Here is a 144,179-nt window from a genome sequence, read left to right on the forward strand (position 1 = left end):
TCAAACTCTGAATCTATATATCTTTCTTTTAAACAGGGTAGGTGTTAGATGTATGTCTTCTTTCTTTTCATTTCTATTAAGCTAAGCTAAGATGTACATTATCATACTGCCACAATAAAATGTAAGACAATGTATATTATGTATGCCTTTTTCAGTTAAATGTTTACATTTTACCTGATTTAAAATTAGAGTAATGATATATGTTATAGTGAGATAAGAATGTATTTATTAGAACAATAACAAATTTTATGTTATGGAATAGCCTCATTTAGTTATTTTGGTTAGGTTTTTCCATTGGGTTTGTGTTACTCGAAACTTGATGGGTTCGGGATGATATTATTATTTTTAATCCCATTAAGTTCGAGTTCTGAAATTTGAGTTCATGGTTGAATAAGTACAAACTCGACCCCGATTTGTCATGTTGTCATTCCTACTCATTTCCTCTTTTTCCAATTCTCAAGATATATTTAAGTATGAAGTCACACATTAAATATGAAGGGATAAGTGTAATCATCATCTTAAAGTTTTGATTCAAGATTAGGTTGGATGATCCACGGTCGCAGATGACTGCAACACCACCCACTAATCATCTTTAGTAGAACTTTGAAGTAAAACTAGCAATCTATCATCATCTTAGAATACACAATATTCAACCACTAATGCCTCCATAAATGATAATGTGACCTTCATGTAACCAAGACATAGAAACCAACTAGCAAGTTACCTGTACATCCGCACGAGATATAATTTTTTGCCACATGGTTAAGAAAACACATATTACTCATGTATTTACATGAAATATGTTGATTTTGAGGCATGTTTAAAACAACATAATCATCAATCTTATTAAAGATATATATTTGTAACATTATGTAATAACTTGATCAAATAAAATGTAAATTTGTTCTTTCAATACAGTAAATTGTTACTTATCAAAGTTAGGATTAGTTATTAAGTTAATTCTCTTTTTCTGCATTCTTTCTATTTCTAGTATTTCTGGTTAGTTTAGTTAGGTTTAATTTTTTTTTCTGTTTTTCTTCTTTTGGCAATTCTGTTTTTTTTCCTTGTATAAATTGATCTATGAGATTCTTCTCAAATCTTCAATCAATTAATCAAAGATATTCTGCAGAGTTTATCACTCATTCTTGATTCATTAATAGAAGAATTACAAGAGCCATTCTTTACTTTCTTTCTCTCTTTGCCATATCTCTGTTTTTCTTCATCCTCTTCCATGGTTGCTTTCACCTTTATTATTACTCTTTAGGGGTCAAATTGGCTTTGATGCATGTTCGACACACTTACATATTAATCCTAGTTCATAAGACAAATATATAATATTCATAGTGTAAAGAGCTAGCCGATTTGTATAATTCTCTACATAAACTCATTGCTTGTCCACCTCTTATCCATCAAAATCACCATGTAGAGAAGCCACTTGACATATTAGTTCAATTGCTGGATGTAAGGAATGCCCCTTGCAATTCATTATATTTTGTAAACATAATCATAATGATATAATTTACATATGAACTAAACTTATATAGATGATGATGCTGACCATGATCTATCTGATCTTCAAGCAATAACCAAATCACTGCCCAAGTGTTTCTAAAACATGCAACAAAAAGAATGAAAAATTAACAATTAAACATAAGAAAAAACATGATTGTAAAGAACATAAATCAACAATTTGTGCACTACTTTTTTATTATCTTCGAGTACATAAATGAAAATATAGGAAACAACATGATTGTAAAGGATATTGTATAAACATGGGTATACCATACATACACACAAACATATACACATATTACATTAGACTGAACGATTTAAGATACTTGAGCCCGTCCGAAAAATTCAGACGGGCTCGAGTACATAAATGAAAATATAGGAAACAACATGATTGTAAAGGACATAAATCAACAAATTGTGCACTAATTTTTTATTATCTTCGAGTACATAAATGAAAATATAGGAAACAACATGATTGTAAAGGATATTGTATAAACATAGGTATACCATACATACACACAAACATATACACATATTACATTAGACTGAACGATTTAAGATACTCGAGCCCGTCCGAAAAATTCAGGCTATGAGTACTTGTTATTGCCCTTGACATAATGCAGCCCCTTGTCAAATGACCTAAAATAAAGCAAAATTTCAGAACTTCAGATGACTCATAGATATTGTCATAAACCTTAAATAGAGAAGCTCTGTGTCCTCACATGAGATTTTTGTTAGTTAAACAGTGGGAAAAAGAACAATTTTGTTTGAAATAGTTTTACTTTTTTATTTATTTCTCTATCAGTCTTGTATATGCTTTACCATCTTTATGACCCCACAAAACTCTGAATCCTTTCATGGATGTGAGATAAGGAGGTGCTTATAACTCATAAGAGGCTCCTTTTCCCATAAAAACCAATGAATTGTAAGTATAAATGAAGGTAAAGGAAGAGTCGGAGAAACTAAGGGACAAAGGGAGAGAAAGACATGGGAGATCACAAAACCAGGACCCTTTTGAATGTGGTAGTGAAATAGAAATGACTATTCAATGAACTTCAATGTGGGTTTTATGTTATTATTATTATTTTATTATTATAATAAGTAGGATCTATTATCATGTGTGTGACAGTATAAGCTAGAAGATGAAGCATTTTAAGCGGGGGAAAATCACTTAACTTGTGACACGTGGCATGGGGAACCTTCTTTTCTTATATAGTATATAGATAAATCACTTATTAGCATTCATCTCCACTAACGTGTCAGATCTACATTATTATTTTTTTGTTACTAAATATATATACAGTTTCTATAAATTTCTCAATTCCTGCCTATAAGTTTCTCAAAGCTTCTATATAGAGAAATACACTACTTTCCTTCAAAGTTTTCAACTTTGCTACAATATTTTTGTCTTCATTTTGCATAGTGAAATTTCAACCAGTTATTAACATAGTAGAATTCTGCGGTAAAGAAATGTATCAAATCTAATTAAATCCCATTGCTGTTTATGTTTTATGCAACATGCATATTACAAAATTATTAACAACTTGTATGTTATAAATGCAAGCATAAAAACATTGAATATAATAAAGGGTAAAATTAGAATATATAAATTATGCATATTCAATTACGCATTTTAATTATGCAAATTCAATTATATATTTACCCCTTAATTATGTTTTGAATTTATATATAAAAAATCATAATTTTGTTCCTAATATATATATATATATACAACTAATTACTACGCTTAAATGACATTAAGAAAGAAAAGACAACGAAGTTTTCCAAGAAAGGATAATATTCTCAAGCTAACTACTTTAAGTTCACATGTAAAAAATTTCGAAGGAAGGATAATATTGATTAGTTAGTTTGCACCCTTTCTTGGATTGTAGCATATTAGGAACAAAATTATTTTTGAGAAAAAACGTTTTTACCTTGATGAGAAGATAAGCTTTTTTTTTTTTTTGAATTCTTGAAATATTTTAAATGTCTGTTTCCATAATTTCTCTTGCTCCTTTGTAGATGGATGTGGCATTTATCAAATTGTCTCATTTTTTTGTTAATTTTAAAATTATGTGGATATAAATATCACTTATTCTCCTAATTTATTAGTCTTAATTTTAATAAATTTTTGTTGATAAAAAAATTTGGTAGTATATATATTATAGGAGGGATTCACTTACTCTAATAGTAAGTTTTTTAAACTTACTCTTCATCATAATCATCAATTCTATAGACATATAATGATTTAGATATATTTACTAATTTAAACCATTGGATTTCCCTAAAATTGATGGATATGACGATGAATAAGTTTAAAAAACTTACTATTGGAGTAAGTAATGATGAATAAGTTTAAAAAACTTACTATTGAAGTAAGTGGATCTCTCTCCTATATATATTATTAGTTATCTGTTTTTTTTTTTCTGGCTAAGATGGGTGCAAACGAACTAATCAATTTTTAACCAATGAGCGTTGGTTCAAGTGGTATATACTTGATTTCTCTTAAGCAAGGTCTCAGGTTCGAGTCTTGTGGATGGAAAAAATATCCACTGAGAAAGTTAGTTAGCCCCACATACCTGTGGAGTTCCAGACTCGAACATAATTGTCTCAGTGTGAGGATGCATGTGAGAAACCAAAAAACTAATCAAGTCTTAATTCCTATTCCTCTTTATGAGCAGACATCTAAACGACACTAGTGTATGATTAGTAACTAAATTTGAATTTCTATTTTATTCTACAAAAAATGTATAGGACCACGGTCCAACTTTGGCCGTACTCAATAACCTAGTCCACACGTTCATACTTGCCAAACAATACAATCTTATGATACATCAATATTTATTTTAGTATTAGGAAGGATATTTCCCTCCGCTTTTTTTGTTGTTGTAAGAAACTAATCATTTTCAGGATTTGTGGTTGTCCATTTTAACAAATGTCATTTTTAAAAATCGAACTTTTAACTTTGAAAATCTAATAAAACCTTACATCACTATATCAATATCTTGTTAGTAACACAACAATATTTTGCAACACCATTCTCAATAACATATAAAATAGAATTTAGGAAGGTAAATATGCATACTATTATCTTACATATAAAAAGACTATTTATAGGATTTAAACGTTGTGGTTCACTATATGAAAAAATATTTTTTTTGTTTCTCACAAGTATCTTTGCATTGGAGGCAATCATGTTTGAACCGAGAACATCCACATATATGTGAGACTATGTTTTATTCCCTCCAAAACATGGAAATCAATAAAGTGCTTAAAGATTATTTTTCATGAATTTTAGAGGGGCGTGGATACAGATAAAATAAAAAAAGTATATAAGAGATAAAGATAAATATGTATGTGGTATAAAAGTGGGAGGAAATCTGTTTCTCACACATTGTGTTATTTCATGCGGCAAAATGTTGATATTACAAAACAAAATAAAATTTAATAAATTATAAGCTTTTAACCAATTTCAACACTTTAACATACGGAATAGCACAAATTTAAGAACCCCAAATTTTCTCCCACAAAATTAGTACATGATAGTTATTTTTCCAAACAATATAATATCAAATATTAAAATAAAAGTTTAAATCACAACTTCTGTGGATATGGTTTCAAATTTTGTTATTGTTAAGTGAGGGTATAAGATTTTATGGACAATGTGGTCCCACTTGCATGTGCACCAAATGGACAAAATTAAGCATAAGTTTGTTAGAGGGGCTATAATTTAAGGAAAATGATATTTTGATACAAGTGTTAAACAAGATTAAGGGGTTTACTATTTAATGTTTTTTCCTAATGTATTCTAAGGAAATGTATATATAAATATGATAAATAAGTGAGAGATAAAAGTAAGGGTATAAAGTGAGAGACTTGATGTTAAAATTTTGGTGAAAAGATAATGGAATTCATAATTTAATTCGGAATAATAGTTGTGTAAGACCTTACTCAATTTCATATAAGCCAAAAAATTTAAAGTTATGAGTCGATATTTGTTAAGAGAGACAATCATACATTCTAAAAAAATTATTTCTTTACCCATTAGATAAGAGGATAAACTTGATTATATCATAAAAAACTTTATACTAAAATTCTAAGGCACCCATAATGAAATGATTTGAGTCCTTATAATATGGACCAAGTAATTTGTCCTATATGTAGGTTGGAAGAGTCAAGGAAACATTATTATTGAGAATGTTTAACCTTGGATTGAGACTCTCTAACTTCCTCAATCATGGTCAGAGACAAGAACTTTAAAGTCTAAGTTTAGCTGAGATAGACATAAGCCAATGATTGATGTAATGGTTAAGGGATAAATTTTCCAACTCAAAGCAAGTCTTCATTCTAGTTACTTCTCCCACTCCTTGTGTTATTTGAATTATTAGTTCTTGATGGATCAAACTTCTTGAGACATAGAGGGGATGTCATATAATGGAGAAGTTATATCCCGAGTTTTTTCAAATCTTGAAAATAAGTAAGATTATGTATATTTATCTTTTCCAAATTTCACTAAGTGAAAGTCTCATATACTGGATCGCCTAATATATTAATATTGTCATGTAATTGGAATTATTGGTCTAGACTATGTAATAATTTTTCAAGATGATAGTCAATTTTTTCCATGTTTAATAACAAAAATGAACACAATTGTCAATAGGGGTGAGCATGGATCGGGTAAGGCTTCTCCCTTATTTGATCCTAAATGTTGATCGAGTCATTTTTTGAACTCATGCCCGACTTTAGATCTAAAGCTAAACCGACTCTTAATATCAATCGGACCAGTCTTTGAACACGATCTCGGTTAAATAAAGTCTTCATAATATTATTTATTATTATGAATATGTAATTTTACATATAAAATTATATATGTATATATATATATTATTAATTATATATATATATATATTATTAATTATATATATGGTGAAAAATTAGAAAGTCAATGATATTTTCGAACAAAGAGATATTGTTACTTTATATATAAATGAATATAGACACACACAGATATCATGAGTGGGTAATCATTGGATGAGTCCGAGCCGGATCATGCTTGTCCCCTACCCGATCCTAAATATTGGCAGGGTCTATTCGAGTCTGATCACGATCGGGTCAAGCCGAGTAAGCGGATAAGGTCTGATCTTGCTCACTCTTAGTTGTCAGTGTTTCATTCTATTTATATATTATTAGTTTTGTCTCTTATTTTAATAGAGTTTTTTGTACTATCAAAGGCATCCTTTCACCCTTCTGGATAAGAAATTAATTTTTTTCGGGGTTCGCGACTACCCCTTACAACAAGTGTATCTCTCAGGAACCAAATACTTGACTTTTGGTCATCTTAAAAGTCTAGCGGGACATTATATCACTAGATTAATACCTTGTTGATTTATTTTAATTGGTTTTAAGATAAATTCTTAACTCTTAACATAATATATCAAACCAAGAAACTAAATTAATAAGAATCTTTAGTCACATACTACCCAAATTAATGAAATTACATGCAATTAAATTCAATTTTTATATTGGAATGCTACCACAATAAAAAATGAATTTTATAATGATACAATATTGATCATACTTATAATATGTCAAAGTTTGGGGAATCGCCAAAACTATATCGTGACTATAATTATTCTTATATCAACCTAAAATGCATAAAATTGTTTGAAACGTTAAGGTTTGTGAAACCATTATTTAAAACCTTGTTACCACCAAATCCCATGTCTTGGATTTGAGAAAATAAAGCTTGTGAAATAACAATGAATTTTATCTTAGAAAAGTTAAACTTTGCATGTTATAATAGACTTTAAGTTCCAAGTTGGATACCGGTATCTTGGAACGTTGACAAATATTATCAAGCAATTGAAGCAAACACATGTTAAAGCAAAAAAGGGTTTGCAAAATTAGAAAATAGTAACAAAGAATTTAATATCATTGTTTTACATCACTTAAACCATTACTCATTAAGAATAAATATGGCATAAGCAACACAATTTGCTAGGCATCAATATATGTATAATTACAATACCAAATGTAAAAATTTGTTAATAATTTCCTACATTCTTGAGAAAGGGATTTAGTTGTAGACCACTTCACTAGAAAACAGATTCTTAGTTGATAGAGCTATGAAACATAAGTATGAGCTCATTTCCGCCGAAAGCTCGCTTTGCCTATGAAAAAAGAAACAATTTTAACAAGAGATCATGTTAAACCGATTTTGTTGTAAACCACCTCACTTGAAAATAGATACTCAGCTCGTAGAGCTGTGAGACATAAGTGTGAGTATCTGAGTTCAAATCTCGACAACTACATAATATCTCGTCTCATGTTGATGAATATAATCTCCACTAATCAAATGCTCATGAATGAGATAAGGGACTCAAAAATAAGTTGATCACATGGGATGGTAAGACCCATGTGATGATTGAAGCCAAACTCATCCTCAGCTCTTTGGAGTAGAGTTTGAAAGTGTGGGTGACCCAACCATGAAATTGGGATAATATATCTACTCCTCTTTTCTCCAACATAAACTGCAAAATGACCTTTTGGTACATCTTCTGGAAGACCACACTCTTCATTGTAGCCTTGTTTCTTTGCAAAACTTGACCACCTTTTGAGGATTTTCTTCACAATATCTGCTTGTGATACCTTATTGGAATTTCTTAGGGACATTTTCTTGCTCTTCAACCTTTTACTTTTGGCTACAAGTGTGTTTTTTGGGGTGCTATAGCCTAAAACGTAAAGTGTGATTCTTGAGCATAGAATATAAGAATAGCAAGCTATTTATCATACTTACTTGGCGTTTGGTACAAATAAGGCTGTTAGTTTATTTGGGTATACAATTCGTCACTTTTTATATTAATTTTATGAGAATTTTATAATGACATGCAATATTATAAATTCTATATGTGATATGAAGATGTGCCTCCATTGAACGAGAGCACATCTTCTATTTGTCAACAATTTGTATCATGAATTTCATGTGTTCTGAATAGTATGCTGCTCAGATCCGCCCGTTTGACAATTTTGGAACTCATACTTGCCCTACACCTATACATGTATTCGCTGAGTCTCAACTACCTGTAGGTCGATAAAAAAGGACCCATACCCGACCGTTACGGATATTACTGGCGGATATACATGAATACGGGTATCATTGTCATCCCTAATCATGTGTTATTTGTGATGATTAATCAAAAAATATTTAATTATTAAATTTTAACTTAAATATTTTTTTCTAACCAATCAAATCTATTAACACATGTAATGATATAAATTGTGAGATAAAAAAATGTGCTTCTATATCTTATGTTAGAGAATTATGTAACTATTAAGGATATTAAGAAATTGACCATGCAAAAATGAGTCACATGGATGTAGGGACATGTAGCAAAAGCAGAGACCACAAGTGCTTTTGGACCTAAACTATCAACGGTTCCAATTAGATTTCATATCTCTCACATTTACGTACAATTTTACCGGCAATTATCCATCAACTTTACATCTGCAGAAAAAGTGTCTCTTATACCAATACTGTTTGCTTCCACCTGTCGTGCAATGGTGACTTAATTTTAGTGTCGGATCTTAACCGAAAGAGAAAGGCGGACCAAACTTGTTAGATAAAGATTTGATTGTTATTATATATCAATTCAAGCTCAAAACTTTAAACTCTTGTTATTTGATGAACTTAGGTATAACAACCAAATCTTTATCTAACAAGTTTGATATATATATATATATATATATATATATATATATATATAAATATAAATATCACAAAAATGAATGAGAATTACATGTCTCACTTAGTGTACCGAGCCAATGAGAAAACTCCATTCATTTAAAAAGAAAATTTATAAAAAAGAAATTAATATTTTAATATTATTTCATGAACTTTGATTGGTCGGGGCACGGGGACAAAAAATTATGGGACAAGTGAACCTTGTTCCAAAAAAATTCTAGATAACAACAATTAGGGGTGAGCGTGGGACGGGTTGGGACGAGTTAAGCTTATCCCTCACATGTCCCTAAATATTGATAGGTCAATTTTTGAATCCGAACTCGTTCCTAATTAGGGTGGGACGTGTGGAGGATATGTCCAAAATAAGACGGGTCAACATAAGGACGGGTCCGAGTTGAAAAATGATAAAATGACAAAAATATATATTTTTTCCTCAAATCTTTAAATATGTATAATCAAAATTATCACAATCTTTATGTAAACTCAACTAAAACCTGCATCTCTCACACATCATATATAAACTACAAACCGTAAATTGCATCTTTCAAACTAAAAACTATCACAATCTTATTTTTTTTTTATACAAATGTAATCTTTACCTTACTCATATTGCAACACAATCAATTTTATATGATTTGTTTTCTATAATGCAATCTTTGATTTATTATTTTTTGAATCTCTAAAGATTTATTTCTTATCAAGGTGATTCATGGAGTTTAATCAAATTGATATGATTTGATTCAAATTACATACTCTCAAATCTTTAATTTATATGATAATCAAACCTTAATAAAAGCAAATCATTAACTATTCATTTTTTGGATAATTTTAAAGAACGTTTTTTGGTTCGGACAAAATTGGGTGTTCATAGTAAGGAATAAAGATCATATGATAAGTGATGTAGATATGTTGTATGAAGTTGTAAGTATTTGAGTTATATAGACTGAACATATTGTTAGATATTTATTCAATTATTCTTTATATATAACTATAAGGGACGGGTCGGGTGACCCAGACATAGACCTGAACCCGTCATTTTTTGACGATGGGTATGTCCCTTTTAGTCGGGGTTGTCCTTTTTTATTTATTTGGACGGGTCAGACCCGTCCCTAAGTCATTGGATTGGGACGTGTCTATGGGTCAGGACGGATCTTACTCACCCCTAAGAACAATACAAGTTATGAGCTTCAGCTTATGCAAACAAGTTTGGGTAGATGACTATATATATATGTTATGTAAACTCAATATAACAGGGAAACAATAGCTAAACACAAATCTTTATTTTCTAATAATACATAATGATAGCTTCTCAACGCTCTCGGAGACGTAGGAACAATTGACCGAACAAATCCTTTGTGTTATTCTTTTTTCTCTATACTCTTTTACTATTTGATTGATTGCTTGTTTCCAACAATTGGTATTAAATGACTCCTAACCCAAGTGCCAAATTCGAGATGGTGAACTTCAATAGAACTGGTAATTTCGGATTGTGGCAAAGGAGGGTTAATGATGTGTTGGCTCGACAAGGTCTATCAAAGAGGCTGCATGAGAATAAATCAGATAGTATGAATCAACTGGATTGGGAAGAGTTGAAGGAGAAGGTTGTGTGAACCATACGGCTCTGTCTATCATATGAAGTGATGTATCATGTTATGGATTTAATGTCACCAATAGAGGTATGAGAGACATTAGAGAAGCGGTTCATATCCAAGTCTCTAATAAATAAGTTGTATTTGAAACAGAGACTCTATGACCTGAAGATGCAGAAGGGTGGTGATTTGCAACAACATCTCAACACTTTCAATCAAGTGATCAATAATATTACTGTGTTCTTTGTCAAATTCCTATGAACATTTGGTGACAATATTGATGTACGGGAAAACCCAATCAAACTGGATGAGATCACATATGCACTTTTGTCTCACACTCAAAGAAGACAATATGTAGGGGGAGGGTCTTAGGGTGATTATATGTATGTGAAAGGGAGCCAAGTGTGTGGGAGGAGACAAGGCATATGAGGTTCAGCCAGAGGGAAAAGAAAAATTCTAGGGGCAGAATACCAATAGAGTGTTTTAAGTACAAACAGACTAGGCAATACAGAAAGGATTGTCCCAATGAATGGAGTTCTAGCAAGTCGGTGAGGAAAGATGAAGTATTTACATCTGCATATATTGCATAGAAAGATATCTCTGGTTACAAGAGTGAAGTTGATCTACTATCAACATTACCAAATCATAGTGCAGATGAGTGGATACTTGACACTGGTTGTTCCCACTACATGACGCCAAATAAAGAATAGTTCACCACATACAAGGCATGCAATAATAATCTTTAGTAATTAAATAATTTGGGGTTTTTTCTTTGAATAAATAATACACCTTTTACTTTTATATAATTTAATAAATAAATAAGTAATATTTAAATAAATAATTATTAATTACATCTTAAAATTCACTAAAAAATTGGATACTAATAATAATAAGTTACTTCATTATTAATTAATTCTCTTTAAGGCATCTATACCTACCGAATCTATTATGTAACTAATACATATAGTCATCACTCTGAACAATTATAACTATATTATACCTATACCTACATTTTACTAGATGTTTATAGGTATATTGTATCTATACGAATGACTTTATTTATTTTACTATATTATTTTGAAGAGTTTAAGAGAGATATCATGGTTCATGGCATATCTTTTTTTCCAACTTGGGATGAGGAGTAGTCAAGGTCAATAGTATTACATGTGTCGTTTACCGGGACATGGGGATGGTCCACGATTAATGTTACATGTTTTATTTTTATCTCTAAATTAAATCTTTTAAAGTTAATTTTCTTAAAATTACTTAATTGAATTTAAAAAATGCCTATTTAATCAACTAGTTGAAATTAATATTTTAAATTTACTCTTATTTAATTTAAAACTGCTTTGTTCATTAATTTACTTAGAGTGATGGTCTGTATGTAAAAGAGAGTCAAACACGTGAGATGAGACAAGACAAAGAAGGTAATGCCAAAGGGAAAAGAACAAATTCTAGGGGCAGAATATCAATAGAGTGCTTTAAGTGCAAACAGACCGGACATTACAAAAAGGATTGTCCCAATGAATGGAGTCCTAGCAAGCTGATGGGGAAAGATGGAGTATCTATATATGCAAATGTTGCAAATAAAGATGACTATGGTTACAACAATGAAGTTGATTTACTATATAATCATCAAATCATAGTGCAGATGAGTGGATACTTGATATTGGTTGTTCCCACCATATGACGCTAAATATAGAATGGTTCACCACATGCAAGGCATGAAATTTTGACTGAGGTGTCCAAGCCAAATGGAGAGACTTTGGGATCAAATATGATTCTAGTGAGCAATGAACCGGTTCAGGTGAATAAAGGCAATGAACAATGCACTAGTTCAAGTCAAGAATATGATGATTCTCAGGCGGAGAGTTTAGGTGTGTATGAGTATCTATTTGTCAAAGACAGGGATAAACGTCATATCAAACCTCCAAAAAATATGGCTTTGAGGATATGGCTTCAGTTGCTCTCCATATCAGTTCAGGGGATCTATGTAGCTTTCAAGAGGCTATAAACAGTCAGAAGAAAGAACAATGGATGGGTGTCATGATGGAGGAGATGAAGTCTTTATACAAGAACCAAACTTGGGAGCTTGTCCCATTGCCTCTAGACAAACATGCAGTTGGGTACAAGTGGGTGTACAAGAGAAAGCTATTAGTGTCATGATGGAGGATATGAAGTCTTTATACAAGAACCAAATTTGGGAGCTTGTCCCATTGCCTCTAGACAAACATGCAGTTGGGTACAAGTGGGTTTACAAGAGAAAGCAATTAGTATCAGAAAAAGAAGGGGAAAAGTTCAATGCTCGTCTTGTAGCAAAAGGGTGTTCATAGTAGAAGAGAGTCGACTACAATGAGATTTTCTCCCCATTCGTGAGACACACTTCTATCAGGGCAGTGTTTGCCTTGGTAGCCAGTCGGGATATGCATTTAGAACAAATGGATGTGAAGATTGTCTTTCTTCATGGTGAATTAGAGAAGAAATTTTACATGACACGACTAGAAGGGTTTAGTGCAACTAGACAGAGTCACTTAGTTTGCAAGTTGAAAAGTTCTTTATATGAGTTGAAGCAGTCTCCCAAATAGTGGTACAAGTAGTTTGACACTTATATATTGAAACTTGGTTACAAGCACTATGAGTATGATTGTTGTGTTTATGTGAGAAGCTTTGATGATGGTTCTTTTATTTTTCTGCTACTTTATGTTCATAATATATTGATTGCTGCTAATCATTTGAGTGATATCAATGAGTTGAAAGTCATGTTAGGTAAGAAGTTTGACATGAATGATTTAGGGGCTGCAAGGAAGATTCGTGGGCTGAAGATTCACAGTGATAAGGGAGCTAGAAAACTATGGCTCTCCCAGCAAAGCTATGTTAAAAAGATCTTAGAGAGATTTGATATGAGCAATGCTAAAGTAGTAAGCACTCCATTGGCAAATCACTTCAAGCTTTCCCTAGATCAGTGTCCAAAGACAGATGAAGAGAAGAAGTACATGTCAAAAGTTCCATATGCTAGTCTAGTGGGTTTCTTGATGTATGCTATGGTTTGTACTAGACCGGACTTGGCACACGCAATTAGTCAAGTATGTAAGTACATGTCTAAACTATGGAAGGAACATTGGGAATCTGACAAATGGATTTTCTGAAATTTGAAGGGCACTACAGGTCTTGATAGCATGTTTGGCAGTCAACAGAGTAAGCCTTCAGTTATTGGTTATGTTGATTCAAACTATACAGGAGACTTGGATGATAGAAGGTCCAGAACAAGGTTTGTCTTCACCCTTGCAGGTGGACCAATTATGTGAAGATCATCAGTTCAGTCTGTTGTTGATATGTCCACAACTGAAGCAGAATACATGGCAGCTGGTGAAGCTTCTAAGGAAGTCCTATGGCTTATGGAGCTAGTAAATGAATTAGGCAATGAGCAAGGTGGAGTTCTGCTGCATTGTGATAGTCAGAGTGCTATCTTTTTGGCAAAGAATCAGGCGTGTCATGCTAGAACCAAATATATCGATGTGAGATTTCACAAGATCAGAGAGTTGGTAGCTTGTGGGTAGATACTATTACAGAATGATCACACTTTAGAAAATGCAACTAATATGTTAACCAAGTCGGTTACCATGGACAAGTTTAGACATTGCCTGAGCTTGCTAAACATTCATTGATGCTAGACTATGGAGCACCCCAACCCAAGGGCAGATGATGGAGATTGATGATATTCGCCAAGGTGGAGATTGTTGTGCAATGACTCATATCTCTAGATAACAACAATACAACTTATGGGTTTGGGCTGATGTAAAGTGTTGGGGTAGAGGGCTATATATTTATGTTATGTAAACTTAATGTAACAGAAAGAACACTAGATAAACACAAATCTTTATTGTCTAACAATACATAGTGCCGACCTCTCAACGCTCCAGAAATGTAGCCACAATTAATCGAACATCGTTATCAAATCTTACGTTATTTTCTTTTCTCTATACTCTTTTACTATTTAATTATTTGCTCTTTCCCAATAATTGTTTGCTTCCCCCTGTCGTGCAATGGTGACTTAAAAATTTGGTTGCTTTTATATTTTAACCGAAAGAGAATGTCAGTTCATCAAATAACAAAAGAGTTTAAAGTTTTTCATAGCATGTAAATAATTGTCTTCCAGTAGACATATATTATTAGAAATATGTAACAACAAAAAATATACATATCAAAAAAATTCTAAAAGTAAATGTCTTTTTTGAATTCAGAGGATTTTTTTAGCTTTTTATTTATTCTTTTTCATATTTATATAATTATTATATCTTTATTTTATCAATTTCATAGGCAAATATTTATATTTTAAATCCAGATATTTTTATCAGTTTTAAAAAATCCATTATAAAAACAAGATACATTTCCCGATATTTGGAAATCCAATTTCAAATCTATTTTTTACCAGTTTTTGAAAATTATATTTCAAATTAGGATTTTTTTTACCAATTTGTGAAAAGGGTAACATTTATGCACTAACTATCAGTATAAAAATTTAAATATAATCACTATATGAATTAATAATGATTAAATATAAATTGTGGATAATGTAAATATAAAATTCATACATTGTTAATGTATATATTTTTTCTTACACCAATTGGCTCTCCCATTGTATCTTATTAAATTATTGAAAGAATCTCAAAAAAAAGTGAAGAAATATTATTGGTAGTAACATAAAAATGATTGAGAAAATATTTCTTTCTTAGAGTCTATTTAAGTGACTTCGACTCTAATTTCAAACATATATAGCTTCATTTCCCTGGAAAAAAATTATTAATCTCTTCTACTAAATGAGTCTTATTGTTCCTTTCTAGGCATCCAAATCTTGAATAAGACTAGTATGCTACAAGAAGATGGTTGATTTGGTATTTAGTCAAATCTTGTTTTTGGGTTTCCTTTTTTTATTTTTAGAGTCTTTTCCTTTTCAGTTTTTCATTTTGGGCATTCTCTGTAATTATACAAATTGGTCTACCATTTTTTTGATAGGAAATTATTGAGGTGAAAATATTTGTTAGTATGAGAAGTGAAAACAATTAATATGTATCATTTAATCTTATTTAAATGGACAAGAAGATTAGAGTAAAAGATACATGTACATAATTATCATGTGATCAGTAACTAATTTTAAATATTAATCATCCATGATTGGTTGTAAGGCCAAAATTTATTGTTCTCATGGTTTTTAGATGAGAATTGTTCTCTCTTGAGTCTCTCTATAATATATATAGGAAAATGATATATTTTCATCCTAAATTATTAAGTACAAAAATCACCTTAAATAATAAGGATAATTAATCAGTTTTTAACCTTAAAGTCTACATGAATGTAATTCATAATATATATCGAGTCAAATATTGGCACCAAATTCTATGACATGTATTTTTATGATATTTCAGGTGATTAGAGACTAAAAGGAGCAAAAGATGTCAAATGAGATCCTCATGCTAATTAGAATCTTTGAAAATAATGATTCAACTACCTAATTCTAATCACAATGTTAAAAGATAATGGTTCAACCACCCAATTCTAATTAGAATATTTGAAGATAAGAACTCAACCACCTAATCATAATCACAATCTTTGAAGATGAGGAAAAAATATGGAAAATTAGAATAAATAGGAGAGTAGTAATGAGTTGAAGGCATCAGTGGGTATCACCTATCATCATTGATCATCACTAAACACCACTTGAGAAAATATTAGGATTGAGACAACAATCATTCTAGGAAGCTTGGAAAGAATAAGAATGTCAACCAATCAAATGACTATAGATTTTATGGGAATGAGTAGCTAAATCCTTCTATCTGGGATTAGATGTAATTATTTGAACTCGATGTATCCAATATGACTATTTAATTGCTTAATATTATTCCATCGTTTTCCTTGATTATTCTTATTCTTAATGTTTGTTTTGGTTTGATCACACAATGGATGATCTAAGGTTTAAAAATGAGTAATGGGAATTTCCATGTTTAAATCGCTTACTTTTACATTAGTTTAATTTTAATATTTTGACTAAACCAAAATCTTTTTCAACCCAAATTTAACTATTTGCTAATCACAAGAATATCAAGCAAGTCCTTGTCAATTCGACAATTTTATATACTTGTTTGCAACAACTCGTTTGATTAAAAATAACAATCAATTACCGGTTAGTAAAAATTCTCCTATATAAATTCTTATACCCACAAAAATGGTATATGTCATAAATTGATACTATTTATTGATCGATTTACATATAACATATGTTATGAACATTCAATAAGAAATATATCATTACCTACACACGCACTATATAGGGTTTTGCTAACCTAGGTAAAAATGTTTTTTAGTTGGAGTAATTAACATTTTGCATAAAGACTTTTAGACAAAATTAACCCTCATATTTTAGTTGTAATAAAGTTAGTAATAGGGGTAGTTTTATAATTTTCACTTCAAAAAAGAAGTCCACCCTCTCATTAGAATCTTTTATCCCATTCCCCATTATCCTACTTACCCCAAAACACCAAAAACCCTTCCACCACCATTACAGAACCACTGCACACCCTTTTAATTTTCTTATATATTTGATAAGGGTATAATTGTAATATCATAATTACTTAATGAGATGGAAAGTTAGTTAGTTAGTGTTAGCCTTTTGTATAAGTAACTTGTTAAACAAGTTACTTGACACTTATGACAATTTTTCAACAATTCCATACAAAACTCTTCTTGCATCTTCTTTAATTCTTTACTACATCAATAAGAATAGTTCAGATTCCTTTTTTCTTTACAAGAATCTTTATTTCTTATTCTTTGAAGATCTTGAATTCGGTATTGAATTCCTAGCTTCCCTAACACCCATATAAATTGGTATCTAGAGCAATTTTTTCCTAGGAGAACAGAACCATGGCTGAGGCTACAAGAACACAAGCAACTATGAGAGAAATGGAGGAGAGGTTGGAGAATCGAATTTCTGAGAGATTGGAACTTAAACTGGCTGAACTTATGGGGTCTATGCAGAGGACACTAGGAGAGTCAATCAAGTTGTCCTTTGACGAATTGATTCAAAAACATGGAGATGATGAAGGTTCTTCTTGGAAGAGTCGCACCAACCAAGGAGATCGTGGGTTCAGGCAAGATAGACCTCTTCCTTATTCTTGTCACACTAGGTTATCAAGAATTGATTTTCCTAAGTTCAGTGGTGGTAATGTGAAAGAATGGTTATATCAATGTGAGACATATTTCATGATTGATGATACACTAGAGGAATTTAAGGTCAAATTGGCTATAATGCACTTTGAAGGCAATGCATTGAAATGACATCATGCTTATGTCAAGTCCTTGTGGAATTATCTGCCTACTTGGGGGGAATATGCCAAGGTCTTAATGGAGAGGTTTGGAGAAGTCTGTGATGATCCAATGACTGAGTTGATGAAGCTAAGACAGAAGGGTACAATTAGTGAATACCATGAGGAATTTGATGTGATTATCACTAGGCTGGATTTACTTGCTGAGTACACATTGAGTTATTTCTTGGGAGGGTTAAGGAATGATGTGCAAATGATGGTGAGGATGTTTCAACCATAAACTGTAAGAAAGACTTTTGCTTTGGAAAAATTGTATGAATCCTCCAATAATAGTAATGTACAGGTGGGACTTTCTTTAAAGACTAAGTCTTTTGTTGCAAACAAACCATTACTTCCCACAAAACCTGCAAGCACTATTGAAACAAAGCAACAAAAAAAACAAAGACAAGAATTGCTAGGAACTTGTCTCCTGCTTTCATGAATGAGAAAAAGGCGAAGAGTTTGTGCTACTTCTGTGATGAACCATATTCTCCTGAGCATGGTCTTTCACACAAGAAGTTATAGATCCATCTCTTGGAGGTGGAAGATGTAGATGAGGAAACTAATGATAAGGATGAATCTTTTGAAGGAGCTAAGGATCAATTTGAGGAAGCTCAGATTTTTGTGAATGCCTTGACTGGGGTAGCCAACTTCAGAACTATGAGGATCACAGGAAGATATCAAAAGAGGACTATGCACATCTTAATTGACAGTGGTAGCACTCATAACTTCTTGGATATTAATATAGCCAAACAATTGGGGTGCCAGATTAATGAATGGTAGCCCCTAATAGTCATTGTGGCAGATGGGACCAAGGTACAAATCTCTTATGTGGTTAGAAGTTTTAGTTGGAATATACAACATACTACGTTTACCTATGATGTCATGTTAATTCCATTGGGCTGTTGTGATGTGGTCCTTGGAATTAAGTGGTTAGTTACATTGGGGGATATCACCTGGAATTTTGATAAATTGAGTATGGAATTTTCAGTGCAAGGTAGGAGGCATGTTCTGAGAGGAACATCTCAACCTGGTTGTAGAATTATAATGCCTCACAATATGGAGAAAATGTTGGACAAGGGGGTGCACTTTTCTATGATACAAGCTTGTGTAGAAGAAGGATATATCTTGCATTCCTTAACTACTCATGTTGGGCAAATGGAAATCCCTGGAGAAGTTGATAGTTTATTAAGGAAGTATGCTGGATTATTTGCTCCACTTAATCAGCTACCTCCAAGAAGGGTTGGACATGACCATAGGATTCCACTAATGCAATCCACTAATCAAGTGAACAAAAGACCATATAGGTATGCAAAACATCAAAAGGATGTTATTGATAAACTGGTGCAGGAAACATACAGTGTAGCAACAGTCCATATGCTAGCCCTATGATCTTAGTGGGGAAAAAGGACGGGTCTTGGAGGCTGTGTGTTGATTATAGAGACCTGAACAAGGGTACCATCAAAGATAAGTTCCCTATTCCTCTAATAGATGATCTAATGGATGAGTTGCATGGGTCTAGTATCTTCTCCAAAATTGACTTGAGAGCTGGATACCGTCAAGTCATAATTGATCCTATGGATATTCACAAGAATGCTTTCAGAACTCAAAGTGGACATTTTGAATACTTAATGATGCCATTTGGCCTTACTAATGCTCCTGCTACTTTCCAAGGCTTGATGAATGATGTGTTTCAGGAATTCTTGAGGAAATTTCTATTGGTATTCTTTGATGATATCCTCATATATAGCAATACTTTAGATGAGCACATTGTTCATTTAGAGAAGGTCTTATCTGTGATGAAGAAACATAGTTTATTTGCTAAGCAATCAAAGTGTTATTTTGGGGTTTTCAAGGTGTAGTACTTGGGTCAGTTTCTTTCAGCAGAGGGAGTGTCTACTGATCCTACTAAGATCCAAGGAGTACAGAATTGGCCACTACCCACTACTATCAAGCAGTTGAGGGGTTTTTTGAGTTCGTCTGGGTATTATAGAAGGTTTATCAAAAACTATGGTATAGTAGCAAGACCATTTACTGTCATTCTAAAAAAAGAAGGGTTTAAGTGGTCTGATTTAGCTAAGTCAACATTCCAGGAGTTGAAACAATTGTTGACCACTACACCAGTGTTGGCCTTGCCTGATTTCTCTCAAGAGTTCATCGTAGATGTGGATGCTTCATGACAAGGGATAGGAGTTGTCCTAATGTAGTCACATCATCTAATTGCCTTCATCAGCAGAGTACTGAATCGACAACAACAAGCATTATCCACATATGAGAAAGAACTGATTGCAATGGTGTTTGCAATACAAAAATGGAGACCATTGCAATCAGTTCTTGAATAGACATTTCATCATCAGGACAGACCATAGGAGTTTGAAGTATATGTTGGATCAAAGACTAATTACTGCCTTCCAACAAAACTGGCTAATTAAACTCATGGAGTTTGATTTTTCAATTGAATACAAGGAAGGAAGGGATAATGTTGTTGCTGATGCATTTTCTAAAGTGGAAGAAGTAGAGTGTTTGACATTAGTGGTCCATGAGATTCACTTTGATATCATGGATAGAATCAAGTCAACTTGGGTCACTGATCCAAGCCTGGTGCAGATCATATTTCAGTTGCAGTTGGATCCATCTTCACATAAGAATTAAACTTGGAATGTGGTTGATCTAAGGAGAAAAGGCAAGTTAGTGGTGTGATGTGACCTTCAACTCAGACAAGAATTGTTGCACTGGTTCCACAACATTGCAGCAGGGGGTCATTCAGGAATAAATGTAACTATAAAAAGGTTCAAGTTTGTCTTACATTGGAGGGGTTTGAACAAGGATGTCAAGAATTTTGTTCAAGAATGTCAAGTATGCCAAAGATGTAAGTATGACACTGTTGCCTCACCAGGTTTATTACAACCTCTTCCCATTCCTGATCATGTGTGGCAACATATCACAATGGATTTTATAGAAGGGCTTCCTGCTTCTCATGGTAAGCAAGTCATCTTTGTAGTGGTGGATAGACTAAGTAAAGCTGCTCATTTTATGCAACTGGCTCACCCCTATAGTGCTAGCATTGTGGCTCAATCCTTCATAGGCAATGTGTTAAAGTTACATGGATTTCCAGACTCTATCACCAGTGACAGAGATCCTATTTTCATTAGTCACTTCTGGCAAGAATTCATGGCATTTCAAGGAGTTCAACTAAACTTATCCACAACTTATCACCCTCAAACAGATGGACAGACACAGGTGATGAATAGATGCCTTGAGACTTATCTAAGGTGTATGTGTGCAGATAATCCTCATCAATGGTCTAGGTGGTTACCCTTGGCTGAGTGGTGGTATAACACTACTTTCCATACTTTCATTCAAGCTACTCCTTATGAGGTGGTGTATGGCCAACATCCCCCTATATATATTCTTTATTTTCCTGGTGAGTCTAAGGTACAATTGGTGGACATAAGTTTGGCCAAGAGGGAGGAGATGTTGAAGGTGCTCAAATTTCACTTAATGAGAGCACAAAACCGTATGAAGCAGGTGGCTGATAGACACATGAATGATAGACAATTTGATGTAGGGGAATTGGTTTATGTGAAACTACAATCCTACAAGCAGGTTTCTGTGGTTGTAAGGGTAAATGAAAAGCTAACACCCAAGTTTTTGGGCCTTTTCTAATAGTTAGCAAGGTTGGGGCAGTGGCATACAAGCTACAATTACCAAGTCACTCTAAGGTGCACGATGTATTTCATGTGTCACAGTTAAGAAAGCATGTTGGTCAAGCAATCACCTCCTCCTCTTCCATTCCAACTCAAATCACAGAAGTTGCTACTTTAGGGAGCCTGAAGCTATCTTAGATAGAATAACAGTGAAGAAAAGAGGCAAAGTTGTCACAAAGGTTCTGGTTTAGTGGAAGCACCACCTTCCAGAAAATGCTAGTTGGGAGTTCTACTTTGATTTTTGCAAGTAGTTCCCTCCATTCAATTCTTGAGGACAAGAATTTTTCTATGGGGGCAATGATAAGGGCATAATTGTAATAGCATAATTACTTAATGGGAGGGAAAGTTAGTTAGTTAGTGTTAGCCTTTTGTATAAGTAACTTGTTAAACAAGTTACTTGACACTTATGACAATTTTTCAACAATTCTATACAAAACTCTTCTTGCATCTTCTTCAATTCTTTACTACATCAATAAAAATAGTTCAAATTCCTTAACACCCATATCAATATTATATTTTATTTACGTAACAATCATATTATATTTTGAGTTAACATCATTCTTCATCTTCACCATTCTCTATTATTCTTGTTTTTCTTTTTTCTCCTCTTCCCACGAAACAAGCTCTATTTCTGGAAAAAAATTCATTTCTTTATCATTTGTTTTTGCATCACATGGTTGAAACATATTAGGTTTTATAATATGAACTCTTGGTGTTATATTTATCATCCTTGAAATTCAATATCCAATTGGGCTTGGGTGTGTTGGGGTAGGCGTGATGCTAGAAGTTAGTGCATGATGACTTTAATAATTATATATAATTATATTAAAATATATTTTCCTTTTTACTAAAATAAAATAAAACATTAAAATAATATTCAATTTTAATTTTATTTTTAAATAAACCTTTCATTTTGCTTCGGTTTAATACAAGTGGCCCATATTTTTTCTTATTTTAGTTAAGACTCCAAACGAGAATCATTTTTAAGTCCGATTAGTAATCAGACCATTCCGACTACTCGGAAAATGGAAGAGAAAGGGAAGATGAAGATAGTAACTTACAACGTTAACGGTCTTCGACAACGCATAGCGCAGTTCGGATCACTTCGGAATCTCCTTAATTCCTTCGACGCAGACATCATTTGCTTTCAGGAAACAAAACTAAGGAGGCAAGAAGTAACAGCGGATTTGGTAATGGCTGAAGGATATGAATCATTCTTTTCCTCCACACGTACCACTCAGAAAGGCCGAACCGGTTATTCCGGTAACCTCTTTGTTTTTTGTTTCTCAAAATTTAACGGTTTTTTTGTTTTATTACGATTTTTAATTTTCGGCGAAGGGAGCGAGAGGTAAATAGTGGGGTCTGGAGAGGTTAGATTAGATGTACATAGTTTTACTCTGTATAAAAGTTGTTTCCGGGATTTGAACCAGTGACCAGCGGGTCGTAAGGTATCAGAGCTCATTTATACTATGTAGCTTTGAACTCAGAAAATAAATATGTATTTGCAATGATTTGGATTTCTAATGGAATTGGTAGGGTCGGCTACATGGATCGAACGATATCATAATGCTCCATCATAAATCATGTTCATTGATAAAACATTGAGTTTTATCAATTCCCTTATGGTTTTTCTTAGTAAACCCAATTATATACTTTAAAACCTAGTTTATTCTAATAGTGGAAACTGCTTGTTTCTAATGCAAATGAAAAGTCTAGATCGAACAATATCATAATGCTCCATCATGAAAACTCTAAATCGTAATTCTTGAGCAATAAATTTCGCTGAGTGTGCAGGTGTTATTACATTTTGTCGCGTAAAGTCGGCATTTTCAAGTAACGAAGTGGCGTTGCCCCTGTCCGCGGAGGAAGGCTTCACTGGTCTTGTGGGGAACTCTCAAACCAGCAAAGAGAAATTGCCTTTCTTATCAGAAGATCTTGAAGAATTTTCTAAAGATGAGCTTCTCAGTGTTGATAGTGAGGGGCGATGCATTATCACAGATCATAGTCACTTTGGTGAGTGTCCTGCGTATATGTATGTTTATTATCATATTAATATAAACTGTAAAAGAAAACGATTTGAAAGTTAGCACCTTTGTTTATAGAGTCCCCATTTTCACATGGTTGTGCAAGGTGATATTACAGTTTGGAAGTTTGACTAGAAAAATTGATATGCTTCTTAGGAATTAGCCATTTTTCTTCTATTTTTTTCTTTTCTGAAAAGGAGATTTACAGTTTTTTGACATAGTTGTGTTTTTTGCATCTGTCCAGTTCTTTTCAATGTTTACGGGCCTCGAGCTGTAAGTGATGACACAGAAAGGATTCAGTTTAAGCAAATGTTTTATCGGATACTACAGGTATTCAAAATATTTATAGTTTTATACGGTAATGGGACCAATGAACGATATGATGAAAAGTCACTTCTTTGCAGATTTTTATCAGTGCTTCATTTCAGTTGTGGTTTTTGCTAGGAAGATACCTTATTCCTTGATTGCTAGTGTTTTATTGGCTTACAACAGTACTTATAGGGAAAGTTGATAATTTGGAACCAAGGTCCAAGATTCTCCAAACTTCATAATATTGATGAAGCTTGAATTTGTTTATCCTATCTGAGAAAAAATGAGCTGAAACTAGTATCTATCATAAAGCTTGTATTACTCATTTCTTATGTTGTAAACTAGTATGATTCAATGAAAAGAAGTGTCAAATTTTGAAAAATCCATTTATTTTTCAAAAATTGGAATATGCTAAATATTAAATGTTATGCTCTTCTTCCTTGCCTCTGTTCTTTTGTTTTGAAAAGCAGAAGATTTTCACTTTTATTCTGTCTATCTTGTTCTGTTAGATTGATGTTGGTATCTCTTTAGTAGAGAAGATGGGAGTCTCTCCTTCGTCAGGGAAGGAGAATACTTGTTGTCGGTGATCTTAATATTGCACCATCTGCCGTTGATCGATGTGATGCAGGACCTGATTTTGATAATAACGAGTGAGCTGACTGCCTGATTTCTATGAAGTATTTTTAATGCCTAACAAAGCATGATGGTAATCATCTTAAACATTTGTCTGTATTCTTTTTTAGGTTTAGAAGATGGTTCAAATCAATGCTACTTGAAAATGGAGGTCAATTTTCTGATGTCTTCAGAGCAAAGCATCCTGATAAGTATGATACTTTTTGAACTTCTTATAACTTTGTGCTTCAGTTACCTGTTTTAATGAATATAAAATATTTGTATATAGTAATCTGATACGTTACAAATATTACCTTCTCAAAAAGCAGAGTGTTCTAATTCTATCTTTTCCAGAAAAAATACTTGGGGTAAATTTATGCATAACTTCCGCCCAAGGTTTTGTTCATTTTCACTTTTCATACATGGACTTCATATTGTAACAAATAACATAATCCCCGTCCCCAAAACTATGATAGAAAGTGTAAATGTGTGTTTTTTTGTCAATTAGCATTGGGAGTTTGTTTGTGAGAAGCACATGATCTCTTTTTTTGAAGAAGAGATCAGTAGGAACTTCATATTTGTAATCACAGCTTTTCAACTTTTAATGTATTAAATTCATCTTTTTCAATACAAGTTTTCTATCTTTACTTCCTTACATTCACCTTAATTTTAGTTTGGCTCATTTTACCTTAGTTTAGGGGTGTTTATATGTTAGAAAATGAAGTCATGAATGAAAGTTTTAAATAGATTAACCGTAAGGATGGTAATGAGTAACTTAACAATTCTTGTTGTCTTGCCATCTTTATATGGGACTATATTGCTTTGAATTTGATTTTGCCTTTTCATTTTTCAAATTCTGGACATGAACATTTTCTGTTTGATAAAAATGAATTTTTGTTTGAAAATAGTGGATTTTGTTTTTATTTAATGTATTACTTTTAGTTTGTGTGCCATATATCTCTTATTTCTAATGAAATTTTTTCTATAAAAAAGTCTTTATGATGACACACAATGGCTAGTATTATTTGCATCATCCTCCATATTTTTTGTCCTTCCTGCCTTTTCCTTTCAAATTTTAATATATGTTTTCTTGCAATAATGTTAACATTGTTAATCATTTTTGTACATATTGATTTTTTTATGCAAAAGGGAAGCATACACCTGTTGGCCACAAAATACAGGTGCTGAAGTATTTAACTTTGGGAGTAGAATTGACCACATTCTATTTGCTGGTTCATGCTTACACGAATCAAATGACCTGCAATGCCATAGTTTCTTAAGTTGCCATGTCAAGGAATGTGACATTTTGATGCACTATAAACGGTGTAAGCCTGAAAGCACACAGAGGTAAGATGCATGCATCGGACATACAGTATATGCTGTAAGCTATTTTGTATGAGTCCTGGATGGATAACTATTTTGGATATAAATGCTAGATAAGTCGATGTACCACAACATGCCCTATGTTTTGGATTATATCATTTTACATTACACATTCATGTAATTTGCAAAGGTCATCTCAATACCTTTTTCAGATTGTTTTTGTTAAAAAAATCCTTTATATTATATTTATACTTTGGTCCCGACTCCTAGTGATGTTATTCAGCAATAGCATGCCAAATGGTTCAAGATTTGCATACAGTTGTGCTGCATGTCTTCCTGGAAGCTAGTATATATGTTTAACTTCGACCTTATGGTCTGCGCAGTGCCCAGAGGTGGAAAGGAGGTCGCAGCATTAAACTGGAAGGATCTGATCATGCTCCGGTTTTTATGACTTTAAATGAAATTCCCGAGGTCTCTCTGCATAGTACACCCTCCTTATCTGCTAGATATGTTCCTATGGTTCATGGCTTACAGCAAACTCTAGGTACAATACATTGTTTCATATTCAGATTGCAGTTTCTGTACATATTAATGTTTATTTCTGAACCTTCTCTTGCAGTGTCAGTTTTAATGAAAAGACAAGTTTCTGAAGAAATGAAATCTTGCAAGATGTCACATGAGGACATTGCAATGGGGAGTTCTTGTGAGAGAGTAGAACCAGTTTCTATCACATCTCCTACTGATTGTTATTTTCCTCCAAGCCAGGACTCTGAAGATAGCATTTTGGAATCGAATGAACTTTCGGGAGGTTCTTCTCAGGAGGCTATTTCTTTATCAGGAAGAGAATATGAAAAATCAATATCCATGCAGAATAAAACCAAGAAAAAAGCTAGAAACAATCGATATTCCCAGCTCTCACTTACGTCTTTTTTCCAGAGAAGTACAAATATCGGCAATGGTGTCAACGAATCCTGTATTGATAATTCAAATATTCAGGCAGAACCCTCACAACCTGGTCCTAACTTAAATGAAACTCCTACAGTATTTCATCATAGTGGCAGCACCAAGCTAGAAACGGATGCATGTGATCAGGATTTAGCTAAATTAAATGACAATTCTACAAAAGAAGAAAGGAATAATGTGGCTTCACTGGATTGGCAAAGAATACAGCAAATGATGCAGAACAGTATACCTCTATGCAAGGGCCATAAGGAACCTTGTATCGCTCGTGTGGTGAGGAAACGAGGACCTAATTTTGGTCGTAGGTTCTATGTTTGTGCACGTGCTGAGGTATTCCATTTTTTATTGAGTGGTTTTGGCTAGTGTGCTTCTAGATATTAGAAAATATACTCTGCGGTTTGTTATGATTCATGACGATATTGTTCATCTGCATTATGTCCAAAAATATTGAATCTTGCATCTCTATTGGGTGGCGAAATTCATAGTTTGGACTTCAGTATTTAGCTATCTTTTTGATTTGGTGCCATTAGGCTATTCCACCATTAGGCTATTCCACCAAACATTTCTTACTGGCATAAAAAGTAATGAAGTTCATCAGGATGCATTATCTTTTAAGCAAAGTAGTGAATCTTAAAGTGTGGAAGACTTAGAGCTCAATATTTTGTCAATGAATATGATTTATGATAGAGCATTATGGCATCATACGATCCACGTAATCGATCCCACCTAGTGGGATAAAGGTTTGGTTGTTGTTGTAGTGAATCTTAACGTGTGTTTTTCTTAACAGGGGCCTTCGTCTAATCCTGAAGCAAACTGTGGTTACTTTAAATGGGCAGCTTCAAAATCTAGGAATAAATAATAGTGGCTAATGGCATTTTCAATCAAAGGAATAGGATCTGACTATTGCCCACATCATCCAAGTTATGATAATATGGAGCTTCTTACATAGTTGTTTTGCATGATTCTCAAAGTTTCTAACTTCCTAGTTGAAGGAGCTGTTTCTGAATAGTCCCTTTTGAGTTTTGATACATCATTGTAGCCTCCTCCTATAATTGTGAGTTTTCTGAATTTCAGGCATAATCACTTGTTGCTTCTGTATATGCAAGATACTAAGCATGTTTTTCCACTGATGATAGATAATGAAGGGGTAGAGTTAGGGGTGAGCAGGACCCATCGCCACTCACCCAGTACGGCCCGATCATGATCGGGCTCAAATAGGGTCGTGTCGCATCGGGTCTAGGTCCGGGTTCAAAGATTAGACCTGGTCAATATTTATGCCGAATAAGGACTAAGCATGACCCGTCCTATGGTCACTTACTCATTGTGTTTGTATATATCTCTGTTCAAATGTGTACAGAGTAACGTCAATTTTTTGATCGAAAGTATCATTGATTTTCTAATTTTTCATCATATATATACATGATCAATAATATAGATATACATATATCATTTTATAGATGTAAAGAAGAGAAACTGAAGGAGAAAAAGAAAAAGAATTGTAATTGAATCTGTTTTGATTATTATTCTGAATTGAATTGTGAAAACTCTATTCAGCTTCTATTTATAGAAGCAGTTACAAAGCATGTGGCAGTTACTTAATTGTAACTGTCATTCTTCTAGGGTCGGGTTCAGGTTTAAAGGTTGACCCGGACGATATTTAGAGTTGGGTTAACTTCGGTATAGGGTGGGGTCCGAGTTCAAAAAATGTCTTGATTAACATTTAGGGCTGGGTAAGGACAAGCCTTCACTTGTCTCAACCCCGGTGCATGCTCACTCCTAGGTAAAGTAGTGCTCGAAAAAAGCTCCATATTATTATTCTGACATTTATATGCTGGAGTTTCTGCTAATCTTCATGCCCTGGCATAATGTTTGGCTTGAAAAGTAGTCCATTAAGATAAGTGTAGGTTCTATTTGAGTTTAAGCTTTTAATAAGTTGACTCTCTTCCTGATTAAAGCTTAAAAGCCATAATAGGAAATTGGCACTTGAAGACACATAATTGTGATAATTTTGAAGGTTTGCATGTTCATTAGTTGGTAAAACCTATATGAGCAGAATATAGATGCATACCATGCATGGTATACTGGTTTTTTGGTACTACCAAGAGTATTATTCCTCACCCTTTTTGGATAAGGAACTAATCTCTTTCGGGATGTTATAATACACTGGTTTGTGTGGTTTAACTATGTTAATAGAGTTGACATTGTATTATCTAGTGATTGTATTGGGGTGGTTTGGAACTTATACTGAAAATATTTCCTAAAATATACACCCTAAATCAGGACTTCATAAAATCACTATGATTACAAAAGATATAGAGGCTAATACTCAAAAAATAAATTATAATATGATGAGATTTGTCAGAGCTGTTTCTATTATTAACTTCTTTGATTATGTTATTAATGTCAAATAGGGGATAATGAGATGGTACACAATACACAAAATCACAAAAACAGTTTCCCTTCTCTCATTATAGAGGAATATAAAGACAAATGCTTGATGAGTTATGTAACATAGGACAAATTTGAAGTATGATTGACCAATTTTAAACCCAGTTGACCAAACTTAGAAATCACAATTTGTTTTAAAATTATTAAATTATACAAGATTGGTTATGGTCAATTAATTTTAAGATAAATCAATTATATATTTCAGAATGGTCAACAATCACTGAAATAAATCTCAAATATAAGGTTTTGATTGAGGCATAATTGCTATGTAAAGTTGATTGAAATAAATCTCAAATATTTAGAAGTCCAACTTGTAGAGAGACACATGAAGTCTAAGGACTATTGAAAAATGGGTTTGATATATTTGAAGCAAGAATAATGGCCATTAAATAATGATCAAGAAAGAAGTTTACACACCCGAAGAAGTCTTAAAAAGACTCACTTTTTTAAGTGTTGAAAAATTAAGCAAATAAATTTCATTGCCCATGAATCTAATGTCTTGTGATTCATTTCTAGATGAAGTCAACAACATAATTGTGACACAATAAACAGAAAATGGTTATTCAAAGCAAAATTGCATGTAATAAGACATTCTCCTTATTATCATTAGCTATCAACTAAAAATCCATGAGGTTTTCAATATTAATCAATATTCCCTAATTATGCTATCATCTAAACATTTATTTATTTTTGTTCAAATTAAGTTTAATCCAATTCCTATAGGAAAATGGAGATAAAGAAAAATATAGAAGGGAAACGATTAGAGAATATTTAGAAATCAATGTTTTGTCAAAGGTTGTGATTTATGATACAACACTACGACGTTGTTCGATTCATATAGTCAACCATTCATTGAATGGAATTTGTTTTTGAAAGATCAGCACTCGAATAAACCATTTCAGCAGATATATCAACTAAGTATTATTCATAAAATCAGAAATAGCCTCCATAAGAGACCATAACAACAACTTGCCATTGGCACATACTTAATCTAGATCAGCTGATTTCACATGTAATGTAACAGTTCTTCACCATAATTGGGTATGAACCTGTAATAGAGTAGTAGTTCATCTGTATGTAAAAAAAATAGTTGTCATCAGAACCTAATATATTAGTAGCATACAATATTTTCTATGAAGCATCAATAATTCAATAACCAACACGTATCCAATACCAATACTCTCTGATACTTCATTGATATGTACTCATAGTGTATCAAAATTATTATTTTTTGAAAATAAATAATTTATGAATCAAATACTTCCCGGATACTCTTAAAATGTTTTCGCAATTCCTCATAGACACACAAACTATCATACAATAACATTGTAAGAGAAGGAAAAGCATAACACAATCAATTAACTACAAAAGAGAAACATAATATGCAATCTACCACATGAACTTGTAGCGAGAGAGAAAAAAGACAACATGTGTATTGTATAGAGAATGAAGTAGGAAATGCATATGCATAATGTTGATCATCGATTAAACGAGATTGATATTGTTCCTATTTGTCAACACTAAACAATGATTCTTATGACAATATGAATTTCATTTTGTTTTAGTGATGCCTAAGAAATATATTCTTTATTTGGAAATTCATAACAATAATTATATGTTTATTATGTTTTATGATTTTATGTGCATATTTTATATGTGTATCCTAAACGTACCGTATCCTGCGTTTTTAAGAATATGCGTATCGACATGTCGGATACGTTATCATATTCGATACTCGTATCGGTACCCTGTGCTTCATAGGTGTAAATTACTGGAGAGGGAAAAAACTGATGTTGGAGAATCACACGGAAATGCGATAAATAGCTGGGGCATTTTCAAATACTTGAGATGGAAAACAATTTGATAAACCAAAACACTCACCATACAGTTGTAACTTGAGATTATCAGTTTCACAGACTTCTCAATCCTCATCGTCAGTACTGGCATCATCGCTGCTATAGTCACTACTATCAGTTCCTCCAAGATCCAAGTTAACATGCTGCACTTGAATAACTTCTGGTTGCTTCGGCTGAGGAATTTGAGGGTGTGGTAGTTCCTCAAATCTGGGTACAGGAAGTGAGTCCACAGGTGGCAATGGCACAGGATCTCCTGGTTTCCATCCAGGTGGGGGCTTAATTGGTATATCCATAGGCAATTGCACAGGCATTCCAGGCTTCCAACCAGGTGGAACCATAAAATTTGGAGGAAGCAACCCTTGAATTGAAGACAGATCGGCAAGTGGATTCTTATCTACTGGCTGTGGAGGTGGAGGCACAATAATAGCCTCAATTGTTTTCTCCTTGGTTTCAACTTTAGGCAATCCAATATCAAGGTCTGCAAAATGATACAACTGTGAAGCTCTCATTTGCTCATCTTGTGGTGCAGGTGGCAGTGCACCGCGAAGAGGTGCTAACCCAGCTCCAAATTCTGGAGGTGCAAATGTTGTATAACTTATACGATGAGCATATGATAATATATCTGCCAGCTTTAGCTGGGATGAGATAGTTGAGGAAATCAGAGAATCATCTTCACTGCCATCTGATTTCGTTCTCTTGGTGCGGCGATAATCCGAGTAATCATCAACAAGAATGTCAAGACCCCGCTCAGCATCTTTCAGTTTATTGGCAAATGCAAGTAGTGCCGAATCTTTTGAACGAATTTCATGATCAATCTTCTGCTTAGCATCTTGCAGATCAAGAATTTCTTGGAGTTCCGCAACAGCTTCAAATATTTGAGTTTGGAAAACAGTGAAAAGTGAAAGTATTTCTTTGGTTGAGGAAGGAGAAGTCTCAAGCTGGGTGGAAAAATGTGCTTGACCCTGGGAGGAAAGGAAGGTTGGGAGGGATCCACGAAATGCAGTGATCCAAAGGGACCTATTGGATGATACTTCAAAGAGCTTAGAAGCTAAAGAAGCCATTTGTTGAAGAAGTGCTTGGGCTCTAGGCAGAGGTGGGAGAAGAGATAGGAGAGCTGAAGAAGGGGTAGTTGAATGTCGATCTTGGTGGGGCTGGTTGTGATGGGTCTGTGAAGGAGGGAGCTTTGGAGGGGTAGGGTTCGGAATTGACGGTGAATTTGGGTTAGTGAGGCCTAGCCTAGCAGGGGATTGTACAACTTGGTGTTGAAGCATTTTGTATCAATGGCTCTGATCCTTGTTTTGCACTAATCCAGCTACAAACAAAGAAGCAATTGATTAATAGATCACAAACAACCCCAAGGTAAAGCCACCTACTGTCCAATCACCAATAATATTTGATTATTTCAACCCTATTTTTCTCTGCAAGTGAGACAATAACCAAATCAACACGCTGGCATGTTAATAAGTAATTTGCTGCATTAAAAGGAGATATGAGATATAACTTACTAGAGGAAGAATGAAAATATAGACAACACTGATTCAACAATAATCACAATCATGGACACAGGAATTGGTAAATAAATTTTCATCTACTATAATATAGTCTAAGATACATCCTAGTTATATGATGTCTCAAATTGTCATGCTCAAGAGGAGCTGTCAAATTTATTTTGTTATGAATTCAAACACGCAGAAAAGGAAACATCAAAGGGTAAATAAAATATGAGGGTTATATCTATGCACGGTCGGTATAAAGATTATACACAGTCATGATATCATACCCCATTCATTTGGATTACTTTTTCTGAAGAGTTAATGATGATTAAATATGAATGGAGGATGATGCAGTGACAATGCATACATTTTTTTTCCATAAAATATATATTAACATATGGTAAATTCATACATGCTGTATTATGCTCCGGCAAAAACTAACACACAAGGCGCGACTCTACCGTCTTTTCCCTAATGTATTCATTTCTAATCATTTCTTGTCTAGTTTGTCCAATCATCCATTGCAACATTCTCATCTCTGTTACATGGATTTTATTCTTTTGTTGATATTTTATCTGCAAATATTTAGTCTCATATAGCATTGTTAGTCTTAAGCTTTGCAGTGAAACTTCCCCTTAAGTTTGAGTGACACATTTCTATCACATATGACACCAAAAGTTGTCAACCATTTCATCCATCAAGATTGAATCCTATGGTTTAAATCTCCTTCAATTTCCCAACGTGCTTATAATTGACCCAAGATACATAAATCTTGTGACTAGTGGTATGGTATGATCTCCAATTGTATTGCCTCTACAAAAATTCATGTTCTACATAACCCCATCATACCAAAACTAACATGATTTCCAAAATACTAAAGACCAAGTTAAAAGATGAAAGTAATAACCAATATCACTAACCAGAAATAGCAGCAACAAAAGGAATTTTTCAAATCTAACTAATGAAGAACTTAGAACCAGTCTAAACATTTCAAAAATTTTACTTCATTCGTGGATTCAAATTTATGACATTCATACAAGCTGAGGTTACCTGACAAATGGCTTTCAACTTCTCAATTAGCTAGTGAGAACTCAAGCAACAACCTTCACCACAGAAATTGCATGTCATCATCCATCAACTATTCAATTACGTTTGCACAACCATTACAGAAAACATCACCCTTAGCTTAAGATAAACGATTCAATTAAATTGTAACAAAATATTCCTCACAGTAACCTAATTAATCCAATTCTATCATTTCTCTGTGCAATGGTAGTCAATTAAGAATGGATACTACCTTAACTAATTCATAATTTGATCCATGAAAATGAAATTCAAGGAAGCAAAATAGAAAACAGATTCGTAGTGTTAAACAATATTATTCTAAAGAATCAATACATTTGGGGATGAATTAGAATTAGATAGAGAAAGAGCACAAACCGAATTGAAGCATGACGGCGGAAGTCCGATGCAGTGAAGGAGTAGTGTGGTGGTTGGCGGTGGCGGAAGGAGGAGAAGCTAGGGCACGCAGGTAAGAGCTCGCATTCACTAATTATAATAAGTTTTAGAAATGTTATTTTAACTCTATTTTTTTATTTTTTTTACTTTTTAGGGAACAAATGTAATATCTATTTGTTTAGTGATTTTTTATTTTTTGTCTCTGTAGTTATTTTTTATTTTTTATTTTATGGGACTAAAATCAGCAATAATAATAAATAAAGAAAAAAAAATGTATATATTAATAATGTAAATTTTTTATATATTATCAATCTATTATCTGCTATTCATTTTAATTATTACTGACTCTTCAAAAACTGTAATGCAACGATGAATGATATACTAACCGTGTATAAATCTTTATATATATAATATATAAATGTCACACTCAAATAAATCTTCACACGTGATGATTATATTATTTGTTTTTTTATTTTAACTATTTAGTTATCTAAGTTAATTATGAATGTTAAAATGAGTATAAATGTAAGGACTAACAAGTAACAACTTAAAAACAAGCTCTAGAATCAAAATAAGCTATAGATATGTAAGGACCAAAATCATAATTAAGTCCTATAATTATAATGTTTAATAAGACTTTAAAAAATTAAAATCATATATTAAGCTAATTTAAGATTAATGTTTTGTTTCATTTCCATTACATAAGCAATTAATTTGAAGAATTAATATCCCAAAATTTCACGGCTTCTAAAATCCTTACTTGATTTCATTTAACTGTCTTATTTGTCAAAATAATACAATATTAAATTTATCTAGAAATTTTTATCTCTAAATTTGAATTAAGCGGGTCAGAGTCTAGGTCTTATCATGTGGCCATGATTATGAATGTTTGAGAAGGTGGGTCAGTGTCAGAATTTGTGTTTACCCAACTTTGAACCCAAAATCCAAAATCCAAACTCGAATTAAGCAAGGTGAAAAAAATGATATCATCTCATACCTATCAGATTTTGGTAACCCGAATTCAATGGAAAATCGCCTAAAACTCATACACATACATATATATATATATATATATATATATATATATATTGTAATTTTATATATGTATTTATATGTAATTTTATAATTTTATATATTAATCGGGTTCAGGGTAGGTTTGGGATAGGATTTTCCATCAGGTTTTCCCTGTTAAGTTCGAGTTAGGTTCGGACGAGTATCCGCATGTTCGATTTTTATTATCATCTCTAGCCATAATTTTTCTTCTTTATAAAGGTCTTCTAATATTAAAGGTCTCATCATTTTTATTTGAAATAACCATGCTTGTAGCATACCATATTTTGTGTCATCCTTTGACTTTATGTTAAATGACCACTTCCCACAATCGAAGCTATTGTGAAAATCGAGCCGGACATCAAACTGAAAGAGGTTCTGTATAAGATTTAACTGGTTTAAACGATTAAACTGTTCGATTGGACCGAATGATTTCATATATAATTAATATTTTTTATCAATAAATATATAATCTATATCTATACTATTAATAAAGGGAAAACACAAAATAACTACCCATCATGGTGTAATTTGTGTTTTCCTATTTTGCCCTCAATATCTTTTTATTTCTACCAAAAACCATATAATATTATTTTCTTATTTTATCCTTATTATCTTCTTATTTTATCATTATTATCTTCTTATTTTAAAAGTGTATTTAAAAAATTGAATATTAGACCAATTGAATAAATTCAACCGTAAATTTAGCGCAAAAAATTATATTTGAATTTATAAAATACAAACTATACATTACAAACGATAGGAAAGCGGGTTGACAGGCACGACAGTGCATGTCAACACGCTAGTTACATATAAATGTAAAATTTTATATAAGTAATAATTATGTATAATTATATTGAAATAACATCCCTCAATATATTTTTTCTGATTGGAGTAAAATAAAATATTAGAGTAATGGTCAATTTTTTAAGTAAACTGTACTGTTTGATTCCTAGGTTATTCTGATTTAACTAAGTTTAATACGATCAAACCAGAATTTTCTCAGTTCAAAGCGGTCCAACTTTCATTCAGTTAAGACTGCAAACTAGAGCCGTTTTCAAATCCAGTCGGACCCCCTAGTACAGTCCGGTTCTCAGAACACTGTTCCAAATAACTCTTCCAAAAAAGAGTTTTTAAATATTTAACTCCACTTTGACAGATTTCTAAGGATATTTCTCATATGATCCATGTTTTCATATGTCTTCCCCAATGATATGAGACTATTTGAGATAGTTTTGAATCCTACAAATATTTAATCTATTGATCTTCAAAAAGGTAAGATGAATTTACTTAATTTGTTTTCATGAAACAATGTCTCCATCATATTTATTAATACTAATCTATTAATAGCTATCATGAGAAACAGAAAAATAAATATTGAATCTAGAAGTGTTGAACATAATTTTCTGAATTTTTTTTATATTCCTTAAAGAATATTCTCATTGCAATCATTAACACACCCCAGAAATAAAACCAAACCTTCAATTCAATAATGTGAATACATTAATTAAAGTAGCACCTAGTTCTTATTCATATATACCTAAGAATGATACATGCCAATGATATTTAATCCCACTCTAAAAGCTTTTTACTTGTTAAAGGAAACTTTTTTCTATCAAAAGTTCAAATGCAGAAACCAAATCAACAATAGTGCCAAAACCATTATCTAGGAAATACAGAACTTTTAATTACTTCAATAACCCTTTTTTGCTTTTCTAGGATGCTAAGACCAAGTGGATTTAACAACTGCATTGAATAATCTCCAATACTTTTGGAGCCGAAATGCCGAAAAATGGTGCTGTCTGCTTAAGATGTGACCCCAATAAGACAATATAGCATGTAATGAAAGTGTGTAATTGGTCAGTGTCTGTGCTAGGACATATCCTGTGTTGGAGGAATAGATTTGCACTTTATCTCTGTCTAACAAGACACAACCTCAGGTGAAGTATCTGAAAGAAAGTTTAAAGGGTAATTCTGATTAAGAGTGGATAGCAGTGACCTTTTTCATAACTAGGCCAGGAGTCCTTATCTTCACCATTCAAGAATCCGTCATGACGTTTCAAAACTTCTGTGTCGTAGTTCTCTGTTACGCTGAAATGCAAGCCATTTTCTCGAACCACCTCCAAGAACAGGTCCAATGAATCGCCTCGTTTAGGACTTAAAAATATAGCCTCAGAAGATCCTGATTTTGATAATAACTTCTTGACAATACCAGCAAGGCCTCTGTGGAAATCCTTAAAGAAAGTGCTGTCAAAATAACCAATCGATGTCGTAAATATAAGATAAGATTAGCATAAAGGCCAAAACAAAAGGCAAGCGGCATGCATGTGAATCTGTAAAAAAAAAAGGCGGCCCAGTGCACGAGGCTTCCGCTTAAAGGGGTCTAGGGAGGGTAGATATACGTAACCTTACCTCTAGAAGCGAAGAGACTGTATCCAGGTTTTAATCTGGATACAAGATAAAAATGCATTTGGTCCACTAGAGAATAAATTCAAAGGTGTGTGAACATATCCATCTTAAAAAATTGAAACTGATAAAAAGTTAACAAAGGTACAAAAGAAAACTAAGAAAAGTAACCCCTTTTGCCAACCATTACATGAATGCAAAAATCTATTTATCAGAAATCAACACAGCTTCCACCAGATAACTAAGAAATTAGGACCTTCATGAGTCATAACTACTGTCTCAAATGAACTTTACTCTAGCTCTTATCTTTATCCAACATTATTTAAAGGGGAAAAACTATAATGACAACATTCCTTAGTAAGTAAGCAGTTACAAGCTTACACCTATATCACTTGAACTGCAAATTATAATTCCATTAAGGGATTGTAAGAGAAGAATAAAAACCTGGAATAAAATAGTTGAGAATTTAAGAAAATCGTACCAATCACTTGCCACAATGATATCAAAAGTGTCTGCATCATTAAAAACTTCTTCCTGATTCCAGTGAAGCATCATGGACTTCACAATCGTATCCCCAAATGCTCCACGGTTGGTTTCAATGTTACGCTGAGTATCTGATTGTCATGGAAGAGCAATTCCATTCAAGAAGAAAATATTTAATGACCACCATATATTCTGAAAAGAATCATTGCCAGAAGTGATCTTTGAAAAAAGAAACAGCTTCAGTTGTGATTATTTGGGATGAACATGTAAATCGGGAAGGAAAATCTACATTCACAGAAGAAAGATTATCGGCTCCTAGACTCTCGATATTTAAAACACAACTAGCAAAGTGACTCACAGCATCAAACCAAAAACTTGTAATCTCATTTGAACATGATCAAAGCATTTATGCATCACTAATTAAAGCATAGCAGGAATTATGTCAATAGAGAGACTGTCATCATTCTTCCCCCTCCATTCATATCTCAATAGAGAGAAAAACTGAAAAATCCTTTCATGCAATACAATCCCACTGGGCGTGTTTTCTTTTATCTTGATCCATGATAAGGCTAAGATGGTCCAACAACAACAACCAAGTCTTTATCCAACTAGGTGGGGTCGGCTACATGGATTGAACGATGCCATAATGTTCTATCATACATAAAAATAAATGAAAATGTTAAAATATTACCAGGGAATCACACCAACACCCAATTTGAAGTCAGTGAAAAATGAAAAGACATACTGAAGATAGTATAACAACAAATACCAGAACCATACATAAGATTATGCATGTTCTGGATTTAAGGTCATTTATAATAATAAGTTCTCATTATTACTGAAAATCCATATTAGAGTAAGCTCAAGCACTGAAAAACAAAATGTGTTTGTGAGTGTCCCAGAAAAGTCTCTCCCCCTAATCAAAATGTAAAGGAAAACAGCCACAACTTATAAGAAACTTGCACATTTAAAATACAAATAAATCCTTTACTGCACAGGTATAAGATAACTTTCCAAAAGTTTTGCAATCACTTCCAAACCTCTTTGTCCAGCTAATTACAAACTAGCTTTGCTTTTCTAGTATCTAAAATTCTAAACTTTAAGTGATTCTTTTCCTTTATATACGAAATTTTTTTCTTTTCCTTTTTATGTATTATATAATTATATATGTTTTATCATATATACCTTTAAAAAAAGGTTGTGAAGTGCACGAGGCTCTCACCTAGTGGGGCTTGTGGAGGGTAGATACACAGCCTTATTCTCGCAAGCGAAGAAATTGTTTCAAGCATTTGAACTCGTGAAATAGTAACATTCCAGCATCATTGAGCGCTTAGCAGCACATGAAATAGTACCTGGGTACTATCCTTCATCCTTTTTCTTGTAACTTCATAATATTTTTAAACTTGAACTGGTTCATTAGTTCACAGCTATCAGTTTAAATGGCATGACTGAACAGGCCAATGGTCCCATTCACTGTTTAACCAGTTTGATCGAACAGTCTGGTCCGATTTTCATAACATTGCCGATTGGTCAACTTCCATTCTCTAGTAAAATGTTCAAAGCCCCTCAGCATGTTTTTTCTATAACTAATCACTTCATCTTCCTGTTAATAGCAGACATCACATTGCAGTGAATGAATACTACTTAATGAGTCCAAACAAGGTTTCGAAAAAACATATGAACTTAGGTATTACCGTATTAGATTCTACATTTATTAGACACCTTTATGAAGAAGTTAAAATGGTGATCATAAGATCTAAATCCAGTTGTTTCATAATTTTCACCATAAATAAAAAAAGAGAGAAGAAATTTGTTTGAATTCATACCCAGAAGATATTGTAGTACACTTCAAATATACTAATAAAAAAATGTATTGAAAATTGAATTCATTAAATACGATAAATTTTCTCTTTTGAAAACATAAATTTAAGAACTGTTACCATAGATATAACTAAACCAAAAGGATACAATTTACTACTTGTGGATTTCCATCTGAAATTACAACCTCTGATGCCTCAGTAACAGCTGCAATAACAAATCCAGCCAAGCCATAACCAGAACCAAGCTCAATAACTTTTTTAGACCTAAGAGAACATAGATGCATAAAAAGAATTGATACCAGAGCAAAATCACAGAAAATTAACATAGGGAAAAAAATGCTAGCTATACACACAAAGGGATATAATAAATATAGCTAACTTAAATTAATATAATCTTCAAGAATGAAACAAACTGTAACCATTCAAACCTGAACATATCTGAATGTGATATGCAATAGTGAGCAAGAACATCTTCTGACGGCCAATTACCTGCAGAAGACATGGTGTATTTGTGATCACAAACTGTGAAATAAAAAGTTCAAGATCAAGGTTTATGGATGCTATGGAACAGCGCCTACATGCGCGAATTGATGGTCATTTTCAGTCCTTGAGAGACCCTATGGCAGCTGAGTTCCAACAGCAGCAACAAAAGTTATCAGAGGAGCTTGAACGCTTCAGCTTCGTTATGAGCACCACTCGTGGCTTTTCATCACCACCACCACCACATCAAGAATAGCCTAGATAGGATTTTCTAGAGTCTACGGTGTGTGCGTTTGCTTTTGAGACTGTATTTTGATGTTGGTTGTATTTTGTTGTTTCTTTTGAACTACTTATTTACTTGATGCACTTATTTTGTAATGTCTCGTAAACTTTGTTATTAACTTAGATTATGTTTCAATTATTGCATAATCTTCACATTTAATTTACCTAACCTAAACTTTGATTTTCATTTTAGACTTTATGTGAGACTTCCATCTTGGGTTTACTTAACCTAAACTCAATACCAGGCAAGCATCTTAGGACTCTAGGGTTGTTTGTGAGATTTCTGGTAACGGTTGTAGAGCCAAATTCAAAGTCTTTATCTGCACATTTGGTGCGCAAAGTAACTAGGCGAATTTTCTGTTATTCAAGGATAATTCTCGTGGTGTGTTGGCATCATCACAATAGAGAATTGGTTGTCTTCACGGGGCAGGAAGTCTTGAATCGAGCGATAGTTTCAGATGGGGCCAGATTCAGGAACGGTGTGGTATCCTAGTAGGCGTATAGAGTGGTCAAACTGAGCGTGTAGGCTAAACGGGTTCAAGAAGAAAATTCTTGCTAGGTGTATTGGAAGTGTTTTTGTAACCAAACATACATTTCTGATAGTGGACCCGCAAACGAACCATGATAAACATCCATGAGCAGCTTTCTCTTTCCTTATCTCTTTTATGATTTTGTCTTTACTTGCTTTCTGTGTTTAATTGCATTCTGTGATTAATGCTAATTGATGTTAATCTGTGAATAATCAATAATCAATTTAGGACAGTAAAGATCAATAATCATCACCATTTTCATCGCAAGAAATTTTTTTTCTTTCAAAGAATCAACAATCAGTATAATCGATTATAGTTAATCGATTAAATCAACTGTCATTAATCGATTAACCCATTAATCGATTAACTACAGCAACTTTGTATTCTGCGTATAAATCGGAAAAGCGGGATTAGTGATCCACTACACCTATTTACCCCCCTCTAGTTGTATTTTACCTTACTGGTACCCAACATAAAGGGATACCTAAGAGGTTAACCCATGATATTGTACAACATAGATAGCTGCAATCTTTATGTTCAATCTCCTCTTAATCCTCCAAGAGCCATCCTGCTGACCAATCCTTCATCAGCATAACATGGGAGTACGTGTTCTTACACATGTAATCTAGGCTCTACAACTCATCACATATAAATCGTAGGTCCTTCTTGATTTTTTCTTCACACTCTATGTCAAAGGACCTAAACCCTTCTTCTTTATCTCAAATGAGTGACTGGGTCTCCTTGTGGTAGAATCCACCACATAAACTTCTTCCTATGGTTAGCTCAAGGGTCCTCGATCCCATCCCATACGTAACTATATTGGACGTAAGGTGGCTTCAATAACCTAGTCCACCTCTATTAGCCACAGATAACCCTCTTTGTTGTTTAAATTCACCATCTTATAGGTGATGACATTGACCGTGATGTCCATTACCTCAGGCAGAGATGTTACTGGGTGTAATTCCAATTTAGCTCTCACCTCCTTCAATGTGTTAAAGAAATTGATGTATGACACAAGGGTCCAACATAGAACTCAAATTGCTCATGATATTCTTCAAATGACATCATCCGTCTCAAACCCAAAAGTGGCTCATACCATGGATGCATCACTGTCTGGAACCTCTAAATCACCACATCTCAAAATTTTATCCAACAAGGGTTCTATGAGCAAAGGTACCACCATTGGAACCATGATAGTGCTGCTCACCCTAACATAGCCACATCAACGTTTTCACATTTTCTTTATTTGTCACCCCATTGAGCTCAAAATAGTGTTTGATCCTATTGACCCATCCTGATGTGTTATAACTCAAGAACAGGGAAATCTCTAATTTCAGCCATTGTTTTTCTCCCCACTTTAATCTTTCCCTACTCTCAGCCCAATATGCTGTTCGGCTACCTCTATATCAGTTCACTTGAATTCCCTCGCCATTGGATGTAAATGCTGTGACAACCTCTCAAAAAATGTCTAACTTCTGAAAATGAGATTCTTGCATTTCAAAGCCCCTTCATGCACGCTGCTAGTCTTCTTCCAATTGCTTCATCAATGTTTCAAATTGAAAGCCCCTCTCCATAAATTTTAAACCACCTCCATTCTGTGTGAACCATGAAACAAGGCCTTGGTTTGGGAAATCAGATGATAGCTAACAGGAATTGGATCAAAAAGATTCGAATCAAGTATGAGAACGGGATATGTGTATTATCCCTTATTCCTAGGTTAGCAACAAAGGGATTGAAGATCTTAAGGATTTGCTTGGGAGTTGGATTTTGGAGTCATCTCACAAGTGTAATTCATGACCCCAAGCCTTCTCTTTCCCTTCCTTCCTCTCCAAAATACAACTACCAAACTAACCCTAAGGGAAAGATTACAATCAGAATTACAAAGAACTCTCCCTCCGAGGATTGAAGAGCCCTGGTCCTACTCCTCACTTTCTGCAACAAGTCCTCACTTAGACTTCAACCACTCTTTCTATTCCTTATATTTTGTTATTTCCCCTTCCTTCTAACCCCTTTGGTTAGGATTTTCAACTAACTAACAACTAAGACAATTGTCAACTGTTGCACTATCCTTAACAGAAACATACCTCCTTAAAAATACAAGTGTTATGCTCCAAATAGGAGTGTCCCTTCAATATTAACTAAGAATGCATATCATAAGAATAAACATGAAGATGATCACCTTGAGGCTATTGAGAACAAGTCAAATCAGATGGTTCAATTTCAGAATATGTTTGAATCGGTGCAAATGCACTAACTTGTGGCAAAGAATGCATATCATATGTAATTGTTCATGTCTTAAAACTTAAAAGAACTACTTCCCTACAATATAGAATATTTAGAACACCACCGACGAGCTTGTAGTTCATATATCACTATTCTGAACTGTGCTAATAAATGTTCTACTACTCTAGGCTGACTATAGAAGAGTATAAAATATAAATCATTCACTATATTCTTAGTTGGCAGGAGTATTTGTGAAAACATGGTCATTCTCGGTAAGCTTGGAACATAAATAATTTAAGAATAACTTGTGACGATGATAAAAGGAACTTACACACAAGTCCAGTGTTGTCAATGTTGTATCTGTTACATATCTCAAAATCACTGAGGTCAGCATGGTTGTCCACCCTTTGTCTGCACAAGCAAAATACTCAAATAGATTATCATTCAAAAACAAATAAATGTTCAACCAGAAGCTTTCATGAAAAGAGATTATCGATTGTCATTTACTTCTATAGGAACTAAGTGCAATGTGATAGGAGAACAGATAAAATATCAATTTGATGTTAAAGAATGTTTGTTTTAACATAATTTATTTTATGAAAACTTTTTTCCAAATTTTAAATGGTTCCAATGTTTTAACAGTATGTACACCAACACGGGTACGTACCCGGTATGGGGTTCGACATTTTCTCAAAAACTAGAGTATGTGTACATCGCATGAATAAGGTATACTGTATACATACTGCTATCTTGTACAGATAAAGGTATGATAACGGTACCTGGTACCGATACAGGTATAAAATAAGACATTTTTTATAAATTCTAAGGATGGGTATGCCAATATAATTGGGTACAAATGACCAAAGTTAGTACTACCAGAGAATGCGAGAGGCTTAGGATGAGAGGTTGAAACCCGAAGCAGACTAAAATGTGAAGAGGAGAGACTAATTATGTGACTCATATTTAGTTTTATGATGTGACTAAGAAGAAAAATGGAAAAAATCCTAAGTTTCCAGCCCAAAATGATACAATTTTGAAACAATTTACATCAAATGAGTACCCAAGACCCTTTTTAAACTAGAACAAAAGTGCTTTTCGGCAAACATTTCACACATAAAACTGATTCTTTTTTGGTACTACTAAGGGTATACCTTACCTTTTTGGTAAGGAACTAATCCCTTTTGGGTACGTGACTGCCCCTCCCAAGTCCCAACAAGTCTAGCTCCCAGGAATCGATTTTTTAAAACTAATTCTTTAATAAATCATGCATATGATTCATTACTGAAATGATATATTTCCTTGCAGTTAATCCAAAACATAGTGAACAAATTTTCCAATTCATTGAACAGAAAATAAAAACTCACTTCAAAAACAGTTGTAAAGTACAAGGGATGGGTAAAGTGTAACAAACACACACATCACATTTATTTGAATCACATTCATCATCATCAACTATATGAGAGGGTATCAAGTTGAATCCATGTGTGGTCCTTCTTGAAATTTGCTTAATACCCATTTCAGAATTCTCATCTGCAAAATTAAAAAACAATTAATAAAAAGAAAATAGAAACATTTTGGGGTCAAAAATGCAAAAAAAAAAAAGAAGAAAACAAAGAGTGTGTTAAAGTGAAAAAAAAAACCTTGGTTTGAAGGAGAACGGTGACGTAGAAGAGCGTTACTAAGGATTTTCCATCTCAAAGAGGAAGCTTTCTCCTTCTTTCGGTTTTCCATTCAAGGTGTTGATTTTTTTTTGGGGATTTTGGTTTTGTTGTCAAAAAATCAGTGGTTCTTGGTTTTCAATTTTGACTGAATTTTTGTCCTTAAAAATTTAAATCAAACTAAAGATGTCTGATTTCACTTACATTTATATATTTTAGACATTAATTTGAATTTTACAATTTTTTAGAGATCAAATTAACACACATAAATTTACTCTTAGTTTTAATTTTAATAAAAGTATTGTTTAATATTAAGAGTTATTTTTTTTATTTCCCACAAATATTATCGCCGGAGACAATTTATTCTGAATATTTATCCTTGAAATTATTTTGTTAAATTGTTTATAAAATATGTGAATGTGATGTTTATTTGACCTTAATGATAAATTAGTATTCTTATGTCTTACGTTGGGCCTGAGTTCAACTCCTCTCCCCGAGAAATCACTAATTGAATATGATGATAAGATTATTTTGAAGAATTTTTGTTTATTTTTTAATAAAAATGACATATAATTATCACCGTTAAAAAAAGAAATTTATCACATGTCTTAATTATATCCAGTATGCGAGAGGATTTCCACTCAATTGCGACTATGTTCCATCTTTTTTTCTTTAGTTCATGTGTTGTTTTTCTTCATTATTTGTTTTTTCTTTCTTTTTTTCTTAATTTTATCCCTATTTGTCGGTTTAGAAAATAACAAACAAATGGGAAAAATTATAAGCCGAAAAGGGATAAAACATACTAGTAAAAGGGAACACTATTCCACAATTTATGTCATGTATTATCAGCCTACGATTGGTTGGAAAAATACTTTGAAGTTAAAAAATTAATAATTAATCATTTTTCTAACTAATTATATCTGGTGGTACATGCAGTGACATAATTTGTGAGACAACAAACTTATATCCAATTATAGTCACAAGTTAAAATATAGGAATTACAAAGCAGTAAGGTTACTTATCCTTAAGGTCAAATAAGCATTTTTCTTATCTTATATCAGCTAATCTATAAGAGTAAATGTAACATTCATGGAATTACTAAGCATCTTCATAAATGAAATGAAATTTTACATCAACATTCATAATCAATACATCATTTTTAATTTCATTTAAGCAAAAATGTTTGACAAATTGAAGAATAGATATTCATACTCACATTTTTCTATAAAATATTACTACCACTAAATAATTACACACAATGATTCAAATTATGGACCGTATTATGTGACGTGGCTACAATATTGTGATTGTACATTTGTACTGATCACCACAACCACATTGCAATTACAATGTGAATAAATCAAAATGATACGGTCACATCACGCCGCATTGGACCACATCGAATTAAAAGAAATTAATCGTAAAACGATTCACAATACAATGATCACAATCGGCATCGCAACAGTTGCAATAATCGCAATCACAATAATCGTGTCCGCAATTGTGACCACAATCAGAACGGTCGCAATCCACGTCATAATAGTGGCAATAACCACAATAGCAGTAAACAGAACTGTTATTGCAATCACGAGCTCAACCACAATTTAAGACCCTGATTACATGACTTAGTAAAGAGGACACCCTTCAACTATGATCCCTTGAGCACTTGGACATGAAGCTAATGGGCACCCATCTGTGTCACTACCCCACCAATTTAGGTTGATATTCTGCATCCCCAAACACAAGTAGAGCAACACTCCCATGAAGGCTAATCCAGCATCAAGTCCTCCGGATAACAAATAGTTATGGCGGCTCCACCAACCGCGGTAGTATCGAAATGCAACAAACCCTGAGGCAAATGCAACAAGAACCCAACTAGTATAGTTAACTGGTGTACCTGGTGGCATTTCAGCTACAGCTGCCAAGAGAATTGGCATAGTGATAAGTCTAATCCATTGTTTTTCTGGAAAAGCCTTATGTGCTAGCCAAACTAAGAAAGGTGCAATAGCCCCAGCCAAGAAACACCAATTGATGGCTGAGTAATGTCCGAGATCTCCGAAAATTCTACGCGGCCCTATCAAACCCCATATCACTGAAGAATCATAGAAAACATGATCACTAGGACAAGTCCATGGGCTACCTGTTGGTAGAAACTCTCTGTCACAAATGTTTGGAATAGTGCTCATGAGCCACCATGCTGTTCCTAAATGCACCAATGCTGATAGAGTGGTGCCAAGTATCTAAAAGGAGTAAGGGAAGTTAGGAAATAATGATTACATACTAGACAATTTAGAAGATCAAATGAAATATTAAACAAAATGAAGAAAAGATGCAAACAAAAACTGAGGTATGTGTATAATGTGAAAGTTTTATAGAAAAGTTATGGTTGGAAATAAGGTGTTATCCAATGTCTTTCATTGCATAATATAATATAATGAGTGTAAATTGATGCAAGTATCATTAGGTATCATAAAAACTCATTTTCATCTCTCTTTCTTCACTTTTATTTATGATGAGGAATAATGAGTGTGCAAACCTGAGCTATGAACATTGCTCTAGGAGGAATTTTCATGTAATGGCCAAGCTTAAAGTCTTGCAAAAAGAATACCCCTTGTTTTAAGCTTCCATTCCCATAAACTTTAAATAAGATTGTAGCAATAGGATATCCTGGGTATATGTATCCAATTATGTACTCTGTCAACACATTCAAAGCTGGTGCCTTTTCAAGAACAAAAGTCAAATAAAATAGTTAATTTAACTCTTTTAATAATACAAGAACAATGTCAAACTATTCTCAATCATATAAAGTTGGAACAGGAAATGAAGATCTTATGCTTCTGTTTGAAGCTTTTCAAATTCAACATTTAAGTTTACACATGTCTAGTGAAATGATAGTGGAACTTCTTGTGTGTTAGTTAATGAAACCCTGTAAGCAATTTTAGTATATTTCTTTGGTAGAACCAACAACCCAAAACAAGAAACTACTAGTTGCACTGGTGCAATGTTGTGCCCCAGAAAATGTTATTAACATATGAAGTTATCATGATAAATTTCCACTACAACAATGTGTATTTTGTACTATAGATAAGTACCTGATTAGTTGTAGCTCTGATAACTCCAATAGGAAGAGTGAATGATATGGCAACACCACATGCTAACAACACTCCCCACCATGGTAGTTGAAGTGTATCATTATAATACTCACATATAAACATTATTGCAATGATGTTGAACAAAAGAATGCAAATAAACCACCAATCAGGAACATGCTTATAATATTTTCTCATGAGCTTTGTGTGTATATCCATTTTCCTTGTTTGGAAAGCAGACTTGCTTAGCTGTAATATTTCACTGAAAGGTTCAAACACTTATTTCAACTACTGCAATAAGACTATAGTTACAAAAGTCACATACTCTGCGGAGGGTAGATGCATGCAGCCTTATCCTACAAGTGGATAGGCTGTTTTCAGAATTTGAACCTGTGACATCTTTATCACTAAGCAGCAGCAACATTTTCATTGCGCCGACCGCTGAGGCTCGCCCTCATTTCAATGCACAAAAAAACTATGAAACTTGTACCTTCCATGGAAGAGCAATACATGAACAATGGTTGCAGTAAGGCATGCGAAACCGAAGCCATATGCCATAGCAAAGTTTATGCTAAGATAAAGAGGGCCCTCACGCTCATAAGCCTCTAGGTCAAGGTGAAAGTTTGAGTCTATAATATCAGAGATGTTGTATTTGTGGCCATTGGACATGAACAAATCATCAGAAAATATAGGAAATCTTTTTGCCTTGTAAATATTAAACCAATAAGCAATGGGTGTAATAACATATATGAAAATGGCAAAACCAATAGCAACATTAACTGTAGCAAACCAAGGACTGGCCAAAGGGCTACCAAGATAAGCACATACACTGGACCAGTCCAAACCAACAACCCCAACTCCAAGACCATGCAATCCTGAACCTAATTGTTGTGCTATAACAGAGGTTGGAAACATCCAACAGATCCAAGAAAGTGATGTTAACATTGGGAATAAGTAGCCTGGAAAGACATAATAAGCAAAACTGCAAATGAATGCTATGAGGAAGAACTGATTCCGAGTTAACCCACCCTTTGACCTCTCCTCTTTCTCATGCAGTGCCCTGAAATCCATTATTTTGTGTAATAATTAAGAAAAAATGGATGAGGAATTGGCAACAAATTAAAGATAGTAAAAAATACAATTCTCAAAAGATATACATCATGCTAGCATATCAAGTTGATCATCATGATTGTGTTGAGTGTCAGTATTGGAAAGGGAAGTGATGTAAAAAACAAAACAAAAAAATAAGATGTAATGACAATTATATCATTTTATTTACATTTGTATTGATATTTTTGTCCTTAAAACTAAAAGTAAAATGGGGATTGCCCCTCTCCAGTAGAGGATCCCTGCTGGATTGTGTTCGGTTCAACCAAGTATGGGTAAATGACCTTATGAAAATGCTGAGTTGAGATTGAGCTATAGATCTATCTCAGTTCATCCCATAAACATGACTGCAACTATTATGGAATACCACAACTTTGTTGAACACAACTAATCGAAAATCTTGCTGAAATTTGAAAAACTACTAGTTGAAAGCTTATGAGTGAATTGAATTAGAAGTGTTTGATAAAAATAGTGAATTAACTAAAAAATGAAATTTCCTGAAAAATCAACTTATAAGTCATCAAATATACTAATTGACTTATTAAAGCATAACTTACAAATTAGTTTTCTTTTACTTTTAAAATTAACTCTAACCAAATAAGATTACTAATTTATTTTTCATGAAGCAAGTTAATACTTATAGTTCCTTAAAAAACTAATCTTAGAAGAATGAACATTAGAACAACCTATGAGAAAATTTTAAATTTGTAATAATATCAAATTAGTAAACAATTAGAGATATAATGTTTTGAAAACTTGAAGTTTCCTCTTCAACTTTAATGCATTTCATTATTTCATTTGATTCAAATATTTTGTTTTTCTTTTCCTAACCTTTTCAAGCTTAAAGATGTTTCTTTCTCCTCCCTTACCATCTTCCAATTTGTGTAACACATGATGAGCACTATCAAAGTATCAATAGCTTTGTTCACTTCTTTCTTGGTATTTTCTTAGTTGGTTTGTATTTTTTTCAACCTTCAATATTTTTACAAAAGATCATGCTTTCTAGCATTCTTTTTTATCTTATCTTTGTCTTCAATACTTTTTTCTCACTACTATCATTCTTCACCCTTTAATTCAAAGACCGTAGATTCATCAGGTATCTCATTTGATATCTTCCTAATTCCTATGGTCATCTTGTCCTTGTATTCTCGGCACTATATTGTGATCACAAAACCCTTCCTCCTAAACCATTTATTGGAAGCTTTTTTGTTTCTCATCCTTCAATTTCAACCACTTGATTCTTAAACTTTTCTCTCTTGCATACTCTTAACCTTTATATATAATCAAAACTCTATATTGCGTTATCAAACTCTCTTCATATATAACTTTGCATTTCAAACAAAACTATCTATCTAATTTTCTTATAAGAAAGAAATTAATTTGAAAACATGTCACCTGGCACTAGTATATAATTAGATACTCCTCAAATTTCTTAAAAAGTTGGATATTGTATAATATACTTGTGTAAATTGAGTATATTGGTGACAAACTTAATCAATATGATTTGATATTAAAAATAGATATTACAAAAAGAACTAAAATCAATCTTCCAAAAGTAGTCCACGTTTCAAATAGCATTTTTTAAGGGAAATTTGTTTCAAAATTTATTTATGCCATTTTAACTGAAATATATATGAATGATTATAATAAAGGAAATTTGAATATGGTTTTTATCAAGCAAAAGAAGAAGAAAAAAATTAGTGTTTTTCTACAACAGTTGGAAAGAGTGGTGGTAAAAATTCCTACAAATTCATTTTTTTTAAAACAACTTAATCACAGGTATAAAAATACATTTCAGAAGATTACAGAGCTTCTTTGATAAATTCACTCTATATGTCAAATGTAAGAAATTAGATTTGCATTTATTTATAAAAACTAGTTTAAAACATATTAAAGAAGGATCTTATTAATTAACTTAATTAACACCAGTGTGATGTGTAATTATGTAGAAATAACTAAAAAATATTTACAATTTAAAATTCAAATAAAAGGAATATATTTAAAATTTAAAGATATTAATGAAGATTCAAGTTTTGAAGCATTTTTCTCAGCATCTATTTGTGTTGAGACTACTATTTTGAGTATTTTCTTTAACATTCATAGTTTAGTTGAGTCCTCTAAGATCATTAGGATCATAAAAAACATTAAGGCTCGATGAATGCTTACAAATATAAATATATATATATATATAAATAAATAAATAAATAAATAGACTATATATATCTAGCAATAATATTATCATTATATGGACAAGATTCAAATTCAAATGCATGAGCGATCATATCTATTATTCATATCAAAATATAAAATTATGATATGTATACTTTTTCTAGTTTTTAAAATTATTTTATAAAATGATTAAATAAGATAAATGTCATAATTTTAGTAGCCGAAAAATATAACTTATATTCTAGTATTGAAAGACACTTTATTCTTGATTCATATCACCCGACTCAAAATGCACTTTGCTAGTAATTATTTCCGTTTGAATTAAAGAATATTCTTTATTAGTTAATTAATGTCTTAGACTAAATTATGTCTTATAGAAATATTTTATCCAAAAAGTAGGTATTAAAAAACAGACGAATAAATCTTCATATATGAAGATAAACTATCTCTTAAAGTCAATAAATTTATAATATGTGTTATATATTTTTAGTTTTTTAGAATTTTTTCTATAAGAAAAAATTAAATAAAATGTATATTATGATTTTAATAGATATAAAGGATATTTATATTTTGGTATGAGAAAACGTTTCGTTCTCTCCGTACAATAGACAAATAATATTATGATTACGAGAGATGAAGATAAAATGCCCCTAAAGTACATGTAAAGGTTAAAGCATACGAATGAATGTTAAATATATATTTTTATTCAAGTTAAGGAAAGCAGTTTCCAAAATTTATATTAAATATTGCTTTCATCTCTGTAAAGTCAAATTTCAAAAGATTAAAAAACTATCACATACGAATAAAACAGTACGAATGAATTTGATGTCTAACCAACTTCAATTATAAAAAATTCAACCAAAAAAGGACTTCCTCTAATTTTATTAGACTCAATCCTAACATGGGAACGATAAGGTATTGATTTAAGACTTTAGTAGATTTTAAGGTTGAGAGTTCAACTCCTACGAGCAATATTTATGGGAATGTTATGCTTACCTGAAAAGGGAGACCTGGACGAGATTTTGCGGCCACCACATTGGGGCGGGCTCCACCAAATACCGTCGCAAAATTCCAGCCCAACAGAATCCCAATAAATGCGTCGTTATAACCACGAAAAACGCCACAATTATTGACAATTCTCTACGGTAAAAAACTTTAACAATGCTTACGAAGTGAATAGCGTAAACACTCGCAGCTCCTGAATTAGCGAAGATCGTGATCAGAACATGTTCCTTAACGTTGAAATTCCCTGGATTCAACGTGAATTCCCACTTTGTCCCTTTCAAGAACACTCTCTTCGTCACCGTCGACGCCATCAAGTGACCAAGCGGCATCACCGCGATCTGCGCCGAGATCGACGTCATCGACAACGGTTCTCGGCGGTACCAGAAGAATTGGTTGAGGAACGAGAGAAGAACGCAAGCTAGGGTTCCTAATATCCATGTTCGGAAAGTGAAGACAGGTAAGGAAGGATCGTCGGTGACCGGAACCGTCAGCGCCACCTGTTCAATCGGAGAATCTTCGTTTTCTGGTGAGTTTTCCAGCTCCGGGGATGTTCGGTAAGAATCAGAAGCTTCACCGTTCTGAACTGAAAATGAAACAGAGAAATTCAACAACAAAAAGAGAGAGAGAGCAGGTTTTAAGTTGGTGGAACTGTTTCTGAGTCGAGTTACCAGTAAAGAAAAAGAAGACTTCAAAATTATCTCAGGTATATAATTTTTGAAGGTTCTTCATTCTTTTTCTTCTTAAACTCAACTCGTAAATGAATCTAAATATCCGAGAAAAGTAGAGAGGTTGTGAAGGTGCATACTTAGGGGTGCATTGATTTGGTGATAACTGGTGGCCATTTTCTATGCAATCATGGGAATGGTATAGTAGTTCAAAACTGACCTTTTTTGTGTGAGATGGATGGAATAAACAAAACATCATGTTCAATTGTTCATTACAATTGAGCACGTGACTTGTTGATATTTTTTATCATTTGGTGTAAGTGAAGTAATTTGGCCCACGGAATATAGTAGATGATATTCTAAGGATTTATTAGCTATGGATGAACAAACTTACATGAAGACGACTCATCAATGATGTAAAAACGGTATTTTTGTTCGACCGAAAAAAACCGGTGAATTAGACCCCTGATTGATACGTTAAAAATGTTTAACCGACTAAGTATCAAAACCAGTTAAAACCAGTGAACCGGTTAGTGTTTGACTAAATCGACTGGTTTATACAGATATTTTTTTTTTTTAACTTAAAAACTTATAAATCCATTACAATGTGACTCATCTTTTCAACCCTTATTTGACACTTCAAGGCACATGTTTCCAATGCATACTTAGATTATGCCTTTTGGTTCCTAACATTCGTATGTAACCTCAATGACATTTGTGTAATCTCTGAAGATAGGATTTGGTGCAAAAATATAATCTCGGTATAAGACAATTTTGACTCATTGATATTAAATGTTAATACTTTTGGATTGATATATGTTTTGTAATTTAGACTTTGAATTTGTTAAATACTTCAAGTTTTCTGTTTATATGTGAATTTTGAGTAGATTATGAATATGAATTATAAATTTGAGTATTACCTATTTGAATTTTTTTTGTTATAGAATTATATATATATAAATATAAGCAGGTATGTCTGGTTAAACCGACATGCGTTTTAATTAATGAACCACTTGTTTAACCATTGTACCACTATAATTTAATCATAGTTTGTCATATCAGTATATTGTGGGTTTCGTAGGTTTTTTCTCTCTTTCTCTCTCTCGATTGTCTTTTTTCTTTCTCTCCAATCTCATATTTAATGATTGAGTTAATCACACTAACACTCCCTTAGTTTTAGTGAAATTACATAAACTATCCCTCACTTTTCTACACCTACACAAACCTCCCATAGTTTTTTATAATTTTATTACACTGACCACCTCCGCATGATAAATAAGTGTAATATTTAAAAAAATGTGATAAATGCAATTAAGTTAAACAAATCATGGTATATTGTGAGGAAAAATCCAAATAATATTCAAATGAATGTATCTTTATTATTTTTGGTTATAAAATGCATCAATAACTCTAAAGAGATATTGTTTAAATTGCTCTTATACTATAGCGTAACGAACAAAAAATAATAAAGAGGTATCGACTCATATATTATTTGGACTTGTCTCCACAATATATCATGTTTTGTTTAACTTAATTGCATTTATCACATTTTTTTTGTTTAAAAAATTACACTTATTTCTCATGCAGGGGTGGTCAGTGCAATGAAAGTATAAAAAATTAGGGGGTCTGTGTAGGTGTAGAAAAGTGAGGGTGGTGTGTGTAATTTTGCTAAAACTCAAGGGGTTTACTCTTAATGATTTGGTGGAGTGAGCACAATTTAGTGACATGTCAAATTATGATCCATTTAATTACAATTTTTAATGGCATATTTATTCATTTAATTATAATGAAATTACACTTTTACAATTAAAAACAAATGAAAAACATGCAGTTGTCTCTAAAAGGGATCCTTCTTGATAAAAATAATATTAAAAACTGAGCGAGTGAAAAATGTTCATTGAAAGTGTGACTTCTAGACTTTATAAAAAGAAAAAAATGTATATATTGCACTATAAAATTTTTATACACTGTCAATTTATCGTTTATCATTCATTTTTAATCGTCATTGACTTTTAAAAAAAATAATATCAATAAATGATGAATGATATATTAATTATATATAAATATTACATTCCTTTAGAAATACCTCCAAAATATAATCCATACATATTTCAAAAGTTTAGAAGAGAAATAGTTTGAAAAATGCCTAAGTCACTTTAGTGTATAATGCATTAGTATTTATGAACCAAAATATACAATGAGTTGGTGGAGGAAGCATTATGAACCAAAACACTTTCTTGTATGCCATTTCCATTTCTTAACTTGTAGCTTCTCACATCCTAAATGGTTTATTTCCATTTCTACATTACAAGTCTTATCATTTATAGTGTATAAATTTTATATATTGTCATTACATTATTACTATTAATTTTTAATTATTGTCGACTTTTCAAAAAATGTAATCCAAATGAATGGTGAATGATGAAGTGTATGTGTATAAATTTTTACTATGTCAATGTATACATTTTATACTCTTTACAAATTACTAAACTCTAACACAACTATGATTTAGAAAATATAGTTTGTTTGACTAGTCTCAAGTAATTTTACCATCACTAAATGGGTGAGCACATGATCATTCACATTCGATCTCATATGAATAAAAATTTAGACACCACTATACAAAATATAATTATTCATAATTTCATAACCTAAAAGTTTTAGGAGGTTTTCCCTACTAGGTTTTTTGGTGCGACCAATAGGAAATGATCATTTTCATTAAAATTGATGGAGTCATCATTTTGTTTTGCAAACAAAACATATAAAACACTTTGAATGCTCATTATCGAAGAGTTTGATTGATCTACAAATTTGATATCGAAAGTTCAGAAGTCAATTATAGAGCATGGAATGTATTGAGACAGTACCTTTGGTAATTACGAAGATTTATATCCTTAAATGTGTCAATTATTCTTCTTGTTTATTTAAAACAAAGGAATGTTTTTTTATTATCACGTCTGCCAAAAATTTATCTTGCTTCTACGTATCATTGAGTGCAATAGGAAAACCAAGACAAGATAGTTCTGAGATAGAAAAACTACTAAAAAAATGTTAAAGAATAGGAGAAACAATATTATGACCATCTTCCTCGCCTTGAGAAATGGAAAATATATCATAAAGGTCAAGATCACTTCTCAACTCGAATGGAAAAGAAAGAAAGAAAAATATAATCACAACCATTCTTAATATTTAAAACAAAATAATGTTTTCTTATTATTGCATTTGACAATGGTTTATCATGCTCCTACATATCCATTGGTACAAAAATGAAATCAAGACTACATAGTCATGGGAAATTGCTTGAGGCTGATTTAGTTTATTAAAAAATGCTAAAGAATATGAGGAATATACAATGAGAAATGGCAAATACAACATAAAGACACGGGATCAGAGAGTATGATTTATTGGATGAAGCATGGGATGGTCTAAGAGAAGAGTCTAGTCCCTCAAGCCGCTAACACGATACTGAGAACAGTTCAGATGGTCCATCCTGCTAATACCAGATATATTGCTAAGCACTGAAAAACATATGTCCTTTCCATCTCAATTCCAAATTGCTAAAACTAGGGTTCGGGGCATATGTATGTGTGAGCTCAAGTGTACAATGTTAGTATATGGGAAAGCATGCAAACCTCTATTCAAATAAATACTCACCTCCAAAAGCAATAAAAAAGGATGATGCATGAGTATGAACACTTATAATAAGTTAAATTACAAAGGCAAAGCAAATAGTTTTTTTAAATATACTTAAATCCATGCCATTGCGGTTTTAGGCCTAACTATCCTAGGGAAGTCCCTAATTGAGTTGTTAGCTGTTGTGGCCTGATTTCCATTGGAATATTGGCTTTGCAACTTAGAAAGATGTGAAACTCGATTTTTAGATCTCCAAAAATATTCGGAGTTGTCACTATGTTTTTTGTAGTTAAAACTTAAAAAACTCTCTTTTAAGCTCAAATTGAAAAATATTGTCTTTAAACCTGATTTGTGAACTCAAAAGTCGATTGGGGATCGATGATGTATTAGCACATCATCCGAGTATAATAAAATATTACCCTCACTAACAACAAGGACTGTTACACCCTTAATTTTTTACTAAAACAAAATATTTTATTTTTTTGCATCCGATAATAATTTATTTTGCTCATTCGTATCTCTATGTGCAATACGCAATAGTAAAATAAAGACTACATAGTTCTGGGTAAAATATTAATTGGTTTCTTTTTTATTAATTAAAAATATAGTTATTTCAATTTGATAAATATATAATTTTAAATGGAATGAACCGTGTAAATATGATGTTGGTTGTAAACTTTCTTTTCACATTAAGCAAGAAGTTAGAAATGACTCAAATATTAAGTATATTATAACAATTCCATAAAATTTGTTTGATAATAAAATAAGTAATTAGTTTTAAATAGAATTAATACCATAGAAATGATTTTGATTGTAGACCTTCTTTCTACATTATGCAACAAGACAACTCGAACTATGACCGTACTATAAAAATTGTATAAAATATATTAATTAATTTTAAATGAAATTAACAATAAATAGTGTTCCTCTTGAACCTTATCTCAATTTTAAATTTCTTTACATGGTTTCCATCATTCACCACCACATAGGTAACATCATAGCCATGATTGTCCAAGAAATTATTATTGTCTGCTTTTGTGCACCTAATAATTGTACTCCTCTTTCTCCGCAATCACTTTCATATCCATCTTTTAGTAATGTTCGCAATAATTTTCTTTTTTTTGTCCATAATTAAATATGAATAGTAAATGATATATTTTTATACTATTAATGTATATATATATTTTTTTCATTTTTATAGTAAAGGGAATAGAATTACTTGAAAAAAATTTCAAATACTTGTAGAAAACTCAGCTTGAGTGTGAGCAATATACATAGAGTTTTAGCTAAAATATTAATATATGATAAAAGTATATTCTGCGAGTTTGCTCTGAACTTGACTAGGAGCGACATTTGTTAAAAGGTGTAATCACACACTAAAAATATAGTAATTTCTTATCTAAAATGATGAAATAATACCCTTTATAATACCAAAAAATTTGATTGAGCTGACTAATTCCTTGCAAAAACTAATTGATATGAGCATAAGGCCGAAATTGAGTGACCCACCCAACATCATACGAACTAAAGATAAATTAGGTTATAGCATGATCTTCATTTTCTTTAAATGCATGTTTGGTTTCAAAGCAATCAAGCAATAACACTACTTGTTCATCAGTGTTTATCTCATCGAAATATAAGAGTGGGTATGATTGGATAAAATTGAAATGAGGGTAGAGTTTGGGAAACAACTAGCAGTATACCCGTGCACTTGCACGGGTCGCTTCTTTGTTTATGCATAATGCAAATATAATATACATATATTTTATAATATCAATAGATCATGTATTGAAACATTATATTTTGCCATTCATATAGGTGCAATATTAACATTGATTTTTGAGTGTATATGTAGAATATTAACAATTATAAATGCGTTTGTATAAGCATTTATTTTTTGAAAGTGTGATTATAGAAAATATTTGATTCTTAAATAACTCAATAAATAAAATTCAAATTGTATTGGATAATATCTCACCTCTATATTCTCTATATAAAATTATAAATATAAGGAGTTATTTTTGTGTCATATTTTTTGTGATTACGTTTCTAAGTATCATATAAAGTCATAAGGATTTTTTAGCATATCTCTTAAATGCTTATGTTTTATTTTAGATTAATGTTCATTGTGTATAAATATTTGAATATATTTTTAGCATTCAAATATTGTATAATTAAATGTTATTTATTTGATTATGTTTTAGCTAATAAACATTGTATGAAAATAACTCATAAATTAAAGACACACTAAATAAGGATATGACAGATATTTTTCTGATAAATTTAATCAAAATAATAAAAAGAGTCTAATAATTGATTTGTTATATTACTAATTAAAATACATATATTTTCATGAATATATATACCATTGTTATCTTTCAATTAAATAATATAATGATAGTAATTAAATACATGTGACCCGTACATTCGCATGGCTAAAAACACACATGTTACCCATACATTCGCATTACTAAGAAAACACATGTTACCATGTATTCGCATAGTTAAAACGCACATATTACTCATACATTTGTATTATTAAGAATATACATCTTACTTGCGTATATTGCATACATTTCAAGAATCCAGTATCTTAGATCAGAGAATTCTGCTGACAAACAACATTGATCTCAAGGTTATAAGTTTATTTGAATGTATTGCCTACATGAATATAATCATAATAATAGGAAACAAATAGAACTATCTATTGCATTTTTCCTTCTAATAATACATTGGGTGATTAGGAGTATTATCTAAAACTATTTGGCTATTAAAGAGATCCACTTCTCTGAAGATGGAACAGGGAGATCAAATGACCACTTTTGTGAACCTTGCCACAAAGAGTCCACTAGTTTGTGATGCTAACGGGTCGAATCGCCATGTTTTAGGTATCCGGCCACCCTTGCAAGGCCAATTTCTGGCAGCATCTATCTCCACCAACTCTGTTGATTGAAAGAAGATTCGCGAAAACATAAGTGGAGTAAACACCTCAGAGATATGATGCCATCATTGCAAGACATGGAAACAAAAACCGTGTATACATATGTATGAACCTAGAACTACTAAATAATATGCCGGTTCAACTTAATGCTGTTAGCCTGTGACATTCTAAAATGAGCAGTCCAATGCACAAAGCTCCTACTTAGTGGGTTTTGGGAAGGTAGATGTATGCAACATTACTCTCGCAAGCTAAGAGACTATTTCCAGGATTTAAACCCATGTATTCAGGTCACATGGCAAACAGCTTTACCGTTACGCCTCTAACCTTCGACTGTCTCACAGCATACTTCGCAAGTTAATGGTGTCCAGTTGTCCACACTGACACACATAAACAAGAAGAAAACAAGCAAGAATTGACCATTAAAGGTCTACCAGTTAAAGTTGATTTTCCATTCAATAATGAAAAAAAATATGGGGGCTGTTAAATAAATAGGTGTGACATTTCAGACATAGTTTTCATGCAGAAATAAATTGAAGAATGAAGATCATACCAGCAGTTTTATTTTCCTTCAAGAACTGTTCCAGCACATCTTCATTCTGAGCAACAGTTAAGCTAATGAAGAAGGTATGATCAGAATAAAATCACATCAGATAAATGACAGTAATTTTTTGGGAAGTTTTTCCACTTTTGACTGTATTTAGAAGAGCCAAGAACTTAAAATGTACTAGGTACCTGCAAGTGCTGTAGACAAGTGACCCTCCAACTTTCAGTAGTCTGAAACCATTAGTGAGTAGATTCAACTGTGGAAAACACAAGATATATGGGGGTCAAAAGGTGATATTTATGACAGACTAGCATGCATGATATATACTTAAAATTCCAATATGAACAATTTCCGGTATCTAGTTCAGAAATCTCATGTTGTAGTTTCCTTTTCGGTACAAAAGGAAACCACATACACAAGAAAATTTAAAACATAACATACTACCACAGTTCAGATAATGAGATATGTTATATTTGTAAGTACATAACAAAAAATCCATACACTCTTAATATAATGCACCAATTGGCTGATGTTTGTTAAGTCTAGCCTCTTCAATGCCTTCAGTGTAACATATTAGACTCACAATGAGTAACTTTAAGACGAACTCTTTCCCTAGTCGGCATACATAAATTTACATTATTCTAGTGTCTACTATTTATTCCATTAAGTCTAGAAGAGAGGATGAAGAAAGTTAGCTTGTTTCATCACTAAACAACTTTTGCACTCAAACATATCTTCATCCAATCAGTTATAAACCCTTGCATGTGTCTCCATGCTCATATTTTTACAACAATGAGGCAACTCAGTTTGTGAAAATTCTAATGGGTGCTTCAGTCCACATTGACAAGACAATGCCCAATAGAAGGTTGTCTGCCCTTACAACTACAAGGATGACAACAACAAAGCCTTTTCCATCCCATCAAGCGGGGGCTACGGCCTACGTGCGTCAAATGGCACCATTGTTGTTCATCGTATATCATGTCTTCAGAAATACAATTTAAATCTAAGTCATTTTTTTTATAATTTCACCTGTATATTTTCTTCGTTTCCCTATACCTCTAATTGCGGCATCTGAATAATTCAAAAAACTAAACTAATAAATAAATACAGGCTTTAGTGTTTGACATAGCATAATCCTGTACTAACTCATCATTCACTGCATAATCTGTGCTAATTCTTTGGAATTTGGACGCATTTTGTGTTAGAATATGCAGGTGTGAGAGATGGGACAGAAATGAAGATAAGAATTCCAGTTAAATAGTCTAAGGGAGAAATATTTTTATGGATCAAGAGAATAATGAGTTATTTGCCTGAAGAGCATGCAAGTGATCAGTCCTCTCTGCATCTAGTACACGGCGCTCAAGAGTTCTCCAGCCCCAATGTTCAAACTTTTGAATATGTTTAACTGAACCATCGTGAGTGCACTCTGCATCCACAAGGACCTGCATCAAATCCCAACAGATAAACAAATTTTCCGGGAGGAAGAAAGCAAAGAACAAAGCAAGATAAATTCAAAGGAAAAGATTTGTTACCTTGTCATAGCCTAGGCTTGCAATCTCATCATCAGACGCAGTCTTAAATAACTCTCCTTTAGGAAGACCAACAACTCCAGAATGCCGCCCATAGTATATGAGCTCAGGAGGCTGATCCCTAGACACCAATTGTGGAGTACCACATCTACTTGCCCTTTTCCTCTCTTTCCATGGTCTTCTAGAGGTCCACTCCTTGAACACATCCACACTTTCTTCTGATTTAGATTCGCCTGTTTGATACTAAAAAGAATGAAAACATTTCAAAAAACAGGTAGTAATGAGTAATAAATATGATATTAAATTTGCATCATCTCATTCCAAGATTGATTATCTCTATAACAACTTGAACTTCAATTACATGATATACAGTCAGAATGAAACCCCACAGGAATTACTGAAAATGTTGTTCCATCAGCAACAAAAAGCCGACAGCGATCACCCAATGCATACTTCTGCACCATCGTTCTACATGCTGCTAAACGATGCCTTGCAACATCTACTCCAGTTACAGAACCCGAATCACCAACAAGGTCTAGTATCATACAAAGTTTAGCACCTGAAAAAATAAATGTGAAAGAAGACAGATAAACCACAAACAACTCCAGCAAATCGAAAAATCATATATGAAGTTATTCATCCAACTAAAAACATCCAAATAACCAAAAAACATTTATGTAAAAATTATAACTGGAACTTAACAATTTTATACATGACTCTCGAAATAAATATATTTTCAGTAATATTTTTTTTTATAAACAGAATATTAGTATAATTGAGCAAATAAGTATAATAACAATCTACCAGGAGCAGCACAGAGGTCGAGGACGTGATCCCCTGGTGATATATGTAAAGCCGTAACAGCAGCTCCGGAAGATGCATCAATTCCATATATCTGACAGAAGTCAACCCATTATAAAGAAGAGTGACATGTAAAATCCACACAAAAAAAGTAGCTCAAGTTTCAAATAAACTGCACAAGTTAATAATAATGGAAACATTGTTTTGAATAAAAATAAATATCTTTGAATAGGGTAGTAGGAGCCAAGAAAACATGGATACACCATGGGACACAAGCAATAATAATCAAGCCTTTTCCCACATTAGTTACATGTATCAATGTCATAATGTCCGATCATAAATCATATATATAGACAAATCATTTACTTTTAAATCCTTCTTAGTGGTCTCACCTATACTTTTTTTGTTCTCCACTTCTCCCTCTACATCTAATAATTGAGTTATATCAGTTCGAAATGATAAAAAAGCTTCGATGGGCAAGTCCAAATTGCCTAACACGTTTTAAACAAAGTAGCAACTCTCACATACAATCCCACTTGAAGAGGACCAACTCACTCAACCACTGTGCATGAATTGGATAAGACCCAATCATAAATTTCAACATGGTATTAGAGCCAATATGATCTCCCAATCCATTGACATTCCAAGGAAGTAGTCAAATCTAAAAGGGCCTGCGACCCGGGCAGTATGAAAAAGAAAAAAGGCTCAGTAAGAAGACCCGGACAAAATTTTCAGACCAACGGCCAACTGATACTTGATTCTAATTCTAAAAAAGAAGAACAGATAAATATATGAGTCGAGTCAGTTGGTATTGAGCGGGTGATGGAAAATAAAGTCTTTCATCAACTGGGAATGAGGGGGAAGTAAAGTAAATTATTTTGGACAAAGTACCAACTCTCAACCAAATCATAACTAAAGATGACTAGCTCACTCTTCTACACATTGCACTCTTCTATTCTCCTTCTTCGAATACCCTTAGAGCCACTTAACATGAGATTCTATCATCTTTTCTACAACGTCGGCTACTTCTGACTTTTTTTCTAATGCATTAATTCCTAAAAGACAGAACAACTATACATCAAAAATAATCTACAACTATGATACAAGATATAAAATTAACATAAAACACAGATTTTAAATCGAAAAGGAGGAATATTATTTTTTCAAAAAGTTCACAAGTGTAACATTTATTTAATTATCATAATACTTCAATAAAAAATTATACACAAATTCAAAAAGAAAAAGGGTAAAACGTTCACCCTTGTTGATTTACCTTCCCTTCTTGATATGCCCTAGAACCAGCAATTTGAATATCATGTGAAAGAGAATAAAACCCTTCCAACCATTCCAATTTTTCAACTTTACATTTCATCTCTGCTTCAAACTCTTCAATATAATCTTCAAAACCAGGTTTCAACCTTTAAACCAAATAAAAAAATTAAAAAGTTGGAAATAGAAAAACCAATAAAGAATTAGGGTTTAAAAAAATAGTGAAAAGTGGAATTTACCGAATGAATCGGGGAGTGGAATGAATTGCAGTGTAAATGGATGGGTCAATCCCATTGGAATGAAGGAAGTTAAGGAATGCTTCTGGAAGTGGTAGCTTTGCAGCGTCTTCCATGAAAGCTTCAGAGGTTAAGGGAAGAATCGGAGATTAAACGACAACACCACTCATGTGTTCAAAAACTGTCGTTTAAGGGCATTGTGATATGAGAATCACTCTAAATTTGATGTTAGGTTTTTTGTGCAATTCAATAATGAATCAAATAGAAAAATATAGTTCGTTCAGTTCAATAATTTTTATTTTTTATTATGCATTAAGTAGTTTAAAATGTATTTCAGGAGACATTGGTTGCCGATAAAAAAAAAAAACAATATTATTTTTATTATTATTAGAAATTATAAGGGTGACTCATTTTGGTCCCTTATCTTTTTTACCTTAACAATTTAGTTCTTAATAATTTTAAATTACTAAGTTAGTCAAAAACAATTTCAACTAGAAGTATGTTATTCCTCTCATCCATATCTATTAGTTAACATTAATGGTTTGACTTACGTGTATTGTTAACTATTGATATGGTCAGGTGTCTTCAGTCCATGTTGGCAGGTCTGATGACGCGTATTTTTTAGGAGTAAAATGACTAAATAAAATATCTAAATAATTTGATTACAATAATTTATTTATATACATTGAATATTAAATTAAAATGATATGGAACCAATAATATATTGGTCTAGTGGTGTAAGACCTTATTTGATCTCCAAGATCGAGAGTTCGATTCATTTGGAGATAGTGGTGTAAGACTTTAGTGGTGCAAGACCTTATTGGATCTCCAAGAAAGGGTAGTCATAAACTCCAAAAAGGAATAGTTCCTTACTAAAAAAAGGTGAGATGATACTTTTAATAATACCAAAAAAATTAAAAGGATACGGAGAAACATGTGTAAGAAAGGCGAACAATAAATAAGAACATAATTTGAAGTTTAAGATTGATAGTGTTAGATATATTTAGATTGATAAATCATTATCTTATCTAGGATTTAGTTAGTTGCATTCTATTTGAGAGATTATGTATAATTTATGTTTATCTAGTCGGTTGTTATTTAGATGTATCACCTTATCATTTGTAACAATTTATGCTTATATAGTAAATTGGGACTAACACATATTGAGTTTGACCAATCTTTATCCTCTTAAACATCTATAAATGGTGCGGAAAAAACTTGTGTAAAAACATATCTATATAAAGACAACTAATAAAACATGATAACACATTAAAAACTATAAAAGTATCAAAAAAAATATAAATATATTTATCTTCACTTCGCACCCAATTTCATTCTTTATATAATGATATGAGGTATGAGATAAAAATCTATTATCCCAAATATGTTTTTATATCTAAACTAATCACAACATGTTATGTCAATTAAAAAAATTAAATATTCATTATTTTTCTATTTTTACTTTATTTTAATTAACCCGAGACATGCTTAAAGATGTGCTTCAGCATATCCTTGTCTATGAAGTATGATCTAATCTGGAATCCCACGCGTCACGCAATTATCCAACCCTCAACCTATCCACATGCATTAAAGTGAAAGCTTTATTCATATTCTTTTGTTAATTAATAAAAGTGAAAGCTTTATTCATATTCTTTTGTTAATTAATAAAAGTGAAAGCTTTTCAATTTCATCATTATCCGCATATAAAAGTGGTTGCATTATTCACTTCTATTCTATTATTGAGGAAAAAAATGTATACATCCACAGTGTAAAATTTTTTTACACTGTCACTCTACTATCTACCATTTATTTTTAGTTATTTCATAAAAAAATAATATAAATAAGGAGCAGATGATACATTGATTGTACATAATTCTTTACACAATGCATTAATATCACACTCTTCTATCATAACCCAATTATTAGTCTAGGTGCATAATCAGTGTTATCTGACACAATTTTCCATTTTCACTCCCACCCTATACATATATACATATACCTGTATCTGTTTCATTTATTAACAAAACAAGCAAATAGAAACAGCCCCAAGATTAAGGAACATATATGGGTTCCAATGAAATTGAAAGGTTAATTTGAGGAGTACTTATCTTTTACATATTTGTATAACTAACTAATAATTTCATATTCATTATTATTAAGTAGTACTGTGGCAAAGGTAGCATAGATTATGGTTATGCTTTTGTTTTTCTTGTTTAGTATTTCATGTTTTTGATGTTGTCTTTCGTAGCTCTGGATCTGAGGTTGTCACAATTGATGTAAATGTTGCCAAGGGTCTGATTCAGAACGGTTATGTTTATCTAGATGTCAGGTTAGTACCCTTCTCTCTTTTCCGTTTTTCATCATTTAGTCGATAAAAGATGGCCTAGTGCACGAGACTGAAAAATGAAGATTTACACTATCTTACCTCTTTATAAGCTACTGTTTCTAGGATTTGAACGATTTAAAGAACTGGGTAAAAAACTAATTCTTTTTGGGTATATGGTTGTCCCTCTCAACAATCGTCACTTTCAGTAATCGAACTCTTAACCCCTTGGTTAAATGAGGATCTAACAGAGCCTTGTACCACTAGACCACAAGTTCGAATTATTTTTTATGAAACTTTTTCCATCATTTATTGGTTTTTGGTCATATGAATTGTGGGGCCTCTTGGAATTTGCTTTGCTTTATGTTTATTTATTCAAAAAAAGGAACCAAATTTTTTGCTAATTTAATAGGACAGTGGAAGAGTTTGAGAAAGGGCATGTGGATGCAGAGAAAATCATTAACATTCCATACATGTTCAACACACCAGAGGGTAATAAATTGTTAATCTTTGATAGAAAATCTTCTTTGATAGAAAATTTCATTATTAGATTTATAATTTAAAATCTTGTGATTGTGGAAGATAGGGAGGGTGAAGAACCCAGAGTTTCTGAAGGAGGTTTTATCTGCTAGCAACAAAGAAGAACACCTCATTGTGGTAAATTTCCATTTTTTGTCCTATGCTAACAAAAATATTATTTTTGTTAGCCGAGTTATGAAAACAATATCATACAACTATAAGAGAGTTGAGAAAATATGATACGAAATAAATATTTAATGTGGAAAAAACTCACTTAAAATTATGACGAAGGGAAACAATTACAAACAAGAATAGAATGAGAGAAGAATTATACTCTCTCTTAAAATAGGATAGTATGTTTCTTTCTATATAAAATACGAGAAATATTGATGAGAGAATACAAGTATTTTATACTAAGAATATATTATGTATTTATGAGATTGTGGGATGCAACCTTCTTAATGAAAATTCTCTATTTATAGTAAAACTTTTAAACCCTTGCATTAATTACCACAATTCAATTCTCATATTTTGTGGGACAAAATTGATGAAATTGGCTTTCCATTATTTACATGTAAAAGTAAAAGCCAATAAAAGTAGCTTTATATCACTTTGTCACACATGATTAAATTCTGATAATTTTTAATTGTTCAATAGTTTATAGGTTTTTTTTATATATAATAAGATATGATGTACAAAGTTAGTATGAGATTTATATTAATTAACTTGTTGCAACAGAAACAATAGAATATGAGATGTTAAAATAACACTTATGAAAGTAGAGCAAACTCTCCTTTTAGTTCTTGATTGTATACACTAGTATATTAATCTCCAAGGCTCATAAATTACCATCTCTCATTGAAATTGCTAGGGTCAAAGTCAATCATAATATTGCCTCATATCATATCAACTGTTATTTTCCAAATTAGTCCTACCAACGCATATTGGTTCAAATGGTACATGTTTGATTCTCCTTTAAGTAAGGTATCGGGTTCGAGTCTTATGGATGGAAAAAATACATGTTGGGAGAGTTAGTCCCGCATATCAGTAAATGTTCCCGACTCGAACAAGATTACCTCTAATACGAGGATACATGTGGGAACCAAAAAAATCAAATTAGTCCTCATAGTTTAAAGGAAAAATATGAATGTCCTTATAATTTCAAATCTAAAACCATGGTTTAATCAAATACTAAGCTATGCCCTTCTACCATTTGATGCTTAATGCTAAGTTTCTTATATTTTTATGTCAAATCTGTATTTAGGGTTGCCAAAGTGGGGTAAGATCTCTATATGCAACTGCTGATCTTTTGGCTGAAGTAAGTTAATTCATATCAAATTCACCATATTCTTCAAGTTCATGGAAAAGTTTTCATCTTTTACTTTTGATAATACTATATATCATTGGAAAACCTTAGTTGACCATATGAACAACAAATCTTGATTGTTTAGGGTATATTTGCGAGTTAAGTTTTGAAGGAAAATGAAGATTTTATAGTTATCTCATAAATGTATTTCAAGGTTATGAAATTATATACTTTTCTTCTTTCTCCTTCAAAACTCAACTCGTAAATGAATTCTTGATTTTTTTATGGTGACTTGTGAGTAAGGGTGGAAACAGGCTAGGCCGCCTATCAGGGGCCTATTACCTGGCCTATAGCAGACTAGGCCAGGCCATGATTTTTTCATCAACAGGCTAGGCTCAGATTTTTAAAAAAACCTATTTAGCTTAATATGCTAGACTTTAGGTCATCTGAAATGCCTATCAAATCTAACATGCCGGTCTATTTAATTGTATTATGCAATAATGTTCATGTTATACTACTTTTAACATAAGTAATACTATTATATATATAATTTTAATACAAAAATATAATGTAATTTCTAGAGTTAGATGAGCCTAGTTAAAAATAGGTCTATTAACCTATTTAATTATACATAGGGTGACCTTCAAATCGGCTAACAAGCCTAACATGTTATGCTAGACTTTTAAACAGGTCAGACCTAGACTTTGGATTTTTTTTAAATAGACTAACAAACCAGACCAGACTCTTACATACTATATAGGTTGAGTCTGTTTAAGGCAAAATTTGACCTAACCTGACTTGTTTCCACCCTTACTTATGAGTTGTGAACACTTTGTTATTAAGTAAAACCTCATTTAGATTTTTTAAGGTGACAACCAGCCAACTTTGTTCCTCAAAGATTATGTCTACATACTGAGTTCCTTAAAAGATTAAAATAGGCATCGTGTTGGTCTATATGATTAACATGTTATTCCAAATGCATCACATATGTCATTTTCGATACACATTCCGAATCCATATCATGTAGGACAAAGGATGAATATGATGCGCATTTGACTCTTTCAAAGACTTAGTTTGTGGACATAATTTAAAGAACTAAGTTGGTTTGACACATATCATTGAAAGACTCAAATGATGTTTTACCTTTTTTTCTTTTAGTTTGCTATGTGCAAACAAGTGAATGAAAATAATAATTTTGTATTGATTGGATATGTAATATAATTGGCAGGGATTTAAGGATGTGAGCAACATGGGTGGAGGTTATTTGGATTGGGTTAAACATGATTTTCCTGTGAAAATACCTATAACAAATGAAAAGGAGTTATGATCATTCCTCTTTATTTCTTAATGGTTTTCTCTTTATTTCTTATTTACCACTTTCATCTTGTTCATTAAGTTTCTACTCTTTAAATGCATAATTATAATGATGGGAACCTTGTTTGTAATAATTGTATGACAATGCAACTTGAAATAATGCACAAGGACTAATCTATGTTTATTAATTTGGTTGTACTAATTATCTGATTTTATTCAATTTCTCTTTAATTCTTTCAATTTTAGGTTGTTGATGAATATCTATTTTAATTTGGTTGTACTAATCTATGTTTATTAATTTGGTTGTACTAATTTATTTTGTATTTGCACTTTGTACCATTTTTTATCTTTCTCAATTCATATAATTTTAATAATCCACAAACAATATGTGAAAAGGAGAGGATAATTATAGTGAAGAAGGAGACATAATTATTATGTGCCGCAAAACTTGTAGACTTATAATAAAGGATAAAATTATAACTACAAGTTTTGCCACTACATATTTGTAGACTTATAATAAATGATAAAATTATCATATAATTATATTCAAAAGATAAAAATATTATATTTTTATATTTTATATTTTTTATATTGTTTATGATATATATACCTCTTTATTACGGTAGAGAATCCTAATCTTAACTGTTAAGTTAGATAAGCAATCAAAGCTAGGAAATTTTGCCAACGTCATAGAATTGATCGTATACAACTGAACCTTCCCATTCAAAATACCTACAAAAATGGAACCATCACACATGGTGGGAAAGCATTGAAAGATAGCCCCTTAGAATTAATGTCATTGTGCCCAACTCATCAAAACATGAGTCTTACTAGAGTCAACCACATCTTGAGTTAGGTCATGGTGATCATGCATATCCCACCTACAAGGTTGGTTATCAGCCAAAGGATCCAATTGAATATCCTTATTACCGCTCAGTGTTATAAAACTTAGCTTAAACTGATCAGTCTGACTGTTTAACTGTGAACCGGACATCTAACAGTTCGAGACTCTCATCTAACCAGTTTTGCATCAAATCGGGTTGACCCGGTCAGTTTAAGCCTAAAATTAGTGACTCGGGTGGTCGGACCGGTTGAACCGACCGAGTCAATCAAATAAATATTTAAAAAAAAACAACCAAACTGATGTCGTTTTTCAGTAAAAAAAACAAGTACTTTTAATTTATTTGTAGTTATGTTTGTCATTTATTAGTTTACATTATAACAAAATTTTCATTATTCAATTATATCTTAAAACATAGTTCATATGTTGTTTGACGATGTTATCAACTTATTTTTTATATAGTAAAATATTCTTTTTTTGTTGTTGTTTAATTAGACATGATAATGTTTTTAAATTTTGAGTATACTATTATTAAATATTGATACATAATATTATGAATTTTTCAGAATGTTTAATGCAAACCGAGTTAATCAGTTCACCCATTAACTCACTGGTTGAACTAATGTCTCATTGACCAAGTACCCTAACCGAGCCATTGATCGATCCGAATTTAATATCACTGCTACCACTATAGACAAGTGTCAAGGTTTTAAATGTCTCCAAAACCATATTACAATTATAATTATAATCACATCTACGACAAATAGTATAGTTATCAACATTAGGTTTTAGAAGTTTCCAATAAATTGTTATACAATGCACCCAAAGCTAAGATCTGAATATTAAACACCATAGTTGGCAACTTCCTCAAACTCCTCTCTCAAATTTTGGGTAGATCTCATCAGGCTCGGACTCTTGAAAAACTATCGTTGGCATCTTATCACATAAGCTCTCCAACCCCGGGACCATTAGCCCAATTCCAAATCCAAGTTCCATTTCCATGGTCAACTATACATGCCAAACAAATTCTAAGATTTCCATTGTTTGCAATATTTGCTATTTATCTTTTAATTGATTATTAATAATATCATTTTACTAATGATCACTCTTACTATAAAAAACAATGATGTAAAAACTGTACCATATCGGCCGGTTCAACTGGAAAACTGGTGAACTGGTGAATCGGTCTCCTAACCGGTACGGTACAGATGTTGAACCAATCAAGTATCAAAACCGGTCAAAACTGGTCAAAACCGGTGAACCGAACGGTATTTCACTAAACCGGTCAGTTTATACATATATTTTTTTTTTTGAAAAAAAACTTAAAAACCCATTACAAGGTGACCCATCTTTCCAACTCTTCTTCAACACTTCAAGGCACATGCTTCCAAGGCATACTTAGATTACATCTTTTGGTTCCTAACGTTCGTGTGTAAGCTCAGTGACATTTATGAAATCTTGGAGTATTGTCTGAAAATAGGATTTGATGCAAAAATATAACGTCGATATGAGACAACTTTGACTCAATGTTAAAACTCCAAATTTATTTGTTTTGTAGAGTGAGTTATGAACTTGTGTCATTTATTTATATTTTGCGGTTGTTAAGTGATACTTTTGGATTGATATATGTTTTGTAATTTATACTTTGAATTTGTTAAATACTTAAAGTTATTTGTTTATGTGAATTTTGAGTAGATTATGAATATGAATTATAAATTCAAGTATCTACCTATTTGGAATTTTTTTGTTATAGGTTTATATATATAAATATAAGTAGGTATGTCCGGTTTAACCGGCATGCGGTTTAATTATTGAACTACCGATTGAACCACTGTATCACTATACCAGTACCCTGACCGGTTTGATAACCGATACAATTTTAACAACACTGATAAAAAATAGTTATTAATACAAAGGACCAGAGACTAATCCATTTAGTGGTTATTTCATAGGAGGAGATATCTTGTTTATACCCAATTGAAGTTATACTAGTTACACTCAATCTTAACCATTCATTTTCTTAGATCCAACGAACCAAATGAGTGAGTGCAATAAGTGATGAGAGAGAAAAAGAAATCTTAAATAACTCTTATGTTTCACTCATTTTGTCGGTTAGATCTAAGAAAATGAATGATTGAAATTATGTGTAACTAATGTAACTTAAATTGAATATAAACGAATCCCTCCTCATTTCCTAATACACACATATATATATATATATATATAGAGCTATTCATGTGAGAACAATGTGCTATTGTAAAAAATGAGAACACTTAATATATATCATTGGATATTGATTGAACGGTTAAGATTAAAAGATATATGCACATGATTATCATGTGACTAATAACTATTTTTTAATTCTAACCATCCATGATTAATTGTGAGGCCCAAATTTATTATTCTCACATTTTTTATATGAAAGGCTTGATAGTTCTTGTGTGTGTATATGTATAATAGGGGAGCACATCTGTTGTCTCACACTTTGTGTCACTCCATGTATCATGAGTTTATGATTGGTCAGAAAAATATTTAATAATCAAATTTTAATTTAAATATATTTTTCTGACCAATCACATCCACATGAGACATAGAGTGGCACAAAATATGGGACAGCAGATGTGTACCCCTATGATAGTATGCCACCTCTATAAATGTGGACACTATAGACAATATTTAAAGTCAATATTTATGAGCTCTTTATTTGTCCATGGCTATTTATTAAAGCCCAAAATCAATCCTATTCTGATCCACATATTTGGTCTTCAATTCTAATAATGCAAACACATTATTACAAGGCAGTGGGTAAAGGTTTGGATTTATCACATACACACAAATCTTTTATATGTTTTTTCTTGAATATTTATTGTCTTGCATATAATTCATCAAACATTATCATTATATTCTTTATGCTAAATGGAAAGGTGGATCTTTCCCTTTCTCACAAAGCTACTAGATAAAGTGCCAAATTGGGATTTTGGACTTTTCCTTTTTAATTTTCAAGTTCACATGAAAATCAACATGAGAATAACCATTTTCTCCACAAGTACTTGATGAATATAGTAATAGAACATGGGTGAAGGAAGTAATAGAACATTGGTTCATCCATGGATAAAGATTTATAGAATTTGATTTGGAAAAGCTTTTTAGTGATCATATGTTTAAGATATAAAAATGTTATATTTTTGGTGTTATAAATTTTAGTGATTCCAAACTCTAATATTTCAGGCTTTGTACCACTAAAGGTGAAAACGGGCTAAGTCACTTATTAAGGGTTAATACCTAACTTACGATATGTTAGAGTTTTTCAATAAAAAGATCAGACTAAGACTTTTTGAAAAACATATTTAACTAAAATAAATTTGACGCAATCTTCTAAAAACCCCTATTAAGTCTAACAAGTCGACTTATATAATTTTATTATATATTTATATTAATTATTTTATATAATATATACATAAAATAAATATATAAATCCTATAGGCAACCTCACATTGAGAATTTGGGATGTTAGATTTGTCAATTAAAAATGACATATTAGCATATTTAAATATCTATTGTACTATTTAAATATCATAAATTATAATAGACTTTTAAATAGACTAATAGATTAGACTAGACTTCAAACATATCACATACGACTATAAAAAAACATAAACAACCCAAACCAAACTTACCCTCTAATATGTTAAACATGCCCAACTTATTTGAAAAGGAATGTGAGATGTTTTCACCCTTAATTACCATATCTAAAAGTACTTATTAAATTTTAAATGGATGAGTAAACAATTTTCCCAAAGAAACAAATACTACATCTACTTCTTATTACAATAGAAGTTTTGACTATTTCTATTTTTGTTATTGTGAGTATTTATAATATTTAAAAAAATGAAAAATGTAATAGTTTAATATTTATTTATGGATAGTTTAAAAGTTTTTTATATTATTAGTACATTATACTCTTCACATGTTAAATATTATTAACTCTTAAATAAAAGTAATATATATGAATGATAAATAATATATTGGTGATGTAAAAAACTTTACACAATACATAAATATCAAATTTAAAAATAACATTTGCAGAATTTAAGTGAGAGAAGATGGGGTAAATAGCCTATTAGGGATTACTCACTTTCATAAAATATTGTAAGTGCATGTGATTATTGCTTTAAGCAACTATTATTCTCTTCTTGAGATTCCTAACCAACTTTGTATAATGCAACTCCCTCTTGGCTCATCTATACAAAACTACACCTTGCCATTAGCATATGTGGTGGATCTACTAACACCTATGGCCATCTTCTTACGTGTCACTCTCCCACTGGTTCCGACCTCGAGATAAGAGTCGTACGTTATATTGAGTGATCCAAAATATATTTATTGTTGTTTTGACTGAATGACAACATGATTATTATTTTCATTGATTGAAAAAGTGACTAAGCATTTCTATATATACAAAGGAAAATGGATTGGTTAGTTACTTAAGAAACAAGCAACTAACCCCCAACTACTCTACAAGCCAAAACGACTCCTAACAACCTATAACAAACTTCTTCTAAGAAACATCTAGAAGCAAAAATGAATAAGAAAAGCTCATAAGAAATGCTTAAAAAACAAAATATGCTCAGGCCATAAGAAACTGATGTGTCATGGCCAAGAGCCCATCGGTCAGGACTGGTGCGCCTAGGCTTGAACTGTTGCGCACAGGTTAGATGTGCCACGCCTAGGCAGCCTCAGTCAGAGTTCATGCAGCCAGACTAGGAGAATTCGGTCAGGCTTGGTGCATCAGGCCCTTGGTGCCTCGGTCAGAATCTATGCGCCAAGGCCTGTGTGCTATGGTCAGAGTGTTGTGTAGTGCCTCGGGCTGATGCGCTGATGGCGATGCACTGTCTTGCATGGGTCTCTCATTCCTTTTGTCACGAACCATAATTCCCCGATCAAGGTTGATTATTTCTCGATTATATGATGGTGTTGTTCGGTGAATTTTGAGTTTGACTCGGTCAATTTTTACTTTGGCTCGATCAAGTTACAAGGAAGCTTTATCCTGATTATGTTCAGTCATTGGCTACTTTAATAATATTAGAATCAGCTTGCCTAATGATATGAGTGTAATTTTATATAATCACTAATAATGCAACAAAAATGTTTTTCAGGGTTAGACATATAAACACCCTCATATATGACTATATGAACATTGAATTATTGACAATTGGTAGTCTCTTACTAATTGTTTTCATAGTTAATATTCTTAAAATTTCTTTTTATTTTTTATATTTACCACTTATTATTCTATTCACTATAATTAGGAATTACCTTGAATGAATATTACTTCAATTTTAAATGATATTACGTGAGAAAATTTATAGAATTTAATTATTTGAGAAAATTTAGGTGGATTAAAGATTGTCGACGTAAAAAATAAAGCACATTTGGTTTCAGAAAATACTAATCATACTGATTATTATTAAACTCAGACTGGTTAATGACTCGGTCAGGGTAATGAGTTACTGGTGCAACCACTGAGTCAATGTTTGGACCGGTTAACTCGATTTGCATTAACAATTCTAAAAAAATCAAAATATTATATAACAATATTTAATAATGGTATACTCAAAATTTAAAAATATTAATGTCTAATTAAACAACAAAAAAGAACATTTACTACTATAAAATGACACAAGTAAGTTGATAACATCATCAAACAACATATGAACTATGTTTTAACTACAACAAAAACATACAATGAGTTTAATATTTAATTAAACAATTAAAATTTTGTTATAATATAAACTAACAAATGACAAACATAACTACAAATAAGTTAAAAGTACTTGTTTTTTTTTTACTGAAAAACGATATCAATTTGGTTGTTTTTAAAAAAATATTTTTTTTGATTGATTCGGCCAGTTCAACCGGTCCGACCACTCGAGTCACTAGGTTTAGACTTAAACTAACAGAGTCAACCTAATTTGATAGAAAATTGGTTAGATAAAAGACTCGGATCAGTTAAATGTCTGGTTCATGGTTGAACCGGTAGGACTGGTATATGACATGATTTAATCTCTTAAATTCTATGTGGATACACAATTATTCTACTGCTGTGATTTTTGAAATGTTTTCTGTGAGAAGAATAAATTAAATTTAAAATATGAAAAAATAGATTCAACAAAGGTATACTTATTTCCATAATGTTAAGACATTTTAGACAAATTAAATAAAATACGCTTTATATGATGATTCTATATTTCATAAACATTTTCTTAACCCCAAATAATTTAAATGGCCCACCATCAACAAAATAAAATAATTGTAGCCGCCACTATAGACTGAAAGTGCTAAAACATATAGTCAAAATAAAATACAACATCTTTATTATATTATTAACAAAAATCGCAAATTAGTAAATGAAAATAAAAATATTAATTAGAAATATTAGTGATATTAATTAAAAAATATTTGTAATGGAAAGAAAAATAATTTTAATTAAATAAGTATATGAAATTAATTAGTATAACAAGTAATTATGAAATCATAATGATTAGAAATATTTGTCCTGGAAAAATAATTAAATTTGAAAATGGGATATTGAAATTCGTTTTCGTTTAAACGGTCAATTATATTATTAATTGACATTTTAACTCAACAATCAAAATAGAGAAAATGGTGAATAAAGGTTTTATACCATAAAGTATCATTGACATTCATATGTTAGTACTTATGTACTTTTAAATGAAGATATTAATGCACATTAGAAATGACTAATAATAATGTATGTGTTTTATATATTGTAATATATTATCTATTCATGTATAATTATAATTGATTCTTAAAAAATAATATAAATAAATGGTTGATGATATAATATAAATATTTATATTGACAATGTCTAAATATTATAGTCATAGTCGAATGTGTTTTAATGAGGTTGAACAAAATATTGATTTAATGTTGTAAGATTCTCTATTTATTGTACTAAACAAAAGTTTAAAGGTTTGATTTCCGAAACGACATAAGTTCGTATTCATTTGGACATAAAAGTATTTTTATAAGTTTCATTAATGTTGTATGTTTGATTATTTTGTAGGGGGTATGTGTTGAAAATGTGTTGGATTCAGTGGTTGTTGCTCTTCATAAAGATCCAAATAGAAAGTTTGTGTTTGCTGAGATGGTAATATCTTGTGCTATTTAACTATGTATGTACCCTTTCATTTGGTCACAACTTTGGAATAACTTTTTTGGGTATGAAGTATCCCTTAGCTTATGAGTAAGTATCTAAATATTTTCAGATGCGTGTCTGTCTCTTCTAACAAATTTCAATCCTAAAAATCAGAACTACTTTTTAATTATTTAGGGATTCAGTTAGGCCTTTATACTATTAGATCAACTCGATGTAGTAACTTTGGAATAACTTTGTGTTATAACACAAAATAGTTATATATTGGTCTGTTTTAAATTATAGTGTTTTGGGCATGTTTAACCCATGTCATCAAATTCAGTTATGGGTTGTACTAAAAAATATATTCAGATTTGGATTTCATAATTTAGTTAATTTTTTATATAGATGAAAGATGTCTTTCCAAAAAGAGAATTAAGAGTTTTGGCACATTAAAATTCATTAATTGCTGTTGTGTGTTTATTTTTTATATATAATCGTCTTAATTATATGACAAGCGTTTTTCCATAGATGGTGGACGCTGGGCAACTAGAATTCATGTATGTAGCACATTTAATGAACTGCTTAGTTAATATTTGTGGTCCTGTTTTTGTGTGTGAGGCTGCATTGCATTATATATATATATTTAAATGTGTAATGGAACTTGGTGTTACTTGTCTTTTATATTTATGCATCATAAGTTTAAAGTTTAAATCCTGGAAACACAATCTTTTATGAATATAATATATATATATATAAAGATTTATACACAGTTGATACATTATTTATTAGTATTACTTTTGTATGTATTAATAATGATTAAAATAAATGATTGATAATACAATGATAGTGTATAAAACTCCAACACTCTCATTGCATACATTTTTTTTCTTGTTATTTGATTTCCAGTTATATATATATATAGGAGGATTCATTTACGGTTAAGTTAAACTAGTTATATTCAATCTCATTCATTGATTTTTTTTTTTTAAATCTAACATACCAAATTGGTGAAAATTAAAAGCCATATAAGATCCTTCTATTTTTCTCTCATCACTTATTTCATTCACATATTTAGTCCATTGGATTTAAGAAAATCAACGGACAAGATTGAGTGTAACTTAAATTGATTCTAAATGAAAACCAAAGACAAAACAAAATGAAATGACATGTGTATTATTTTATTTATACGGCAAACAAAAACAAAACTCCCCCTGGTAGAAAGAATCTTGGTTCATATGAGTTATTTAAATTTACTCCATATTTTAGTTATCAATTTTATAGATATTTAATGGTTTAAACTCATTACAGACGAGATTGACCAAACCACTTTGGGTCATGGCTTTAACAAAACCCCTCTTGGTGGATGGCAAATTGACCCCTTTGGACACTCTTCTCTACAGGCTTATCTACTTGGTGCAGAGGTGTGTCCGCTATTAACTTTCTTCAGAAAAATTTAGACTAAAGTTTATGGTTATGTAATTGTTGAGTGTTAACTGTGAATGTTATTGGAAAATATGGTGTCGAACTTTAGGCAACAATGTACTTAATCTTGGTTAAAGAAGATTGGTCTAGTTGATAAGGAATTGGTTCGTTACCCATAAGATTGAGTTCAAATTCTGTTGCCGATTTGAGGACCTTGTTGATGGGTAATTTGTATGTGCTCATAGAGTTGTGAGGCCTGGTCTGACCCTAGTGAGCCCCGAGATCAAACTGACCTAAACTTCGGTTTAAAAAAGTAGTAGATCTTCAAAATGTGAGGTAGGATTAGATCGAATTGATTGGGTTTCGAATAATGTAATCATGTGATAGTAATAGATAGATTGATAAGGATGAGAAACTGATCTGAACATATTAAGTTTGAGAGATAATGAAAATGAATACTTGATTCTCAATGACTGATTGAAGATGTACATTGCCTATTCATCAAGTAACTAAGGTAGTTCTAGCTAACTTAACCGAATCCGGTTACGATGAAATAAAAAGTAGATATAATGCCTATTCATTTTTCCAAATTGTTTGTTAATAACTGTGGAATGCATAATATAATGTGTATGTACCCAAAAAGAATATCTTATCAATGTCAAGAAGCACTTATATTTTTCCTCTGATGCTTTGTGCCTCCAATTTAATGGCTTAATTGTGACTTTTATTTAGAAAATGAATAATTTGATATGTTATGTCTTTGCAGCTTGGGTTTGAATCAGTGCACTTTGCTAGGATTGATTACCAGGATCGAGCAAAGCGCAAAGGTGACAAGTCTCTCGAAGTTGTGTGGCGCGGGTCCAGAACATTTGGTTCTTCAGCTCAGGTTGCATCGGAACCATGAGACATTTATTTATTTAGCTTGAATGACTGATTTGTGTACTCTTCTTTTAACCTTTTCGGCATGCTGCAGATTTTTGCCAATGCGTTTCCCGTTCAATATAGTGCTCCGAGCGGTTTTAATTTTGAAGTCAATAGTAATGATCCTCCATTACAGGTTCTAACACTATAAACAATTAAAATGCAGAAGCCATTTTGCATATTTTGTCAAGCACATAATTTACTGCATGTCGATGTTTACAACTGCAGGATGACCCTCTTCTTTTCGATTACAATGTTGAACAGCGTATCGAGGACTTTATTAATGCCGCTACTACCCAAGTATGTCTTTCTTCTCCAAGAATTTTGTCTATACATGCTGCAATTTCAAATGAGTATATCACTACACTAGACAAGAATGCGGAAATTTAATTTTCTCGTCCTTATTATACTTATGTAGATTATACCTTGCTGAGTTCAATTACATGTTCCTATATGTTTGATCTTATCAGGATGGTAGAGTGAATGCCTTATATTCTACTCCATCTATTTACACCAATGCAAAGAATGCTGCAAATATATCATGGCCACTAAAAACTGACGATTACTTTCCGTAAGGATCCGATATTCTTATGCTACCAAAGTACCTTATGATTGATTAAGTATTAACAGCTTATGCTGCATATTATTTCTTTTAGGTATGCGGACGGACCATTTTCCTATTGGACCGGATTTTTCACTAGTCGCCCTGCGCTTAAGGGATATGTTAGGTTTCTAAGTGGATACTATTTGGTATAACATCGATGTTCTAATCCAAATGAAATCCTTGATTGCTTGACTCTAAGGTTTTTCGAAACAAATCTGAGACATTGTGAACATTTTTGTTATAGGCAGCACGTCAACTTGAATTTTTTGCTGGAAAGAATTCAACTATATCTCGTACTCTTGAACTAGGCGATGCTCTAGGAATTGCACAGCACCACGATGCTGTCTCTGGCACTGCCAAACAGCATACAACTAACGACTATGCCAAACGACTGGCTATTCGAGCCTCTAAGGTCAGCGACTTGAACATTTCCAAATTCCGATTTTGGAAATTTATTCGGTGTCCTGCATTTGTTTCTTTTAGGCTAAAGCAGTAGTTAGTTCTGCTTTGGCTTGTCTTTCTAGTAAGCAATCTGGTAATCAATGTTCAGAACCTGCATCAGCATTTGCTCAGGTAATTTTTCTTCAAATAAAACCAATGAATTTATTTCTCTATTATTGATAACATGTTCTAGGTTTTAATTACGCTTGTCCAATTGTCCTCAACATGGTTTTTAGTTGCATTCTGCAACCATACCATATTTGTGGCTACACTTTTGCAGTTTTTATAGTTTTTCATTGCATCTACATCAGCCTTATTTTTTCAAAAAATTGCAGTGAAGACAAAGTAACCGCAACCGCGACTATAACCCGATTTAAAACCAGTCTTAAAAGACGAAAACATCTCAAAGTAGGTTCTGTCATTGTAAAAGCTACTGATGTATTTGTTGGACTTGTTTCCATCATTTGTCAACCATGTGTTTTTTGCATGTCAAGCTTATAACCATTCTTCGGATAGATTATAGCTATTTGGTAAACAAAAAATAAAGCGAGATTGTAGCTTTCAAAAGCCAGCTTAAGGAAGCAGTTTTCCAAAAACTATAAAGCTCTTCCAATAATTCATGTCTCATTTTCGCCCTCTAATTTTTCGGAAATTTTTACTCCGACCTGAAATAATATTATATGTTCTTTCATGCCATTTAACAAATTTCAGCTAGTTACATAGCTACTTTCGCCAAATAGATCTAATTCAATTAGTTAGCTACACAACAATGATCTCTTAGCTACAATTCCAGCCTTTAAACTAGCTTGACAACTACAACTACAACCTGGAATCTCATAACTATATGCTATTTTTTTCGAAACCGAGTCCTATCTGTGTAGACTATGTAATTAATATCCTATTCTTGATTCTTGAATTGCTTTTGATGTTGGCAGTGCCAAATACTGAACATAAGTTACTGCCCTCCAACAGAAGACAACATTCCAGAAACCAAGAGTTTGGTAATATATATTCATAATTTTTCGTTCGGATCTCGGAATTCTGGTTAAACATGTTATATGATACATTAATGGTTGGTTTTTCAGGTAGTAGTGGTTTATAACCCACTTGGATGGAACCGTACTGATATTGTCAGAATACCAGTAAGTATCTATGATTTCCAATGTAATGAAATTCCAATATCATATACTAAAAGTGACAATTTGCATTAGGTTAATGATGTGAATCTTGTTGTCAAAGATTCATATGGCAATAACATTGAAGCACAGCATGTTGATATTGATGATGTTACAACAAATTTAAGAAAATTCTATGTGAAGGCCTACTTGGGTTTGTCACCTTAGTTTCTCAGCATATATTGGGAATTTTAAGGGTTATGAGAATTAGAATGAGAATGTGGGAGCTAAAACCTTAGTTTCAACCTTAATGTTCTCATTCATTTAAGTTTCAGTATTCAATATGCTTTGTTGGTGTTTCTACTTGATAGGAAAAAGTCGAAATGGATCTATCTCGCACCGCAGGGCTCGGAAAAGTGACAACATTGACATTTTCTTCAACCTCAGGACAACTCAAACGAATGTATAATTCCAGAACTGGAGTAAGTAACTTCACATGTTCATACAGCACAGAAGAATGTTCATAATTTTCGGTTAACTGAGTTTTTAGTTATAATAAAGTTCCATACTAAAGATTACAGACTAAAATACAGTACTAAGTAAATGCTATTTTCAGTCATTGACACAATGTTTACACAACAATTGAACTTCAAAGTTTCATATCCTATAGTAAGAGATTGCTTTTAAGCTTAATTTTGTGTTTGGCTGATAATATAGTCTTTTTAATTCATATGCATGAAATCATTTTAATTCTAAAAGTAATCATAGGTGATAATAATGATATATTCAATACATAGAAAGTAAGTTAATGCCAGATTTTTTCTAAAGGGTGCAATGGAGAATATTTCACATTTTTAAAACTTTCACAGGTTGATATACCAATTCAGCAAAGCTATCTGTGGTATGGTTCTAGTGAGGGTGATATTTCTGATTCTCAGGTATGTGATTTCTTTGCACAAAAATGTGCATTCATTCTAATAACAAATTAAACAAGTAGAGTCTATGCTTTAGTGGTGTGATTCTTGTTGTAGGCTTCTGGCGCGTATATCTTTCGGCCTAATGGATCCCCTCCGACTGTTGTTCCAAGATCAGTAAGTTTCACCTTCTGATCGATTAACATAAAAAGAATGATGATCTAACTTAAAGGGTTTGAGCTGACATAAAGGGTTGAGGTAGATGGCTATACATGTGTTATGTAAACGTAACTCTAATGAGAAGAACAACAATAATTCGAACACAAATCCTGGGGACGTAGGCACAAATTGGCCGAACCTTGTTAACAAATTGTTTGCGCTATTCTCTGTTCTCCCTATTCTCTATTATTTGATTGATGGCTTGTTCCCAACACTGAGGTAAGGTAAGCTGTATTCATGTAAACAGAACCTAATGCTGTTCTCCCTATTCTCATGCATACAATACTAGAAAGCAGTGAGCTTTAGGATCTCACTTCATTGCACTCAAAACTACTTTATAGACAAGAATAGTGGTTAGGCTTTACAAAGACAAAGATCATGCTGAAATTGAATTCACTGTAAGTAACATTGTATGGTCTTGTTAAAGACCACTCTAATCTCTTGCACAAGCCAAATACAATCATCACTTTGAATTGGCCTAATCTGGATTCTGACTATAGAAATAACAAATACGGCTGTGACACGATTTTTTTTATGATGAAGATTGGTCCAATTCCTATTGACTATGGAGTTGGAAAAGAGGTGATCACACGATTGACGACAAATATGGTTACAAACAAGGAGTTTTATACTGATTCTAATGGAAGAGATTTTCTGAAACGGGTAACTCCATACAAATTTTCTTCTTTTTAGTGAAATCATCCACGAAATGACATGTTTTATACCGAAGGTGTATTCTCCATGACGACGGTAGAGGAGTAGGGGAAGAACTCGACGAGCAAGTTTGCTTGAACAGCATTACATGTGAAGGACTAACAGTATGGCAATATCACCAATCAGTTTATACTTTTATGCATCATCACCAATGTATTAATTTGCACTCCGTAACCACAATTGCGGCATCAACATTGCAGTTTCGCGAGTCTCCGCGATTGTGATAAATGCAACGTAACCACAATCACGACTTAAAACATTGATCCTGATTAATGAAATAAATGACGAGTTTATTTTGTCTATTTAAAGACATGGGTAGAAAAACAAAAAACAAGTTATGTTTTCCTTTTTCTGTATATAGTTTATACACAGAATCCTCTCTTTTACTAATACCTCATTCTACATGTTGTATCAGGTAAGAGGAAACTATTATATCAGCATTGAACCAAGCCAAAGAAATACAACTAAAACTCCGAAGGGTAGAGTATACCAACTAGCAAGTACCATTCCGACTTGAAAGTGATATATGTCATTTGTTATGCCGATGATTGCCGTTTTAAAATGCGAATGGAATTGCAGTTGTGGTTAATGTGATTGCAACCATTATAGTCATTGCGATACAAATTGTGGCCATGACGTTGTGAATTGTGTATTTAAAAAAATGTTTTTTGAATTTGATGCGGCCCAAATGCATTATGATACGGTCTAATGTGGTTGTATTATATCCCGATGCGGGCGTATTCGACATCATACTACAACTGCAGGATGATATGGTTGCGAAGGTCACCGACTCACCGTAACTTCAATATTGTGGTCGCATTGTCCACAATTGTTCTTGGATACTACCAAGGTTCTTTTCTCACATTTTTGGGTAAGGAACTAATTCCTTTCGGGGTTTATGTCTGCCCCTCACAACACATATGACTCCCAAGAATCAACCCCTCGACCTCGACCTTGGGGATCAGTAAAGGCCTGATACCACTAGACAAATACTTTATTGGTCACTGTCCACAATTTGAAGCCGCTTATTGTTATTGCTACTTCAACTTTAATGATTGAAGGTAAATACACTATCTTTTACTTCTAGTGCAATTCAGAAGTAACAAGTAATAACTCTCCTTTTGTAACTATATCAATTACAAATACATTCACATCTTTTTTTCATTTTTTCAATGTGGTTAGACAAATAAAGATGCTGTGTATTCAACTTTGGCCAAAGTTGAACTAAAAAAGTTGTTTGCCACAAAAACTGTAAGCTACATATTTAAACATAATTTGGATTAAATTAATGTGAGAAATTGGTTTGCAATGCTTTAAATTGTGGTCACGATTATGTTCACGGTTGTGGTTACTATGATTGCAGTCATTGCTGTGGTTGTGATGTGGATTGTGGTCATTGCAGTGTGAAATATTTTGTAATTAAAAAATATTTTTAAATTTAATGTGGCCTGGTGTGGCCTCATACGTTTGATGCGCCCCAAAGTGGCCATGTGGCCGATTCAATATCACACTACAATTACAGTATGATATGTTGCGACGGTCATTGCAAACACAATATTACCACAGCATATGTCCGCAATTTGAATCAATGCTGGTGAGTCATTCTATAACTGGTTCTTTCATGCAGATAAATGAGTTGAAAGAAGTGAATTTATCAGCTAACCAAGACAAATCAGAAATCAGAAAAATGACATGGAAGGTTGAAGGGGACAAAGGGCAAGAATCTCAAGTAGTTAGGGGTGGCCCAGTTAATAGTCCTGAATTTATTGATGATTTTATTTGAAGAAATTAACATGTTTCTCAAATGATTGCATAATAATGTAAACAATAAGATAGTGAAAGTTTTGATTATCACAACTATATATGTAGTAGTCATCACATTTAACTAATATGTATACAATAAGATATTGAATGATATATATATCTTAGTTTGAGAATATTCTCATTCGAGTAATTTACGTACTAAAATTTCATTTCAGATAAGTAGGTATCAGAAGTGAAGTTTTACTACATGTAATCAAAATTTTTACTTGGTATATAAATTTTGTTAGGTAAACAAGAGTTCTTCACACCTATAGAGAAAGAAGTGAAAGAATAGTCTATCAAAAAACCCTAGAAGTCAATATTAATAATTAAAAAACAAAGACAAAAAATATATTTCTCATTTAAAATTAGGTTTACTTACCATCAACCTGAAGTGGGTTCTAGATTGCGAAATGGAGCATAAATCGACTCGCAATGGCAAGCCGCACCGCTAAGAGCGGTTTCATAACGGGGGGGCTGCCAACCTCCCTGACATCACTATCACACTGCTATTGCGTGCGATTGAACTACTTAAGTATCAATGTTGATATTTCATAGCTGACTTTAATAATTTTTTAATAATGTTTGACAATGAATTTTGTTGGCTGAGTTTGTGGCACCATCTCAATTATGTTATCTTTGTTTGTACCATTAACTAGAGAAAGTGTAAAATAAATAGTGTAAATGAAATGTGATAAAAAGAGGTACAATAAGTGTTATTTTCAACTTGCCATTTCCTACCATAGAATTATTAAGAAGCTGAAAAGTGTAGTATATTAGTGAAGATAAACTACAAGCTCCTTTTGAATCTCTTATATTCATTATACAATCTTAAAAAGCATATATAAATTATTCTTATATAATTGTTTGGAACAAGGGGATTAGGATAGAATAGGATCAGCTGTCCCACTTTCTTGTGTTTTGTTGTACCACAATCTAATGAAAAATTGATACGTACTTAAAAAGAAAATTAAAAAAACATAAAATAATATTTTTATATTATTTGGTGGTATATGATTGACTTGGAACATGAGGACATGAAGTTTTCGGGACGATTAGGGTGGTGGCCATTATTGGAGCACCAACTTATCTTATGATAGTGATGCCTTCCTTTAAATTAAATGTATACCACAAGCTCCAAATTTTCTATACTTTTCCACTTTTCAAGTCTTTGCAGCGAATCAAATGCTTCTTTTGTGTAAAATGCCGGTTCATCCTTATTATATGTTCGTAATGCATATTTACCTAAGTATTTTGCATAGTATAAAATTTAAATTATCTTAAATTCCATATTTATCCTATGATAATATTAAGATTTTTAAATTTACTCTTCATTCTAGTCATCAATTTTATGAACATATAATAGTTTAAATTTACTTACTAAGTCAAACTATTGAATTTATGATGAGAAGTAAGTTTAAAAAACTTACTATTATAGTAAGTTGATTTCTCCTCTTAAAATAGTAACTAAATTTTGACAAATTTAAATTATCTTTGGATTTTTAGATGAGTTTGTGAAAATACATGTAAAATAAAAGATAAGATGTAAGAGGGATAAAATATTAAATTTATTGTAAGATATGTTGTTAAATTTGAATAATTCAAATAACACTATTTTTCTTAATGTTTGAGTTGGAAAATATATCTAAAGTATAATATTTATGCGTAAAAATATATACACATTCAATATATTATCTATCATTCATTTTTTTAAGAGTTAGTGATGAGTAAATATGAATGGTGGATGATGCAATGACAATATATAAATCTCATACAATTTCAATAAATACATTTTTTCTCATATATATATATATATATATATATATATATATATATATATAATAAAATATATATACTCATAATGTATGAGTTTTATACATTATGGTTGTATAATCTATTGTTCATATTTAATCATCATTAACCATTTAAAAAATACAAATAAATAATGATGATGTCTCAGACATAATTAATTTTTTGTATTACTAAGGATATCCCTCAATTTTTGGGTAATGATTTAATCTCTTTTGGTGTTCATAGTTGTCCTGTCCAACAAGTGTCGCTCCCAAGAATCGAACCTTTGATCTTGGGGATCCATTAGAGCCTTACACCACTAGATCAACACTTTGTTGGTACAAATAATTAATTTAGCTTTATTATTTTGATTTTTGTTCTTGTATATTAAGTAATTTTGATTTCATTCTCTATAAATCAGCTAGTTCTTATTTTAGTCCCTACTTTTTGTAATGAAACATATTAGTAATGGAAATATTTATTTCCTAGATAATATGGACATTGCCACATTTTAAATGGAATAAAGAGATTTCAAAAATGGAAAACACATAACATATGAACAATATGGAAACAAGTGATTAAGATATGAAATGTAGTAATTAAGCTTGTCATTAAGTAACTAATGTTTTATTTATATTCCAAGCAAAATATTAAAAATATGTATGCAAACCAAATAGTAGACAACAAAAGTATATACCCAAATTTGGCCTTTAGGGACTACAATCAAAACGTATTTAATTTATTATAGGTACTCAAATCAAAAGTTTTAATTTATATGGACCAAAATCAAAACACATAAAGCTAGTGCTATTACGAAAAATAATAAGGATAAAATATTATACTTAGTTATTTAGATTTAATCAAATAATTTGTATTTAATATTTCTAGAATGTTTTTATAGTGTTAGATGATGATACTTATATGGTCATCATCGTTTTAGGATTTCTTTCTCCTCTTTAAATAATATATTGTTCATGCATAAATCAATAAATGAAATATTAAGAATTTACTCTTTTATTATATTCTTCGTTTATATCTTTTTTAAGAATAGATCAATTACACGATATTCTTGGTAGATTGCTATTAGCGGTCTCGGTATGATGTGGCAAGATATGGCACTAGTGACTTAATCTCCCTAAGCTACATTAGTCTTTAATCTTTTATATCTAAAAGTAACGACATGGATCAATTGCAAAATGTTCAAAAGATATAAGGAATAAAACCAAAATAAAAAATTTGAGGAACTTTAATTAAAAATGAAAAATATATTTAACCCTTTTTAAATATGATTAGGATTGTGACAAAATTGGCACCTTAATCTACTCTATTTTGGCAAAGATTTTGCATATCTCACAATTGCTTGATGACTTACTACCATTATGTTTGTGCACCAATGATAATAGTCTATTACCATAACACATCTTTGAAGTTGTGAAACTTTGGACAAGGATCGTCTGTCCCAAGATATTCATGTCCCTATGTACTTAGCCAATAAAATTACATAGAATAATATAAAAATATTAATTTATATTTTTATTTAAGTTAAATTTTTTAATTGGACGGGGACAATGACTAGGACAGGTGATCCCGTCCTTGAAACTTTAAGCATTCAACCTAGTCAAGTTTGAAAATGCCATAACGTGTACATATCCTATTTTTTTAAAATTGTTATAAGAATTTAATATGTATATACTAACAGTGTTTTTTACACTATGAGAATGTAAATCAATAGTGGATAATATGTTGATAGTGTAAAAACTTTACACCACCGATGCATAAATTTTAAACTATTTTGTTTTAATTATGTTATCTTTTATGAATTCAACGGAGATGCAATAGTGTTAGGCTTTTTGTGACAAAGTAGTTTAAACTTTCTGCCACTATACTCTATTAAAAAGAGCTTAATCCTAAGCTAAGTGCTTCAATTCATATTTTTAATTAAGCCTCAACAAGGATACACCTTGAAAGTGGTTTAAATGGATCAATGAGTTGGAACACACAAGTTGTTTTCTATAGGATTATTTTTGCCATGTTGATGCAACCAACACCCACATTTTATAAGTTATAAGTTAATCTTCTTGTTCTAGCTAACTTGTTTCTAAGGTTACCCTAAAAAAAGCTAGTGAAAAATAAGAATAAGATTTTTCATTATGAGGTAAGACTCATTAACAAAATAATAATAATTAGCAAGTAGGAAAACTTAATTTTAATATTTTTAAAGACCCTCTTATATGAAAAATGAGAAATTACACTTATACTCCTAAGATTTGTCACAATGATACATACACCTTTCCTTGTTTCAAAATTACATACTAACCTTCTAAATTTATTTATTTTAAAGATAATTATGAATAAAGTCTCTTTTGAAAAAACGAGTTTTTTCTTCCTCTTCGTTATTTTGATTGGAGAAAAAGTTAGGAACCAAATACTGTACTACATAATATTCACATTCAAAATATGTGGCAGTCTATATCATAATGCCTTGTTATCAATCAGTTGTTTATGTCATGTAAAAGGACATAAGTGACGGGCTTAATTATTTCTCGACTACTTTCATTTTATTTAGGCTTTGTTCGGGAGTTATGAGATAAATGGAAGGAGATTGATCAAAGGGTTAGGAAGGGGAGAAAAGAAAGAAAAGAAAAAACTCTCCCTTGTTTAAGAGTATAAAACTTAGAAGAATAAGAGTAAAGGAATGACAAGTAATAATATTTTTTATTTTTTCTTTAAAAATGTAATTAATAATGAGAAATGGACAATAATATATAATTATATAATGTTACTAAAAATTTTATCTTCAAAAAACTCAAAATTGAAGGAACTTTACAAATAGGCACATGAAGAGTTTTGGAAGGTTTGAAAGACCTTTCAAAACCTTATCTTCTCCTTCGTCCAATTCCCAAACAAGGGGAAGGCTTTCCAAAACTATTCATTTCCTTATCATCATTTCAAAACTTCACTCCCAAACAAAACCTTACTGATCGGGGATCTTTGAACTAAAAGGAAATATCATAATATTGGTCATGAGGTAATTGGGTTTTGTATGATATTAGAGTTAGATTTAAGTAGTTATTGATAAAGAACATAAATCGTAAAGTGTTCGGATGTTTGAAATATGTTATTATATGACCTTGTTATAATGTGCACTTGAGCTCATGGGTATGCTAGAATTTATAATCTTTATTCTCTAATAATATATTGTTGGCCGCTCAACGTTCTCGGATATAGACATAATTGGGTGAGCCTCGTTAGTAATTCTTTTGTTTTATTTGATTACTAGTGTAATGTTCTTGGTTATTTAACTTTTTACTTATATTTTAATGAAGGTAATTGATTTGTAATAGCACCAAGAAATTAATAGCACCTAACACACACTTGTTGGGACAAAGGGAGTAGTTATTACCACTGAATTTCTTTATCAATTCCTTTTAATTATTTAGTACATCTAAAGTTGTGTTATTATTTCCTCTTTTATGACAAAAAAGTTAAACATAATTATTAAATTAATCACATGTTTTCATTTATTTTATTTCCTTTCAAAATCACTTGATTTATTAATATTGATATGGCTAAGACATTTTAGACAACTAGTTTCTCTAGGGCTAAAGTCTCCAAATATATATATGAGTGAGAATCAAATTACTCAAAGAGTATGTTTTTTAAATTTATTCTCCCTCCTAATCATTAATTTTAGGGATGTCTAATGATTTAAATCTACTTATTCTTAGAGTAAGTAAATTCTCACTCATATATATATATTTTTGGAGACTTTAGCCCTAAAGAAACTAGTTGTCTAAAATGTCTTAGCCTAAACTTATACTTATCAATAAATTAATAAGTATAAGTTATTGATAAGTATATATATAATATTAGAGAATGGACTTTGACTTGAATTTAAGGCAAGCAAGCAGTAAATGTAGAAAAGGAAATAATGAATAAAGAAACCTACTTAACTATAAAAAATGAGACACATACCTTACTCTTTATGCATACACCATTTATCCCAAATATCTGACATGTCCCCTCTTATGATCACTCATTCAACATATTTGTATATATTCTTACTTAAATACGTATAGAGTAGTGATATCCTTTTGGTCAAAAACATCATTGATTTTTTAATTTTTTCATCATATATATTTGATTCATAATATATAGATACACATATCATTTTATATGTCAAATTCCATATTCATTGAGAAGTTTTTATCTAAAATTAGTATGCATTATATTTAATTATGTCTAGGACTGAATTTAAAGGCTGACCCGATCGATATTTAGGGTCGGATAAGTTTCGAGTCTAGAATCAGATTCGAGTTCAAAAATGACCCGACCAACATTAGATTGGGTAAGGACAAGTTTTAATCTGTCCGAACCAGACCCATTACCCTAGTTAACCATATACTAAATAAATAAAGAAAAATTACCATACCACTACTAATATATATGAGAAAAAAGATATTCAATAATTTTGTACACTTCACTGTATCATAAATTATTTATACTTCAATATAAACTCTTAACTATAAGTAACAGATATGAATGATAATAACATCATAATTATGTATAAACTTTTATATTAACGATATATAAATATTATATTTTCTCTTAATGTTTATATACTAATATAAATTTTGTTATACAAATAGTATATTTTTTTCAATAGTAAAATAGTGAATAGATTATTTATAGATAATACATTGATTAACATTGGCAATTTCGGCCATGGTGAGCATCCAACCCATATCTACCTAAATTATGATAAATATGGATATGCTTGTTTGTGAAAAGAGTATAAAATATTACATCACGTCCGTCTTCAATATGGGTACAACAGACTTACGAATCGACTGTTATATAATTAAAAAAAAGTAAAAAAAAACATATAAAAAAAAACAAAATAAAAATTAATAATTTTATGTCATTATAACATTTTTAAATTTATACACAACAATATACTAGTTCAAATTGTTTAACATTTCATACCTTTAAGTCGATGGCAAATCAAAATATAACACTTAATAATTAAAATCATAATATTCGTGGACGACCAGTCTTGTTTATTGAAAAAAGACTGCGGATAAATATTTTAGACTGATGGACAAAATTTTCATACTCTATCCCCACCAAATAACTAAAAAATATCTATAAGCATAACCCAAATTACCAATATAGACATGATAAAAAACTACATCTTAGAGTCAATCATTCAAAAATGGAGAAAGTAGAACAAAAAAACAAAAAAACGAACAGTATATCCATTTTGGTTTTTGTAAAATTGTAAAAATCAAAATGATCCTAAAAATATCAAATATGAATCAAATTAATTATTTTTAATAATATTATTTTAACCTATATTTAAGATCTTTATTGTATTTTTTACTTCAAATTGATATGCCAAGTAGAAATTACTAGAATATGAAGTTAAAAAACATTTTGATGTGATAAAACACCACATTCCTCTTTCACTTTTTTACACACACAACTAGTGGGAAATGACAGAAAGTACAAGCTGAATAATTAAGAGCGTAAAATATAGTAAAAATTTATACACGTATCTTTTATCATCTACTATTCATTTATATTATATTTTCTAAAAAGTCAACAATAATTAAAAATAAATGGTGATAATAAAATAACAGTGTATAAAACTCATATAGTGTTAGTGCATAAATATTTTTTCTCTATGATTAAAGACACACCACACACATGAGAAGTTGAATATATATTATGTCTTGTTACTTTATAAGCTCATAGATGCTTCAATACAACAGTGAGTAGTGAGTTATATACATGCAACAAACACAAAAGGACCAAACATCTTCTGAAACTTGTTAATGGGTACCAAGTTCAGACACGTGTTTCATAGGTTAAGTTGTTTTGCAGCTACTTCTAGGAACAAAAACAATAACTCATCTGATATAACAACTTTTCAAAGGGATGTTGAAAATGATGAATTCAAGTTTTCTAGTACTCAATGTCTCTCTTCCTACTACAGTGTTTTTGTGGTTCGCCTAGCAATCATGGTCAGTTAATTTATACACTTTTAGCCTCTAAATTAAGTATTACCAATGTTGTTTTAAATTACAGTTGCGGTTATTGGGTTCAGATTGCGACCGTTGCAATGCGGAGAGCGACTGTTGCGGTGTGATTTTTAGTAATTAGAAAAATATTGTTGATTTTGACGTGGTATGCAACCTAAATGTGGTTTGTTGTGATTAAGTTGTAGCCTGATGTGTTTGCAACATTGTGATTTGAGATCACACCGTAGTTGCAGTGTCAACCTCAATATTGCGGCTCTCTATCAGCTGACGTGGTCCGCAATTTGAAATAATGAGTACGAGTTTTTGATATGTAGAAACTAGAAAGGCACGCCTACAGCTAAACCATAGTTACCGGGTAGCCTTAGCAGTACACGGTTCATCAGGGGATTAACATTCTCTATCCATAGACATATGATTGATCCAAAAATATCAAGTTATTGAAAATTTAATAGGTATTATATTTGTTTACCAATTGGTGGCACATGGAGTTAATGAGATGTTATGGTAAATTAAAAGAGACCAGTTTCTATAAAATCGTATTTTGTTGTGTTCGAGAGTTTTGAACTGTTTTTGGCTACTGCAATCGCAACTACAATATCGCAATTTTGATAATATTACGGCAACCATAACTGAAACTGGATTTAAAACCATGGATTGGATTGGACTAACCATTATGTTGATTTATGCAGGTCATGCTAGCCATCTTGATTGGACTGCTTACTATACTTACATGGCATTTTACAAAGATATATACAACAAAATCTCTTAATAGCTTAGCGTATGATCTGCGTTATGAACTTCTACAGCGTCCCATTTTGAGGATGTGGAACATTTTGAACTCTACTGCTGAAATTACAACAGCTCAAGTCAAGTTGTCCGAGTATGTGATCAGACGCCACGGCAAAGTTGCAACTCAAGGAGAGCAAGTTGAGGTTGCGCTTTTAATTTAATCATTATGTGATCGATATGTTTTCGTTATGTTTGATACCATTATCACAAAATAGCATTTTTTGTAGTTTGCTTATTTGTACTTTTTGATTTCCAACTCTAAGCAGATGTATGAAGCAATGAGGGATGTAACATGGGCATTGTTTGTTAGCAGAAAAGCCCTCAACTCAATAACGGTCAAATACAGGAACGGATTTGTCCAAGCATTTCATAGAGATCTGAAGGCTAACAATACGTTTTACATTTACTCTGATCTTACTAATTACTCCATAAGTGCCACTGGAGATGAAGTTTGGAATGATCAAAACATTCTAGGTAACAAGTCCATGATTTGGTATCGGGAGCCACTTAACCCTGTAAGTGGTGAGAAGATTGGAAAAGCGATTCAAATTGCGCCAGAAGACTCAATAAATATCGCTGGCATCTCTCAAGTGTCTGATGGTGTAGCTTCGTGGCACGTTGCTGTGAGCAAGTTCACAGATTCACCACTGCTTTCGGCAGCATTGCCAGTTCGGGACGCAACGAACAAGAGTATTGTGGCAGTTGTGGGTGTGACAACTGCATTTTATAGTGTAGGACGGCTAATGAAAGAACTGGTTGAGTTGCATAGTGGTCATATGTATTTGACCTCACGAGAAGGTTACTTACTTGCAACTTCCACAAATGCGCCTTTACTAGCAAATTCGACAAAGGGGCCTAAGCTTAAGATGGCCGTCGACTGTGAAAATGATGTAATAAAAGAAGGAGCTGAGTATTTACAGAAAACCTACGGGAATAATCTCCCGCCAAGTCACGAGGTTCATGTAGTGAATGCAAGGCTAGGCCACCAGCAATATTACATTGACTCATTCATCCTAAACTTGAAGAGACTTCCTCTGGTACATTTAAAGACACTGCACCTGTTCCTTAAATTTGATCTTTTTGTGTAACATCGCTCTTAATGTTATATATGCATGTACATGTTCGCTTTCGTGTGTATGTTTATTGTTAGAGGATGAGAGAAACAAATATCGACCATTAAACCCTATATGAATATTTAAAATTATAACTTAGTTAACAGTCAACGTGACCACTTAGAAATGTCACATGTATCTTATCGTTCAATTTTAGACGACTATCCTATACCTTTTGAATTTTTACGAGTTACCGGCTTAAACTTTGTGCAGGTGGGTGTAATCATCATACCAAGAAAGTATATCATGGGGCAGGTAGATGAAAGAGCCTTCAAAACATTGGTTATTCTGATATTTGCATCATTGTGTATTATTGTCATTGGATGGGTATGCATTTTGATATTGACAAATGGAGTATCGAAGGAAATGAAACTAAGAGCCGAATTGATCAGTCATCTGGAAGCAAGAAGGAAAGCAGAGGCATCAAGCAACTATAAAAGTCAATTTCTTGCAAACATGAGGTTAGTTTTTCGAGTTTCGCCGAATCTATAGTAAAGAATTACTTATGCTGCAACCATGAACCTCATTTTGATTTGAAGACCTGAAATTAGTTACCTAGTCGTGCTTTTCCATTCAAGTCATTTTGCAATTGTATGTTAACAAATTTGCTTCAATGGCTGCATTACAGTCATGAACTGAGGACACCTATGGCTGCAGTAATCGGGCTACTTGACATTCTTATTTCGGATGACTGTCTCACAAATGAACAATGTGCAACAGTTACTCAAATACGAAAGTGCTCAACTGCGCTGCTCCGTCTTCTTAATAACATCTTGGATTTAAGCAAGGTGAGATATACGCCAAGTTTTTAGTTTTTTCACGAACATTAATCCTATGCTGGAGCAATTACTGACAAGTAAAAAACAATCTTTCGGGTATATTCAAGTGTGAAGTCCTATATGTGAAAAAGACATATAGAACTATTACTTTAAGGTTTTGGTTCAAGATGTGGTGTCTCACTGTAGCTCTTCACTCTTCCCATGACCTAGTAACACTGGGACTCCCCCCGATCGCGGATGTGTCCGACACAACCTGTGTTCCTTTACCATTGTAACAAAACTGCATTTATTCCAAAAGCCTTCTAATATTTTATATAATATAGGTAGAATCTGGAAAACTGGTCCTAGAAGATGCAGAATTTGACTTGGGACGAGAGCTTGAAGGCCTTGTAGATATGTTTTCTGTGCAATGCGTTAACCACAATGTAGAGATTGTTTTAGACCTGTCTGGTATGAATCTTATTTTGGTTTCACAAGTTTCATTTCAATGATAAGTTGGTGACTAGAAATCTCGTATCGAGTTCTGATACATCTAGTTAATTTACTGCCAGATGATATGCCGAAGCTAGTGCAGGGTGATTCTGCTAGGGTAGTTCAAATTTTTGCGAATTTGATCAACAACTCAATCAAGTTTACTCAATGTAAGGGATCTCTTTCTGTTCTAGTTTTTCTTAAGAGTAGTGGCGCTGTGGAATATTCTAAAAAATACCGAGTTTTATTATTATATGAAATTTACATGCTTCCCGTGATACATATTCATTGTTCTCATTATCGGAATCATTTCCGACTTCCATGTTCACCACGCGAAAGTTGTCTCGAATTTTATACTGAGCATGTGATCATATCAATGTTTGTTGTCATGCCCATGTTCCTTGCAAATTTCAAAGATTTTTCAAATGATTCTATTACTACGAACGAAAAAACCACTGAAACTCTGTGGGAGACTAATATTAACTCTTTCAAATGGTTCACAGCGGGTCACATTATTCTGAGAGGATGGTGTGAAAACCCAAATTCTTACAGTGATAGTTCAAATTTTCCTCTTGAGCAGAAGAAATCAGGGTGTGCGCAAAAGACAAAAGCGAAGCAACATGAGAACCAAGCGAAGAGGACATCTAAGAGAGTTAACAAAATGATACTTTGGTTTGAAGTTGATGACACGGGCTGTGGTACGAATCTAAAATCTTGTCGGGTAAAAGAAAATTCAGTTCATACCTAATTCATATTCACATGAATCTTATGTGTTCATAGGTATTGACCCAAGGAAATGGGATTCTGTGTTTGAAAGTTTTGAGCAAGCAGATCCATCAACTACTAGATTGTAAGTAATTTAAATTTTAGCTAATAAATTCACATGACGTTATCATCGGAGATTGTCATGGGCCGACACCACCTGGTGAGACTAAGGCTTGGTTATTGTTATTTTGAATGTCACGGATGAAGATTTAACGATTCCGGAAACTCTTGGTCTTTCAGGCATGGAGGCACTGGTCTTGGTCTTTGCATTGTCAGAAGCTTGGTGAGTTAGACCCTTAATATGTCGAGTTTTACTCAAGTCAAGGACAATTTCAATTCATAATGCATGTGCTTGATGAAAAACAAAATGTGTCTACTCATGCCAGCACAAACATGCAATTAATCATGTAAAACGGTGAAACTTATGATGTCAGTTTGCATGTTTTAAACTTCAATTAAATTTTGAACATAAACAAGAGAATCATGCTCTTATTTTCGGCTTATGAACTCAGTCATATATGTCTTTTCTCTTCTAAAGTGACATGACTCTCGTGACTTGTGCATAATTTCATATAATCTCTAGTGCTGTGGTCTGACAGGTTAAAAAGATGGGTGGAGAAATCAAGGTTGTCGAAAAGGAGGGACCAGGAACACTGATGCGATTATACCTATGTCTCGGTGCGCCTGTGGACGCTGTAGAAAAGCATTGTCAAGTAGATTTCGCTAACAATGGCTTGGTGGTGAGTAGAATATACTCCTCGTCTTGGAACCGAGTGACTAGAAACATAATAAGCAGGGCCTGAAATTAAGTGTCAATGCAGGTACTGCTTGCACTTCATGGCAACATTGGTCGATTAATTACGTCGAAGTGGTTAGAGAAAAATGGGGTGTTCGCTATGGAGGCATCAGAATGGAATGGATTAACACAAATTCTGAAGGAACTCTTCAACGCGGGATGTTCAGTTATCAATAACGGCTTCGATGCACATTATCCAGTACATGAGAGTTTGAGATCTAAACTGATGAACATACAGGACATTAGGAACCTGACTTTTGTAATTGCTGTTGACATTGGGTTACTTGACTTGAGCACAGATATATGGAAGGAACAGCTTAACTTCCTTCACAAGTACTTCGGCCGAGCAAAGTTTGTTTGGGTGCTAAATCATGACACTTCTAATACCATAAAGATGGAGCTTCGCAGGAACGGACACATACTTACGGTCAACAAACCCCTTTACAAAACAAAAATGATTCATATTTTGGAAGCTGTCATAAAGGAGAGAAATCTCGAGGTACGAAGGAAAAATATGAGTACTCCAAAATCCACTACGCAAGAGGGTGATTCGCACAAGTCTTTCGAGATTGATTTTACTCATTGTGATGCTGCTAGCTCGGATGGTTCTGATATAACTGAACTAGGAGGTTCTGATCCTGTTAGTGCCAATGCTGATATACAAAGAGAGAAGCTAGCTAGATCTGATGCATCATCACAATACAAGATGAATAACTGCTTAGTAAGATTAACAAATGAATATTTAGAAGATAACAATTATCCTATGAAGAAAAGGTCATGTGAGAGCAGCCTCGACTCCGACAAAGTCACTGCAGATGCCACAACAAAATCATCGTCCTCTAGACAATCATCCGTGACAAAAGGCGCAGCGAATGGAAAGAAAACTCTTGAAGGTCTGAGGATACTGCTCGTAGAAGATACGCTATTAATTCAAAGGGTTGCAACCATAATGCTTGAAAAAATGGGAGCCAATGTTGTTGGTGTAGGTGATGGACAGCAGGCAGTGGATGCTCTATATGGCGTTCTCGGCGCCGAAGATGGTAGAAGGGAGTCTCAACTAAAGGAAAGAAACACAAGATCATCTCAAACTGAGATTCTCAGTTGCCGTCCTCCATATGATTTGGTCCTAATGGATTGTCAGGTATGAAGTAGAAGAAAAACTACATTATTAATGCTTTAATTTGTATAGTTTTAGGAGCTAATTCTTGCTTGCTTCTACAAGAAACCAAATGCAATTACCATTCATTGCTATAGAGAATGCTTAAGAAGTTCTGTTGTTAATAATTCTAAATAGCATGAAACGAAATAATCATTAGTGGCTAAGTCACGACCAGGTCGCTCTCTTTAAGACTTTTCGTGGCACTGCCCCACGCTATCTATGCCAATTCTTTTCCCTCAATACTAACTATTAATGTCAGTTCTCGAAATTGCCTAAAATATGACTACCTCTGCCAATTCTCGAAATGCCTAGAATATGACTACCTCTGCCAATTCTTTTCCCTCTCAATAATGACTACCAATGACTATGGCTACCTCTACCAATGTCATTTCTCGAAATGCCTAGAATATGGCTACCTGTGCCAATTCTTTTCCCTTAATACTGACTACCACCAATGTCAGTTCTCAAAATGCCCAAAATATGACTAGCCGTGCCAATTCTTAGTACCATGGAAAGAAATGGGAGAAGTTTGCCGGAAATGCATCGGCGAAAATATGAGGGAGAAATAAAAAGTTGAATGAAAACACATTCAACTGGAGACAAGTTATAACGAGGGCAGAAGGCCTTTATTTATAACATGGGATTCCTCATCTCTCCAATGTGAGACTGGGGAGTTATTTTTTCAAAACTCTTCTATATGAGGCTTTGGTGTTTTTTATATTTCACACCACCATGTTCCAAGAAATTCTTTTATAAGTAAGCAACTATTATATTCTCACACTACTTTTTACATCATTTTTACACCTAATTAATGATTTCTAAATTTGTGATTAATTATGTGTATTGGATGGTTAATAATGTGTATTGTACAATTAACCCTTAACTGAACAATACATATTGTTAACCACAAATTTATATATCATTAATCAGGGGTAAAAGAAGTAATGTGAGATGATAATTTTGCAGTATAACCAAGGGTAACGAACTAATCCCTTTCGGGGTATGAGTGCCCCTTCCATCAAATGTCCCTCTTAGGAATCGAACTTTGACCTTTTGGTCTATTTGGTGAGCCAGTGGGCTTGAGGCCTTATATTACTGGACCAATGCCTTGTTGGTGGGAAAGCACATATTATCACTTCCTATGATGGGTCAGAAAAATACTTAATTATTACATTTTTAACTTCAATATATTTTTTCAATCAATCATAATAAGTGACACATGAAATGGTACCGATTTTGGGACACCAGATCAGGGTGGAATTATAATTGTTTATAAGTAAACTAGACTAGATTTTAGCTTAAATGTTCTGATTCCTTCTGACATTGTTTTCTTTTATATATAAAAAAGCAGATGCCAAAAATGGATGGGTATGAAGCAACAAAAGCAATAAGGAAATCAGAAATAGGAACAGGAATGCACATTCCAATTGTTGCTCTAACAGCTCATGCAATGTCATGTGATGAAGCCAAATGTCTAGCTGTTGGAATGGATGCTTATTTAACAAAACCAATTGACTTCAAACTCATGGAGTCTACTATTCTTTCACTCACAACAAAAACATCAAGTAATGCTTAGAAATGTATATACTAATTTGCCAAACATTAAATTCAGAAAATGGTAAAATGTTCGATTCATGAGAGTGACACTTATTAGGAGATGCAGTCACACACTCTGAAAGAGATTAATTCTTTTTACCATAAAGTGAGGGGATAATCGTACTAGTACAAAAATATATATCAGAAAACATGTAAAGTAGTGAAGAAACTTAATCCAATTTTCCTGAATTAACTAACTTGTATAGCAAATGACCCAAGTTTGTTGATCTTTGTTGCTTCCACCATTCAGAGGATTGAAAAATTCTATGTGAATTGTGTACAGTAGTATAAAACGTTATCTGATTGAAATAAATGTAGCAAGACTTCAATTTTCGTAAGACTTTTCCATATGCAAGATTTGAACTCGCATTTTTGCTTATGAAAAATGGAAATTACTCTATACCTTTATACATATGAGACAAATGGATAACAAAAGTGAAACCCGATATCACTTGTTCTAAACAGTATCTCATTCTCTGTCCCAATTCAATCATATATTAACATGTAATATGTACGTGGATAAAATAAAAAATTTAAAAGTAAAAAGTAATAAAATGAAGTATTATGATTAGTTTAAGACATGTGATCTTCATCTTCTCCATTAATGTAGTTGTATTCTTAGGAATTCAAACCCATATTTGTTATTAAATTACAACAACTCAATACGAATTAATATGCATGTTTGGTAGCTTTTTATTTTGTCTCCCGAATTGACAAAATATTATTTTCAAAAACTTTTCTCTCTCACCACCAAAATTTTAGTTGTAAGAGGTGGTAAAAAAAATATAAAATAACATGTGATGGACATGAAATGTGATATATTTTTTATATAACCAATAATATCACTTAGAAAAATAAGTAACTATACTAAACTAACTGATTATTGTGGGGTGCATCTCTCTCAATTAGTGCTGGAAATGAGTCGAACCGAGTTGAATTAGAGTTTAGTTTGATAAAAATTGGTTCAGTTCGAAACTCGACTCGAGTTCGATACGAGCTATTTTTTTAGCTTGAGTTTGGCTCGGTTAAAGTTCGAAAACTGTTTGGCTCAGTTCAAATTGTTCATTAACTCAAATAATTAATTCATTTTAAAGAAATATTATTTATATATTTAAATATAACATTGTTTTATATATAATAACAATAAATATAAAAAATAATACTTGAATCATAATAAATATAAAATAATAATTTATATATATAATATTGAGCCAGTTCATGAACTTAACGAGTCCAACTATATCAAACTCAAGTTTTGATCGTTTACTTAACGAGTTCAATTTTCAGCTCAAATTTGACTCATTTGGTCTGAACAAAGTTTATCTAGCTAAATAATGAATTGAGTTTCGAATGAATACCGAATTGGTTCAGTTGATTGTCAATCCTACTCCTCCCCACCGGTGTCGGTCTCGGGTATGTGGTAGGCCTTTTTGTTATAGTCTATAAACCCACAACATAAAGGCCCAAAGAAGCCCAATATACTGAACTTGTTCCCTAAGCATGTATACCTCACTGGAATCAACAAATACACCAACACAACATAACTCCTAACTTGTAAAGTTGAAGAATCAAAAGATCGAGTTCAAAGATTTGAATCAGAATCAAAAGAGAAGAATCAATCAATGGCAAGATACGATAGAGCAATCACTGTTTTCTCACCCGATGGTCATCTTTTCCAAGTCGAATACGCTCTCGAAGCCGTTCGCAAGGGAAACGCCGCCGTCGGAGTTCGCGGCACCGATAACGTTGTTCTCGGTGTTGAGAAGAAATCCACCGCTAAGCTTCAAGATTCTAGGTACAATGATTTATTCCTTTTTCTGTGTATTAGGACCTAAATCTGATGCTAGGAGGATTAGAATTGCTTTTAGGGTTTAATTCAACGTTTCATAAGTATGTAGTTAGTTTAATTTGATTTCAATTTCCGAATATAATATATCGGAGGTTGAGCCTCGGTGCTTGACTTGTGATCTAGAGGTCATAGGTTCTATTCCTGGAACATCTGCATTTCCCGGACCTCATTATGTTGGAGCCTCGTGCATTAGGCTGCCCTTTTTTCTTCAAGTATAATATTTCATATATATATATATATAATAGTAATGCTTGTTTTGTATAAGATTCCAAACCTTTTTGTTGACTTTGTTACCATTTTTAATTAGTGATGAGTAGAGGAGAGTGTTGAAAGCTTACATTTTTACTGAAATTTCATTACACTTGTTGATTATTTGAGGGAGGGGGGCTATTAGATCCCTTTGTTCATTTAATTTGGAGACAGTTGCATGGGGGAAATGTTTTTGTTGTTAATTTAATTTAGAGACTGCTATATTGGAAAGGTGTTTAATTTAAAGCATTTGATGTTGAGGTGTTCGTGTTGTGGTGATCTCATTTTTCTATGATTTATGATGTGAGTAAAATGATCAATGCTGAGTGAGCAATATTTTTCCAATATTATTGTTCAATGCATTGATTATATTGATCTGATTGTGAAGATGTATAAGGCTTATGAACATCGCTTATATTTTGGGTTTGTAATTTTGACATGTATTTTGTAGATGATAGTGTTTGATTTTACTCACTGTCACGATGCAAATTTTTTGCAGATCAGTGAGAAAGATTGTCAATCTAGACAATCACATTGCTCTTGCTTGTGCAGGACTAAAAGCTGATGCTCGTGTCCTTATAAACAAGGCACGAGTTGAATGTCAAAGCCACAGGCTTACTGTTGAGGATCCGGTCACTGTTGAGTACATAACTCGTTATATTGCAGGTCTTCAGCAAAAGTACACACAAAGTGGTGGTGTGCGACCCTTTGGCCTTTCAACCTTGATTGTTGGCTTTGATCCTTACTCTAGCACACCATCCTTGTACCAAACAGATCCTTCTGGTACGTTTTCAGCTTGGAAAGCTAACGCAACTGGGAGAAACTCAAATTCTATCCGGGAGTTCCTAGAGAAGAATTATAAAGAAGTTTCTGGTCAAGAAACTGTGAAATTGGCGATCAGGGCATTGCTTGAAGTGAGTTCATTTGTTATTTTAGTGCTTTTGAAAGCATACATTAATTGTTTATTAATCTATATTATTTTTGCTGCAACTTGTGTATTGTTTTTTTCTTGCTAAAGAACATAGGCATTGTCCTTCCCTGTTCTTTACCTGTGTCTGTCTTTTGAAACTGTCAATGATTTAGGAGGAACTTTCAGCAGTCTCTTCACTTCGTTATGTTAGTAAAATCAATGAATTGGGAGAAACTGCTACACAAGCAGTTGCTTGCAAATTAGGAGGAACCTTTATAAATTATCTGATATTGAGACATATTCCCATTAATATGCATAACTTGGGAAGCTGTGCTGAAGTGACTTTTTCCAGTAGTTTTGAATGGTGTTAAGTAGCCTTTCTTCATACATCTCAGGTCTTGTCTCTTTCTGCTTCTTGATATAGACACAGTTTCTGGCCTTATATGGAAATAAACAATATTTAATATCATACATTATACTTGCCCTATAATTCAAACATATATCTCTGTTTTTGAGAAAGTTATATTTGCATTAGATTAAAGCACAAATTTGTCTTGATTTATGCAGATGTTACCTTTGTTTTAATGTATGCGTCATACCTTAGCTTCAAATTTACATTGTAAGATGTTCCTAGCATTCAAGCCCTTGTTCATTAATACTTGTTCTTGCAAAAATATTTGGTACATTATTTTGTAATTCTTGAATGTAAGCATACCATAGAGTCTCAATTTTAACCATTACAACCATTTCCTTCATTAAACAATTGTTAGCAACAATTTTCTGATGTCAAATACTTCCCAACTTCAGATTGCATCTGTAATATTGTCCTTCAAAGTCTTTGTGAACATTTCTGTACCATGCATGATTCTAACCTTAATTCAAAAGGGATAAATGAAAAACAAAAAGATTATGCAAAATAATTATGAGGATTTGTCGTTCACTTGATTGAAAAGGTCTTCATTTGAATGAGAGATTAGTTATAAAGTGTACATTGCCTATTTTTATTTGATTATTTCTAAATTACTTATGCATGGATGCAAGATAACATCCACTTTATTTACAAAATGCCTAAAATTCTATGGACAGTAATATAGCACCAATGTTATTCAATTTCATGGAACATTCTGATACAATTAAGATGTTCAAAATCTATTGAAAGTGGAGCTCATGTAGCTTTTGGAATATTCTGGTACTATTAAGCCTTGGAGCTTAATTCTCCCTTGTCTTTTGACAGAATTGTATGTAGGAATTTTGGCTAGATGTTTCTTGTTTAGGAATAATTAACCAAAGTGCTGAACATTGCTCCATGATTGGTTGATGGGTTAGACAAATATTGACTTTAGTGAGCACAGTTCTTGGTAATTCATCTTAAATGGAAAAGTTGTTCTGCATAGAATTCATAAATTGCTATTTTCCTTTGAATTTTTATTTAGCTCCAGGACCCGAACTCTTAAATGGTCCTATTAGGGTGAGTACATGATTGGGAGAGGGAGACATCTATGTGCGATATTATCCCTGAGAAGGGACAGTTGCAGACTACTCTTTCAGATTTGATTTTTTTATTATAATACATGTACTTCTGACATGTCTTGCTTGCATTCAAAGACTTTATGTACATAGTGTGCCTTCCAAAGTTTAGTATAAATTTTTTGCCTCGTAGATATACTCACAAACATTTTTATAATGTATCGAAGTCATCAAGTAATACTATCTTTTCCAGTTGCATGGTTACAGTACTACTTTGGGCTCCTATAAATATACTAAGACTTTTTGTTGTTGGCATATGTAATTAGGTTGTTGAGAGTGGAGGAAAGAACATAGAAGTTGCTGTGGTGACTAAGGAGCACGGTTTGCGTCAACTTGAGGAAGCCGAAATTGATGCGGTTGTTGCTGAGATTGAAGCAGAGAAAGCAGCTGCTGAGGCTGCAAAGAAAGCCCCTCCAAAGGAAACATGATTTTATGCTTATTTAGTTTTTATATTATGTGAGCACTGTTCTTGCTAAGTTGGGTAGCCTTATAAACTGAAGCAGAAATTCATGCCACTGGCTGAGATTGAAACAGAGAAACCAGCTGTTTAGGCTGCAAAGATTGCCCTTTCTAAGGACACATGATTTTATTTTACTTTAGTTTTCTCGTGAATTGTTCTTGTGGGTGTTGTTCGAACTTTAAAAATTGCTTCTGGGTCGTTAATTGTAGTATTTATCAATGTTTATCTAGTTCACAATTTGAATTGTGTGTCATGATATACTATTATCGTCTGAAAGTAGGGATATAGATGATTTCATTCACGTTCTTAAATGTGTAGAAAATTTGTCTGGGTTTGATGACAGTGTTATTAATACCGTACCAGTCATCAAACTGGTTGGAGTATTGGTATAGTGGTTCACTAATTAAATTGAGTACTGGCGAAATTAAATATACATATATAATATATTAACATTAATGTTGAAAAATTAATAAAAAATCAACATTTTTTTTAATTTTCATTAAAAAATTAATTTTAAATAAAAATTGATCGGTATAATTGGTATGATTTAGTTGAAAATCGGTTGGTATGATTGATTTTGGCCAGTTTTAACTTGAATAACTGATATAATTATTATACCGTGCTGATATTGGGATCGGTTTACTGGTTTACTAGTTGAATTGGCTAGCACAAACCAGTTTTTATTACAATGTTTGTTGTTATAAATACTGGAACTAAACTTGGATGCGAGGTGGAGAGTGTATCAAATAGTTGGCAATCAAGGTAAAACATTTTTGAATCTCTATGGAATGGATCAACAATGCTAATGTTAGGTATAGTGTCAAAAGTGCAAGTGCTATTGCATTGTTGCGTGGGCATAGTGTGAAAAAAGCAAGGGCTTGCATTTTGCATTGTTGTTTGAATCTTGTAATTGCATGAACTAATGTAGGTAAAGAAGTTAGCTAATTAGTCTATGATCTGAACATGGTATACAAGTAAATCATTGAAAATAGTTGATATAATGATGATTAATTTTATGTGTTTAAAAGAAGTTAAGTAGGTCAGAAAATGTAAGGGAATAAGATAAGATCAAGAAGTGAGATGGGTCTAATTATAGAAGAAATATGTGGATATAAAGAGAATAGGAGATAACATCTTACTTCTAAAGTTTGTAACAAAAGGAAGACACATTTTTTGTGGATAATGCTTATGCATCTTAGGTAGGTTAGAGGAACATTAGAAAAGATAAAATTTTGGGAGGATTTAGAAGGTGTAGTATATGTAGGCAATACCTTTAGGAGAAAAAGTTTTCATTAGAGGTGATCTAAATGGACAAGTAGGGAAGGATATTAGAGGATTTGGAAATTTTCATGGTGGATATGGCTACAAAAAGCAAATATGGAAAACAAGATTATTCTAGATATGTCCTCTGTTTTTTATTTTGTAAGAGTTAATACATGTTTTAAGAAGCGGGATGGATATTTTATCACATAAGAGTGAGTTGACACGTTCTCAAATCAATTTTTTTAAGGATATCATACAAAATATTTTCGTACATCTATGTAGAGTTTTGGGTGGAAATTGAAGAGAGTAAAATGCAGGAGCTTCAACTAAAAGTTTTAGAATTAGGGTTTTAAGAAGCACAAGGAAGTGCTAATGAAATATACGAGGAGATGATCAAAGGAATTAGGAAGATAGCAAAAGAAATGCTAGGTGGATCTAAAGGTTATGGACCAAAGCGTAAAGAATCATGATGGTGGGACAAAAATGTTAATGTTGAGGTGAAAAAGAAATTTAAAAAACCTAGACATTGTATAAAAACACTAAAAGTTGAGAAAATTGTAAAATAGTTAAGAAAGACCGATAAGCAAATTAAAGATAAAACATATGAAGAGTAATAGGTTGAACAATTTGATTGGACCCATCATATTCATTATTTGACCGACTTAATTAGGTCTAACAAAACATTTTAAGTTAATTAGATCCAACCCAAATATTCGTATTGACTAATTGATTATGCCCATCAAGTTAGTCAAACTTACCAAGTCCAACCCTAATATTTGAAGATTGACTTGATGAAGATATTTGCTACACAACCCAAATTGATAGCTTAATGTAACTAAACATAATATTTACAAGATAAGGATAGTCAATAACCATTAGATATGTCAATCTCATATCACTCATAATTTATTTGTATTACTTTTGTTTAAAAGTCAATAATAATTAATATATGAATGATAAATGATTTGCTGACGATGTAAAAAATATTTACACATGTATACATATTAAATCATTATATTTAATGATACCAAATTAAAACAAAAAATCTACTTCTCTGGAATGAGGAGAAATTAACATCGGTGGTTGCTCTTGCTGAACCTAAAATTAACGTATCCAATGAGAGAAGATTACGAGGTTCTTTCCCCTTCCTTCAAAATATCACGTTTTTTTAATGCTTTAATCTTTCTTTATCTTCATAACCGTATTAATCAATTTCTAACCCTTTATAAAATATGTAATTCCAATTCCAGAATTTAAAAAGAAAAGAAAAAATAACATGCTGTTGGCTTCCTAAGTTCATTCCACAGTTGTTAGTTAAGGCCCTAATAGGATATCCATATGTCATATTAGGCTGAAGGTTAAAGATTTTTTTTATGTGGCCGATAATTGTCGAGAGAGATAAATACACATCTAGAAAGATATTAATTTTGTGAGGAGATACTCTTGGTTATATCAAACAAAAATCCGTAGAAGTTATTTGTCATTTTCTTATTGAATTAATATAATAAATTTAGATTTGATTATTTTCTAGTGTAAAATCTATGCAATGTTAGTGTAAAAATTTATACACAATCACTACATCATTTACTGTCATGTATTTTTTTAAAGTCAATGATTATTAAACATAAATGTCAGGGTTATGCATAAAACTCATACTATTTTATACATTTTTTCCCTCTTATTCTTTTAGGTTAAATTACATAAATACATGTTTTAGTGAAATTCAAAAGTCCTCACATATGAAATAAAAATACTGAATACTAAATATGAAATAAAAATAACCTAAATGGCCTATATGAGGATTTGTTTTTTTTCTCTGTATAAAACACAGAAATGTCGTTTGATTTATGTAGCCGACCCAATTCAGTGGGAGAAATCGTTAGAATGAAAGGTTAGTTAGAACAGTTAGTTTTTAGGGGAAATCAAGTAGGTAGAGGCATTCTTTCAGCACTGTAATCTTGTAAGAATTGAGCAATTGATATAGTGAGAAAGGGGAAATTTTGAGAAGGGGAAACCCTTGTAGGGTAATTGTATTCATCAATAAAATTGTCATTTTCATTTGTTTTTTTCTATTAATTACATTGTTTTTGGATTCTCATTTTGAGTATGTTCATCTTTGTTTTCCATGTTATGCTCTCAATTTTGACAAATTTGGTAGTGGAATTATGATGTGAAAGCTAGAAACATAAAGTAATTGTAAATTGTAATTGTAATATTGTATTGATTAATGATAAACCATTGATTATAGGGCTTTCTCTGATGACATATTTCATACAATACTTGACTGAATGAAATGATATCATTTGGTTTTGAACATTAGCAACAACTTCAACATCTGAAATTCTAAGTTGTTTACTTGTCTGTGGTTTTAAGGAAACAATTTTTTCCGGCTTTTCCGGGGTTTTTTGTCCAAGTAGTAGGAGTTTTTGTATGTTCTTTGTCTTTGAATCATTATTCTGAAAGAACTGAATTCTGTTTCAGATAGAAGAGAAAAAGCAAGCTGCTGCTGATGTATTGTTTCAATATTCAAAATTTGTGATGGCGTGCATCGGAAACAAGGTTCGACCGTGTGATATGAGGTTACGTTTGATGAAGGTATGAATATGATGCAACATTCTCTGTTACTTTTTCCTTAGCAACAGTACAACATGTTTAGATATTTTGTAATAGGATTCTTCTGTATGGCACCTGAAGTGATTTTGTCTCGAAAACTAGCATGCCGCGTCTCGTTTATCCATGTTTTCCAACATTTCATGGCTTACTATAACCCTTTTCAGGAGATTTCTGGTCTGCCACCATATCTAACTAGGGAATCATCGCAATCTAGAACATCTTCTGATGCAATGAGTGAGTCATCAAGCTCAGGAAGAGCTAGTTCGGATAGAACAGACGGTTTTACGGCACTGTAGTCGCGAGCGCTGTGGGGAATGACAGAATTATGTTAGAAATACTGTTTATCCATCAAATGGACACACACATAGCTAGAATTATGTTAGCATGTATGCAAGGCTCACATTGGCATTTCCGAGTTATTTCATTTTAAAGTGATATTTTGTTGATCCATTTTGTTGGGGTAGATTGGCCCATGTTTTTTCTTTTCTATGCCATACTTTCATTAATGATATATACACTAATAGAGATAGAGGGTTCTGTGGTAGACATACTTAGAGTGGCGAAGTGCCTGGTCCATTTCGGAAAGTTTCTCTCGGAGCATGGTATCTTGCTCCGATACACCATGTTAGGCTGGCTAGATCAAAATGGTGTGGTTAAAAGAAGAATGCTCAATAACTCTAACCTTCCTTATTGGCTATGGAGTGAAGCTTTTAAAATAGTAGTTTACATATTTAATCGGGTTCCGACAAAGATAGTTCAGAAAACCCCTTTTGAGTTGTGGAAAAGAAATTGGCATGCAGATTCAAATAATGAAATGGATCAAGTAATACTGTATGCATATTGCATGATTGCAATTCAACTTTGAGCTAGTAACTCATACCTTAGGAAGTGGATTCTATAAGTATACTGTATTCTTGTGAGTTATGACTTTTCCTTTTTGGCATATGAACATAGAAGTTGCTGTTATGACTGAGAGCATGTCTGCTTCAACTTGAGGAAGCTAAAATTTAGGCCATTGTGAATGAACTGAACCTGATATAGTAGTTGCTTTAGGCTGCAAAGGTGTCTCCTAAGGAGATATGATATTATTTTTCGATGCCGTATGGACGAATCCACCTAGCGGGATAAAAATTTGGTTGTTGTTGTTGTTTGTATTACATGAGCAACGTTCTTGTAGGTTTCGGCATTACTGAATCTGAAATTGGTACGGTTGTGCCTTAGATTGAGTCACAGAAAACAGCTACTTAGGTTGCAAAGATAGGCCTTTAGACATGATTTTATTTTCTCTGTTCTCTGGTGAATTATTCTCTTCTCTGCTAAAATTGTTTTTGGGTCTTTTTAATATAGTATTTGTTAAATGAGTTGTCATTGTAATTCGTGTCGTGATGCTAACTCGACCAAACGGTAAAGCTGTTTGTCTTATAACTTGGAGTTCAGAGGTCATGGATTTAAATTCTGGAAACAATCTGTTCGCTTGCAAGGTAATATTGTATATATCTATCTCCTCAGACTCCACTTGGTGATAGTTTCGTACACTAGACCTCCCTTTTTATTATAATTGGAGTTCACAATTTTATACATGATATTATCTAGGATATAAATTGAGGAAGTGAGTTGATAATGATTATATTAATCATGGATTAGGAGCTAAGGTTGATTTAGTTAATACTAATTTGGTTCATATTTTATAAGGTTGATCTAGCTAATGATAGTACAGTTCATATTTATAAGATTGATGTAGCTAATAATAATTTGGTTCATACTTTATAATTGTATGATTTTGAATCTCAAGCATAAAAATTACTTATGGTTATATTTGACTCAATTGAAAAGCAAACCCAATAATATAAAAAAATACTTACAATTTCAGATAACTATGGTTTCTATTTTTAGTTATTTTAATAAAACATGAATTGGTATGAAGTGTTGTATTAAATTTATCCTTAGTAAGGCTTACATGAAAGTTTGTCTCTCAAAGACAAAAAATGAGGACCATATATATATATATCCATCCATCATAAATAAAAGACATTCAAAATAATTAATCACACTAAAATTGAGTATCATACTACTACTAAAAATTAAAAAAAGCAATTAGGAAATAATATAATATCTTAACAATTTAATCTTGCAAAATTTTGAATCTAAGAGTCTTTTTGTGAAATGAATTTTAGAGAAAAATAAAAATTATATTTGTAAAATGACTCTTATGTCTTCTATTTCCCTTCATTCTTCAAAAATTTTAACTCATAAATTGTCAATTATAGAAGAATGATGTATTTGGTATAGTGGAAATACTAATCAAAGAGTGAGTAATAGCCATGAGTCAGACACCTCTTCAATAAGGGAGAGATAAGTGATTTTTCCTTTAAGTTTTAAGGGTAAAAGTATAATCCCATTTTAAATAAAAAAAATATAAATGTTTAATATAAATTATTTTTCTTTTGTTATTTCATAACATTTCTCTTTCCACTACATGAGTGGAAACAAAGTTTCATACAAAGAAACTTCTCATCTTCAAGACAATTGTATTTGTGTTCACTTATGAAGAAGTGAAGTAAAAAAACATAGCATATCCATTCTTAATTTTATATGATACCATTCTTTAAGTAAATCATTGAGTATAGCCAAGATTTTTGGTTCAACACTACAATTACCATATATAAATTTATTTGAAATTTCATGTCATTGATTATTTTCATCTTTCGGTGATTTATTTTTGTGAGAATTTTATTCGAATAACTAAGTTGGTGAGATACACATCTCTTCTAAAGTGTATAAAACTTGAATATATATTTGTAATTAATGTCCGCATACCTTAGTGATTTATACATCATTATTCTTTTAAAGAGTTAATCATAATTAAAAATAAATAGTGAATGAAATAATAAAAAGATAAATACATTTTTTTTCGATTAAAAATTTAATATGAATGCTAAATAATTCATCTCATCCCTTTTGCCTTTGTCAATTGATTTCATCCTATGTAAACTTGTACACATAAATCATTAATTAATGAGAAAAGGATATATAATAATGTACGAATTTTATACTTATTTAATTATTATTAACTATTGAAAAAACAATCCAAATGAATAAATGGTTGATAATAATATAATTAAATGATGTAGTGATTCTGTATAAATATTTATGCTAAAACCCAATTCATGTATATTTTATTCTTGGTATAAAGTCCTATCATCCAACACATACTTTGTTCATTGCTGAAGCTGAAATTAACATATCCAATGGGAGAAGATTACGAGGTTCTTTCTTCTTCCTTCAATATTTCAATTTTATTATTATTATTCCACTTTTCATATCAGATTAACCCAAACAACTCTCTTCTTCGTTGCACTGTTTGATTTTGCTTAGTGTTATTGTTTTTGTCAACATTTTATTTCATGCATTCTCCAATCAAAAGGAGCTTGAGATTTGCCTATTAGTCTATAAATAACGGCATAGTGCACGAGACTCGCATCTAGTGGGGCCCGGATAAGATAGATATACACAGTTTTGTTATCGTAGGTAAAAAGACTATTTGCAGGATTTGAATCGTACCCTTCAGGTCACGAGGCAATCAACCTTATCCTTGCGCCCAAGGTTCTAAATACGGGTTCTCGACCCTTACAGATGCTGATATGTCATGGTTTTTGGAGTTGCCGAAATAGTATCGGGACTGCGAATGCCCACAATTGTCCGAAACATCAAGGTTTTCAACTTTTAAGATGGAACCTTTGGGACCAACTTATGATCCTTAGCTCTGTAAGCTGTGCAGGCTACTGTTATCATGTTTCCCCACAAGATCCATTAAATTACATTTCTGAGGTAGTTCGGCATTACAGTGAACCACGATAGTTATGAGAGTTAAGTTGAATCCCAGATCAATTAACAATTGTACATCAACCGGTTCACGAAGATAGGTGATCATCCTTAAAACTTGATTATATATTTGTAATTAATGTCTTTATAGGTTAGTGATGTGTGAAAGAATTTTGATGCACCAATGGAACTATTTGTAATTAATATCTTTATAGGTTAGTGATTACCCCGATTTTTAGCATTTGGAAATGAGTAAAAAAGGGAATAGCAAGAGGAATATAATTTAGATTAAAGAGGGTAAAGGTTTTCCAAGACATACATGATACATCCAATTGACATGGATCCTGATTTAGTTCCAAGTTGATTGGAAAAGTTGACCAAAAAGTTAAACAAACCCCTCAAATACTAACTTTCGCACTTGAGTTTTCGATGGGGAATGTAATGGTGGAACGTTAAACACTTCTTTAATTTGAAAGAAGAGATTCCCACGTGACAATGGTTTTAGAATCACAATACTCTTCGTATCTGCAGCTTCTTCCTAGATACGTTGTACCAAGCCATTACTCGTACAAAAAGAAACCTGCCTCTTGTCGGTTCTTCTCCCTTTCTAAAGATGTTTTTCTCGGTGGGGTGGGTCAATTGGAGTGCATCCTGATCAGCGTCTTGACGTTCATAGTACAAGGTTACAATTTTGAGGACGTTTTTCTTGGTCCCAGATGTTTTTCATTGTCATCTAAGCTATAAATTAACTGGTCCTATTGCTTATTGAGCATGTGGAGATAATGGAACCGGCAAGCCAATTAACAATGCAGTGCTTTTTTGTGAATGATATTTATGGAGTGATCTGCATGCCACCTACTCCTATTAGTATATCATTTGTTAGACATATGAGTAAAAAAATCATTCAGTCAACTCATTTAAGCACTAACATTTTCCATGATTCTGTTGGTTTTCGTTCGTGTTTCGTATTTTTATGGCTTTATATTTAGCTGTAAGTAAATAGTGTAACATCATTTGGTTAAGTAGATTATGAAGAGATAATTTTTGCTGTCAACATCTTTTTTCTGTAACTGAGAAAACCAAATCTTAATTGATTTGAATTCCCATTTCGTTTTCGTAAAATGTTTTACACTATTTTAATCCCCTGGTCAAATTAACCACTAAAAATCATATTCTTCTGTCGTATGTTTGAGTCGAGTTATTATTACAAACTTGACTAATATTTTTGTTTTCCATTGTGCTGCTGTACTAATTTTATGGATAAAATCAAAATTTTATGCTAATGGTGTTTGATCTTTGAATCTTGTATATATTCTGTTTGTGAATGTGCTCCATGTATGCCGGGGTTTGGTGTAGCAGGCGACCACTACATGACTGTGATGTCTTGTAGACATCTTTATGGTGTTTATTTCATGGATTATGAAAGGGATTCCTCTTTGAGATGTTCAAAGAGATTGAATTATGTATTTTTTTCGTCGAAGGCTAACACAATGGAGGTACCCTATCCCCTTGTATAGATCATACCCCATCAATTTGTAATGGGATTTGAATCTTAGTCGTCCATTTTGGTACTCGATTCTCAGCTATTGGGGTGTCCCATTGGTGAGTGGTAACAACCGAACTAGATGCCAGTGGCTTTCTTGAGTTACCATGTTATGTGACGGAAGGAGACTTGATGGTGAAATGTGAACCATTGCAGGGCCAACCAGAGGCACCGGTCCTGCAGCTCCTGCCGGTACTGTCAACTGGGGGGCTGGTCGTTCAGCTCCTGTTGGCACCATCGTCATGGTGGCAGCAGCTCAACACGCAGAGCCTCATTCTTAAAAAAAGAAAAGAAATGAAGCAAGACTAGAGTCAGAATCTGGTGTGGTGCCTTCGTATAACGACCCAGAAGCAAGGAAAGGCAGAGGGATGTTTGCATGCGAATGTCTTAGGATCTCATCCCTTCTCCTGGGGATTTTGATCTGATCGTTACTGTCTGTACGATTATATATATTTTCTCTTTGAATCATTTTTCTGAAGTAATTGACTCTGGTTTCAGATAGAAGAGAAAAAGCAAGCTGCTGCTGATGTATTGTTTCAATATTCAAAATTTGTGATGGCATGCATTGGAAATCGGGCTCGGCCATGTGATATGAGGTTACATTTGATGAAGGTATGCGGCAACTTTTTTTCATTTGCTACAATATCACTTGTTTAGATGTTTTATACTAGGATGATTCTATATGGAAACCTAAGTGATTTTGTCTTGAAATCCATCATGCCGCATCTCATTTATCCATGCTTTCCAACATTTCATGATCCTTTTTCAGGAGATTTCGGGCCTGCCAGCTTCTCTAAACAGGGAATCACCACGGACTGCTGCGTCTCCTGATGCAATGGGTGAGTCGTCAAGCTCAGGAACGGCTAGACTAGATAAAGCAGACAGTTTTCGGGCGCTATAGATGAGAGCAGATGATGACCATGTTTATTGCTTGTGGCTGTGGCATCTTTGGTGCTTGTTGTTAGATTGAAGAACTGTTATACCAACCTAATGGAACACAGGTAGCTAAATTATGTTTGCATGTATGCAATGCTTTACATTGGCATTTCACAAGTTATTTCATTTTAAATTTGGTGATGAATCTGTGTTTCAACTTTTAAAAGTACTGTTAATATGTGTTGATCAAACATGTAGATATCATGTTTATGCAATAATTTCTATGGTTAGGGAAATGAGTTGTAAATCTTCTCATTAGGACACTAATGATGTTAGATAGAAATAATGTTGAGGAAATCAAAGTATAGATAGTTTTTGCGAGTTAAATCATTCAGATATTGAAAAGTTGAGTACGGAAATCTAATTCCAACATTTTGTTATCATACTTAATCTTTATTTTAGTTTATAGTTGTTCAATTTCAAAATTAAAACCAATTGTGAAACACTTGTACTTAAAGACCATAATTATTATCGAATTGCCTACTATAGCTTAAGTTCCTATGGACACAATAAACACTTTATCATTGTTTGTCACAACCTGATTCGATATTTCATTGGTTGTTTTGTCTGTTAGTAAAATTGTGTCTTTTTTAGGAATCGAACTCGGGTCACCTAGCATAACATCAATCTTGATAGTAAAAGATTAATTGGAACCAGCTTGTGGGGAAATTTAAGAATTTAATTGGAACCTAAAAGAGGAGTTCTAGAGATGGGTGCACAAAATGAAATTCTAGCTCAAAACAAATGTTGATCTAACACATCGAAACTCTAAGGCACTTTCAAGTCATGACTACTGGAATGAGTTATGAAAAATTTCACACTAAGAACATCTACAGTGATTGTTCTTAAGGTTGTTCTTAACAGAATAAGAACATTCTTATTCTGTTCTCCATTGTAGATGCTCTAATTGTTCTCCACCTACTAATATTTATGAGAAGGAGGTGAACTACTTTCCTAACTAGCTTAGGCAATATCAATTTCAATGTGATAATTATTGAACTAGATGCATATATTTCTACTATATCTTCATAATATCAACAATTTCATAGAATACAAAAAACTTGAAATCCATATTATAGGACACATTAACTCAACTTATGCAAATATCAATGCAAATAAGAAGAATATTGAGGCTTTCATAAAGATCTTGGAAATTAAGATTTGTCAATTAGTAAAATAACTAGTAGAGAATCAAAGAGGAGCATTTAACACCAATATTAAACCCAGAGCAATGCAACTCCATCACTAGTTGATTTGTAAAAATATTGGTGAAGATTCAGTTGAAAAGAGAGTTGTTCTTGAAAAAAAGTGTGAACATGAAAATGAAGAAACAAAGAGAAGTTGAAACAAATGAGAGTAAAGATTTGATTAGTTTCTTGTGATATGATTTTATGTTATCTTTATGATGGATATGATTTGGTTTTATTATTAAGTTAGGATTCTATTAATGATTATCAACATTATGGTATGATCATGTGTGAGTCCTATAAATATGACTACTCTCTTATACTCTAAATAAAAGACACCAATATTACATTTCCTTTTACATTCTTGTTTATATTCTTTCTATATTTCTAATGTTTTCCATAATTGTTTACATACCCAAATAGTTGTTAATTCATTATTTATAGTTTGAAGACCATTAAAAAAGTTGGGCCCAAACCACAAGGGTCACATAATGGGGTTTGTAAGGATAAATGTAGCGGTAGGGTTGCCAAAAAAACCCGTACCTGTATGTAAAATCCGTATGAGTACAGGTCACAAACGGGTACCCGCATGTATTATAAAAGGGTTTTTAAAAATACCCGTGGTACATACGGGCAGGTACAGGTATTATGGTACCCGTACCAGCAGGTACCCGTTATTTATATGATTAATATATTATATTTAATTAAAATAAAAAATAAATTATTCTAACATTTATTCCACTATGTATATTTTTCTCTTTACTTTGTTTACCTATTTTATTTAGTTTGGTGGTGAAACACCCTACAAATATTATTACATGTGTAGAAGCACACATGTTTTATAAAGAAAATATATAATTTTTGTTAAAGAAATGAGAACAAAAAATCACACAAATAGAAAACACCGATAAATTTAGCATTTTTGTCAAATATTCAATCAAAATGTACAAAAATAATTAAGTTTCATCTTATTTGAAACACAATAGAAGTAAAAATTGAAAAATTTATTTATAATAGAGGAACCGCAGGTACCCATTGTACCCACGAGTATCCAGAAATACCCGCGAATACCCGTACGGGTACAGACGGGTATGGATATTACTCTTATATTTTGAAACGGGTAGCGGATAGCTACTACCCGTACCCGTTGTCATCCCTATGTAGCGGTCGATAATATGTTTTCAACATTTAAACTAATGAACTACATGTTATAAGACAAAAGACATTATTATTTGTGAAGGCTCACCCCTAAGGTTTAACATCATTTATAGTTTCTTTGTTAAATTGTGTTATTAGTGGTTGATTTACCAAACTTGGTTTTTAAGTTAAGTGGTTTATTTTACACTTCTATTAATGTTTTTTTCCATAACTACTCATAGATTTTGATCAAAAGTTTAGGTAATAACTAAGACCTTATAAGGGTGATTCTTACATGTCAATATTAAACATTATTGAGTGTATTGTTAGTGATATGTTGTTACTAATTGAAAGATTTGCCAAAACTTTTCAAGATATCATTCATAGATTAAGTATTTAAAGTGTTAGTGGCAAGTTATTAATTTTCTAGTTGCTTAAACTAGAAATGGTTATTTTATTTCATGATAAAATACATACACAAATTAGATTCTATAATAATGAGTTGTATACATGTACAAACCATTGAGGTAAAACATTTTCAATCCTCAGCATGCCCCTAATATATGGATGCCATTTAGGAAGAAAAATTTCAACATATGGTACACTTTATTTAGAGATTATATTTAAAAGGGATGATCTACTTCTAATCATGATCCTAAATACCCTTTCTAAAGAATTCTCAAGGCTTTCAATGACATTCTCCAAAGCCTCCAATATTTCATTTGTTGCTTGCATTTTCTCACCATTAGTACCTTCATTTAAAAGGGTGCTCAAAACTTCTTCCACACACTCCAATTCATTGACATTCTCTAAGTTATCTTCACATGTTATAACCCTCTTGTGCACTATCTTTCCTAGTAGAAACCATTTGGTTGCTTTTGATTTTGTTGAAGACATGGTCAAAAATGATAAAAGGAGTTGAAAGATAGACAAGTTCATTAAAATAACTTCCCTTAGTACTCTAATCACACAAGAGAGGTGATGATCAAAATCTAAGAGTGAAGACACCCCAAATTTACTATCCATCTGCCTCAAAGATTTGATCAACTTCTTCACATTTTTCTTCATTTTCTTCATGAAGGCATTGTATTGACCTACACTTTCTTCGATTTTCGACTCTCCTTTTCTTCTTCTTAGAGAAGAATGAAGGGCTTGAACATTTTCTTTAATTTGCAACAATGTATCTCTAGTAATACCACATATATCCAAAATTCTCATAGAACCATCTAACACTTCTTCCACACATTTCTCACCTTTATGTTGAGTAATAACATGTTGGGTTGATGCCATATTGAGAAGATCATCCAAACCAACATATAAATCTTCAAGCAAAGATAGACCAATGCTAATGGAAAATGATGTGCATGTTGCTTCCCATGTCTTGAATTTGTTCAACTCTTCCTCTACTATAACCGTGCTAGGATGAGATCTACAAGGTAAACTAATTGAACGAATATTATATTTGTTTGCCATGGTTGTTTCCTTTGTTATTTGTTTTTGTTCTATGGAAACTCAACTTTGGTGTGTTCTTACAAAGTTTATGACTTTATCTTTATATAGGGGCTAATCTCATTCATAACTAGAGACTAAAAAAATTAGGCATAGCACAAATTTCATTATTCAATAACCGTGTGGAGCATGTGTTACCCCCATGGGCTTCCCTTAGGTTTTGGTTAACTTGTCACATCTCTACCCAACATTCTGGTCTATTATGCATAATATTCTATAGGTCACGAGGAGTGGAGGATTTAAAGGGCAATGATGTGTTGTTTCAAACTATGTCCTAAATTATGTCTTTAACTAATAAAAATATGTGATGTCAATTAAAAAATCAAATATTTATTGTTTTTTCTGTTTTTGTTTCAATATCATTGGTCGAGACATGATTTAAAATATAAATTGAGATAATAGATCATTCTCTGAAATTAAAACCTATAGGAGATGCAAGTTAGATTTTATGGTATAAAATGCATCAAAATATAATAAATGGATTGTATGAGTGCACTTTCATATACTCAGAATTGCAAAATAATATTAACTATAAAGATAATATATTTCCAGGGCCCTTATGGAAGTATGGCTCCGCTACTGGTCATGAGCATTGTTCTAAATTGCATTCCACAATCGTAATTGTTCTCAAAATATTGTGGTTTTGAGACCAAATTGCAATTTGAAATGAGAAAAAAATGTATATATTGAAATTATATGAGTTTTATATATTGTCACTACATTATTGATCAGTCATTTTTTCATTATAATTGACTCTTCACATATAAATAAATGGTAAATAATATATTAACTATATATAAATCTTTACGCTCATAGTTGATAGATATTACAATCGGTTAAAATAGTTACAATAACAATGAAATCATTTTAAGGTATACCTGACTGGTTACGTTCTCAACATATCACATAGTACCTTCTTGATTTCAATTATAATATTTGTGTCTAGGGCTTGGTTCAGTGAGGGTTGTCCCAATATGAAGGATCTTGAACTGCAAAAATGGAATAAAGAATTGTTATTTGAATGTTGAGATCCACGATAATTTGAGATATTGATACTTATTTAAAAATTATAAAACAATTAGTGGATTAATGAGGATATAATGTTGAATAATGTGTACACGAGTGGCATGTATTATATAAGCTCATTTTCTTTATTTTAACCATATATGGAGAACAACATAATCCTCTTAAGACTATGTTAGGTCAGCATTTATTTACTAAAACTCAAGTTAAGGGTCTTAATAGCTCGGATTCCACTTGTTGGGAAATCTTTATCTATGAAGTACAACATTCCTCCGTGTGTTAAGTGAAAGAAGTATAAAGTGAGTTTGACACTAGATCTTGACCAAAAACTTTAAGGTATTAGGCTTATGAGTTCATCCACTTATATGTCTTTAATTCATTCATTTTTTCTCCATTGAGACTTCTTCATTCAATACCCAACATATATCACAATGATAATAAGACTCAATCAAAGTTAAAATTCTTTTACATTATTTTAATATTGTATGGAAGAACATATTTATAGGATTACATCTTTTATACCACAAACTGTGTCATCTATTATAATTGGTTAGAAAACACTTAATTATTAAAACTTTAATTTAAATATATATTTTTTTCAACTAATTATAATAAATAAAATAATTTTTAATACAACAAATGTATCTCAATCATGTAACATATGGTTATATATTTACAAATTATAACATTAAAAATATAGAATAAATTAAGTGATATATAATGATTAGTGTAATTACCGGATAAACTCCTCTTAAACATTAATCTAAAAATGAATTACTCTCATGACTCATTTATATAATTTATCTCATTTCCTTTATCTAAGACTCACCTCTACAATATAACAATCATATAAAACTCAAGCCAAAAGAAAAAATCTTTTAACCAGTTTAAACAAGTTATTTATAATATATAATTATATAAATATAAAATTTTATATAATTAATAATCGGGTATAATTACTGAAATAACATATCTATATATTTTTTCGGATTAAAGTAAAATAAAATATTAGAGCATTATTCTATTTTTTTTTTAAATTATGTGAACTTTTCAGTTTACTTTTGAATTATTGCGGTTTAATTAGGTTTAATGGATCATATTGGAATTGCTTTGGTTCAAATCAATTTAACCCCTTATTCGATTAAGAGTGTAAACTAAAACCATTTACAAGTCTAATCACCCGTATTAACAATTGAACTACCCAGTTCTCGTACCATTGCAATACAATTAAGTGTTGAAACTCTAATCAAGTTAACATTTAAATTTAGACTTGAACAAGTGTAATATTTATCTATAAATAGTAGATAGTATAATAATAATATATAGAATTCATATATATTATTAATTGGATTGGCAATAGGAAAAATGATAAGATTTGATATGAGGATTTGAATTAATTGAGTGAGGTGTTGAGGCACGTGAAGAGGACGCGTATGTTGTTGATAGGATTGACGCGTGTGTTTGCAAATAATTGGTAGACGTGTGATGAATAATTAGCCTATTAGGTATTTGGCATGTGCCTATGTTCCTACTTACTCATACGCCTAATTCTAATGATGTGCTCTATAATAATTGCACATATCCCAATTACGTTTAGTATTTTTTGTGAACGAGACTTAATCTACAAGTAAGTTAAAGAAATCAACTTTATATCTCAACTATTCATTTTATGAATTGTGGTTATAAGTACTAAAAATGACCTTGCCCTAAACAGATTTGGAACTATTATCATGACAATGTGAGGAGTTTGAGAATGATGGTTCATTTGTGAATTGAGATTTTGAAGGTTGATTTAGGAATATATATTTTTTTGGTTTCTCTATTGTATTTTCGTACAGGAGGAAATCATGTCTGAGTCAAGAACATTCACAAGTATGTGAGACTAACTCTCCCAGCGGGTATTTTTTTCATCCACAAGACTCGAACCCGAGACCTTACTTAAGGGAAATCAAGCATGTACCACTTGAACCAACACCCGTTGGTCTCAAGACTCTATATTTAAATTGGAATAACAGGTTTTGGAGTTTTTAAATTGGAATAACATAGATGACAAAGATATGTAAGCAACATATACAAAATTGTACTATGAAGTTATGATAAAATGCATAGAAGTATATTGTAGAAAGCTCTAAAGAATAAAAGAGTTTTTTTTATGCAAAGGTGCAACTACACCTCGTGTATTATAAACTTAGCAGAATACCAACAAAACAAAGAGAACAAAAGAAGAAATGCAAACAAATTACAAATTTATAAACCTATAGCTAGGCAATCCTAGTCTATTTCTCATGTACACTTCATGCATGAAGTTTGGAAGGTTGTTCCAAGTAGTTGATGTTCTAGTCTTCACTGCAAACGATGCCAACTTGTCTGCACAATCATTTCCCTCCCTATAAATATGAGATATATAGAAGTTCGTTAAGTGTAACTTGGTTTTGCAAATTGACCACTCGTTGCTTAGCTTCCAAGGAGCCTTGGTTTTGCCATGAAAGATATCCACCACCATGGTTGAATCACTCTCAATCCACAGATTCTTCCAACCCTTTCTGAATGCTATGTTGACTGCTTTGATAGCTACATGGAATTCTGCAATAATTGCATGCTGGATGTCAAGGTAGTAAGCAACACAAGTTAAGCAAACTCCATTATGATCCTTGAATACACCCCTCTAGCATGGTCAGGAGCACCATGAGCAACTCCATCTATATTGGCCTTTATCCAACCCTCCCTTGGTGACTGCGAAACCACCTCTGTGATTCTAGGAGCCTTGCAAAGCTTTAAATTGATTTGAAACCTTCTCAACAGAATCAACTCATTGATAGAGTAAGAGACAAAAGTAGAGGTTGATAAGGCTCCAGACATGGTTGTTTCTCTCTTGATCTTAGAGATTGCTTGGCTCAAAGACATTCTTTTATCATCAAATCTACTCTTGTTTCTGCAGAACTAGTTTGTGCTTAAAGTTTCAGCACATAAGCAATTAAAATATTCTTCACTTGATGATTGAAATGGTTTCAAATGTCCATTAAGATGGAAAGAAATGAATGTGTTCAGTGTTAAGAAAAAGCATCCTGCACCCAAGACCATAAACCTAGAGCAAATTTGTATACCATAAACAAGTTATCAGAGTCTTCCTATTGGGCTTTGCAAAGGTTGCACATAGAAGCCATGACAGAGCCTCTTTTTTGCAGATTGTCATGAGTAGGCATTTACCTATGCATGATCCTCCATAAGATGAAGAATTTAGGGGGAGGAATTGACAGGGACCAAATATGCTTAACCAAGCTAGCTTGGTTGATGTAGGATTGACATAAGTGAATGTTGCTTTAGAGGTGAGCTCCTCATCAATTGAGTTCTTCCAAACTAGTCTATCCATGATGTGAGATCTTTTGATGTTTATTATTTTGCTTGTGATATCAGAGAATAACCTTTTGATAGGCCCTACGATTATCCATTTAGAATCCAGGAGGAAATATGCCACCTTAGCCTTCAGAGAAGTATGCAATTCTTGAGGAATGCCAAGGAATTGAACTAGAGGGTCACCAATCCAATTGTCCCTCCAGAAATTAATGTTTTTTCCATCCCCCACTAGCCATATGGAGTTGTCATTTACTTCAGACCAATTATCCTTAATACCATGCCAAATTGAAGACTTGAAGTACATAGTAGAAGGAGATCTTTTACTATCAAATTGTTTCTACATAAAGTTGCCCATTCATGATTTGAGGTCATCATAACCCAAGCTAAGTTTAACAAAGCATCATTGTTCATCTTCTTCATGCAAAAGGGAGCAGACTTTATGCCAAGCCACAGTGACCATTTTCCTGACCCCAACATCCCCTGCCCATATGAGATTTCTTGTACTTCTGTCCATATGGTTTAGCAATTGAACATGCCACTTATAGCTGTGGAAGTTGTATACTAGCGTGCTTTGAATTATGGATCTAACCAACTCCACTCTACCCATGATGGATAGAGAGGAACCCTTCCAAGTAGTCAATTTAGATGTGATTTTGTCTCCTATAGGTTGTAGAAGATAAGCACTCCAAGGTAGTTGAAAGGAAGACACCTCACTGAGAAACCCAGCTAAGATGAAAAAGTGGCAATTCTTCTAGGATTAGAGTTGGAAGTGTAGAATTTACACTTATCCTGATTCATTTGTTGACCAAATGCTAGAGCATAGTCCTTGATTAAATTCTTAAGGCAGAGCAACTCCCTTTTCTTCCCCTTATAGAAGATTAAAATGTTATCAACATAAAGAACATGGCTAGGAATTTGAATCCTGCTTGGGCTAGAGATTGTGCTGAGATTATTTTCACTAACCAGCTTCATTAGCCCTCTGCTTAACACATCTTCAGCAAGGCGAAACAACAGGGGAAAGTGAGTCCCATTATCTAACTCATCTTCTACAGTTGAAGAAACCAACATTTCTCCCATTAACATTGATGGATAGCTTAGCAGATTGGAAGATGACTCTGATCCAATGATTGAATTTTTTGTTGAATCCAAAAGCCTGCAGGGTGTCTAATGTGAAATTCCAATTCATTGTATCAAAATCCTTCTTGATGTCTAGCTTGATAGCAAGGTTACCTCCAAAAGTCTTGTGATCCAACAAGTTTATTGCCTCAGAAGCTAGACATATGCAATCTTGGATCTAACTGAATTGCATACTTCATTATAGACTAAGTCCCAAAATGATTGAAAGAAGCACCCACCAAATCCATCTAGGCTAGGAGCCCTATCATCATTCCTAGCAAATGCTACATCTTTAATTGCCTCATTTGATGGAGTTTTGGTTAACATGTTATTTTCCTCCTCAATTACCAAGCTAGAAATCACATATTAGGTTAAGTGGTTAGGAGAGGTATTGTTTGAAGAAGCAAACATATCAGTGTAGAAGTTTAGCACATGAGCAACAATGTCTTCCTGAGTAGAAAGGATAGTATTGCCATCTTTAAGCATTGAAATATGTCTTGTAGTTTGTGTGATTTTTGTGACCTTGTGAAAGAAACCAATATTTCTATCCCGAAGAGAATGTCAGTTTAATCTAGCTTTTTCTTTCCAAAAGACCTCTTCTATCAGTAGAGAATTTATTAGCTCAGATTGAGCTATATCTTCCTAGTCAAGTAACTCCCGATTGGGGCTAGAGTCACTAATGCAGTTTTGAATGGAATCTACATTCTTCTTAGCCAACTACACTCTCAGATGCACATTCCCAAAGACATTGGTGTTCCATTCCTTTAAATCTTTCATTAGCATCCTTAATTTTTGTGAGAGAACAAACATAGGACAACCCAACACTACTAAATTCCAACCATCCTCCACTAGTCTTTTGCAATCTTCATTTTGAAGCCACATCTTATGGAATCTGAATGCTGTAGGTGTAGTACTATTTCCTAAGGAAGAATGATGCAACATAGGATGATGATCAAAAGCTAATCTAGGGAGAGTACGACAAGAGACCTGACTCCAAATATTCAGCCACTCCTCATTGCAGATGAATCTATCTAGTATTTTTTTCAATTAAAGCATTACCCTTTCTTCTGTTGGACCAGGTAAATTGAGCCCCTAAGGTATTTAAGTGGAGCAGCCCTGCATTTTTAGTAAAAGCTTGGAAATCATTGCCGGGAGTTCTAGCTGGAAATCTAGCACTTCTGCATTCATGAGCACCTTGGACAACATTAAAGTCTCCAATGCAACACCAGGGACCAAGCTTTGCAGACATGATTGTTTGCAAATCATTCCAAAGAAGTCTTCTTTGTAGGAAGCTATTGTTTGCATAGATAACACTAATGCAAAAATTCTTGTTTTCTAAGGCAACTTCTATAGCTATATGTTGGTCAGACTTAATCAAAACATTAGGAACCATATCAAGGCTACACATGTAACACTGTCATTTTCTGTGAGCATTTTATTAAATATTTAATTGACTAACGATTAATTTTAGAAATTAATAGGTATTGATTTAGGCTAAACCTCAGTTTAGTTTTAGTCTTTTATTGTGATTTCCTAATTTATGGTAAATTTTCATAATTTTCTGAGACGAAAAATCTTCGGGCCCAAATTCACCCTAAATTCGGTCCAAAAGGTGAATTTTGAGTTTCATAACTCAGAATCGAATTCCGATTGCACCATTGGCTTCAATTTCGAGTCAAAATAGACACCAAGTTTGTCCATAACTCAACTATAGATATTTTTCACTACGAAATCGAAGTTTCGACGTTCTAAACGTAACCATAAATCAGGAGATTTTTAATCTCCGGCCGAGTTTTAGCCGACAAGACTCGAGCATGGTTTTAGTCACATCACCATCCATGAGTTAAGCTTTCTTGTTGAAGAAGCAAAAATACAATCTTTTGCACAATCCCCAAAAATCATTCATCAACTCCGAAAATCACCATGATTTTGGAAATCCACCTTGAAGTAGTGTTGTTAGTGTGCTTAATGGATGTGTTATCAACACTAACAAGCCATGTGATTACCTAGAATGAAATGTTTTTGGATGACACCCCTTGGACATACTAGTGAAGTTGTGAACCATATTAAGGAAAAAGATGAGTTTTTGTTGAAAGAGTGTGGTTTTAAAGTATTATGTGTTAAAGATTTAATTAGTAAATGTTATCCTTTGATTTTGAAGTTCAAGTAATGATTTGGGATAAAATATGACTTATAATAGGCTTGACTTTATAAACTTAAAGTGTTATGAAGTCTTGGATGGTAGATTAGTTATAGTGTGGACGTTGTTAAGATAAGCTTACTTTAAAGTGGTGAATTTAACTTAAGAAATCTTGATTTAAAATGTTAATTTTTGATATGTTGTTCTTGGTTAGGTGATTAACACTATCAACTCTTGTGGTTACTATAGAATGAAATGTGTTGAGATGACCAAGAGTTTTATTGAATCCACTTGAGTTAGCTTACTTTAAAGTGGTAAGTTTAACTTACGAGATCTTGATTGAGAAGATGTCTTCCTACTCTCAATAGTTCAGTGCAAGGAGTAGTGATGCTATATTGGTTAGCGGTGTCCATGATGTTGGGACAGATTCAATGAGGCAAGATAAACTTGAGAAAAAATTTGACTCTCTTGCCACCTTGATCACTCAACTTGCCATGAATCAGCAGAAACCTCCACTTGCAGCACGAGTGTCTAGCATTTGCACCGCAACTAGTCATTATGCTTATGTTTGCCCTTTTCTTTTGGAGCCCAAAACTGGTGACCATCCTAAGGCCTATGCTGAAAATATTTACAACAACATACCTCATCAACAACAATAGAATTATGATCCTTCATCAAGCAGATACATCCTGGTTGGAGGAATCATCTGAATCTTAGATGGTCAGATCCTTCAAAACCTCATCCTGGGCCACCATTTTAGAACAAAAATGCTGCACAAAATAGACCATATGTGCCTCCTCCAACCCAATATCAGAGGCAACAACAAGTGAATGGTAATCCTGCTCATGCACCTAGTGAACCTTCATTAGAAGAATTGGTGAGGCAGATGACACTGCAGAATATGCAATTCCAACAAGAGACCAGAGCTTCCATTCAAAGACAAGAGTCTTCCATTCAGAATTTGATGTCAATGCTGGAACATTATCTATGGAGTTTGATGATATTGTGGTCCAGTTTAATATTTTTGATGCTATGAAGCATCCATCTGAGAACAATTTTGTGTTTCATATTGATTTACTTGATGAGTATCTTTGATTTTCTTAATAATTTTGATTCTATGTCATTGATAGACTCATACACTTGAAATTCATGCACTGATTTTGAAATGTGTAATTCATGTATTGATGAGTTTCTTCATATTTCTATTGATCCAAATGTTGTAGAATCAGATTGCACTAACTCAATTGCTGCAGAATCATACAACAATCTTATTTTAGTTGTTTAGGTGAAGGCTGCAAACATTATACATCAATCTACTACATTGGTTCCATCAATTTTACATGCACCTGTATTGGAGCTTAAACATTTGCCTAAAAATCTCAAGTAGGCTTACTTAGACGATGATGAGAAGGTTCCTGATATTGCTTCCACCTCCCTTGATGTTGATCAAGAGGAGAAGTTGTTGCAAGTGTTGAAGAAGCACAAGAAGGCGATTGGTTGGACCTTAGCTGATATTACTGGTATTAGCCCATCCATGTGCATGCATAGAATACTCTTGGAAGATGGAGCTAAACTAGTGAGGCAAACACAAAGGAGACTCAGTCCAATGATCCTTGAGGTTGTGAAGAAAGAGGTCACAAAGCTTCTTCAAGTTGGGATTATATATCCCATTTCTGATAGTCATTGGGTGAGCCCGATTTAGGTGGTTACAAAGAAGACATGAATTACAGTGGTGAGAAATGAGAGAGATGAGCTGATTTCTACTATAGTGCAGAACAATTGGAGAGTCTGCATTAATTATAGGAGGCTCAACCAAACAACAAGAAATGATCACTTTCCTTTGCCATTTATTGATCAGATGCTTGAGCGCTTAGTAGGTAAATCTCATTACAGTGTTCTTGATGGGTTTTCTGGGTATTTCCAGATTCATATTGCTCCTGAGGATCAGGAGAAGACCACATTTACCTACCCCTTTGGAACTTTTACCTATATGAGGATGCCTTTTAGCCTATGCAACGCCCCTAGTATCTTCCAACGCTGTAGGGTGAGAATTTCAGTGATTTTTTAGAGTGGCATAGAGGTGTTTATGGATGATTTCACTGTTTATGGATCTTCATTTGATGCATGTTTGGATAGTCTGGATAGAGTCTTGGATAAATGCATTGAAACTAACCTTGTTCTGAATTACCAAAAATGTCATTTCATGGTAGAGCAATGCATTATTTTGGGGCATGTGATCTCAAATAGGAGAATTGGGGTAGATCCTTCCAAGATAGATGTTATTTCACAATTGCCTTACCCCTCTTGCATACGAGAGGTTCGTTCATTTCTTGGTCATGCAGGTTTCTATCGCAGGTTCATTAAAGATTTTAGCAAGAAAGCTCTTCCACTATGCAACCTGTTGCAAAATGAGGTAGTCTTTGATTTTGATGAGAGATATAGGGATGCATTTGATTACCTCAAGAGAGCCTTGACCACCACTCCCATTATCCAGGAACTTGATTGGACAATCCCTTTTGAGCTAATGTGTGATATTTCTAATTATGCATTGGGGGTTTTTCTTGCTCAAAAAGTGAACAAACTGCCTATGGTCATTTATTATGCTTCTAGGACTTTGGATGATACACAAGCAAATTATACCACAACTAAAACAGAGCTTTTAATTATTGTATTTGTTCTGGATAAGTTTAGGTCTTATTTGTGAAGAAGATCCTGCTCCTGAACTTGGCACGGTTTTGATGAAGACACCAACATCACCAAAAAGAAGAAAAGGAAGATGACTTATGAAGACAAATGAAGATAAAGCTTCAAGACATTAGATTAAGTCTTTGTAAGTACTTCTATCCTAAACTCTTAAGTATATACAAGTATAATTGCTCAAACTATTTTTTAGAAAATGTGAGACACTTTTAAAAGACTTAAAACATTTTTCAAAAATAGTGTGTAACAGGTTACTTCATTGAGTAACATGTTACATGTGTGAGAAAAGAGTTATCCAACTAAAAAACAGATTTTTGAAAGCTGAGTAACCGATTACTCAATGTAAAATTCAAATTTCAAGTGGACAGAAAGTTTGAGTAACCCATTACTGAGAGCTGTTGGAAGTGTTTTTCAGATTTCAAAGTGAAAGGTTTTCACTCCAAACGAAATCTCTTCACTCCAAAAAACTCATACACTTTCAGAAACCTTCAAAGAGTGTTTGTAAACTCTATGTAAAGGCTCTAAACTCTCACACAAATGACACACATCAAACAAGAGAATAACATACAATTTTCATACAATTTTCTCAAAAGCTCTCACACTTTTCTTAGAATTTATCTTTGAACTCTTTGCAACTTGTTCTTAAACTTTCAAGTTAATTGTGCAAAGTTGCTTTAAGTGTTTCAAAGACTTTTACAAAAGAGCATTATATACTTCTATACATATTCAGAGCTTGGATTGCAAGTTACATAAATTTCATACTTGTAAAGGCAATCTGCCATAGTTGAATATTCTTCATTGTTGTAAAGAATTCTTTCTTTCACGGGGTGTGAAAAGAAAGGGGAATAGATTCACTTGGAAAGGTGTTTTCCAAGGGTATAAGAATTAGGGAGTGTGTAAGGTACATAGAGATATCAGGGTGAGATATTGTAATTACAACTCTTAATTCTTAGTGGAAAAATCTCTTGTGTGGCAAGAGTACTAGACGTAGCCTTCGGTGGACAAGAAGGTGAATGCGGCAAGAGTACTGGATGTAGCCTTCGGTGGACAGGAAGGTGAACCAGTATAAAACTCCTTGTGTACTCTCTTTTCCTTATCTATTTCATTTTATTTCCTATTATTTTTCTGCATATTGTTCCGCTGCACTTTAATTTTGATTTTGCAGAAAAAGTGGCCATTATTTTAAGACAACTAATTCACCCCCCCCCTTAGTTGCACTCTGATACTTACATTATTTGCTTGGTTCTATAATTGTTGTTTTCACTAACCATGCAGCTTTGAAGTTCCTATTGAAGAAAGTTGATTCCAAACCAATTTCCTATTGTATTTGGAGATCCGTGATAGGAGTGGAGCACAAAATTTGGTGGTCGATCACTTGAGCAGGATTGAGGGAGATGTTGATATGATACCTATCAGAGATAATTTTCCCGATGAACAACTTTTGAATATTTATATTTCTTTCCCCACCTCTTGGTTTGCTAACATTGTTAATTATTTGGTTGCATCTGGTTTTCCTCTACTTGCATCTAGAGCTCCAAATAAAAAACTTAAGAGTAATTCTAAATAGTATGTTTGGGATGATCCCTATTTGTGGAGATTGTGTATTGACCAGGTTACTAGAAGATGCATTCCAGATTATGAGATTGAGTCAGTCCTTCAATTTTGTCATTCTTCTATAGTGAGTGGCCATCTTAGTACCCAAAGGACAGCACGAAAGGTGCTTGAATCTGGATTTTATTGGCCCACCATCTTCCAAGATGCATAGAGGATTTGTAGCACTTGTGAGCAGTGTTAGAGAGCATGTGGTACTCTTTCTTGGAGACAAGAGATGCCTCAACAACCTATGTTATTTTGTGAAGTGTTTGATGTCTTGGGTATTGATTTCATGGGTCCCTTTCCTGTTTCTTTTGGATTTTACTATATTATACTTGTTGTTGATTATGTGTCTAAATGGATGGAAGCTAAGTCCACCAGGACTAATAATGTTGAGGTTATTATGGATTTTGTTAGGTCTCACATTTTTTGCAAGTTTGGCATACCCAGAACCATTGTTAGTGACCAAGGTGCAATAGAACCAAGCAAGCTATGCTCAAGAAATATGAGGTTATTCATAGGGTTTCCACACCTTATCACCCCCAATGTAATGGGCAAGCTGAGATTTCAAACAAAGAGATAAAGAGGATTTTGGAGAAGATGGTGCAGCCAAACAGAAAAGATTGGAGCAAGAGACTTGAGGATGCTCTTTGAGCACATAGGACTGCTTACAAGGCATGCATAGGGATGTCCCCTTATCGGATTGTCTTTGGTAAAACATGTCATCTTCCTGTAGAGATAGAGCATTGTGCATATTAGGCTGTGAAAACTTGTAACTTGGCTCTTGATCAAGCTGGTGATGAAAGAAAGCTCCAATTGAAGGAACTCGATGAGATCCACTTAGAAGCCTATGAGAACTCTAAGTTCTACAAATAGAAGACCAAAAGATTCCATGATAACTTGATTTCTAGAAAAGAATTTTTGGTTGGCCAAAAAGTATTGTTGTACAACTTTAGGCTTGGACTCATGAGTGGTAAGCTTCGTTCTAGGTGAATTGGTCCTTTTTTTGTTACTAATGTGTTTCCTTATGGTACTATAGAAATCAAAAGTGAATCCACAGATAAGAGCTTCAAGGTTAATGGACATCGCCTCAAGCCTTTCCTCAAATCCTTCCTTAGAGGATGAAATTGTGGAGGAGAACTCATTGATTGAACTTGCTTTCCTCTCTCCATGAATTAGGGAGTTTCCTTTCACATCTTCTCTATTTTTTATTTCACTTGTCCAATTCAATTGATTGTATGTATGTCTGGATATTCTGATTATGCTACATTGAGACAATGTGTAGTTTAAGTGTGGGGGAGACTATTGTAGGTTGTAGGTTTTTGTTGATGCATGCTTTCTTTAATTTTTAGGCTTTGCTTAGGTTTGGGAATTTTCTCTCATACTTTCTTTCACTTAAGTCATGATATCTTGTGGTGTGAATCCATGCATTTTTGTATGTCAAGTTTCTTTTAAGAATTCAGAGGTTGAAACAATTGTGATAGACTTGTCCCTTATGAGAATTTGAGCCTTAATTGTGGATGGATTGTTGTATGCCATCTAATATTCTTTCATGTGTGATTGCACTCTTGATTACTTGCACTCTAATTTATTTGTTTCTTGTTGATACTTGATATTCACATGCACATATTGAAGCGATTTAGACATTTATTTTGAATAAGGCACTTAGCCATATAAGCCTACCTTGAATGAATTTATCTTTTGATAGCCCATTTGAGCCTTTTTTTTTATACATTTTCCCTTGTTATTTAGGTCATTACAAGCTTATAAGTGGAAAACCATGATTGTCCTAACCTTAGGGAATTTTGGAGCTTTGGAATTGTTTTGAAAATGAGTATTAAGTAAGAAAGGGCGCATGGTACTTTAAATCTTGTGGATTCTTGGTTATGTCTTAATGATGGTTGATACAATTGTATACATGAGTAAGCGTTAAAAAATCGAAAAATAAAAAAAAGAAAATCAACAAAAAAAAAGAAAAAAGTGAATAAAAGGTTGAGTAAGACAAAGATGATTGGAATTAGAGATTTGGTCTTATTTTGGAGTAGGGATGGCAATCTAACCCGAACACATGGGTACCTGGCCGAACCCAACCCGAATTTAATGGGGAAAACCCGTTGTGTTTGGGTTCGGGTTTTCCCTGATTCCAAATTTCAGGTTCGGGGTCGAGTTTGGTATAATTGGTACCCGAACCCGATTTCTCTATATAAAATTACAAATTATACCTATATATATACCCGGAGGTATTAATAGTCATTCATTTCAAATCATTTTTCCATCTTCTCTTATCTTTTGTTCACTTGACTCTCAATAACTCTAATATTGTTTAGATATAAAAACTTTCATAACATAACCAGAAGTCTTTCTTTCTTCACCTCCATGGTTCCATCTGCAGAAAAAGAAACCTAATATATATACAAAACGTGAAGTTGCCTCTGAGAGAAATAGAAAGAGCTTCCATAGTCACACGTCTTTGTTTATGATTATTTATTTAGCACTTTTAGCACTGCTTGGCTTAATATCTTTTATAGCCTTGTTAATCATTATAACTGTAGAGATGCAAAATAGTGAATGATAAGGGATAAGTTTTCGGTCGGGATACCCGAAACTCGATAGGGTCGGGGATGGTAGTCTTTTTTTCAACCCTGTTGCATTTGGGTTCGGATTCGGGTTTATGATTTCAGGTTCGGGGTTGAGTAAGCATAAACTCGGCTCCGATCCGCCCCATTGCCATCCCTATTTTGGAGTTGATTTTTACTTAATTTTTACTTATTCCCTATTTTTCCTCTATTCCATTTGGTTTTAGCTACATATCCCATATTTATCCTACCTTGTCCTTAGCCTCATTATAACTTTGAAAAGTCATTTTGATCTTTATGTGTATGTGCTTATGACGTTGATGTTAGAGGGTTATCAAGCCTATGATTGTGTTTGTTTTCATGAAGTGCTTTGAGTGTAAACATTTGCAACCTAAGACAAATGAGTGTAAACACTTTAGAGAGCATATCTTGTGAGGTTTTGTCATTGTCGTGACTCGCCTCTTGATTTGATTGGTTTCTTGGCATATTTGAATTCATTGGATGATGTTCATGGATATCTTGATTTGATTCTTTTACTCTTGTGTGTTTGATTTTTCCATTCCATTGCATTCCCTAGATTTCATTGTAAAGTATGATTTTCTTAGGCGTTTCATTTTCTAGTTTTTGTAATCTTCTTGCATGACTCACTTTAGTGCATATCGGTTACCATAGCCTTATATCTTGATTTTTCCCAAGAGTGCAAAAGGTTAACTGTGGGAGTATTTGATGAACAATATATTATACACTATTCATAACCTTAATCTAGCATGACTGGTGATTTTTGGTGCCTAATTGACTTTGTTTCACATGGTTTAGTGTTTCACACTATTCATTTCGGTTTTGCTTCCATTTTCCATGGAAGGCTAAACTTGTAGACTAAATTCCTTTGGTAATGTATCACAACTCTTGAGGTTTTGCTATTAAGGCATTTTTCAGTTTCCTTACTACTTATTTCTCTATCCTATTTCTAAATATGGTTTGCTTAACCCCATTGTTAGAAACTGGTTTGTGAGTTTATCTTCGCTTAGTTGATTTACTCTCTAGTGCATGAACGCTTAGTTGATTTGGCTTAGTTAAATATTTAAGTTGTGAAACTGTGCAAATTAGGAAGATGATGTTTGGATTATGAAATTAATCTCTAGAAATCAAGGATTGAGTTGTGAACAAACGAACCAAAGAGATTTAGCCATTTTATTACATTGCTTATTTTCTACTGTTTCTAAAATTGATTTATGTTCATACCATCCAACAACAAAACCCCCCCTTATGTGTGTGAGTATAAGGTGTTTGAATCTTTGCTTAAAAGATAATCCTTGGGAAATGACCTAGGAGTCACTACCTAGTACTACAGTTCTTAATTGTTATATTATTTGCATCGGGTACGACCTTGATCACCTACCAACTAACCTCATGTCATTAGCAGCCACAGATTCACTAGCTGTGTTGTTTCTTGCACAATTAGTTTGTCACTTGAAAACTTATTTGGTTAGCTCCAATTTCTCCAACTCCTCAAGGTTTGTTGTCAGTCTATTATTAATCTTCAGATTTATAACTAAATCATTACCCTCTTGGGTTATAGGGACTTCTGCTACAAGGTTGATTTCATTTAACACACTTTCATTCACCTCATTTATCTTGTGCTCTTTTCCCACCATGTTCTAATTCTTAAGATAAAATGTCATCTTAAGATAAAATATCATTTTAAGATAAAATGTTCAATTTTATAGAGATGAGAATATTGTTTTGAATGAATTGACATAGAAGACAAGATTTGAAATGAATACAATATGGAGAAAGTTAAGGTACTTACTACCATTGAAAACATGGTAGGATTGTGCCTTGTGTTTAGGCATGTGTGAAAGATATCATTGGAAGCGCTCAATAAGGAGAGTATATCAAATGGAGATAAATATATTTTCTAGAAACACAAACACCAAAAAGCCATAAACAATCATATATTGGCAAAATAATTATGAAAGATTTAGAGTTGAATGATCCCAAAGCATGCCCACTTCACAATAAGGTCCATTATAGGGGATGTTATACCTAAGCCAATATTACATGAGTTTAATATTTAGGTATCTAAGACTTTTTCATATTATTAGTGTATATTCACCATTCAATTATATTATTTTTATTTAATAGTTAATACTAAATAATGACTAATATATGAATGATAAATATTACACTAATAGTATAAAAAAACTCATAGTTTCAATCTATATATATTAAACTCCTTATATTTCATTTAAATATTAACTCATTATATAGGATCTTGGGCGTGGATCTCAAAAAATATGGGATCATCTTCTTACATATTTGCTCAATGGTGTACCGATCCTTATATTTGTATTGAACTTTACTATAAGTTGTAATCGAGCTGACACTCCTTATACCTAGGGATGACAACGAGCATGGGCAGGTAGTGCTTTTCCGTGCCCAAACCCGTAATATTTGCGGGTACCCGTGTAGGTAATTGGTATTTGCGGGTACCCAACGGGTTTTTAATTTCAATTATAAATTTATATAATTTATAATAATCAATATGTAAAAATAATTGTTACATGAATAATATGATATTTATATGATAAATTTATGACCATAGTCAAATATGTGTAATTTATTGTGAAATAATAATAAAATATATGATATATAATTTTAAAATAATAATAAATATATATATAAAAATTTAACTAAAAATTAAATATATAAATTTGCGGGTACCCGCGGAGCGGGTATCACAAAATCCGCTCCCGCCCATAAGCTATTATTGCGAGTACCCGTTACGGGTATTTCTACGGGTACCTATGAGTCGGGTTTTTTTTGCCATCCCTACTTATACTCGTTTTTAATACATTTTCTTATAAAAAAAACTCATTATATTTCATTATGAGAGATTGCTTCTCTAAGCAACTCAATGTCACCTTATGTCAGTCATCCCCAGAGTGAATAGTCCAAACCACCCTCCTGGTGATGAGCTAAGGTCAAAAGCATGCATTGTGCTTTACTATATGTGATACTTTATACAAAATGAGGGCAGTGAATTATGAAAACTTCATTAGTCATATAAGTTTGATTTCAATTATAAATTTGGTGTCGACTGCTTGGTCCGCTATGGTTTTTCACTACATGAAGCTAAGGATCTTAAACTGAAAAAGATGTATTAAAGAATTATTATTTGAAATGTTGAGATCCACAATAAATAAAGTTGAGTTATTGATAAGTTTTTAAAAATTCCAAGAACAATGAAAAATGGATGGATTAGTGAGTAAATAATGTTGAATAATGTGCCTCGTATTTTGTATTAATAATGTAAGAGTTTTTTATATTGTGATTGTATTATTTATCATTTATATTTAATCATTATTAACTTTTAAATATATTTAATACAAATATATAGTGAATAATATAAAAAATTGTAGTTCATATTATTATACTATTTATTTTAGGATTTAATATATATACAATATCAACAAATTATCCACTATTGATTTATTAACTATCATTAACTCTCAAACAAAATAAATACAAATCAATTATAAATAATATATTGACATTATAAAAAACTTTACATTATAAGTATATATATTTTAAACTCTTTGTTTACATGGTTGCATAAATGCATTGTTGATATGAAGTTATTCACATTTTCTTTTCCTCGACTTTCATGAGAAAACCATGAGGTCGGTGAAGAATGATATCTGCGTTTGCCAATAATAACCCTATTAGGTCTTCAGCTTGAATGGAGATTCACCTGTCCTAAATGACATTCCACTTCATGTCCTAAGTTAATCAGAATATTCCATTTTATTATTTTTTTGTTTTTAAAAATATTATTTCATTCTCGTATTAATATATAATTGACTTGAAACAAAGAATGAAATACTTTTAGAAACACTTGATCCTCACTAGGCTGCCATATGAGAGTCTGAGTTAAATAAGCCAATAATGATGTATGTCCTAAGTTAAATATTCCAATAAATAGTTTTCTTAAGGTAACAATCATTAGTCATAACATTTCAAATAGTTAATTCATTTTATACCTGCAATATTGCCAAAAGGTAAAAAAAACATGCAAAAACTACAAAATTATGTAAAAACTGAAATAGAAGATAAAAATGATCATTCTGAGGTAGTACAAAATTATATCTATTATAACCCAAAACTAACATGTAAATAACCCAACTCAATAGGAAAAAGAATTATCTCTAGAGACAATTTATTTATTTTAGAGAATATAATATTTTATTGACGTAAATTATCTCCTTAAAAAAACTTCTAGAGGGTCTGGGTGTAAGCGGTTCCGGTTTAAACCGTGAAACCGATAGAACCAAACCAAACCGCAAAATGTGGTCCGGTTCGGTTTCGTGGTTCGGTTCGGTTTTGCGGTTCAATTCGGTTATATTTTTAAGGAACCGTTTATGTTCGATTCGGTTTATGGTTTTATAAATTTAGGAACCATTGGAACCGAACCAAACCGCATATTAAAGAAATATATACTAGGGATTAGAGAATAATGTTTTACTATTTTTTAAATTCTTCAACCAATTTTCTAGCTTAAATTTTCAATTTTGGTGTGAATTGTAATGTTACATATGTTACTAAATTGTTATTAAGTTAGTATTATATATATGTTAATAATTACTAAATTGTTTCATAGTGTCTTATGATTTGGAACATATTTTTCAACTTTTGTGATATTGAGTTTGAAACTAACATATATCATATATTATTATACATGTATATTTACATGTGTTACTAATTATGAAATGTAACTATTATATATTTTACTATTTGATATATATGTTACTAATCATAAATTGTATTGTTATATATGATTCATAATTTTTTATAATAAGTGTAGTAATATTTATCCTTTTATGGATAAACACTATCTCTTATAATACATTTTGAATTTTTAATTGATGCAAAATAATTATAAAAAAGTAACGGAAAAACCGTGGAACCATTCAAGAGCACTTCAGTTCGGTTATTATAGTTAAATTTGCGATTAATTGAGCGGAACCAAACCATGTGTTTTTGATCGGTTCAATCACTAAAATGTACCAAAAACTGAACCGGACCGATTTTTTACACCCCTAAAGGGAAATAAGACATATATCAAATATTGAATGAATTTAAGGATATATAAATTATCTCATGGCATAAAGACATATTTTATTCTCTTTATTTATACTAGCGTGTCGACAGGCACTTCCTGCATTTGTATTTTTCTAATATATAGTGTATCAGCTTCATGTTATACTAAGTAGAAAGTGTATGGAAGATTAATGATATATTCATATAAAAAATGAAAGCTTGAATTTATATTAGTTATTAATGAGAGATGTTACAAATCATAAATTTAAAATATAAAATTATGTCATAGTGGTGCTTAGTACGGAAGTATAGATATAGAGAGATTATAGAAATTTATATAAACATGAAATTAGAAATTATAAAAATTAAAAAGGGAAACATAAAATATTTCATGGGTAGTTATTTTATGTTTATTAGTATTATTATAGATAAACATGAAATTAGAAGTTATAAAAGATAAAATAGGAAAACATAAAATACTTCATAGGTAGTTATTTTATGTTTTCCCTTTATATTAGTATAGAAAAGATGAAATAGAGAAACATAAAATACTTTATGGTAGTTATTTTATGTTTTCCATTTATCTTAGTACTAGTGTGTACAGGCACTTCGTGCCTGCCGATAAATATTCTGTGAAACTACATATTCAACTTTTATATATTTCATTTTTGTGAATTAAAGTGTTCGGTGTACTTTATATTATATTTTTGTGTGTTTATGATAATGTTTAATTTAAGGTGAGATATGTGGTTAATTAATGTATTGGTGGTAGTTGCTTAGGATTATATAGTTCTTTTTGAAAAAATTAAATAATATTAAGGGCAATATAGGAAATGAAAATTACACTACGAGGGAAGTTATTTCAAGTTTTGGCTTTATATATAGTATAGATATTACTATAGAATATGTGTATTTAAAGGTAAAAAAAATCACAATGCACCTAAAGAATAAAAATATCATATCACACTAATTTATCCTTTACTTTTCCATGTACTTCCCTCTTCTCATATGTAATGGAGAGGATTCTAACCCAACTCAATATTCATACATCTCATACCCACATAGACTATTCATCCTAAGATAAAAATGTTTATTTTGAGAGAATACAAAATAAATATGTAAAAAATACTTAATTATGCATAAACAAAAAATTATAAATGAATAAAAATGTTCATTCTCAAAAAATATTAAAATTATACAAGCAATACACAAAAATAAAATTGTAAATAGTTCAAATCGCAACACCATACCTCTCATATCCAACGATTACTACAAAATGTTAAATATGTTGATTCTCAAAGACAACAAAATAAACATGCAAAGTGTACAAAATTATGGAGAAATCTTAAAGAATGGATGATAAAATCTACTGTTCGGAGAACCGGACTGTACTGGATGATCCGACCGGTTTGACAGTTGACCGAACTTGAAAACGACTCTAATTTACTGTTTTAATCGAGTAAGGGGTGAACTGTTTTGAACATGAGAAATTTCGGCCAGATCGTGTTAAATCCAGTTAAACTGGATTAACATGGGAAGTAAACCGAACGGTTCACTTAAAAAATAAAAAACTAGAATACTACTCTAATCTTTTGTTTTACTCGAGTCCACAAAAAAGATAAAAAGAAGTTACTTCAATTATATAAAATTTTACATTTATATATAATTATATATTTATTAGAGAAAAATTGTTAATTATTTATGAAATCATCTAGTCAGACCAAACAGTTTAACTGTTTAAATATGTTAAACCTAATATGAGACATCTTCCGGTTTGACGTTTGACTCGGGTTTCACAACATTGATAAAATCAATAAATAATATTCATTCTCAGATAAAAAAATGTTCATTCTGAAAGTGTTGGGAACAAGCGAACAATCAAATAGTAAAGAGTATAGAGACAAGAGAATAACACAAGAGATTTGGTAACGAGGTTCAGCCAATTGTGCCTACGTCCCCGAGAGTGTTGAGCGGCTACCACTATATATTATTAGAGAATAAGGATTAGTGTTTTACTATTCTTCTCCTTGTTACATTAGGTTTACATAACATCAATATATATAGCCCTCTACCCCAACCCCTTTACATCAGCCCAAGCCCATAACTTGTATTGCTGTTATCTAGAGATATGAGTCATTGCACAACAATCTCCACCTTGGCGAATATCATCAATCTCCATCTTCCGCCATTGGGTTGGGGGCGCTCCATAGTCCATCATCAGTGAATGTTCAACAAGCTCAGGCAATGCCTGAACTTGTCCACAGTAACCGGTTTGGTTAACATATCAGCTGCATTTTCTGAAGTGTGAACCTTCTGCAATAGTATCTGCCCACAAGCTACCAACTCTCTGATCTTATGAAATCTCACATCAATATGTTTGGTTCTAGCATGATACACCTGATTCTTTGCCAAGAAGATAGCACTATGTCTGTCACAATGCAGGGGAACTCCACCTTGCTTAATGCCTAACTCATTTACTAGCCCCATAAGCCACAAGGCTTCCTTAGAAGCTTCACCAGCTGCCATGTACTCTGCTTCAGTTGTGGAGATAGCAACAACAGACTGAACTGATGATCTCCACATAATTGGTCCACCTGCAAGGGTGAAGACAAACCCCGTTGTGGACCTTCTATCATCCAAGTCTCCTGCATAGTCCGAATCAACATAACCAATAACTGAAGGCTTACTCTGTTGGCTGCCAAACATGATACCGAGACCTGTAGTCCCCTTCAAATATCTGAAAATCCATTTGACTGCTTCCCAATGTTGCTTCCCTGGTTTCGACATGTACTTGCATACTTGACTAACTGCTTGTGCCAAGTCCGGTCTAGTACAAACCATAGCATACATCAAGCAACCCACCGCACTGGCATATGGAACCTTTGACATGTATGTTGTCTCTTCATCTGTCTTTGGACACTGATCTAGGGAAAGCTTGAAGTGATTTGCCAAAGGAGTGCTCACTACTTTAGCATTGCTCATATCAAATCTCTCTAAGATCTTTTCAACATAGCTTTGCTGGGAGAGCCATAGTTTTCTAGCTCCCCTATCCCTGTGAATCTCCATCCCAAGAATCTTCCTAGCAGCCCCTAAATCTTTCATGTCAAACTCCTTACCTAGCATGACTTTCAGCTCATTGATATCACTCAAATGATTAGCAGCAATCAACATATCATCAACATAAAGTAACAGAAAAATAAACGAACCATCGTCAAGGCTTCTCACATAAACACAGCAATCATACTCACAACGCTTATAACCAAGCTTCAACATATAAGTGTCAAACCGCTTGTACCACTGTCTGGGAGACTGCTTCAACCCATATAGAGACTTCTTCAACTTGCAAACCAAGTGACTCTGTCCAGCTGCACTGAACCCCTCTGGTTGTGTCATGTAAATTTTCTCCTCTAATTCACCATGGAGAAAGGCAGTCTTCACATCCATCTGTTCTAAGTGCATATCCCAGCTGGCTACCAAGGCAAGCACTGCCCTGATAGAAGTGTGTCTCACCACTGGGGAGAAAATCTCATTGTAGTCGATCCCCTTCTGCTGTGAATACCCTTTTGCTACAAGACGAGCCTTGAATTTTTCCCCTTCTTTTTCTGATACTGCTGGCTTCCTCTTGTACACGTTCTTGACTTGAACTAGTGCATGGTTCCTTGCCTTTATTCACCTGAACCATTTCATTGCTCACTGAAATTATATTTGATCCCAAAGTCTCTCCATTTGGCCTAACCACTTCTGTCAAACCTGACTGTTTCATCATGAAATGTTCATCAAACACTGCATCTCTGCTCAACACCACCTTTCTGGAAACTGGATCCCAGAACTTGAACCCCTTCACACCTTTGGTATATCCAATGAAGATACACCTCTTTGACTTAGGATCAAGTTTCGATCGTTCATCACTGGGTACATGTATATAAGCAGGACAACCAAATATGTGTAACATATTATAATTAACTGGGTTACCTGTCCATACTTCTTCTGCAACTTTACCATCCAATGAAGCTCGTGGTGATCTATTGATGACATAACATGCCATACTAAGTGCCTCTGCCCAAAATCCTTTGGAAAGTCCAGCATTCAGTCTCATACATCTGGCCCTCTCTGTAAGAGTTCTATTCATCCTCTCTGCAACACCATTCTGCTGAGGAGTCTTCTTCACTGAAAAGTGTCTCTGAATGCCATGTTCCTCACAGAATTTTTGAAACTGTGAGTTTTTGTACTCTGTACCATTATCTGGCCTCATGTATTTGATTTTCCTAGCAGTCTGGTTCTCTACGTCTGCCTTCCAAACCTTGAAGTTGGCAAAGACTTCTGACTTATGCTTCAGAAAATATACAAA

At 32.5% G+C, this 144,179-nt stretch overlaps 11 protein-coding genes, 2 long non-coding RNA genes and 1 pseudogene across 18 annotated transcripts; 9 read left to right on the top strand and 5 right to left on the bottom strand.

Moving 5' to 3' along the window:
- Nucleotides 22,907–28,033, top strand: LOC109350171 (DNA-(apurinic or apyrimidinic site) lyase 2). The gene is made up of 9 exons (XM_019591336.1): nucleotides 22,907–23,167; nucleotides 23,699–23,917; nucleotides 24,173–24,258; nucleotides 24,772–24,887; nucleotides 24,981–25,061; nucleotides 25,999–26,196; nucleotides 26,556–26,716; nucleotides 26,792–27,462; nucleotides 27,920–28,033. Exons 1-9 carry the CDS (start codon nucleotides 22,930–22,932, stop codon nucleotides 27,989–27,991), a joined length of 1,842 nt encoding a protein of 613 aa, XP_019446881.1. The 5' UTR covers nucleotides 22,907–22,929; the 3' UTR covers nucleotides 27,992–28,033.
- Nucleotides 30,397–34,474, bottom strand: LOC109350173 (mediator of RNA polymerase II transcription subunit 4). 3 transcript variants are annotated; one of them, XM_019591337.1, is made up of 4 exons: nucleotides 34,370–34,469; nucleotides 33,980–34,032; nucleotides 31,462–32,748; nucleotides 30,397–30,651 (listed from the first exon to the last, which is right to left on the bottom strand). In XM_019591337.1, the coding sequence occupies exon 3, from the start codon at nucleotides 32,705–32,707 to the stop codon at nucleotides 31,502–31,504; it is 1,206 nt and encodes a 401-aa protein (XP_019446882.1). In that variant the 5' UTR covers nucleotides 32,708–32,748; nucleotides 33,980–34,032; nucleotides 34,370–34,469; the 3' UTR covers nucleotides 30,397–30,651; nucleotides 31,462–31,501. The 3 variants fall into 3 exon arrangements, with proteins under 3 accessions (XP_019446882.1, XP_019446884.1, XP_019446883.1); XM_019591339.1 differs by lacking the exon at nucleotides 33,980–34,032 and having other exon boundaries at nucleotides 34,370–34,474; XM_019591338.1 differs by lacking the exon at nucleotides 34,370–34,469 and having other exon boundaries at nucleotides 30,398–30,629; nucleotides 33,980–34,067.
- Nucleotides 37,320–45,461, bottom strand: LOC109350174 (calmodulin-lysine N-methyltransferase). Its single transcript, XM_019591341.1, has 7 exons — nucleotides 45,302–45,461; nucleotides 45,026–45,191; nucleotides 43,993–44,072; nucleotides 40,575–40,635; nucleotides 40,295–40,410; nucleotides 38,325–38,457; nucleotides 37,320–37,684 (listed from the first exon to the last, which is right to left on the bottom strand). The coding sequence occupies exons 1-7, from the start codon at nucleotides 45,390–45,392 to the stop codon at nucleotides 37,399–37,401; spliced, it is 933 nt and encodes a 310-aa protein (XP_019446886.1). The 5' UTR covers nucleotides 45,393–45,461; the 3' UTR covers nucleotides 37,320–37,398.
- On the bottom strand, nucleotides 46,602–53,811 carry LOC109350176 (oligopeptide transporter 7-like). The gene is made up of 6 exons (XM_019591343.1): nucleotides 53,495–53,811; nucleotides 52,681–53,272; nucleotides 48,899–49,468; nucleotides 48,412–48,670; nucleotides 47,856–48,038; nucleotides 46,602–47,559 (listed from the first exon to the last, which is right to left on the bottom strand). The coding sequence occupies exons 1-6, from the start codon at nucleotides 53,529–53,531 to the stop codon at nucleotides 46,945–46,947; spliced, it is 2,256 nt and encodes a 751-aa protein (XP_019446888.1). The 5' UTR covers nucleotides 53,532–53,811; the 3' UTR covers nucleotides 46,602–46,944.
- On the bottom strand, nucleotides 59,563–64,544 carry LOC109350177 (multisite-specific tRNA:(cytosine-C(5))-methyltransferase trm4b). Of its 3 annotated transcripts, none has more exons than XM_019591344.1 (9): nucleotides 64,311–64,543; nucleotides 64,076–64,220; nucleotides 62,806–62,896; nucleotides 62,363–62,560; nucleotides 62,005–62,234; nucleotides 61,783–61,914; nucleotides 60,661–60,728; nucleotides 60,479–60,540; nucleotides 59,563–59,929 (listed from the first exon to the last, which is right to left on the bottom strand). In XM_019591344.1, exons 1-9 carry the CDS (start codon nucleotides 64,421–64,423, stop codon nucleotides 59,796–59,798), a joined length of 1,173 nt encoding a protein of 390 aa, XP_019446889.1. In that variant the 5' UTR covers nucleotides 64,424–64,543; the 3' UTR covers nucleotides 59,563–59,795. The 3 variants fall into 3 exon arrangements, with proteins under 3 accessions (XP_019446889.1, XP_019446890.1, XP_019446891.1); XM_019591345.1 differs by having other exon boundaries at nucleotides 62,005–62,244; nucleotides 62,391–62,560; nucleotides 64,311–64,542; XM_019591346.1 differs by lacking the exon at nucleotides 59,563–59,929 and adding an exon at nucleotides 59,977–60,305 and having other exon boundaries at nucleotides 64,311–64,544.
- LOC109350180 (thiosulfate sulfurtransferase 18) lies at nucleotides 66,279–69,957 on the top strand. Its single transcript, XM_019591349.1, has 6 exons — nucleotides 66,279–66,394; nucleotides 66,556–66,636; nucleotides 67,043–67,122; nucleotides 67,217–67,287; nucleotides 68,414–68,467; nucleotides 69,684–69,957. The coding sequence occupies exons 1-6, from the start codon at nucleotides 66,372–66,374 to the stop codon at nucleotides 69,780–69,782; spliced, it is 408 nt and encodes a 135-aa protein (XP_019446894.1). The 5' UTR covers nucleotides 66,279–66,371; the 3' UTR covers nucleotides 69,783–69,957.
- On the top strand, nucleotides 77,368–83,415 carry LOC109350525 (annotated as a pseudogene).
- LOC109350182 lies at nucleotides 83,747–84,018 on the top strand. The gene is made up of 2 exons (XR_002108083.1): nucleotides 83,747–83,803; nucleotides 83,949–84,018. It is a non-coding gene; the product is annotated as an uncharacterized LOC109350182 (long non-coding RNA).
- LOC109350181 lies at nucleotides 85,193–85,801 on the top strand. The gene is made up of 2 exons (XR_002108082.1): nucleotides 85,193–85,370; nucleotides 85,747–85,801. It is a non-coding gene; the product is annotated as an uncharacterized LOC109350181 (long non-coding RNA).
- Nucleotides 93,527–101,330, top strand: LOC109350175 (histidine kinase 1-like). The gene is made up of 13 exons (XM_019591342.1): nucleotides 93,527–93,739; nucleotides 94,447–94,689; nucleotides 94,813–95,583; nucleotides 95,872–96,119; nucleotides 96,287–96,446; nucleotides 96,761–96,887; nucleotides 96,989–97,078; nucleotides 97,412–97,606; nucleotides 97,689–97,758; nucleotides 97,914–97,956; nucleotides 98,273–98,413; nucleotides 98,495–99,610; nucleotides 100,980–101,330. Exons 1-13 carry the CDS (start codon nucleotides 93,551–93,553, stop codon nucleotides 101,202–101,204), a joined length of 3,618 nt encoding a protein of 1,205 aa, XP_019446887.1. The 5' UTR covers nucleotides 93,527–93,550; the 3' UTR covers nucleotides 101,205–101,330.
- LOC109350178 (proteasome subunit alpha type-7) lies at nucleotides 102,717–106,468 on the top strand. Of its 2 annotated transcripts, XM_019591348.1 has the most exons (4): nucleotides 102,717–103,019; nucleotides 103,822–104,236; nucleotides 106,026–106,206; nucleotides 106,244–106,468. In XM_019591348.1, exons 1-3 carry the CDS (start codon nucleotides 102,847–102,849, stop codon nucleotides 106,185–106,187), a joined length of 750 nt encoding a protein of 249 aa, XP_019446893.1. In that variant the 5' UTR covers nucleotides 102,717–102,846; the 3' UTR covers nucleotides 106,188–106,206; nucleotides 106,244–106,468. The 2 variants fall into 2 exon arrangements, with proteins under 2 accessions (XP_019446893.1, XP_019446892.1); XM_019591347.1 differs by having other exon boundaries at nucleotides 106,026–106,468.
- Nucleotides 108,532–110,501, top strand: LOC109350185. The gene is made up of 3 exons (XM_019591353.1): nucleotides 108,532–108,616; nucleotides 109,964–110,077; nucleotides 110,260–110,501. Exons 1-3 carry the CDS (start codon nucleotides 108,599–108,601, stop codon nucleotides 110,389–110,391), a joined length of 264 nt encoding a protein of 87 aa, XP_019446898.1. The 5' UTR covers nucleotides 108,532–108,598; the 3' UTR covers nucleotides 110,392–110,501.
- LOC109350184 lies at nucleotides 113,297–116,589 on the top strand. The gene is made up of 3 exons (XM_019591352.1): nucleotides 113,297–113,361; nucleotides 115,959–116,072; nucleotides 116,230–116,589. Exons 1-3 carry the CDS (start codon nucleotides 113,344–113,346, stop codon nucleotides 116,359–116,361), a joined length of 264 nt encoding a protein of 87 aa, XP_019446897.1. The 5' UTR covers nucleotides 113,297–113,343; the 3' UTR covers nucleotides 116,362–116,589.
- Nucleotides 119,159–120,193, bottom strand: LOC109350183. Its single transcript, XM_019591350.1, has one exon. It carries the CDS (start codon nucleotides 120,191–120,193, stop codon nucleotides 119,327–119,329), a length of 867 nt encoding a protein of 288 aa, XP_019446895.1. The 3' UTR covers nucleotides 119,159–119,326.

The sequence above is a fragment of the Lupinus angustifolius genome, chromosome LG06 (genome assembly GCF_001865875.1).
Source record: "Lupinus angustifolius cultivar Tanjil chromosome LG06, LupAngTanjil_v1.0, whole genome shotgun sequence".
Taxonomy (NCBI): Eukaryota; Viridiplantae; Streptophyta; class Magnoliopsida; order Fabales; family Fabaceae; genus Lupinus; species Lupinus angustifolius.

What these genes read in the sequence shown, in the direction of transcription:
- LOC109350184 (XM_019591352.1), top strand. An exon ending in TGAGGTTACATTTGATGAAG is followed by an intron (nt 116,073 to 116,229) that starts GTATGCGGCAAC and finishes ATCCTTTTTCAG; the next exon opens with GAGATTTCGGGCCTGCCAGC.
- LOC109350176 (XM_019591343.1), bottom strand. Translation starts at nt 53,531, where the DNA reads ATGGCCACCAGTTATCACCAAATCAATGCACCCCTAA. An exon ending in GTATTGCTCTTCCATGGAAG is followed by an intron (nt 48,671 to 48,898) that starts GTACAAGTTTCA and finishes TGAACCTTTCAG; the next exon opens with TGAAATATTACAGCTAAGCA. An exon ending in GAGCAATGTTCATAGCTCAG is followed by an intron (nt 47,560 to 47,855) that starts GTTTGCACACTC and finishes TACTCCTTTTAG; the next exon opens with ATACTTGGCACCACTCTATC.
- LOC109350178 (XM_019591347.1), top strand. Translation starts at nt 102,847, where the DNA reads ATGGCAAGATACGATAGAGCAATCACTGTTTTCTCACCCGATGGTCAT. An exon ending in GCTAAGCTTCAAGATTCTAG is followed by an intron (nt 103,020 to 103,821) that starts GTACAATGATTT and finishes AATTTTTTGCAG; the next exon opens with ATCAGTGAGAAAGATTGTCA. An exon ending in CGATCAGGGCATTGCTTGAA is followed by an intron (nt 104,237 to 106,025) that starts GTGAGTTCATTT and finishes ATATGTAATTAG; the next exon opens with GTTGTTGAGAGTGGAGGAAA.
- LOC109350171 (XM_019591336.1), top strand. Translation starts at nt 22,930, where the DNA reads ATGGAAGAGAAAGGGAAGATGAAGATAGTAACTTACAACGTTAACGGT. An exon ending in CACAGATCATAGTCACTTTG is followed by an intron (nt 23,918 to 24,172) that starts GTGAGTGTCCTG and finishes GCATCTGTCCAG; the next exon opens with TTCTTTTCAATGTTTACGGG. An exon ending in AGAGCAAAGCATCCTGATAA is followed by an intron (nt 25,062 to 25,998) that starts GTATGATACTTT and finishes TTTATGCAAAAG; the next exon opens with GGAAGCATACACCTGTTGGC.
- LOC109350177 (XM_019591344.1), bottom strand. Translation starts at nt 64,423, where the DNA reads ATGGAAGACGCTGCAAAGCTACCACTTCCAGAAGCATTCCTTAACTTC. An exon ending in TCATTCTGACTGTATATCAT is followed by an intron (nt 62,235 to 62,362) that starts GTAATTGAAGTT and finishes AGTATCAAACAG; the next exon opens with GCGAATCTAAATCAGAAGAA. An exon ending in GAAGGAAAATAAAACTGCTG is followed by an intron (nt 59,930 to 60,478) that starts GTATGATCTTCA and finishes TTCAATCAACAG; the next exon opens with AGTTGGTGGAGATAGATGCT.
- LOC109350175 (XM_019591342.1), top strand. Translation starts at nt 93,551, where the DNA reads ATGGGTACCAAGTTCAGACACGTGTTTCATAGGTTAAGTTGTTTTGCA. An exon ending in ACATCTTGGATTTAAGCAAG is followed by an intron (nt 96,447 to 96,760) that starts GTGAGATATACG and finishes TATATAATATAG; the next exon opens with GTAGAATCTGGAAAACTGGT. An exon ending in TCGCTAACAATGGCTTGGTG is followed by an intron (nt 98,414 to 98,494) that starts GTGAGTAGAATA and finishes GTGTCAATGCAG; the next exon opens with GTACTGCTTGCACTTCATGG.
- LOC109350174 (XM_019591341.1), bottom strand. Translation starts at nt 45,392, where the DNA reads ATGGAAAACCGAAAGAAGGAGAAAGCTTCCTCTTTGAGATGGAAAATC. An exon ending in ACTTTACAACTGTTTTTGAA is followed by an intron (nt 44,073 to 45,025) that starts GTGAGTTTTTAT and finishes TTGCTTGTGCAG; the next exon opens with ACAAAGGGTGGACAACCATG. An exon ending in TCACATTCAGATATGTTCAG is followed by an intron (nt 40,411 to 40,574) that starts GTTTGAATGGTT and finishes ATGTTCTCTTAG; the next exon opens with GTCTAAAAAAGTTATTGAGC.
- LOC109350180 (XM_019591349.1), top strand. Translation starts at nt 66,372, where the DNA reads ATGGGTTCCAATGAAATTGAAAG. An exon ending in GGTTCCAATGAAATTGAAAG is followed by an intron (nt 66,395 to 66,555) that starts GTTAATTTGAGG and finishes TGTCTTTCGTAG; the next exon opens with CTCTGGATCTGAGGTTGTCA. An exon ending in CTGCTGATCTTTTGGCTGAA is followed by an intron (nt 68,468 to 69,683) that starts GTAAGTTAATTC and finishes TATAATTGGCAG; the next exon opens with GGATTTAAGGATGTGAGCAA.
- LOC109350183 (XM_019591350.1), bottom strand. Translation starts at nt 120,193, where the DNA reads ATGGCAAACAAATATAATATTCGTTCAATTAGTTTACCTTGTAGATCT.
- LOC109350173 (XM_019591339.1), bottom strand. Translation starts at nt 32,707, where the DNA reads ATGCTTCAACACCAAGTTGTACAATCCCCTGCTAGGCTAGGCCTCACT.
- LOC109350185 (XM_019591353.1), top strand. An exon ending in TGAGGTTACGTTTGATGAAG is followed by an intron (nt 110,078 to 110,259) that starts GTATGAATATGA and finishes AACCCTTTTCAG; the next exon opens with GAGATTTCTGGTCTGCCACC.